Source organism: Larus michahellis, chromosome 4, assembly GCF_964199755.1.
Source record: "Larus michahellis chromosome 4, bLarMic1.1, whole genome shotgun sequence".
Taxonomy (NCBI): domain Eukaryota; kingdom Metazoa; phylum Chordata; class Aves; order Charadriiformes; family Laridae; genus Larus; species Larus michahellis.
The window spans coordinates 90826412-90949787 of record NC_133899.1 but is presented as its reverse complement, the minus strand read 5'-3'; the positions used below and the strand labels follow the sequence as shown (position 1 = coordinate 90949787).

General features: G+C 42.9%; 1 protein-coding gene and 1 long non-coding RNA gene across 8 annotated transcripts; both read right to left on the bottom strand.

Annotated features, from left to right (window-relative positions):
* Nucleotides 1-1692: 1692 nt before the first annotated feature.
* On the bottom strand, nucleotides 1693-85278 carry ANO1 (anoctamin 1). 7 transcript variants are annotated; one of them, XM_074586342.1, is made up of 27 exons: nucleotides 84863-85278; nucleotides 50355-50533; nucleotides 46297-46623; nucleotides 43956-44054; nucleotides 42264-42415; nucleotides 40906-40960; nucleotides 37858-37909; nucleotides 35091-35156; nucleotides 34536-34591; nucleotides 32997-33038; nucleotides 29456-29520; nucleotides 28381-28515; nucleotides 27052-27212; nucleotides 23247-23329; nucleotides 20515-20586; nucleotides 18458-18505; nucleotides 16505-16579; nucleotides 14956-15157; nucleotides 14139-14250; nucleotides 13442-13499; nucleotides 13233-13333; nucleotides 12208-12353; nucleotides 10592-10744; nucleotides 8360-8412; nucleotides 6530-6714; nucleotides 4793-4898; nucleotides 1693-3799 (listed from the first exon to the last, which is right to left on the bottom strand). In XM_074586342.1, exons 1-27 carry the CDS (start codon nucleotides 85128-85130, stop codon nucleotides 3539-3541), a joined length of 3312 nt encoding a protein of 1103 aa, XP_074442443.1. In that variant the 5' UTR covers nucleotides 85131-85278; the 3' UTR covers nucleotides 1693-3538. The 7 variants fall into 7 exon arrangements, with proteins under 7 accessions (XP_074442443.1, XP_074442447.1, XP_074442444.1 ...); XM_074586346.1 differs by lacking the exon at nucleotides 84863-85278 and adding an exon at nucleotides 84449-84555; XM_074586343.1 differs by lacking the exon at nucleotides 18458-18505.
* Nucleotides 85279-87365: 2087 nt separating this feature from the next.
* On the bottom strand, nucleotides 87366-89222 carry LOC141743128 (uncharacterized). The gene is made up of 3 exons (XR_012586954.1): nucleotides 89126-89222; nucleotides 87801-87885; nucleotides 87366-87704 (listed from the first exon to the last, which is right to left on the bottom strand). It is a non-coding gene; the product is annotated as an uncharacterized LOC141743128 (long non-coding RNA).
* Nucleotides 89223-123376: the final 34154 nt, after the last annotated feature.

Below are 123376 nucleotides of genomic sequence, written 5' to 3'. Positions count from 1 at the left end.
TGCATCACAAATATGAAAAACTTTCATGGAAAGTACCAGAGCCACAGTGCAAATCTCTTTCTGGCATTATCTTGTATCTAACAGGCTCATATCTACTATTTTGTCTTTAAGAACTGACAAAACCAAACCAGTTACCAACTAGGCAGTGATTTACCTGCTTCTGGTTTTCCTATCTGTTATCTTGGAACTGAATTCCCACCTTCTAACTCAATTTCTAGTTAGAGCATTAGTATTTTCTGGCTGGAAAGGGAGAATTGATATGGACCCTCATGCTTTGCCTTCTCACAGAACAGCTAAATGGGAGCAGGAGAAAAAATGGGAAATGGCGAGTCACGTTCTGAGCCCAGCTTGGCTTGTAAAGGTCCCACAAGGCAATAAAAATGTCATCTACACAGTGCAGCCTTTCTGCTGCCTGAGCTACTTCCCTTCAGGCTTACGTTCATCAAGGCAAAATCGAAGGAATCCCTGAGTTTCACTCCTTTAGTTTTACCATTTCATTTTTCTCTTAATAACGAATACATTTTTCAATTTAAATGAAGAAACCAAAGAGCGTTCTTCCTCATTACGAGCCCATTTCAAATGTCTCAGTGAAAGCTCTTACACCTTACCTTCTGCTAAATGCCTAAGACTGAAGTCAGAAGAAAATTAAAGCTCCCAGGATACGATCCATCCCTTAATATTCAGTGTCTATGATCTACGCCTGTGCTGGAAGCCAAACCTCCCGTTGTGCTCATGGAGACAGGTGCATCTTAGGGGGGATTCACTGGATCTCAAAGTCCGCATCTAGAGCCGCTGGAACACAAGATTTCCCTTCTACGTTGTTAGGAAGATGCGTCGAAATGAAGTAGTCAATACCCGCAAACAAATCTCAGCTCTGGCCTCTGCCGCCTGAGTACACAAGGAGCACTGGGAAGGTCATCGCGGATCCAGTCTGAGGGAAACCATGGGACTGGCTTTCTCAACTCTAACGGTACTCAGTTGGACGCTCAGGGCACAAGGAGGGATGGGAACAGAACCTGTCCCACAGGAGAAACTCTTGCATATTTAAGTTTATTTCAAATAAGTGTTCAAAGAAAAAAAAAAAAAAAAGAACTAAAACAGATTTAGTATATATTTGCTTTTCTTAAAAAATGATTCCATGAAAGAGTTTTATAGTTATCTAAGTAGTAATACAGTTTTTATATACAAAATCCCATTTCAAACCATTTACTGTACAAAAGAAAGTATAAGCAACTGTTACTATTTCATGATTTCAGCAAATAATGAAAAAAATCTGATAAGTATGCGTTCAGGATACAGTTCTACCATTTACAGGAATGTCAGTATTAAGTTGGGAATATTTCCGGATCAGTATTTACAGATAAAATTCCCTTCGAGGAAGCTCCCCTAAGATTTCTCTTCAGAATAGGTAGTTCACGTTTGGCTTTCTTCTGGATCTTTTGGGCTACCAAGGAATGAGAGGAAGAACACTTTTTCCAACAGGATGTACGGACAGAATCCTGCTTGATTTATTCCCACTCCCAGTCCTATTGCAGTCAGTGGGCCTGATCCGGTAAACGCTTCCTCCCAGGCATAACGCTTATTGCGGGAATCAATCAGGCAGGATTTGGCCCTACCACAGTAAGCGACCATAAGATACAAATTTTAAAAATAGTGACATTCCTGCAAGTCAAAATACAACAGAAACAAGAGTTAACAAAATATAAGCCCTTTATTAATAAAAATCTTTGGTTGGATCAATATTTTAAATAAGCTTCAAGAATATTTGGTTAATACCATTTTCTTTCTTCCACATAATTTCTTTTCTGGTACCTTCTTTGGACAGACTACAGAAAAATATCAAGTTCATCACATACTTTAAAACAAATAAATATATCAAAAGCTAAATATGGCATTTTTTTTTTAAATTTCTAGCATTAATCTTTAAATTAGTTTGGCAAAGAAAAAAGAAAAGGAGAAAAGAAATAACTAACTTCTCTTGAAAACAGTCTTTTGACGTTTGGTTTTGTAACAAACCATACAGTAGTTAGACTTTAAAGAAATCTTTCATTTTTATTTTCTTTTTCAGTTTTATATTTGCAATGCAAGTGCCATGGACAAAACAAAGCAATAAAAGAAATGAGGTTAATTGCACCAATATTATTTGGAAGTGCAGTTTATCGTTTGACAAAGCAAAACTAAAATGTACTATGCTTAAAAAGAGTTGTACTGATGGGATTTAGCTAGGCATCGTCAGTAAGGATTTTAGACTTCTATTTTAAGGAAGCTCCTTGTACAAAAGATAGAGTATTTTAAGACAAAAGAAAAGTCCTGTAACTAACTGAAGGTCTGGTCCTGTAGCCCCAGTGCAGGCAAAACTTCCATTGAAGACAGCGAGTGGGGCATGGTTTGGATTTACTCCTCTGGCACAGCCTCTGGGAAATGCCGTTCAACCGCAGAAAGTCTGCGGGAGCGACCGGCTGTGAAAAAGGGGTGCAGACTCCTTTCTCCTGCAGAGGATGGAGGGCTACAGAGAAAAACCTGGCTACGAACGGGATGTGCTAAAACAACGGGGAAAAGGGAATTTCCTCAGCAACAACAGTGTCCGAGTACTGGGCAGGGCAGTGTGAGTCACTGTAGCTCTACGTGTGCTCGTTATATTCAGGGCATTCGACAAAATGCTCTGTGATCATCTCTCTACCTGCTGGGAGGATCTCCGGAATTGTGCTGCTGCTGTCTGGCCGCTAGCGAGGAGCTGCTGGGGGACTGCTCAAACACAGCCCGGGGCACTGAGGTAGCTTCATCCACATCAGTCATTCATCGGTTAAAAAATAATAATAAAAGAACTTTTCCAGACTGACTTTTCTGATGTTTCTGAAGAGAGCAGTGCCCCAGGGAAGGTGTCGGGTACACCGCAGGTTGCCACCAGTGCCCCACGCACCCGTGGGACTCTCAAGCTCAGCGGGAGCTCTGCTTCTTCCAGACCCGCAGGTTCAAACAGACGTCTGCCAGCAGAGCTAAAGCCTATCTCGGAAAGCAGGTCAGGCTGGTAGGCTTTACGGGGTTTCTCTCCTGCCAAAAGGAATACCAGGGCACACTCTAAAGCTGAGTTTGCGTATACGTTATCTAGTTACCCCACAGACGTTCAAGCCCGGGGTTCCAAAAATATTTTAAATTAGTAGTATTATTATTACTTAAAATTTACCTTTATTTATTTAGTTAATTAATAGGCTAGGGTCAAATTCTCAGAGAATATCTCTATCAAGATGTACTAAGTACCGGCATTTATTAATGCACACCAACGGCAATAGTGTTACCTAACAATGAAATATAAAAATTCCCTGCATTAACTGCTTGTGCAAAAGAAAAAAACAACAACATTATCAGAAATAGAATGTGGTCCTCCATATTTGCAAGAAGAGCATTTCTCACAAAGATAGGAGCAAAATGGCAGCACATCCTTCAACATGCACCAGGTTGTCCATTAATCGAGTCCTGCCCTTTACGCGATGGCTTGTGGATCAGTGGAATGCCCCGACGTACTCAACTCCCTCCTCTTCTATACGTCAAGAGGATACGAATGGCAGGAGGACAAGCTCCCGCTGCGGCTCCTGGGGAGTCTGGGGCTGTGATTGTTACAGTTTTCACCTTTTTTCTTGTCGTTGTCTTTCCAGGTTTCTAGCATTTGCAGCTTCCCTTGCTCTTCTCTCATGAAGACCTCCACCATGAGAACTTTCTCTTTATGAATCTGCTGACTAATGTCCTTGGGAATGTCTGGGATAATCCAGTCAACAAAGTCACTCATAAACATGACCAAGTTCTGAAAATGAAATTGTGAGAAAATCTCAGCAAGGTCAAATGAAGGGATGGCTGTAGGGGAAGGGGCTATTTTTGGTGTACTTAGGAAGAAAGGACAGTATTTGAGTTGGGCTCAATGGCATGTCGCAAGCCTGATACTGAGCCAAATTCACCTCAACTTCTTGTTCATGCTAGACACGGAGAAAAACGGCAGGCACAGACCTCTACGATTTATGTACAAATACTGTCACAGCCACTTAGAAATCCAGAGGAAACACTCATTGATAAATGGTTTACGAGTTTGATATCAGGAAGGCAGAAACAAATAAAAGGTAAAATGATGAAAGTTGGTAAGGTGCATTCCAACGAAATGTTTCTGATTTAAAAACCTCGATTCAATGAAAGGGAGGTCTTTCACAAAAAGATACATATTTTGTGAAGAAAAAAAAAAATGGAATTAAAGTTTTGCAACAAGTTGTTTAAATAAGTTAGACTTACAACACTTGTGTCACAATAACCAGCGTCACTGTTGTGATCGAGTAACGTCATTTAGTGAAAAATTACAAGATTCTGCCTTCTTGTTCAGACGCAAGTTAAACTCTAGCTGGGAAAATTTTGGAAATTTCATTTGGCTAGGTCTAGAAATGAGCTTGGATGAAATTTATGCTGCTTCAGTGAATTTGTTGATGTCCTACTGGAGAAATTGGTGGGACCTAATTAGCATCAGCTTTGTGCTGGCTTCTCACAAAGGCCATTGAGTTGCTTCTGCATCAAACCAGTTCAGGGAATTCCTGGGGATGAATTTTTCCACTGGGGATATTGCCTGGGCCTGGGTGGGTGGGAGGAAGAGGGTGAATGAGGATGGGCAAATTGCTTTTCCATGAAACTGCTGAGAAAAACGGTATTGTCTTTGGCCTAATAAATTATTTCCAAAGGAGGCCTGCCTTACGTAGCTAAAGAAATACGACAACTCTCTTTCTTTCTCATATAAAAAGTGCCTGCGGCATAAACCTACCTGGAAAACTATCACAAACGCTAATCTTGCTGCTAGGACAGCCCAGAAATCCTTTGAAATGTCGTACTTGTTTTCGGACCAAGGGGGTTCTCGATAATCTTTGTATCTGCAAAACAAGCCTCAATAAATCAGTGCTGTCATGCAGAAACTTTAGCACCATGATAATACCCTCTGATTAGTGCAAATATATCAATTACGCATAAAGACAGAGTAAACTACACAGCTCAGATAATGTATTTGCTTTTAAGATTGGTTAAAAAAAAAACCATATATTTTTCAGACTAATTTTTAAGATAAAAATACTGATCTTACATCCACAGAGTGTGTTATTCTATGTGGTGTTCTCCTTGTTCATGATTAGGAAAAGCTCGCAGCTAATTTTGACATACAGAGAGAAGGTGAGAATTTTGCCTTAGCTGTGGCTGAGGGAAAAATCTACGAGCTAATCAACAATAACTTGTTAGAAACGGGATCAAGAAAAATACATTAAATTTAAAACCACAGCGTCCTGTCAGTATTGTGAAAGAATTAGAGCTCCATATTTTCAAATGATTTAAAAACCCCTGGAATACGGAAGAATGATGGGATGGGAAGAAGAAAGAGGCTAGAAAGCAAATAAACCTGGCATTTTTGTATTGGACCGCGGCACTAACACTTCTGTTCTCTAAGTTCTGTACTAAAAACGCGTTTGCCAACCTTGTTTATCCCGTGCCCAACGATCACCAGTAGGAAACCAGGAGAAAGTAAGAGCTAGCAAAGCTCATACATACGCAATTTTGGTTGTTTTTTTTTTTTCTGTTTAGCAGTGATTTTTCTGTTTAGCAGTCATTTCAGCAGATTAAGTTGCACTATTCAAATTTACGAAGAATATTAATTAAAAAAATAATACGATTATAAAGGTCTTTTTTTCTCCTGGTCACTTTGTGTAATTTTTTAGTATATGCATACCTAAGTAATTTTTCTTTATTTTCTCCCCTGGAATGTCACTTTCTTCCTTGTTCTCCTCTTCCCCTTCTTACCCCCATTGTCCCCCTTTCAGTTTTGCTGGTGTAAGTGCTTTTGCTGTTATATTTGGCTTTGGTCCCCAATTCTAAGCATTAAAACATTTGTTTTGAAGATGATGCGTATCTACGGAAGCCTAGGCACTGACCTAGATTGCTTCATAAGGTGAAATATGCAACAATAATTTTCCTTTAAAAATGAAAATAATATTTAGAAATCGTTACAGGCGTGTGGATTTCCTGTACAATGACGCCTTAAGTAGGTCTTAAGTTCCAGTGCAGATAAGGATGCTATTAATCTCATCAGGAATTGCTACAGAAACTGGACAAATAAGAGCAACATATTGTGGTCATGGTCATTATATCAAGGAGCACGTGATACAGCAACATGGCATCACAGTAACGTCCTTTTGTTCCCTTAAAGCATCATCGTGCTGTTCATCGTTATTTATCTCCTTTCTTGAAAAAGGGAGTATATAATAATAAAGATCTTTGCATGGGCAAACACTGAATTTAACAATGCTAATCCCTGTTTCCCAGAATAAGCAGTACTTCATAGTCAGCTGTTGTGGTTGCTGAATATTTAAGCCAAGACGTTGAAGGCAATGGCTCCATCTGACATAAAAGGCTACCAAGGTGCTAAAAGAGAACTGAAAATACAAGGGAATGTAAAAATTTGTCCCATTCTTAGTCAGCTGTGAAAATTGTCCAAGTTAGTTATCTCTCAAGAGAGTACCTGCATATTTGAACCTCGTAGCCCAGATCCATGGGGTCGTTGGGAGCTGTTCCTGCTTGAAAATCGCTGACATTAAAAGAGGATAGTGTATGGTTGACGAAGCCATGCATGGTGCCATTCTCACTGTACATATACAGGTACACGAGGCGTGGAATGAAGTCGGATGTGAATGAGATCACAAATGCCTAAGCCATAAGAGTAAAGAGTGAGCGCAATATTCAGGCAGTGGTTAAGTTAATAATACACTCGAGTATGTCTTGCCCAAAGAACTCGCGCAACTTCAGAAAACAAGGGGGCAGACTGCAGCCCACGGGGCCCTAAAAATGGAGTATTTACTTCTGCAACAAGGGAGTAGTTACTGCTTACTCTTCCAAGTTGCAGGATATTAGACGGACCAGTTCCATGCCAACAGAGATTTCTGCCTGGATAACAAGCTGAATTCCCCAGGGAATGGAGTGGCCGTACCTCCCCAGCGCCAGAGGAAAGCAAAACACGGCACTGCTTCCCCCCGCCCCAGTCACGGCTTGGCCCTGATGCATTCTATATGGTCCAACGGATGGATTTCCAAGTACTTTTCTGCTCTGACAGTGAACTGACTCTTAAATTGTCATCGCATTGCAAAAGGCCATTCACTGTATGTGGTTTTTAACTCCATCAAGCTAAAAGGATGAGCGGACCGAGCCCACTTTTATTTTTGTGGTCACAAAAATTGCATTTTATTTGATTACTTAAAAAGGTTTTCTAAAAACGCCACACACAAAATGCAAGACAGCCAATTTGACCGAGGAGTTCATCACTTTAGCCTTTCTCATTTATCATTATTATGAAACATTCTCACTGGCATAAATCTCATGTACATGTGGAACAAACGCAGTACAAAATGTTTTACTTATTTTATGATAAAGAGGGGTAGTACATAGATGAGAGAGAGAAAAACAACACTGGATAATGACAAAGAGAGACTGCATCGAAGAAAAGAGAAAAAAAAAATGGAGAAATTATTTCCAAAGGAAAAGAAGAGAAACGGTGAAGACAAATTAAGGCAGCATATCAAATAACCCAACGAATGGTTTGGCCGTTGCACAACAGACACCTGTGGGCAAAGCGAAGGGGTTTCCAGTTTGGATAATGGTGAAAAAGACGAGAGGGCCCATGGACGCGTGGCCCTAAGCCCTACACGGCCCCTGTTCCGCTGCATTGCAAACATGTTTTCAGCGTCAGTCAGTTTTTTACTTTTTCATCTTTCACCAGGTGGGGTGCAATGAAGATGACCAACGTGGGTGTCTATTCATATAGAATATCAGGTAAGTACATAAATGAATATATTAAGGTGTGCTGAAGTCTAACTTCACTGTTGAAGTGTTAAGTAAATAAAAAATATCTTCATAGATTTTCAGAGCTATCTGAGGGAGAACAACGCAGTTTGAGGCCAGATTTTCGATGGAGGGACACTGCGTGCTGATGAGCTGAACTAATTCCCAGCCAGATGACTACCTGACCCTAAAAAGGGCACTGAAATTTAGAAATACATCACCTTAGGGATAGCATTTCAAAAAAGCACAAGTAAGCAGCTGTGGTCTTATTTGTTTGAAGGGCAAAACTGTTTTCTGAGAACATTCTGGAAAAATCCGCAACGACTACTTACAGTTTTATATTATTGCTAATAGTATCCCAACTTGAAAATAAACACTGCATCCGATTCTCTAATATTTCAGAAAATTTCTAAATCATATACTTTCACTTGGTTTGAAAGGCTGAAATAAAACTAATGGAGCAGAATGGAAAAGCCAGCCTATTGAATTAAAATTTTATTCATGCTGAATTACTTACATTTATTATGACAGCAAGCTTTCCAATACCTCTGAGGATATTATACCAGATTCCTAAGGAAGGAGACAAACATGTTAATGTTTTTCCAGTCATTAAAATGGATAAATTATATTTTTAGTTAACAGCGTTAGGAGTACTTATGACTGTGATGAACTGGAGTTATATTTTAAATAAATAAAAAAAAAGAACAAATTATAAGAGATTAATTTAATGACCTTTAAGCAAAGGGAGCCCAACTCTGTCCTCCAAAGACCTATTTTTTTTCAGGTTTTAAGCTAAAAGCTTCTTTGAGGAAGAGGAGGGCAAATGTGAGACAGAAGAATGCCAGAATAGGTAGAAAAGAACAACATCATGACATTTCATTCACACTTTTCAAATGTTTGAGGAGAAAAAAGAAAGCTACAGATAGGGAGCTGGGACTTCCACACACGTGGTGCAGAACATACTGGTCTACCAGTTTTAAGGACCTGATTCTGCTTTGACACCTTCTCATCACTGTTTATCCTACCTCAGTTTCAAGAAAGCCAAGCTCCAGTGGAGCCACTCAGTGGGATTTTTCCATTTGCATCTGGAAACCCTGTAGACACGGGTTTCCTCAGCACGGGCTCTGTGCATACAAAACGTAATTCCCACCAGCCCCATGCTGACTCAGGTTCAACCCCTCTGGATTTAGTCTGAGGATGATGCATGAAACCCACAGGTCTGTGCCTTCCCCATCTCCAGATCCCATTCCCCATGGAAGGGCTTCCCTGAAGTCTACCATGAAGTGCCGTTTTAGTGTACATGGTCGCACACCCTTGGCCTGGCCTCTCTAACAGTCTCCTGGTCATTAGTGACGGCTTGGAAATTTCTCCTTAGTTGAAGTCTTGATGGAAAAATCCAAGGCTGCTACCAGATCCATGTGGTTACAGCCTTTATCAGCCACACTCCTATTCTGGGTCTGAAAAGGAAGGAAGATGTAGGAGGCTTCACGCAGGGTGACATCCCTGGAAGACTCCTCCAGCCTGGCCGAATCCATTGCTTGGTAACTAACTCATACTTCATACAGCTTTGGTCTTCTGGCACAGCGTACGCAGCCAGCCTGGACAGAGTACAGAACTGAACTTCAGGAATAGATATTACAGTATCAGTGGAAGCAGAGATAGACCTTTGCTTGCTGCCGGTGGTCACCCACTGCCGTTAGCAGGTGGGACCTTCTCCTTTCCTGTTTCTGCTGACACCTGCCCTAAAAACTTGTCTGGTTTGTCTGCGGCCATCTCACAGTCTCTGACTTTGGGATGTCTCTGAAAGAAGCGAGGTTCTTTCACCCACCAGAGTGGGACTGAACTGCAACAAATTGCAATTAACACCTTCTCAAAAACAAACCCAAAAACCCAACAAAATAGATCAGCAACACCCCCCAACATCTCCACCAGCAACCTTAGCCCGCAGCATCAAATGAGCCAGCCGCAAAACACCCCAAAAGCAGCGTCCTGGGAAAGGCAATTGCATGGCAAAACATGATGTCTTCTTCAACTTTAGGATGATCCTAGGCCACACGGATGAGCCCAAGGCAAAACTCTGTTTGCACAGTACCAGAACGAACCTGCTGGCTGGCTCTGTAATACGAACGATTACTTTAATGACCTTTGTACTCGTAAGCAACCAACGTTCAGGAGAAACAGCTTCCTCATGACACACGCTGGTAGCTGTTAGCCCCCCGCAGTAAGGGGAGGACCGCTCTGTTGTCACCGTACAACCGCGGAGCCCAGTTCCAGCGACATCCACGGCAGCTTTCAAGCTTCACCCTTCCAGCATTCACGCTGAGTAGGGACGAAGGGATACATTTAACCGCAAACTCTTGAGTCTCCTCTCACTCCCAAGTGTCTTTCTCCAACCCAGTCCTGAGTTACTAAATGCAGAAATTTTTGCTTCTGCAAGAAAACTGCATTGCCAGGAAGAACCCTGGATGTGCAGAACCATGAGAGATATTTCACTATTGTATTGATCCCTTGGATTTGAAAAGTGATACCGTTTGCTTAATAAAATATTTATCTGAATTTAAAGCGCTGGTCTTTCTATTTTAAAAGTAAAGGCTCGATAAGTTATGACCGTTCACAGTTAAGCCACAGTCGAATGTTCTGAATTTTCCTATAAATACCTTCCTGTTAACGAAACTAACTCAGCATAATGATATCCTGCCGTCAATCCAGGAATAGACAAACAGGGATAACAATAGCCATGTGCACTTACCTATATCCTTCGCTCTGACTGCTACCGGTCTCCTCAGCTCAGTAACGAATTTTTTTGCATCGAGACGGATTTCAATGATGTTGTTCAACAAAGCAAACAAAGGCGCCAGCGGGAAGGATGCCACGAACAAAGTTACAAACCCAAACTGAATAACTGAAAAAGAAAAGAAACCATTTCAATGGCTGTGGTCAGTATTTACCGAACGTGTGCGTCATCACGTCCGTGCCATCCCCCCAGATTCTAAGACGACAACATGTGCTGGGAGACTAAATCAACCCTTTTTGCCTCAGGCACGGTTTTTGCCTGACCGCCGCTCCATTCGGGCATTGAAGGGCCAGTTGCGCCTCTTGCAAAAGGCAAGGCAAAGTAACCAGAAGGACGGGGAAGCTCCTAACACAATTTTGCCATGGGGGAGGCTGGCACAGGAGCGATGGGAAGGAGCGGGATTACGGCAGCGACCGTGTTAGCTCTTACATAAACTTGCCAGGTTTTCAGCCCTCGCTCATCCCAGTGGAAGCTTTCTCTTCTGAAGTATAGAAACTCACGAGCTTCAAAAAGGACACGAGTGATTCTCCGCCTTTACTGGGAATAACTTGCTTCCTGCAACCTGGGGTCATATTTGCTTTTGTTTGGTGAGGTCATCGCAGCGATGTCATACTCCTCGTGGCACGGTTCGAGCCCCATCTTTTCCTCTGTTCCTTCCAAATGCTGATCTCAGTAACTGCATCTTTTCTTACTTTTAGGAACTGACAGCATGACCTCATAGTTTGTACCATTAAATTTCAATCTGTTTCAATTACTCTGAACATCAAGGTCATCAGATATTCTAATTTGCCTCTGCATTTACTGGACATGCCAATTTTGGGTATTAGTATACTTCATTATCCTTTACCAGTACTTTTGCCTAGTCATTCCTTAAAATACTAAGTGAAGCTGCTCTTTTAAGACAGATCCTTCAGGAACGTCGGATACTGCAGCAAACAGCATCATGTTGAACAGTCCTCAGCCTTTCCAAGATGGAAAGTAGGAAAAAAAATGTAGCTGTAACAGCCGCAGCAATGTAGAGCTGATATCCAGTGCTTGAATTCCTTATCACTCGCTCAACATAATACATTACTTGGGGGGGGGGGGGGGGGAAAGTGATCTGTCTAGTAGAACCTGGTCTCCAGGCACATACCTCTCTCGCAAGATTTAGTCCAGATTCCAGAAAATAGAAACAATCTGCTGCGAGAATATGCAGTGGAAATTATCAAATCTGAATTAAGTGACTTATTTCCAAAGTGGGGTGCAACTGATGATAAAACATGCCTCACAATCTGAAGTTTATGCCATTTAATCATTTGCATTTGAAAGCTGACAGTGATACGTCACGTGGCTTGAAAGAAAATACCTAAAATACAGCGTTAAAGTAAGGGCTCGTGAAGAGCAGAGAGCACAGTTCATCCCTGACGCAGGCAGTGCCTGAAACATGCTGCAGCCCGAGACTATACAATTGAATAATTAAATTATGCCTCATATCCACTGTCCAGCGGATCTACATTTCAAAAACCTCAGCTCTCCATCCCAATTAGTCAGAATAATTACAGTTTAAAATGCCTTCTTTCCACCTCACTCACTCATTTCCATATACTCAGGGGTGAGTCCAGCGAAAGGCTCCAGGTTATAGTCCACTTCATAACGCTGCTTTTTTTTCATGTGCTCTTCATGGTCTAAAGAACGCCGGCGCTTTAGTTTCATGTATCGTATAAATTTCTTCATTTTTCTGGGGGAGATGGAAATGATTCAGTGAGCACGCCATTCCGGTCACAGTGCCCATTTTTGAGTTATTTTACATTAACTATACCATTTCCATATTTATACTGTATTATTTCCATCCTTATTTTCATAAAACCCGTGCAAGAGCCACGATACGCTAAAAGTATCAGGGATCTCTATATACAGGCACTGAGACACGGTTATAATTGGATTGTGTGTTCAGTATTACACCTCTTGCTAACGAGTAGGAAAGCAATAGATTGCCTAACACTTCAAAGACATCTGCATTACAGAATCACAGACTGGCCGGGGTTGGCAGGGCCCTCTGGAGATCATCCAGTCCAACCCCCTGCCAGAGCAGGGTCACCCAGAGCAGGTGGCACAGGAACGTGTCCAGGCGGGTTTGAATGTCTCCAGAGACGGAGACTCCACCACCTCTCTGGGCAGCCTGTGCCAGGGCTCTGCCACCCTCAGGGTAAAGAAGTTCCTCCTCATGTTGAGGTGGAACTTCCTATGCTCAAGTTTGTGCCCATTACACCTCTTGTCCTGTCCCTGGGCACCACTGAAAAGAGCCTGGCCCCATCCTCCTGACACCCACCCTTTCAGTATTTATAAGTGTTGATAAGATCCCCCCTCAGCCGTCTTTTTTCCAGACTGAAAAGACCCAAATCCCTCAGCCTTTCTCCATCAGAGAGGTGTTCCAGTCCCCTCAGCATCTTGGTAGCCAAGATGATTATCTTGGCTATCATTGCTGGGTGCTGCAAAAACCTCGCAGGCATGAACCGCATTCACACCAAGGGGCAGTGGATGCAGAGTGAATTGCACACATCACAAAAAACACGTGTTTAAAAAAAAAAAAAAAAAAAAAAAAAAAGTCGCTACTTACGGGATGCCAATCTCAAATAAATTGTTCTGAATCAGCTGCTTGCCCAACATGATAATACTGAGCTGGATACACAACTCCATGAGGCAACCGCCCGGAGCACACTAGGGTGGACAGAGGAAACCTCAGTCAGAACATGTGGAGCGTCCCTGTGGCGGGGGCGGATGGTGCTCCCACCCGCCGTCATCACAGACAGGGTAAAACGCAATTACCTCTTCCATTCGGAAAGAATGGAAAATATAGACGTAGTCTCCTGGACGTCCAACAAATCTAGGGCACAACGGTGAGAAATATAAACTTCATATGCATTTTATACTTTCTATATCTGATTGCTAAAGTCATTTATTGCAAACTCTATGCCTTTTGAGTGGGACCACCTAATGGTTAGCACTGAAAAAGTCAATGAGAATAATTAACTTTGGTTTTGTTTTAAAGACTAAGTCCTGTTTACTGAGTAAACAACTCAGTAATAACTGCAGTCATGTGTCCTACAATATCATAGGCACATCTTGGCAGAAATTCTCTGAAGTCATCCTCGTTTCTGTTGCATTAGCCGGAATGTGCCACATGGAGTATTTATTTTAGCCTTGTGTTTTCATGCTGGTCGCAAGAAGAGAGACGATACTTGCTGTGATGGAAAGTTAGGAGTGGTAAATAGACAACGGTAAATAGCCTGATGGGGGATTGTGTCTGCACGTGCAAACTTATCTTAACAAAATGGCTTTAACAGCTTTGAAACAGCAGAGTACCAGGTCCCTGCTTTATCCCACGAGGCTGCAGAGTTGTGGGGTCAACACTGTGGATTTTTTAAACTAGATTTACTTTATCATCCAACTATGGTCTTAGCTCAGCTACAGCTGTCTCAAAAGCAACAAGCTGAAACCCTGAACAGCCTTTGGCATTACTCACCGGCCTTTGAAGAAAGCCACGTAGAAAATGGGTGTGTAGGCATTGACGAATTTCAGCAGGAAAGCCTTAAAAATCAGCCGCTCTTCGAAATTCTTGTCAGTTTTGGGCACCTCTGGAACCAATGTAACATGGATAAGAAACGGTAAGTAATCATCCTACCTGCAATATTTCCAGACCTTATAAACGTGGACTTTGGAAAACATCATCCATCTTTTAAACAGAGGGGTATATATTTATAGCAAAATATTTATATATATTAAAGCAATATGGCCTCACTGAGGTCAGTGGTCAATCCGCTGAGGATCCCACCATTCAGATGTGTCACAACAGTAATTCCATTTTCATTCCACATCTGGCTGACCTCTGTGACAATCATTTGCGGATGGACAAGAATTGATCTGAAAAGGTATCTGGACCTTTTGATTTTTTTTCTACAGTGTGTTTTTGCACTCAACAAATCTGCACGTCTCGACATGTCTTATGCCAAATAAAAAATGGCATAAAATGAAAATAGCAATTGCGTGATATAAAGGAGCGACGTTCAAGATTAGGTAGAGGAATTTCCGCTGTACCTGAAATCCCCCATCGCCCGTAACTGGATTAGTGTTTACTACTACCACTGCTGAAAGAAAAACTTCAAAAATCAAGCTGAATCCGTGTGCGCTTCGATATCTGTAAGTAGCTGGTTAGAATTGTAGCCACACATTTGAATTCCCTGGGTGTGTTCACTACTTTGAAGTTAATCACGAAAGCAAATCATTTGGGTCCTCTCATTTAACATCGCTCTAGCCAATACCAGCCGAGGATTTAAACCTACCGATCTGAGTTAGCCACCTTGCGATGCAGCCGTAGACTTCATCCAGGATGATGATGACCACCAAATTGATAATGACTGCGGTGGCAGTGACGGTGACCCGAACGCTTGAGCGGCCCGAGGGAGTGGAACTGATTGCCAGCGCCGCTGCAGTCGAGATCCTGTATATGATGACTCCAAACACGATCGCGAACGTCAGCCCAACCTGCAAGTTAAGAATAGCGCACCCTCTATATTTAACTACAAATACTTTAACTATAAATACTTTGCGGGGGACTTAGCAATGACCTTAAAATAGGATCTCCGGGCCACATCTCAGTTCCACCCAATTCTGCACGAAGGCTCCCAATCACTTTGGTGAACCGTGGGAAAAGATCCTCTTTTGCTAGTAATGTGCTCATCACATGAAAAAATGGACACAGTGATGCCGCAATCACATGCAAAAGGATTTTTTTTTTTAAAGGCACCTAAATGTAAACTACTTGATTATATGAAAAGTATTAGTGGGTTTCCTTTCAGCCCTAACAGCAACAGCATATATACAGGATATTAGCTTATTATAAAAGAACGCCAGGGTTGAAGCAGAGAGGAGTATTTCAGCTTCAGTCTGCCCACAAGCCCTCAAATCCCCTACTCAGGCTCACTGTGCTGCCATAATCCCAAACTGAAATGAAATCTGATTAAATCAACGCCCTTCCTGGCAATGTAAAGGTGCGCAAAGTCTTATTCAATTTTTCGTTGCTTAAACAGAGGAAGAATTTAAAACGTGATTCTTATAAAGTACCGAATCTTCAGCTGAGAAGACTGGATTTGCTGCACTTCCATTCTCTGAAAACACAAATATTAAAAAAAAACAAGCCCAAAACAGAGTTCCTGTTCCTCAAAAAACCGAATGAGCTGAGTTAGTCTGGCGTATCCTACAACTGGAAAGGGCTTAAGCCTTTTTATCCATCCGCCCATCTGTTCCACGTCTTGAATTATTATTATTTCCTTCAAAATTTGTTTTAAATGCTGGTGCTTTATCAGCAAAAGGAAAAAGGCTGTTCTCATCATTATTTTACCTTTTTCTTGCATTAAGTGCTCTGTTTGCAATTCTCGTATTATACGGTATAGCCCCAAATTTATCTGCTTGATTAAAAATCCTCGCAATCAGGATGGCAACCGGCCACATCATTTCTTTCAAAAAGTGTGGTATAAAAACGAGGCCGTTCTCTATTTCCTGACTATTTTCTGAGAGGACTCTCTCTACTTTGTAAGGTTTTTTTCTCAGTGGTTGTGATAATTTCCATTTCCGTGCCCTCATTTTTCCCCTACCCTATTTAGGTATTCTTTTTTCTTTCCTGGAAAGAGATGGGAAAGTAGAAATTCAAGCTCTTGATAAGGTTTTAGATCATAAAACAATAAAATGCTTGGATTTTTTCACGGGGGAAAAGCCATTGCGAACCACATCAATCTGATAAAGTCTGTGACAATTTCACTGATATTTCCATCAATTCTGTTGTATACAAGGACTCGCTAACATCAATTTCAGGTTTTCCCGGGTGATGCTTACCATGAAGATGATGCCAACAAAATTGGTTAAATAGGCTGGAAAACGATCCTTCCATGTCAGCTTTTCTTTATCGGTCTAAAATTTGGGGGGAGGGGAAAAAGGGTACATTAAATAAAGACAGAGCGTGAGATTTTGCACATGTGACAAAAACAGAGAGGGGAAAAAAAAAAAAAAAAGGCTAGCAAATACACAACCAGTTAGAAGATGCAAAGACACAGTGTTTACAGTTACAATTCCACACAGGCGAACTGTTTACTCCGTATCTAGGTTCAAATTGGTCAAGCGCCTGCACTGTGAGTTTAAATAAAGCAGATTTTTCTGTATACTTTTTGAAGGAAACATGCAAATAGGCTGTCATAACCCATGAAGTAAGATCTCTCCTGTTAAATATTTTCTTTTGCTTTCCCTAGAAAAATTCTCCTTCTTCCCCTCTCCCTCCCCAGTTAATATTTGCAGCTTTGCAGTTGCACGACTGGTTCCACTGAAATACAGATTAAATACGTTACTGAGTAACTCCAAGATGAACTCCCAGTTGACAGGGAAAATCTTGGTTTGGTGTGTGATAAGACGTGAAATTCCTTCAACGTGAGTGATTTTTAACTACCTGACTCTCCACGTGGTCTTCAATGGACCACGCCAATAGGAGTTAAGATGCACGTGCACTCTTTATTATAGAATCAGAATCATAGAATCGTCTAGGTTGGAAGGGACCTTTAAGATCATCGAGTCCAACCATTAACCTAGCACTGCCAAGTCCACCACTAAACCATGTCCCTCAGCACCACATCTACACGTCTTTTAAATATCTCCAGGGATGGCGACTCCACCACTCCCCTGGGCAGCCTGTTCTAACGCTTGACAACCCTTTGGTGAAGAAATTTTTCCTAATATCCATCCTAAACCTCCCCCGGCGCAACTCGAGGCTGCTTCCTCTCACCCTATCACCTGTTCCTTGGGAGAAGAGACCGACCCCCCCTTTGTACCCCCTCCTTTCAGGGCGCTGTAGAGAGCGAGATGGTCTCCCCTCAGCCTCCTTTTCTCCAGGCTGAACACCCCCAGCTCCCTCAGCCGCTCCTCACAAGACTCGTGCTCCAGACCCCTCACCAGCTCCGTTACCCTTCTCTGGACACGCTCCAGCACCTCAACGTCTGTCTTGTACAGAGGGGCCCAAAACTGAACACAGCCCTCGAGGTGGGGCTCACCAGTGCCAAGTACGGGGGGATGATCGCTTCCCTACTCCTGCTGGCCACGCTATTCCTGATACAAGGCAGAATGCTGTTGGCCTTCTTGGCCACCTGGACACACTGCTGGCTCATACTCAGCTGTTGGCTGTCGACCAACACCCCCAGGTCCTTTTTGGCCGGGCAGCTTTCCAGCCACTCTTCTCCAAGCCTGTCGCACTGCATGGGGTTGTTACAGGATACCCTAAATCCAGTCAAGCAGCCACTGCCTGAATTTGGGTATGAAAATTTAATTTAGAACAGTATTGCTCATCTAGAATCCTTCATAAACTTTGATGCCGGGAATTGTTTCTAAACACCAGAAAATAAACAACACGGGGAACATTATGGAAGATGACGCACACATTATAATGAACATAAAAATATTACTCAAATTCTATTTTTATTACATGCACGTTGTCTCAGGGAAGTGCAAGCAACTCTTTCAACACACGGCCCATGCTCCACTGCAAAACGTAACGACAGTCCAGGATGGTAAATCTAAGATTAGCCATGCAGTGCCATTCCCAACGCATAGAACCAGTGTCCCACAGAGTGCTGAAGAAACAAGGGGAGGAAGGGGAAGAAACCCAGAACTGAATGTGAATATTAAACAAAGGTTCAACAGCCAAAAACAAATTGATTTGTGTCTTCCATAATTACTCATAATTTGAGTTTCTCCATAAGTTTGAATAAAAAGAACCAATTTCACCCCAGCCATGACTGTCTTAACTCTTTGTCTCCATTTGTTTGCTGTCTCTTCTGGAAAATACCGATGCTTCTGATGGCAGTCAAAGGAAACAAAAAAAGGACGGGGCAATATAGCGTTACAAAGCTCTGCTCAATTAATCTATATACTCTACTGACTCAGGGTACACAGCGGTTTAGACACAAGTGAATGCTCTATTAGTTTGCTTAAGGCTTTGTGTTTCAGCTTTAGGTCACTAAAACATAACAACAACAAAAGATGAACTCTTGCCCCAAATCCTGGGGTAGATCAAGCAATCCTGCAAAGGATGTTCCCTTTTTAGTTTAGGATTGTGCCTTTCTTTTTCCTTTAGGATGAAAGGAATCTTTCATGATAAAGAATGTCCCAAAAGTTTTTCCTTTATTTTTTTTTTAATTGGCTTATTTTGAAAAAATATTACGAATTTCTGGTTTAGGTTTGGATATTTTTTCTTTAAGAAGATTTCCAAGTTGTCTTACAACTGTTGAATTTGAACTTTAACACTCTAGATCCCAATGAAAGATAATTACTGAGTCTTTCAGAAAAAACTCCTTTTCTCACGTTTCCCAAATTAGTAACATCCAAATTGAACACAGCCCAAAAAGTTATAAATAGCCTGGCTAGAAAAAAAAAATTTTAAAAAAAAATCCTCTCTTAATTGCTCAACTTTCATACTCCGATATTTGGAGGCCACCGTTCATTAATTGTCCAACTACCCAACAGTAGTAGTTGGACCCAACTACCCAACAATCCACATTTAAGATCTGAATTCCTAATATACCCAGAATTACAGCGAGTTGCCGGTTTTTAGCAGAATACAAGGAAGTCTGTATTCCAACATTGTTTATCCAGACGATAAGAGGGCAGCAACCTGAATCCTTTTTCTTCTGGAAGGGATTTTAAGGCAGTGCTGCAGTAAGGTATTGCACAGGATGCTGCGCCGCTCACACCCTGCGTCCTATAGATTAACGGGAACATACCACCATCAGCTTTGCAGCATCTTTTAAGAGGGGCCCAACGGTACTCAAGTATAAGCACATGACAAAAATCAGACAAATTTAGTTTAACGCCAGTCCAACCTACGCATACTGCCTCTTAAAGCATATTTCATGTTAACGTGGTTACTGCAGTTTTACTTCCATAGGGTTTTCCTAAGATCCCAAATTAGGGCATTGTTCCACGCTACTGTACCACTGGCAACAGAGACAAAAGAGGAATTTCTGCCGACAGATTTTGTTTATGCCGGAGCATTTACTTCTCTGCTTAAAAACCCGGTCATACAAACGGCTGAGTTCTTGCGGTTAACGGGGAACAACCTCTGGTAGGGTGGACACCAGTACGTGAGGGAGAAAAGGAGCTTTTTCCAATCGGTCTGCTGCTGACGGACAGTAACAGGGGAGGAATTACAGCCTTCAGCGAAAGGGCAGGGAAGCTGCTCAGAGGGACCGCACCGTCCGCTGGCGAGATGGACGCGCCCCGGGGATGACTGGCAGCACCTTTCTCACGGCGAGGGAAAGAGCGAGTTAAAAGCAGAAGTGAGGGCTACCTTAATTCAGTGGAATAAAATGGAAGTTACGTTTTTAAAAAGGCAGGAAGCTATGATCGAAGCTGGAATTCGGCGAGGAAATTGGTGTTAGTACTCTTCATTAATGCTCTAGGAATATTTTTGTTCGCAAAAAAAGCCTAGCAAGACAGAGAACCTCTCCTGAGAGGCTTTAGGGACTTGTATTGGCCCAGAGGAAGACGTTTTGGTACAGTTTTCTCAAACTTGATTCATTAGTCTAACGGGAGTGCCCCTTCAATCAGCCTCAATTAGCTTCCCTAAGCCACACTCCTCTATCTAATTATTAAAGACATTTCTAGTCTTAATGATGTCTTGTGCGCTGGCATACACCAAGTATCCCACGTATGCTAGGGGCAAAGACACCTGGAATTTAAACACAATGTGCAGTAACTCTGTTTTTTACCTATTTCTTAGTCTTGGGTCATTGCCTGCTATAACAACCTTCTGTTTCAAAGTAGGGTTTTTTAATAAGTGAAACAAATGGATATTTTTACCATACCTCTTTCTGTTTGTGTTCTTTTCTCAGTGATTTCTCCAAAACTTTAGCTTCATATTCTGCTCTTGGATGATCCTGTGAAATAAGTCATATTCGATAAAAAGCAAAATTATTTATTTTCTACACCAGCTACATACAAACTGTTTGCAGGTCGATTTCCTGATTGTTTCCAAGTTTTCTAACTGAATTCTAATTCACTCTGTACGTCGTTTATGTCAACTGATAGTCGACCGTATTTAAAAAAGGTGTTAAATCTTGTATCATTCACGGTTCTACAGCAGCAACTGCAGAATGATCTGCACTCGCTATCAGACAGCCGCATGCAACGCCGCGTAGATTAAATTTATGTGTGTAAGAATATACAGCACAACCTGCAGATTGCATGGTTTGTACCGAGTGACATTATGCTTGGGTTTTAACTACCTTTTTTTTTTTTCCCCCGATAAAAATTAGATTTCGCATGTCATTAACTGTCATTTCAGCGATCCTCAGCTCACGAGGGAAACAGTTATCTGCCGTCGGTACGCAAAATGCTGGCTCTGGGATCCCAGAAAATTGTCATTTGGGGTCCTCCCCTAATCCTGTCTTGGACAGCATCCACCGGGACCCGTGTGCATTGGAGGAGAAGGGGTAGGAAACCTCAGGAGTAAGAGACAGCCAAGAGATTCAGAAAGATTCATGGATTCAGAATTCAGGATAATTGCGCATTCACCAAAGATTCAGAATTTACAGTTATGCATCGGATGGGAAACAGAACGGAGTGGAAAAAAGTCTGAATAAGTGGAGAGGGGGAGGGTGTAAAGGCAAAGCAATCAGTGGAGGAGATCTAAAGAAAATCTGATGCTTGAAAAAGAAGAGGTGGAGATCAAAAGATGGCATTCATCAGTAGACACGTAATAAAAAAGGTAAAGCAATTTTAAAAAAAAAAAAAATGTTTTCCAAACCTTGACTGCCTCCTTCAGGAAACCAGAAAAAAAACACGAAAAACAAGAAAAAACAAAAAAACAAAAAAACAAAAATTTGATTACTGAACTGTTGCAGATCATATCGGATTTATATTTTAAAAATTACATGAAACAAACATAGGTACAGTGGATGGCTAGACACTACCAGAGAAAATCAGTCTACTCACGTTCTACAACATTTATTAACGTTACTGTAAGTATTGTATGAAGTAGGGGTCCCGAAAAACACCAGAAGATGAGAGACCCTGGGGTTTAGTACATCACTTGAAACCCTGACTCTCCCACAGGACACCAGCTTAAGTTTCACCCACATCAGAAACGGGAGGGGCGTAAATTCTTTGCTAAACTCAGGACTGTATTATCTAGCGTCGACTATACAAAACAAAGAATAAACTCTACTGTATTAACAGCTGCTGTTTTAGCTGTGTAGGGCTCTGAACTCGGACGTGAAGGGGAACGACATCGGAAAGATACAGTTAATCCTTTCTACTTTCATGTATGCTAACAGCAAGTTACCAAAAATAAAAGAGCAGTATAGCATCCAGGAAAGAAATCCCTGTATTCTCTCCCAGTAGAATAGGTATGATCTAGCAACCAGCATGGCACGGGGGCTGCTGGCACAGTGCACCTAAAGGTATTACGGAGGAGATAAACATATTAAGAGGAGGTAATTCAAGCAGAATTGGGGGTGAGGGGAACAATAACTGTGCCAGGCTCATCAAGCCGCGTAGTGTTATACCCAGGGCCGGTGAGGTTTTTGTTCCATGTGGGCAATATTTGTTGCCTATCTATTCAGAACATCTAGAGATGGGACAAGGGCGGTCACGCTTCTTTTAGTAATAACAACAGGAAAAAAACCCCAGCCAGCCGGCCAGCAAACAAAGCTCGCTCAGATCCCGCGGCGGGGTTTTCGCAGCACGGCTCGTCACATGCAACGGGGAAGTGGAAGGGACCCACACGCCGCCTCCGAGGGCACGGCTGGGACTGCGTTATGGGCTAGGAAGGTGTCTTCCTTTTTTGCAAAGCGACAAAGTTAAAAACAAAAAGGTAGGAAAACAGCTTCCCAGCTGGCTGAGGAACTTTCCCTCCTTCCCTTCTAAAGCTTCATTGATTTTTAAGACCATTTTTTCCATACAGATTCGGCCCTTTTCCCCTTTACGGCATTTAGCACATTCAGTATAAACCTGGCTAGGGATATTTATTTTTTTTTTAGCAAATGAAAAAAAAAAAAATAAAATACACCTCCACATTTATGTCCCTCCCAATGCCCCAAGCCCACATGTCTGGCAATACTTTCTTAAGTATTTTCCAAGTCAGGGCTTGATTCTGCATGGTTAAAAGTTAGCAGGACTTTTTCAGTGTATTTTTACAGTGCTATAACTTTATCAACTTCAATACATTCGTTTCTGATTCACAGCCGCGGGGGATGAACGAGGTCCTCGGTTGTTAGCACCCTGACATCAGCCCAGGAGGAAGGTCTGAGCTGTATATTCCATGCCTACGCTGCTAGGTGTGACCCGACTACACATTTGTAAAAAAAAATGATAGATTTTGTGGCTATACAATTACGTTTCTATGGCAACAAGACATACTACTCATACCCTTGCTATAAAAACCTCAAATAGTTCATGTACAGAGATTTTCCTTTCTTCTACATGGCAGACCCGCCCCAAGAGCAGTTCCCCGTGGGGCAAGGTCTATCGGCTTGGGGCAAGGAGCTATCGGTAACGCCACGGTGGAAGCCAAAGAGTCAGAACTGAAGGAACAAACCTCCTCCTCTTCAAACCCAGTCAGGTCCCACCTGTAGTTGAGACGCATCTGTTTTCTCTTCCAGTGTTCCATAAAGGTGGCAGCTGAAACAACAGTTTAATAATTATTTCGACATTTTATCCCCAACAAAATCACATCAGCCTCTGGGATTTGTCTTAGGTAGGGCTCCACGTCGCCGGCCGTACCTCTGCGGGTTCTCACCTCCACAAGGGCTCAGCAGGTACAACATCATGGCATATATCGGGCCAGGTTAACTTCATTTTTATTACTCTCTTATTCAACCGTAACATCTATCTGGGAAATACTGATGTGCTAAGAAGCCACGTTTTTTATCTAGGTACTTTTTTTATCTTTGTTTTTTGTAACAAAGGGCATTTGTTACATCCACAGCTTCATGTAGAGAGATGCCTACAACTTTTTACGGGGTCTGAGGAAGTCAGACACCCAAACTTCTTCAAATATTTGTATTTGCGACTAATGATATTGTTGGTCTTCACCTGCAAATAATTCCCCCCGCAAGTCCAAATAAACCCGTGTTTTATCTCTACAAAATATGAATGGCTTAACGAGCCTTGTACTGTTGGTATAATTATTCCTTCAAAGATATCCAGATAAAGCTTTTTTATGTTTTTATAATGACATCCATCTCGTGGTCACAATAGTATGGTTAGCTCTAATCATCATATCCAAACCCAAACACTCGTGCCAGTCTGAAGGCTGCAGGTGGGCAGGCTGTTAAAGGAGAAACCTTTAAGGCTATTTTCTTTTTGAGGGAGAAGAGTTACAGAAAAGAACCCTAGTTAAAGCAATTCTTGAGTCCCGATGAATGATCCCGGTCTATATCAGTCTATCTGCCTCTGAGACCGAGCAAGTTCTCAGAGGACATATTTAGATGCTGGGAATACACCAGTGCTGTATAATAAATAAGTGGTTATGAAAGAGGCGAGTCTACCAAGAAATGGTGCTCCCAGGGGAGCTTCCCGCAGTGAGTATTAACAGATGTGCTCGGAAACATTCACATCCAGAAAAACCAGAGGCAGGGAGAGGGTAAGAGAGTTGAATAGAGAGGAAAGGACACCCTCATGACTGCAACCAGACCAGGGCTGTGACATTCATTCGCCTTCCAAGAGAAACCCTCACGTGCAAAACTTACAGCAGAGCCCCTTTTACAAGCCATAGGCTTCCTGTAAATCGGGGTGGCCACAGCAGTACCCTAAGAGGGTCTGTGTCACGGTCCTGGAATTGCTTCCCCTCTCCCTGCCGCCGCCAGTTCTCGCGCCAGCGGCTGCAGCTTCCAGGTACAGCCAGAAATAGGGAAAATGAACGAGATGTCGTTTCTCAGCGCCACTGGGAATCCTTCCGTGGCACTGACTTACAACAATGCAATGAGAAAAGACTGCGTCTGAAACACAGCCAGCTCGTTTGAAAATCCCTCGGTGTATGTGCCAGGTGGCGATGCACCGCCGCTTTGCCAAGCGTACCTGCATTTTCATATTTCATCCGGGCCCATAAGCTTAAGTAGAGCTTAAAAACTCCAAAAAGGTTACCGTTCGGATGATCTTATCTGGATTCTCTGACGTTTTTAATGCCATTTGATACCAAGCAGCACTGGGCCACGGTCCAGTTTAACGCTGAACTTCTGACTCAGTTGGAGCTATAGCTGGTTTAACGCTTGTGTGAGTGGAGTTCTCCAGGGTGTTACACCACCACCACCACCACACAGAGGAAGCCTGGCCAAGGGGTTGCTCACAGTAACACCCCTGAACTTGGGCTAGTTTTCTTGCTGTGCTAAAGATGCCCTGGGTCACCTGAGCTTGGGTCTGCCTCAACTCTTCAACTGTACAAGAACCTAATAAGGTGCTCACAAATGGTACTGGAGAGACTACATGTGTGCCTACATCTGGAGACAGCCAATTTTTGTTGATGCTCTTTCCTTAAAAAGATAAAGTGCTTGTTTCAGTTTAAGAAATAGTTTTGACAAAGCCTGTAGAAATGAAATTTTCAGTAACACAAATTCAAAACAATGTGGAAAAAGCTCTGATTTTCCCCAACTCAAAAAGACCTTTTTGAAACAACATTTATATTATATGGTATCGTGCCACAATAAAATTTTACATTGACCCCGAAGAACTTGAGGAATTTCACATCCCACTCCAAAACTATCTCAGATATTAAGCCTGATTTTGTACAGGGCACAGAAACTGGCTTCTGCCGATCTGCCTTGCTTTGCCCAAGAAGGTAAAAAAAATGGATGGAGGGACCCATAGTTGTTTGCTAAGGAGAGGGAGGCAAACAGCGTTACTTTGCACCACAGAGTTTTATGTGCCGAGATCCACGTGGGGTTCACAATAATGGTACATGAGGGAGAACGAAACCGATACTTGACTCTCCACATGAGAGAATCAGGCTATTTAAAGTCTCTGACACGGCATCCTGCGCTGGGGTGTATCACGTTTCTCCCTATGTGCTACACGGCAAGATGACCTGTAAGGCACTGATCCCTCCTCTCTGCTGGTGGAGTTTAACCTCCCCACACTTCCCAGCTTTCCTTCCGAACCTGCAGCGCTCCCGACTCCCCACTGTTCCCCAAATCTGTCTGCAGGACCTTCTCCTTTTCCTTACAGTACTTGATAATGAGCTCTTAGCATTGCAACTAAAACAGAGTCATCTTAAACGGGGACTCTGGTCAAAAAGGCACTGCTCTAAATTGAATTATGTTGAATTGCACCAAAACCAGTTCAGACTAATGGTAATGTAAAAATGGTTCCCTACTGACTAGAACAAATAAAAAAATCAGGCTATGGTTTTAGGATGAAATATAATCCAAACCAGTTTATTTGCTAACTTGCAACAAGGCGTACAGGGGAGGCAAACATCATCTGCTGCTGCTCTCAGTAACGCTGGACGTATGTGGCTAACGGACTTCACAGTTGGGGGGAATAAAGCACATTTCTCTATTCTCTGCAGCCCTTTTGTATAGGGCTCCCAGTTATGAACATGGGGTTTGAACCCATTGATCTTAACAAGCCCTCCTGGCCCGCAGCGAGGACGACGCGAGGCTCCTCTCCTCCAGCGCCCATGGTGCTGGGGTGTCCGAGCAAGGAGGTTCCCATCCCTCCTCCAGAAGGGACGAGAAAAGCTCTTTATAACCATTCCTGAAGACACTCCCAACAAGATGTCATGAGCGGGTTAATATTTTTAACCAAGTTCTACAGACGTGCCAAGAAAGGTTAAGGGACGTGCTCAAAGTACAAGAGCAGCCAGCATCAGAAAAAAATATCTGTAACGTCCCCTCTCCCGCTTCATGGTCTACATGCATGATGTCTGCTGCCTGAGAAACTTAATTGCATCTCGCAGCACGCTCAGGAATCAATCTCGGTTTGTCCTGAGACGCTAAAGGCCATTACACTTCCCTGCGGAGCCCTCCCCTCAACCCCAGAGTACATTAATATATTTCTTCTGTAATGTTCTAAAGTGGAAGCTGGCTCTGCAAATAGATTTTTTTTTTTTTTTTGGCAAGCTGTGCAATCCCGTTAATGAAATTTTGACATACCATGCAGCAGTTTTATGACAGATGCTTAACAATTTCATTTGATATTCATCTTGAGCAACTTCTTGAATTTTAGCCTTCAGTCCAGAATATAAATTTGGGAGTGACAGTTTCATGGGAAATTAAAAAAAAACAAAGAGAAGTTCTTTATGTAATTAACTGCCTGAGTATAAATACGCTGCTTTATCTCTTCTGTTTCTTCCTGTTGTCTTTTAAATAATTAAAAACTTAACATGAAAGCATGTATCTTCTTACCCCAGAGAGCCATGAAGACCGAGAAGAAGACAGTCGCAGGGTTATCAAACAAATGACTTGCGCGAGCAGTCGCACAAGCGGAGCTCATCTTCCAGTAGCTGCACGTTCTGTCACATAAGGGACACATGGTGATATTGTTTCTCTGGTCGCACATTTCCATACTGCAACCAAATAACAAGATATGGAAAAAACATGGTCAGTACGGCTCCACCTTTCGTGCTCTGATGATCTTTTCTCCTCTGCACAGCATCTCTTTGTGGTCTGTAGGACCATCAGATACCACCTTCACAGTGCTTCCCAGCTCCGGGCCACTGAGCAGCTCTGTCCATGACCTCCACCATTGTGGGGGCTGTTGTCTCCCTCCATCCCCAGCCCTACTTCTATTCCAGGGAATAAGAAAGAGCATTATGAAAGCCATAACACTCTACGCTTTTTACTACAGGATCTTAAAGTTAAAGAAAAAAAAATAAGATTAAAAATCATTCTTGTTTTGAAATACCAACTACAGCAATAGATAAGGTACAAGGGAAGTGCTGAGCATCAAGAGAATGGAGTTCAACAAATTTAACTTCTCTGCACTCCATCTGTGAAATAGCAACAGCGACATTCCCTTTGACTTCCTTCAACTGTTGGAAGCAGTACAAAGCACTCCTAATGAACAAAGAAAAATATATCTATTTTTTGATACCCATTATCTGCTTTGTGACTCAGTGCTCATGCTGCTCCCACAAACGATGTAATTTTCATCTACAGCTGATGATGCATGCAGGGTAAATAATGCAAAATCATAGGGCTTTAAAATATTATAATACAAAAATTATTAAAAAAATTAAAAATAGTAGGACATCAAGATTTTGATAATCTGGCCACAATTGCTTATTTTAGGCATGAATATTCTCCATTCATCTTAATGTCACACAATGCCTCCCTCAGCATTTCATGACGGGAAGCACTAAACCCCATCATTAGCAGTTATTTTGTTGGTTTGTTTTAACGTAACGATCTGAGTTAGGAAAAAACCCCCGAAACCAAACACCTGAGCAACCGGCCAAGAATTATTTTTAGTACATGAATGCGAACTCCACAAGAAAAATTAACGATAAACGCTAACTATTTAAAAACACGCTGCGGTTTTGCTGCCCCCTCTCAGCCCTTGGTAGTGCTCCACCGCTTACTGGGAGCAGACGTCGGTGGGACAGCAAGCTCCCCGTTCCTCAGTTTCAGATGTGCTCGCCCTAGATATTAGCGACAAACCATTTCTAGAGAAAGGTAACTTTGAGTTTCCAGTGGCCTCCAATAATATAATCTACTATTTTTTATTTATTTTACCTTGGTATATTCTCATCCACAGTTGCACAGCCATATAGGAAAACGATAATCCCTACAATTGAAGCTGGAATAAGCATTTGTGTATAAACTCCCAGCCAGGCAAAATATAGTCCAATCTTCTCTCCAAAGTATTTTCTGAAATACATTAAAAAAAGAAATGAGAGAGAGAAACGTTTCCTATTTCTTAAAATATTACAGGGCTAAAATTATGAATCGCAGCTGGATTAAGCATGGAGAAAGTAAGATCTGATGACCTGTGGGAATTTTTTTCTTCTCAGAGGACTCTCTTTCTCATGATGCTTGGAGTTAATCCAGAGATACAGGCACCGTGCAAAAAAGTCAGTCCAACTAGTCTTTTTTTCCCCTGTGTCTCTCCTGTGTAAATTGGTATCTGTGAACAAATCCTCTTAAAGAAGCACCTGATTTTCTTCAGGGAGTCTCAGCTCTCACCACGAGCAAACAAAATTCACTAAAAATATGTTCCCTGCAACCTTTCACACTAAGTGGGATACATAAGCGTGTTTCTAAAAACCCCAGAAAACTCCTTTTCCCCCAGTGATCTTCCCAATCTCCAAAGTCTCACGGGGTGGCACCAAGGGCAGCATCTGCACAGGGACACCGGCATGAGCACCACAGCATCACAAGATGGTCCGGGTTGGAAGGGACCTTGAAGATCATCCAGTTCCAAGCCCCTGCCCTGGACAGGGACACCCCCCACCAGCCCAGGTTGCTCCAAGCCCCATCCAACCTGGCCTTGAACCCCTCCAGGGATGGGGCAGCCACAGCTTCTCTGGGCAACCTGGGCCAGGGGCTCACCACCCTCACAGCCAAGAATTTATTCCTGATATCTAACATAAATCTCCCCTCTTTCAGTGTAAAACCCTTTCCCCTCATCCCATGGCTCCCCTCCGTGATCCAGAGTCTCTCTTCAGCTTTCCTCGAGCCCCTTTAGGGACTGGAAGGTGCTCTAAGGTCTCCCTGGAGCCTTCTCTTCTCCAGGCTGAACCCCCCCAGCTCTCTCCTCGCTGTGCACAGCTTCAGCGTGGAAACGCAACGTTAAGGGCTGAACTCTCACCTCACCAAGTCAATTGGCTGATATTTGTAGAAGACTCCGTAGCTCGCCCACTCCTCACACAGGAGCTGTAAAACAGAAAGGCAAGGCAAAAGCTGAAGCGTCGCCTACACGAGCGTTTTCCCCTTTGGTCCCAGCAAAGTGCAGAGCTCACGCTGTGGATCTGGTCTCACCGCTTTGTGGTTCCAACCCATCATCTGCCAGCACACGCAGCCTGCATTATGTATTAAAAACAAATTTGATGATTTGGCATGCTATAATACAGTGAAGAATTCTAGTACATTAAAAGGCTCTTCAGCAACAGAACTGATGGATAACTGTAGCAGGGATGGGGAGAGTAGTCCTCATTTTATGATCCATAGGAGGTATCCAGCAGAATGGATGTGAAAGATGAATACACTTTGAATTACAAGACAGAAAAAAGTAGAATAAACGGATTTGTTTCACTATACTAATACTCGGGATCCATCAGGAGGAGCAGTTGCAAAGGTGCCTTGAAGGCTGCGTTTAAGAGTTTTTCAGCTTTAAACTAAAAGGACACGATGATTTCCACTTATCCTTTTGGTTAGGACAGGGGCCAAGGAAAACAATGATCCCCATTAGTGATTTATAAAATTGAATCCCTCACAAAAATAGGTTCCTCTGAGACCTTCAACTTATCCTTTACTTCGTAAAATATATAAATAGTGCTTCTCAGACCTGATTCTTTTTCTTAATTTGGTTCAGCTAACAGAGTGAACAAGAAATCAGGGTGCGTACAAAAAACTACTAGAGAAGACGAACTGCACTCGCTGGCCACCCAGCCATCGCCTCCTCCCTGGGACAAGGGGAAGAGAAGCTTTGCATCTGCTTGTCAAGTCAGGTCTCCCTTCGCTGCCTCCCTCCCTGCTTCAACCCAGTGTCACGAACTCGGTAGCAAGATGTTCCTGGACCAACTACTGATATTTCAAGGAGATGTTTTGATGGTTGCTCCTGCTTTCATTCATTCATCTGGCAACAACATAATCCTGTGCCTCAAATGTAAAAACATGAACTGATTATCACCAAGATACTTCTTTTCATCAAACATTGGGTAAAAAAAGAGGGGAAAAAAAAGGCAGAAAATGTCAGGGCTCGGTTACACAAACCTCCATCAGTGGGTGAAGGCTGCTCAACCAGCTCCGCCGTGGAAGAAACTGCAATGGGGAAACGAGTCCTAAAGCAGTTATCGTCGCAGGGAGGGCAACATTATTAATCTTGCTCATAGAAAAACAGACCAAACAGGATGTTATTGCTTAAATCTGTAGGCTGTTTTATCATGAGAAACTCGACACGTGTCAGCCTCCTACATCTCTCCAGCGAAAGGCAGCAAAGCAGGGAAGGGCAGCCCCGCTGCTGCCCATACCCATTCCTGCCGCGGTGTTACCACAGAGAAGTCCTGCAGCGAACAGCCTTCCTAGGGCAGGTTTGCAATTCTCCTGCCAAATCACCGACACAAACCTTCCAAGCTGAACTGCCGTACTTCTCACGTGAACAGTTCGAGTCATTCAAAAAAAAATACAACTTCTTTACTCTTACAGAAATACGACATCGAAAACCTAAGTGGACGGTAGATCTTCCCCTCTGCAACCCCAAATCATTAATCTTTGTTGGTTTCCTTACAATAGTAAGAGCAGAAACGGAAACCTAAAGGCAGTGCTTTATTAAACGTTCTTGCAAATTTTATTTTTATTCTGCTTTAGGGTTTCTTGCAACCACGTTTCTAAAAGTTTAAGGCCAGCTGCCTGTGTTTGGGAAACGATTAACAACTCAGGACACCTCCACGTCCACGTGCACTAAGACCCTTCCTTTTGTTATTTTTTACTTCATTTTTACAAGCTAAGTTTGTGCTGGAAGTTTGATTCCTTTTTAGTGATTTAAAGCGGTCAGGCATATCAGGAAAATACTAAGTAAGGAGATTCTGCATCACTGCCATGTTTCAGTTTTGTACAGCACTTCAAACCAGATTTGCAGTTAAAGCACAAATGAATTATCTCATTTATCCTGCCATTTATCAGCCTGGTATTCAAAGCACAGCTTCAAAGACATGATTAGAAGGGATCAGCGCACTAGTCCTAAATATTTACTTCATTTCTATGCCTCAAATCTCTAATTTTGTTGTTAAAAAAGGCACGAGCCTGGCCTAGCGCTGGATTAGATTAAAGACAGCTTCAAGAAACCAGAAGAGAGATGCCAAAACACACCAGAAGATTATTTGAGGGAACTGGAAATCAAAAGCCAAGGTAAACATTTCCAAACACACAGTGAACTTGTGAAATGAGGGAATTTGTGAGGTTTGAAAAGTTAGTAATAAAGATGATAATGCAGATGCTTTGAGGAAACATGGACTTTCATCCTATTTTTGGTTGAGCAATGTGTTGCTTAACAATGAAGCGACAGGTATGTGGTATTTTTAACATGAATCAATAGAGGGGGAGAAATAACAGTCGCTGTCTTTTGATGAGCCATTTGCACCTTAAGGCCCAGCAGACCTTTATCTGTGGGTACCTATTTTCATGTGATCGACCTGGGCGTGCTTTACACCTGCTTCTTCTACAACCTGAGCCCGTGCAGGTCCACGGCGTCTCTTTGGAGATGGGCCCATGAAACAAACTGGAAAGGCAAAGTTTCAAGTCTGAAAGCCCAACATATGCGCTCGCATTTAGTAGCTTCTCCTGAGAGAACTGGTCATAACCTCTCTGCTTCGGTTGTTGTCTGACATGTGGAGAAGCAGCCCATCTTCTGTCGAGAAGTGTGATGGGGAGTAGGTAGTAATTGCGCTCCCAATTTAAAAAAATCAACATTTCTCCACAGGGTGAAAAATTTGCTTTTTCTTATGAGAAGTATTTCCTTAGAATAACTCGTACCTGCTTTACTACAATGAACAAATGCCTTTCCCTATACAGGCAATACAAACGCAATTTAAACCATGGACTTTTGTGAGAAGTGATGCAAAGGCACCAGCATACATCCACAGGACAGTTTCTGGCTGAAGAGCGCACATTAAAGCTTTGCTGAGAATGTCTCATTTTTGATAAACATTCAATCTTTATCTTTCCCAATAACTTCTAGGCTTGTATTTTCAGCCACCTCTCTCCTCCCTCCCCTGTTCTGCTCCTCACACTCCAGATGAGCAGCGGTTGCAGTGCTGAGACCGGAGCTCGCCCTCGAGCGAAGCAGGGTTTATGTCAGATGCGGGTACCACAATACGACTGAGCATCTTTTCATCAGAGCTGGCCTGAAATTACACCATCTGAACTTTAGGCGGATTATACGTGAATGCTGTCAATGCTCTTACCAACATGGCCAGAAATGTATGGTTATCAAGCTTGGCAATTTAAACATATCCATACTGAATTCGGGCAAATTTAAGCACTGGAAAGTACTTCTGTACTTCTACTGCTTGGCATTTAGTGCCTTTTTGTGGTGTTTTCTGTGAAAGCTTGGCAAACACCCAGATTCCAACAGGGGACTCATCAAGCTGGGACTCTTCCGAATATGTTAAACCCCCTTTATATCAACTTACTTTTCTGTCATTAGGTTCAACGTTTTCACCTTCATAGTCACCCTTTAAAAAAAGAAGAAAATGTGCGTCATTCAGTGAGTCGCGCCCAGAGCTGCTATGCATCTTGCATACCCATGTATCCCACTCACTTAATGCATCAAAACCAGAAAAAGCAATCTGTAAAATAATGCTGTATTTTAGGAGTTCATTTGTCATAGCACACTTTGTCTTCTGTCGTCAGGCACATTAAGAAAGAGTAATAATGTCTGTCACTGGGGAAGAAGGAATGAATAAGTGATAAAGGTGGCCTAAAAATGTCAAGGGAAAGGATGCGGTATTGCCATGGTATTTGGGGTTCAGCTCAGTCCACTTGAAAGAGAAGAGACCAGCTGAGAGAGCTGATCCCTATCCAGACTCTCCAAACACTCAGGGCTGATTAGATTTGAGGTTTTAATTTGGAGCTATTTTTAAATACGATAAAGGAGTAAACTAAGACAATAAATAACTCATACACAAGACTATCAGTAGCTTTCTAAAGACGTGAGACAAGTACATGCAGAGAAGTTTATTTAACCTTTCTGAATTTCTAAGCGACATTGCTGTAATTTAAGAGTGCCTGACATTTATGATAAACATCGGGCAGATAAAGAGGCTGTTCTGGTCTCAGTTACACCGAGATAAAACATTCGTGGTCCCATGTAAAACCAGTGCGAGTGAGGGGAGCACAGAACTAGGAAGACACGCTCCATCTTCACATCCCACACCAGAAGACCGGCACCGGGCTCGACAGCCCTCGTATGCTCACAGAGCCAGAACCTCGTGACAGCACGACTGCCACGTCTCCTCAACGTTGGTCAAGCCTGTCTGTGAGGGTCTAGCTAAGAGCATGTGTTTGTCAGTTTGAGTGGTACCTTGAACCTCTAAGTGAAAATGTCATCAGTACCCCACTGCTGCACACCGCTGGCAGGACAGGGATACCCAGCTTGAGCATGAGCCCCACCAAAATTCCCCACCTCTCTCTAGTCCTCTCGATGGGCACCACAGTTGAACACAGCCTGACACCTCACCAAACTGCTCAAAAGCAGACTTCATCAGTAAGAAGGTCTGCAGCCACATCCAAGTCCCATGAAATATGTCACCCGAATGTCACTGACATCTCCGCCCTTGCCAGGGGGGTGCCAGGGATGCGGATGAGGGAACTAGCCACTCGGTGCCCCAGGAATAAATACATTTCCTAGAACTGATGCCAGGGACCTCGGGAGCAGAAGGTCAGAAGCTAACAGAAGCATTTCGTTTGCTAAGCCACCCAAACAACTCTTCTAATGTTACGTTCAAACACTCACTCACGATCACCAAAGGTAGAAGAGAGATGGGGAATTCATTAAAAGTGAGCAGAGTGATGGAAACAACCAGCAGAAGTTACTGCAGTCGTGATACAAGTGAGCTGGAAGTCAGGATCCGAAACACTTGTGTTTGGGATGATGCCATTAATACGTAACACATTAAGGATTTCTTGGTGTCAAATCGTAGACGTGTAAAATATATTGCAAGATCACTTACATCATGCAAAGGATATGCAGCACTGTAAACTCCATTGGCAAGCAGACTGGTGATCCCTTGAAAAATAAAGACATAATAGTTATTTACAATTTTGAGGTTAGACAGTCTCACTTTATCATCCTTCCTGGAGATTTCCCTCAAAATAACAGTCATTTCGTCAGATAATGATTTTTCTGCCATCTCATTCCTTTCCATGTAGTTTCATTTTTAATCATATAGGTTATTAAACATGACTCATTTCATGAAATGGAAAACTGCAGAGAGCAAGAGGAAGTCATATATATTTGAGAATCAAGAATTAGAAGCCAATGACTTGAAATTAGTCATTAAAATAAATTACATTTTCTGAAAAGTCAGTTTGATTTAAGGGCAAGCCTGCAGATTTGAAAGTGTGTAGCAGAAGGCTCGATCACAAGAAGAATATGGCTGGAATTGATGGCATACGGGAACACGCATACGCACGCATCATCCACACAAAGTTTTGAATTCAGATTTCAGATTGATTAGAGAAAATTGTAGGGAAAGCCTTTGCGAAGACCTTGGCGTAATACTTACCATATTTACCACATTTTCGTCTTTTATTTAAAAGGGTAGTTTCCTTCTTTCTTCCCTCTCCTTTCCCTGTTTACACATCCGTTTATTAGTGACATGCATGAGGCTGAAAGCAATTAATGCTTCATCTATAAAATGCAGGCGGCACAAGGGACTTTGAGGAGTCCTGCCTTCCCAGGTGTGCTGTCGCTCCTTCGCTTGGGGCCAGAGCGCGGGTGGCAAGGGTGGGTGGGGAAGAGGCGACGTCTAAGTTTGGAGGAGCACAATGGCGAGGGGCTCTTCGGCACCGCAGCTCGCTCCACCATTCCCAAAGGTCACTCGGCTGGACCCGGACCTTTGGGGGCTGTAGCACATTACTTCTCTAACGTTCTTGCTGCAGCTGCTGGCATTAATATAGCTACTTCCAATTACGGAGCACTACCCACGTCTGAAGGTGTCATGCTATCCGTGAAGACACGTTTGGGGATTCAACGAACCGGCCTTGGGTGCGGAATCAGAGCTAAGTCAAATACTTGCCTTTGTGCAAGGCTAAGCTGATTAATGCCAATAATAATAATAAAAAAAAAAAATAATAATAATAAAAAAAAATAATCTGGCCACTTGCATCGTGGAGAATTTAAAAGGACTTAGGAAAGGAAAAGAAAAATGATGTGCTACAGTGTGCTCCGTGTTGCCCATCAGCTGATTGCTAAGAACAGAGTGTGGGACTGGATTTGAAAGAACAGCGACTATGAACCAGGAAACAGCCCACTGTAGGTTCACCGAGACATTGAAATGAGAATTTTTCAAGTTTATTAACATTTTCGAGATACCAATAACCTGCTGGAGGAACTGCGCCACGAGTGCTCAGCCTCCTGCAGTATCATTAATTTTCAAAGTTCGATTTAAGATTATACAGTACTATGCATTGTCTGCAAATGTTTCCATGCTTCTGGCAGAAACAACTAGCGAGCAGATGATAAATTATTTTTCTAGGGCTGTGCGACCGACCCAAGAGCTACATCGTACCCTTCTACATCGCAGTATTTAACAATGAAGACAGATTCTCATTTTCACAGATTTGCAAAATAAATAACACAAGGCTGCGGTGTTCGCTGGGCGGCCGCCTTTTTCCTGCTGGGCACAAATGTTGCAGCGTTATCTGTGTTTGCTCAGGTCTGTTTGCAACCTTTGCCGGGTTGTAACCCGGCATTCCAGCGCTGGAACACAAAGGACCTGACTGCGTGATGCTGAGTATACCCATGGACAGCTTGGCCTAATGATATTTTTATTAGTTATTCTGTGTGACCTTGCCCGTCTCAGGTGAAAGAACGATCCAGGAATCCTAACACTTTACTTTCCTTTAGCCTCTGCCCTATTCAACTAATCTCTAATGTGTTTCCCATTTCTGGACCGGGGGGAAAAAAAAAAAAAAGAAAGAAAAAATAATAAATCAAGTGAGTAACCAACTCCAAGGCAAGAATTCAAACTGAGCTGTATGACCTTCCACTTTCAAGAGTGCAAATACGTAATTCCCAATGAAAATGATCCAGCACCAGACTCGAAAGGGGTCCTGAAAGTCACAGATTAATTTGGATTTCCCATGCTGCAGTGAAACAGCGCTTCTGTTAATACTGGCTGAACACCAAAATTCAGTGTATATAAGGACTCAACAATTGCACATTGTATGCTGATACTTCAACAGAAAAGTCAAAGCATGGAAATAATTTCTGGCATAGTTATTCTTCCATTATTTGATGTATTTCTAAGCAGCTGATGGGTCAATATTGAACAGAACTACCTGTAATTCAAGTTCCCATTGTTTTATGTAACTGCTTGTAGGCAAATAAAGGCTGATTCCAACAGTTATCAAACACTTTCTCCCATGTTCGTACAAATTTGTTTCTACTGGCTGGCTGTTATGAAGCGTGGATATGAGGGAATTTAGCCTTCTGCCTTACTTAATTTGGCTTACTATTAACTACTTGTTAACTTGGGTCCCACAGTCAAGTATGTACCTATATATCACGATACGTATAAAATAAAGTATGTAGCGGCTGAACAGGAAACGCCGCCAACAAAGCTTTAAGGTGACCTGATTTGCAATTCGTGTTTACCTGCATTATGAATGTAGTTCTTGGAGCATAAGCCCTAAGGCTGAAATCCTAAAACAACTGCATGTGGCAATACAAGCTTCACACCCACTGACTTGCGACAACTGTTTTGAGGGCCCAGAGAGGGGCCAGTTTCCAGTGCGTGCCTTAATCCTGGGCCGTTCCACCGGGTTAATCTCAGTTCCACTTCGGACAGTGTTCCGGGCAGTCATCGGTTAAACCCATTTCACCCAAGCCATCGAAAGGCCACCCCACCATAAAAACGTGAGGTTACTAATTAAAAGGAATGGGCCAAGCCACAGATTTTCACTGCAGTTATTGAAATTTATGGTAATACCTTCATCCACTTCAGTGAGCGTAAAACTGAACAAACGCAGAGCGCGTATTACCCACCAGTAATACCCATCACATCCAGTCCTGCTGCAAAGGACCTAACTAACATCTGCAGGGGCTAAACGCTCGCTTAGCATTTAATTTAGAGTCGAATCTAGAAATTCACATCTGAAAGAATTCCAAACAGCTACATTAATTAAATTAAATTTCCACATAAAACAATTATATCCACGTACATCAAATTAGAGAGCTGGGGAAAAACCTAAACTCCGCAGCCAGCAACTTGCAGTTATTTTCAATACCTGAAAACGATATTGATCTTAAAGCTAAATAAAGTTCCTTACCCATGCTGTATTTTGCTTTGGTACATGTCGTTCTTTTCAATATTTCATAAACCTACAGAAGTAAAATAGAAGAAAGGAAAGGGTTACTACGGATACTGCCAGTGAAAAGCACAATCTTTTTTTATGTACAGCTGAAATATTGGCAAAACCAAGATGTCGATGAAGTCATCGTTCTTTAATAAAAGTCACGGTGTTCAGGAGAGCCGGGCTTAAAGATTTCCACGCCGAGTTAGCCGTACGGGAGAGAAAGGCCAGCTACCAAGATAATTGATCGGGGGAAACGGGGTCACATTGAACCACTCGCACAAGAGAAATGCTATTTTTGCTCATGTTAGATATCGATCAAAGATGAGAAGCCCTTTTCCACCCAGACGAGGTGGTGTGCTGGGCCAGCTCTTCCCTCGCCTCCGACGGCGTAAACTGGCTTCAACCCGAGGACTTGAGCAGAGCTTCGGGCTCGTAACGCGTACGCAGCACGCAGCCGTTCATCAGACACTGCACTAACGCGGGCTGACCTTACAATTTCTGAGCTTGCACAACTTCAGTGGCCAAACAGAGGTATTTATTTTACAATATATCGCATTTATTGCCAAGTAACCCTTGCACGTCTCAGTGCGCCGCCCGAGCGGCTGAGGTTTCGTCCCGCGCGGCGACGCTCTCAGGCAAGGCAAGCACTCGGAGGAAAACCACGGGCGAAGGCACCTGCTGCCCGTCGCCTGGCCTGGCTGCAGAGCCACGGAGAGGTTTTCTGGGGATGCTCGCTAATTAATCCCCGTGCTAACGCGTCTGGCGCTTGCCCAATTCACAGAGGTAAGCGAGCGAAGGCACATGAGGCAAACCCCACAGCTCATCTGCCTGGTGTTGTCTTCTAACTCCAGTGAGTTCAAGGGTTGTCACACAGAGACTTCCGTTTATCTAATGTTGTTCGCTTGTTGTTTTTTTTTTTAAATAAAAAAGAGGTCTTTGGCTTAGTTTCTATTCATCAAGGACTCGCAGGGAGTGACTAGATTCCTGTTCATTTTGCAGTAGGCGGAAGGGTCAATATTTGCACTGTGGTTTAAAAGCACACATGAGAAAGGCAGGAGAGAACTTTAAGAAACAAGAATACAAAGAGAAATGCATGCAGGAGAAAATAACACTGGGAAACATTCAACGTGTCTTTCCCTACCGGGTGATGTACGGGGATTTCAAACAAAGCAGCATACTACCAGCACTGCCCAGTGCTCCTCAAGCAGTTTAAAAACCTCCCATCCCTCTTTTTCCTTCCAGCCTCTGCTATGAGCTCCTTTGGTTTTAGTCTGTTTTTCAGTTAGTCTTGCTCACCCTCTTGTCCTACGGTGCCATTTGGTCTTGCCACCTTTCTCAGACAGCCCATTATGAATTTTACCTCTCTATTTGCCCCCTTAAGTTTCTTGTACTTACAAGTTGGTTTTTTTTAACTATATACCTAGACATACAAAAGAAAGTCTACAAACAAAAGCTGCGTGTTTTTTTTCCAATCTCAAAGTAAACGTTTCATCGCAAATAAGCCAATTCAATGTTTGTCATTTTCTCTTCCATTCCTGTGCTGCTGCATCTGCCTTCCCCGGTCAAACTCACCTAGCCCCGATAACCTGCGCTCACATCAAATCACCGCACTTCAGGCTACAGGGGTCCACAGACCGGAATTTCAAAGCAGGAAAGAGAAGTTAGATATCTCACGCCCCTTATCACTGTAGCAATAAAAGGCAGCTATAATTGCGATATAAACTCTTTTTGAAGCCACTTGGCGTCCAAAAGGCTAATGTTAAATATAAGATAAAAGCACGCTCACAGTCACATTCCAATGCAGCGATTAGCAGCGGCAGAATGGGGCAAAGAGTCCACATTACACTTTGAAAAGTGTTGCAGCAAGTGCTGCTTGGCACGGTCCCTTCCAGCTGCCCTGGGTGTCATACGCGCTGTCCTCTCCATTCCCCCCTCGGTGGCTATAAAGGAGGCTAGGCCTTCTCCCCCACCCTATTTGATGTTCTGTAAGTCACAAGGAAGTACTCAAATGTAGTTTGCGATACCATATTCCTCATTAGGCTTCACTTCTGTAAGGGAATGGCAGAAGTTCTTTACACTGAGGCTGGTGAGACACTGGCCCTGGTTGCCCAGGGAGGTGGTGGAGGCCCCATCCCTGGAGACATTCAAGGCCAGGCTGGATGAGGCTCTGAGCAACCTGATCTAAATATGTCCCTGCTACTGCAGGGGGGGTGGACTAGATGGCCTTTAAAGGTCCCTTCCAACCCAACGCATTCTGTGATTCTAAGTTTAATTACACGAGGAAGAGCCCCACGCTAGCACTGAAGGAGCAGAGAGACCCTCCAACACAAAGGCAGGAAGGTCTCGGCCCAGTCCCGGTGCTGTGCACGTGTACATCACACTTGCTAGAGTGACAGGGGTGAACAGAGGCATAAACGATCAGAACAAGATGCAATTTTCTGTCCTTGGTGCATTTTCTTCACGTAAACTTTAATGTTAAATACAAATCATAAATAACGTTAAACAAAGAGCATAAATCTCAACACTTTTAAGACCATTCTAAAGAATTGCTCCCCAAAAATGTAAACAATACTCTGTAAAACACCGGGCTGCTTCACTGGAATTTGTCTTGGGAGATTTTGCAGCATTTTATAAAAAGAGCAATGTATGGAGACGAAAAGGTAAATGAGTCACGGGGGCTGCAGGCAGCTGGTGGCAGAACCAGCGGGAGAATCTAAATCTTTTCCTTTCTGCTGATATGTCACCTAAGAAACTACGTCCCAAATTAACTGTGAACTGGAAAGAAGATCCAAATTATTTTCCAAAAGGCAGCAACCTGTTAGCATCAAAGACTATTCCTCACATAAGCTAAAGCTGGAAATGCTTTATTTATTATTTCAATAACTGATGTCACAGGCAACCCCCGGTGCTTGGTTGGGAAAGGCAAACTTGCAACAGGCTTTGTACTAAAGCTGGCAAAGGGGCTATTAACACCATGACTAAGGCACTATCCGCTATAAATTATTTATACACAGTACTTACTATAGTGCTTCTCGTTTTGCTGTCAAAGAAGGAATCTCTGTCAGACAAATCAAATCTGTTGAAAGATTAGAAGGAAGCCCATTAGGTTAAAAAAAAAAAAAAAAAAAGCGCCACTAATTTCCTGCTCTTGTTGACCCCTTCAATATTTTCATTTCTCCTGGGGATCTCTCAGCTTAACATTAAAGAATAGCTTGTAGAAACCTCGTTAAAAAGAAAGTCTATTGCAACTCTCCTATGTTAAAGAGGCTGCTTATGTGTTTCACTGCTTTTATGTATTTATAGGTTTTTCTGCAGAAGAGGCTGTTGACGCTCATGTAAGTGGAATTCCTGGCCACTGCTGGCCTTGAATTTCTCCTAATGATCTTTACGTTTTGTCTGTACCTTAACCCCTGTGAGGCCGCTCTTGCCTCCCTTGTTCAGCAAAGACACAGGTGGTTTCACTGAAAAAACCCACCGCTGCCAACAGGGTAAGGCACAGCCACGCCTGAGCTAAGGAGCATCTTCGCGGCTTTCGCTGAGCCACCAGGCTCTGTCGTTGTAGGAACATCCTACAATAAATATATAAATATATTTCCTGCAAGTCCAAGAGCATGTCAAATGTCGCAGATGTTGACTGGCCCAACTAAAATACACAACTCCATCGGTGTTCTGCATCCCTTTATTAAAAACTAAAACCCCTGTATGTACAGTGAAGAAATCCTGCCCTAGGCCTGTTATTTGTTCCAGCTGGCACATAGATAAATACGGTCTTCAAAGCTTCTCCGCTGGGATGCTGGCCAAGGAAGAGCAGCAGCAAAGCAATCCAGGGCAATCGAAACTTTGGCTGGGCCCCACCTTCTGATTTTTTCCTACACCCACGTTTACAGCTATTCTTACTGATCTGAAATGGACGGCGAAGCCACCACGGACTTCGCAGCGCTCCCAAGGACAGGGGCGGGCTGGCAGTACATGTGCGAGCTGCCCCTGCCGGATGAATGAAATTATTCTGAAATTTATCAACCCGCATCTCTGGCTACAAGTTTTACTGCGCATTTTATTATTTCACGTGGAAAAGAGACTATTGTAAACCACACGAGAAATCGTATTTGGCAGTCTAACAGTTGATGTGTATATTTCTATAGATAGGCATTATATGCCACAACAGCAGCCCAGAGATTTCAGAGGGGGGCTCTACAAAGCCTCATTCCTCAACAGTGGGCAGGGGGGGAGAAATGTAAGTAAAATTACTGCAAAATGGAAATATTCTTTCACTAACATAGCGTTAGCGTTCGTTTTTCCCTTCACCTTTTTGTGTCTTAGCTGCTATCAGAAAGGCTGGACCCTGCTGACAGGAACATTTACAGAAAGCTTTCACTTACAGGTGCTGCTTCTCTCTGGAGAAGGGGTAGGAGAGGCGCTTCACTGTCTGAGGCTTGTGTTCGGCTACTTTTGGCTGGATGGGCTCTGTTATTTTTTGGATTACAGAGTTAATCTTTTTCAGAAGGCCATGGGTCTGATTGATCTGATACATCTGAGTGGGCAAAGAGAAAAACAGCGAGACTTTTATTGCTTTCTGCTAATCCATAAGGGAGAGTGAACTGTAAGGAATAAACCATCAATTAAATAAATACATCACAACAAGCTATCGAGGAGTGTAGCTTACCTTCTCGAAAACATTTAGAAAGACACAGATGGATGGGGAAGTCAAAACAAGCAAGCAGAGGAAGCCTATTGTTCTTCCTCCGAGCCAAAACATGACCTGTGATTCCAAATAATCAGGCTGGGATGTTCAATGGTGATATTGTTGGCACCGACTCCCGAGACACCCGCTCCTCTGGCATCTACTGTTTTCTTGGTGCAACGGGACAAAGAAATGAAGGAGCAACAGAGCCCCTGGGCAAAAGAACAGAAGTGGTCTCCTTTCCCAGGGGGCTTTCCTGGGAATACTGTGCAGGTTTCAGGAGATTCCCCTCTTCCGTATAAAGGAACCAAAATATCTCGAATGGTCTATTGCAGTTCCGTAGCTCTAAAAGCAGGAATGGTGTTAGCAGGTCACAAAAGAGGCTTCCCTGTCTGAGCCACAAAAACTATCTGCAGATCCAGGGCAAGGCTCCCACTGCAGGAAGATGCTGGAAATAAGGCTCCAGGGGTCGGAAGGTGTTCTCAGGCACATCGCTTCTCCTGGGCAATGCCTGCAGGCTTAAGTGGCCTTTTTCACACAAAAAACCCTCACAAAAGGCCCACCCTAACTTTTCTCTTGCGGCAAAGCAGCTTTAACCCCAGGATCACAACAGACTCTTTTTATCTCATCGTGCTTCTGATTAAAATCGGTGGTAAGTAAGGCAATAATGGGGATTAATATGAAATCCAAACCAAAAGTGTGGTTTCAGTGTTGTAATAAGTGACGCTGGGCTTTGAGACTGTCTCTTCCTCCATTATAGACTTCCCTCCGCAGTCTGGGACACGCACTTAGTATGTGTTTAAATATTAATCCATCTCTAAGCTATGCTCACTGAACAGGTAGCCATCTATCACGGATGATATAGAATTTAGCTCATGATGAAAATATACTGTCATTTCTTTAATGACATTTCAAATATTCTGAAAGGTAATTTATTTTGTGGTTGTGTAGTCCCAACCCCTGCAAACATGTCTAACGACGTATATGAATAGTCGCTAAGCCCAGCGAGACTACTGCATGCAAGTTGTTACTGGGATGTTCATTTTTAGCCGTCTAGCGTTTCGGGTGAGAAAACTCCTCCAAAACGCACGCATAAATTTCACCATCAATTGCAACCTCTTCTTTTGAAACACGCTGAGAGGATAAGGCGTCATACGCAATCCCTCGCATCGCATACAGTAGCAGCAGGAATTCCTGATTTCCATCCCTCCTTCCATTTATTCTTTTTCTGCTGTCCCAAGCAAGCAAGTTTGTGACTCATTTTCTGTACCGATTAATTAGCTATTTTAAAAATGCTCGTGGAAAGAGAAGTCTACCTCTGTAAGGTGCTCAGAGATGAGCGTATGTTTAAACCGTGCCTTCCAGAAGGAAGAAAAAGATCAGGACTCACCTTTTTTGTGGGCATCTTGAGCTTAAGAAATTCTGCCTCTCGACACAATACGTTCCACGGCGCATGTATTTTTACAAATCCAACCCCATGGATTTTAGTCTTAAAAAAAAAGCAAGAGAAAAGGTTACTGATGAGAGGCAATTATTTTTCCCCTTGTGGTTCAGACATATTTAAGGAAGAGTCTATTACCGCCAACACGCTAAATCTCATTTGAGACATCTAGTTTCTAACAACAGGACGATCGCTGAATCCCTCCCTGTGCTGAGCTGCTATAAAATGTGACTGCAAAACGCTATTGTCTTCCACAACAATTACCACAAGGTTAAACAGATAAAAATTGTTTGGGAAATAAAAGCTCATGGCTATGGACACAAATAGAGGGTAAGCCAGTTAAATCTGAAGCACAGGCATCCAGCCAAACGGTATGATTTCTTGAGCACGTTGTAATTAATGAGAGAGTCCCTGCTGCCTCTGCATCTCAAAGGACCCAGAACCACAGTAAGAAAGAAGCAACCTCAGATACAGATGTGACTTAAACATTGAAACACTACGCATTTTAATGGGGAAAACGGTTAGGAAGAACTCAACAACAAAAAAAAAAAAAAAAAAAAAAGAAAAAAAGAAGACAAACATTAACGATACTATTAGTGACTGCATGGATCCCAGCAGGTCTCCGAGCTCTGTTCTAGACGGCTGGACATGGGGGTTTGCTTCTGGCACTGCCACGTACACCCCTATTCATTCCCAGGGGAATTATCATTTCGAAGCCACTGGACAAATGATATCAAACTAGCAGGGCATTCAGCAAGCAGAAGAGAGAGAAATTTTAATGACTCTTCCTAATCTTGCTGCTCTACAAACTTGGACAGTTCATTATAATTAGCTTTCACGCAGCAATATCCCGCAGTGGCTTTCTAGAAATCGGTTACTCAGCGGACACAGGTAACTGCCAGCCTTCCCAACCACCTTGGAATTTACTTCATTGAAGAGCGTTTAAGCAACTTAGCAAACATCATCTGCTTAAGAAACCTTTGCTCTTTTTTGCAATTAGTAAGGCCTCCAACGCAACTTCGCGGCATGCTTTTCAAGCCCAAACGACTGCAGGTTTTCCCCCTCGTGCTGGAAACGGGAGCTGATGTAAATCCCTGCGGCTCGCTTTCGTCTCTCTACATTCCTCATCTGGTTTGGTTTCTCGGACTGAAAGAACAGGATTCTCCCGCTTTTACAGCGGCCTGGCTCGAACCCTGAGCCCTTCTGCATCATTTGGAATTGTATTACATGCCATAGGTGGGGACCTCCCATCTTGCAAAGGGTTTAAATATCTACGACATGGCACAGGCACGTTTCCAGCTTACTACCCCAACTTGCAAGCTGGATGGAAAGCAATTCTTATTTTCACCTGGGGGACAGAGAAGTGAAAGGTTTTCTTGCATTATATAATGCAAAATATATACTTTTCACATATATATACACACACTATTACATACACGCCTGTAATTTGTGATTAATAGATGGCGGATTTATTTTTTTAACACTCTGATCACAGGTCTAGATGTTTAATCTCAACTTTTAGATCCTGTAAATAAAACCAGCATAAATGTTTACCCTCTCCCACAGGAATTTCGGGCATATTGGTTGGATCAGTTAATGGTAATAGCTTTCTTTGAAATTAATACGGCTGTGGCTATTTCTACTAATCACACACTGGCAGTACTTCACACACATCTCTTTTTTTATATAGTCTAATGGTCTTTTAATAGAATATACTGTTTTCAGGGTACAGGTGAAAGGCGTTACAAGCTGTACTGTTCATATCTAAGAATGGAAAGAGCAAACTGTAATACAGACCCACGTGCCCGAGCTAGAGCATGCACCAGAACCTCCTGAACAGATTGAATTCTCCTGAAGTCTACGCTGAGCTACAACAATGTCACTGTCTGTATCAGGTATTTTTCAGAACTGGAATTACCAGTGGATCCAAACCACAGCATAGCGTAAAGCCACCAAGCTGGGATTAGCGTGGAAAGCAATCTAAGCCTCCCTTCTAGATACGGCAACGCATCAACAAGCTGTGTTGCAATAGTGGACGTGCCACGAGTCCCGGCCAAGAAAAGTACAAAACTTCACCTCATTGGGGCATTAACAACACCGCGGCCCATTCCTGTGAAGCGAATTAAATTGGTGGGCGAGGACAGTGCTGCCAGAACTGAAGTCAAATTCTGGAAGACTTGAGCTTGTGTAACCTTGGTCAGAGCCAGGTTCACAGGAACGGCTCAGCATCTCCCAGGATTTGACCACCACTTACACTCCTTATCTTTAACCGTTTGAAATGGTTCCTTACATCCTCATCGCGTTCCAGTTCCAGACCAGCCTCCACAAGGTTCCCTTCATACTCCTCCCTGCGAAACCTCTTGTCGTCTTCGTGATAATCCACGTGAGGTTCACTTTCCCTCATTTCCAGCTGCGCTCCCTTCCCAGGAAGCGGCTGGTCCTGCTTGGTGCTTCGGGCACTTGAATCATTGTGATGAACCCTCCTGGTGAGTGTCTTCCCTGCCGAGGACTTCTTGTAATGATAAACTAGGATGTAGTCAACTTTTCTCTTGCCGTCTCTGAAGTAGAGTCCATATTTGCAGTCAGCATCTGGATTTTTGGATAGGGAATTTAATAACTGGAAGCAGGGAACGGGGGTGTGGAGAGAAGGTGAGAGGAGAAGAATAATGAGTACACACGCCAACACCAGACAGACCATATCCTTGTGTCAAGGACTCCTCCTTGCCTGGAGCACACAATGATCTATCTTCAAACAGCAGGCATACGGGAGGAGCCCCCCCATGCTACTTACTCAAAACAATTTTGCAAGTTAACACTTGCAATTTTACTAGTAGCCAGCTGGGATTTTATTGGGCCAGAAATGAATAGCTAAAATAACTGGGATTTAATCTAATTACCAGCACACTAGTTCATAAATCAGCTACTTGGTGGATTTGGTTTTCTCCTTTGGGGGTTAATCGCCACTAAGATCATCTGTCCTTTTCCACCCAAGACATCTGCGTTTCATTTCTGACAAACAGATTAATATCATGTGCAAACATTTCTCACTTCTCTTATCTATCGGTGCAAGTTTGTATCATCTGAGAAAGAGATCATCTTAGATACAGACTGAAGGGAGCCAGCTGGTCACGAAGCGCCGCCAAAAATGCAGATGGACCGTAGCCAGGGAAGTGGGTTTGTTGCTTACTGAGTTCATCACTTTTCCCCCCCCCCCACTTGTAAAACCTGTGCCGCTTTGCCATCTGATGGTGGCAAGGGCTTTACTCCTGTCTTGAATCAACACTGTGCGAGGCGTTGCAAGATGCAAGAAATGCAAGGCTTTAAAACACAATTCCATTTCCAAGCATTTATATGAAAACCGCACAGGGCAACTGTAGAAACATAAAACAGTACTAACAATTATTCATTTCTACTTTCAATAACACTCTCACTTCTCATGCATAATTCATAATTCTACTCTTGGAAATGCAGGCACCGTTAAAAAAAAAAGTGAGAATTCACTAGTAACTTGCGTTTGTTTTTACCAAAATACTAATCACAGGAGCGGCTTTTCAGGGACCATGGACATTTTTTGGCTTTTAAGTTTACAGACGAACGTAAAGCCTCCACGTAAGGAAAAGGACTTGTGCTCCAAATGATAGCAATTGACCACCAGTTGCAAACCATTTTGGTCAAAACCCCATGTGGGATGTGTACACCTCCTGCTTGTTTCATACATGAAACCATGACTATAAGTTATTTGCAAATGGTTGTTTCTAAGACAATCCGATTTTTAAACCTCAGATGAAAAGGGCAGCCTCTGAGCTTACTGCACAGTCTATCATGACCGATATAGCCAAAACTTCACTGAAACCCACTCAATGCTACACAAATTTGCATACTTCTCTGAACATCGCTTTGGGGAGGGAAGGTCCCCACTACCACAACTATAAATCAATAAATTTCTCTTTAAGGGACAGTCTGTTCTTCCCTTTTTTTCCTCCGACAACAAATTCCAGCAGCAAACCCCATTTTCCTGCGTTTGGAAGGGAGGAGGAAGCCCACCGAAGAAGTAATTAGACAAGCGCAATCAGACGAGCGCAGAGCAGTAACGCCCAGCAAGGAGGACCGGCAGACAGCAAGAAGCCCGAGATGCCTGGCAGGACGCGGAGCAGCCGCCTGCCAAGGCGGGATCCCTGAAGAGTCATAGCTTTGGCAAAGCCTGACTCGACCACGTCTGCCCAGGGCCAGCCTGGCTGCAGGTCCCCATCTCCTCGGTCCCTCGCCGCTTTGCTCCATGCCCGCCTTTACTGTCTGGTTCTCCTTTTCTTTCAGGATCCCATCTCTCTTTTCCATTTAACCTAAACCCTTTGCTCCAAATACATAAATATATCAGAAAACATATCATAAAACAATACAGCATTCGCTGCCACCATGTCCTATTCCCTCTTTCCCCTGCTCCATGTCTGTCTTATTTAGCCACGTCATGGCACAGGCTGCTCATGTTTGTGCCCTATCTATCCAGATAGTCCTCCTTAGCTCTTGAGCATAACTACAATATAGAAGACCGTTAATAACTATTACTTTCTGATTGCTTCATGATTCATGGCATGCACCCGTGAATTCACATTTTTTTCAAAGCAAGCTGACAGCCTGCTTGTGGCAGGCAACTCAGTCCTGCAAATTTTTATAGAAACAAAATACTAAGAAATAGCAACTAACTGGATTTTCAGGATACAATACCTCTTCAAAGTAAATAGTTGGTGTAAACAAGAAACAGGAACACCGGGCTTTCTTTTAAGATAACTAATTGTATTTAATTTTCATTTTAAAGATGTGTTGATCTTATTAATTCATCAATTATTGAAACATCAATTTCTGAAAAATTTCAATTAATGTTCAATTAATTCAATTAATGTTTCAGTTAATTGAAACATCAATTTCTGAAAGACTGGGCTGAACTGACAGATGTTCAAGTAAGCGGAGGGAGATAAAACAGGCAAAAGACTCGGAGCCCAACCACTTCCCACCCTTGTTGGAGTGACTTTATGAGGGACGGCAATTAGTTGCTCTGTTCTGGAACCTAATAAACAAAGGAAACGGGCAGGCCTGAAGATGGCTCTCGAAGACGAGAGCAGTGAGTGTGCCAGATGTTTCTAACCGCCCGGGGAGCTCAGGAGAGATCGGTACCTCCCAGCCATAGCTCTTCTTCTCCTGGAGCACCCCTTGGGTGGAGGCTGAGAAAAGCGGCACTGAAAATCCCTGATTTCTCTGTTTCTTTGAGCCACTGCCACTGGGAAGGGGACAGGTCACACTGCAGAAACTGAATTGAGAGCTTCTTCCCATTTCTTTGAACTTTCCTGTTGAAAAACTGACCCTTGTAAGGACTCTCTGACAATTCAGGAGAAGGTGCTGCACCGTGGATACTAAACCCTCAAGAAGTTTATTAATACATGAGAATAGCTACATCCCACCGCGAAAGAGATGCAGGCAAAAGACTCAAAGAAGCCTCTTGGTCCTGTTTTAAAGAAGGAAATGGTGAGATTAGTAGCACATTAGAATGGTACTAATCCTTTCTCACGGTGCTGCTACACTGCCATAGAGAGGGAGTTGTGCTGACTGAGACCACGTAAGGCTCGTGTGTCCCTTTGGTTCAAGTGAGAGGCTGAAAAGACATTTCAGTTTTACCACAGCAGGAGGGATGTTTACACTCTGACAGAATTATTCCTCTGCTGTCCATCCTAATTAAGCACAAGCACAATAAACCAAGTATTTCTCTTCCTGGTACACCTTTCCCCAGCGAGATCTGTTACACAGCCCACTCCACCTCAATTCCTTCACCTGAATAAACTCCCCTTTATGTGTTCATGACGTAACCAATTCCTAATCCTGTTGGGTATTCGCATTACTAACTTTCTTTAAAATTGGCGTTGAAGAATTTAACCAAGGCACTATTAATGAGCCTGGAAATCTAACCTCTGTTGTGTTCTACAGAGTATTAGTTTAACATTGCATATGTTAACAATAGCTTTCACATGAAATTTTAGGTGTTTTTTCTGTTCTACTCTATACGGGCGAAGAGATTTGAAGGTTGCTACAGCCTTATTGCCAGATTGATTACTCTGAGAACAGCCAACCCCTTTTCACGCTAAAGGTTAAATAAGGATCCTTGGCTTCCCTTCTTCACCTCAAAGAACAAGCCCCACTAAATTAGCACGTGCTGCGCCTGGTGGCAATCCTTCTCAGCACTTCCGAAAAAGAGGGGGAGAGGATTTCAGAGCATCCTGGGAATGGAGAGAATGAGAAATAAGCAAAGGGGTAAAGCGCAGTATTGCCGGTTATGACACATCAGGCAAGTCCTGTACTCACAGTACTCTCGTGCTGGTCATAGCCTATATCCTCAATAGCTCGAATGTTGATAATGTGAATCCCCTTCTCCTCAGCAGGTAGACAGGAGTATTTCTTGTTCACCCTCATTCCTGTCTCCTCCGGAGCCTCGTTGAGATCTTCTGGCAGAAAATCCACCCCATGAAACTCACTATCTGCGTCTGGAAAAGAAAAGGAACAATTTCATCAAGACACTTTAATCCCAACACTTGCTCCTCCCAGAGCCAGCCAAGCTGAAACGTATCCTGTTCCCGCCTTCTTCTGCCAACAAGCCCTTGTGCAGGGCTCCCACCCCTTCTCCATGCCTCCCTTCTCAGCTTTCCCGCAGTCCTCTACAGCCCTACCTAGGTCTCCTCCTCCTCCTCCGGAGTGCTCAGGTAACTTCTTTTCTGCAGTGCTGTCTCAGCACGTGTTTACTGTCTTATAGAATGGTTAAGAGAAGGAAAAAAGAAAAAATAGTCTCAGAATTAGCTGGTGACAATAGGTGCCACGGTGTTTTGCCCTTTTCAGTAGGCATTTTCTCCTTCAATAAGCACTCGCCTATGCTGAAAAATTAAGCAGTGAGTTTCCCCTCAAGTACCTACGTACTGCATAGGATACACTGAACCATTCTTTTAGCAGTCAGAGGTTTCCTCCCTCTCAACCTGCCAGGGACCCATACTGTTTCCACTTATTATTTAAGTATATGGATGAGCTAAAGGATTTCATGTAAAAATTTCTTTACAGACTGAGCGAACAGACAACTTATAAAATGCAAACTAGTGTTTGCATATGTGCATTTATGCCAGCTAGAGAAGGCAAAGTTTTCCAAGATGTGATTTGTTTTGACATTGAAGTAAAATACTGCAGCATTATGCCATTTTTTTAAATCACACAGGGCCAGAATTTGCTTTTCTAAAGACTGAAGATAAAGCAAGAATTTTAGAATTTAGCCTTGAATGGATACTAAATTAAATTTCCCAAAATTAAACAAACAACAAAAACACACAGAGGAGCGTGCTTTAATAGCAGCTACATTACACCAGTCTGTTGCTGCAACTACTTCAACACTGTCTCTGGAGCAGATATCAGCAGATAGCTTCAGAAATTGCAGAGATTAAGCCCATTAGAAAAATACTTCCCTCCTACCTAGAGCTGCCACTAAGCTTATGATGAGGTGAGGACAGAGACCACATTTTAATTAGCTATGTCTTAGCCTAAGAGCACGTTCCTCCTCTTCACCAAACTACCCGTCTGGATTTGGTTGAACTTCAGGGATGACGTGGAAGGAACAGACAGGGAAAAATCTCATTCCCCAACAAGTCTGCAGATGACGTGAAACTGAGGAGCATGGCTGATAAGCTGGAGGGTAAGGTTGCCATTTTGAGGGGTCTCAACAGGCTGGAAAAATGGGCTGAGAGCAGCCTCATGAAACTCAAGAAAGTCAAGCATGAAGTCCTACACTTGGACAGACCAGCCTCAAGCACAAGCAAAAACTTGGGGTGGACCAGATAGAAAGTATCTCTGCAGAAAAGCACCCAAGGGTCCTGGTGGACAGGTTCAAAGGAGTGATTGTGTCAAGTGGTGAAGGATAGCTGCACACTGGACTCCGTTAGCAAGAAAGCAAAGCCAGTAGGTCTAGGGAAGCGTTTTTCACCTTTATTTGACGCTTGCCAGACCACAGCTAGAGCGCTGTGCCAAGTTTTGGCTCCCCAGCACAAGAAGGACATTGACAAACTTGAGCAACAAGGGTGATCACACGATGGGGAAAGGGCCCAGCGAAGCTGTAAATCTCCGTCCGTCCCTGGAAGTGGTCAGAGCTTAACTACACATGGTGCCAAGCAACCTGACCCAACCTTAATGTTGGGAGGGCACCACATGAACCTGCAATCCAGGTTCTTCATGGTAACACGCAGGAGTCTGCATGGACAACAACCTGTGGCACCAGAGGAGGAAGGTGTGGCCAAAGCCTTGGCACATTTCTTGAGTTTATCAGAGTAAGATAAACATTATTAATATGAAAGCTATGCTTCTCTGGAATTAGCAGTCATGCTTCTCTGGAACTTGCAAACACCTCCAGTTTGCAGATCTTCATTTCAATTCCTGTATCTGGGATATTTGCTGCCCCAAGAGATTCTCTACAAGCTGCCTGCTTTCCTAGGAACTGCCTATTTACTGAAGCCTAGTTACTTCAGCAGATTACATTCGAATTCTCTATTCGATGAGAAGAACCTTTTACTGCCTATGAATCTGAATATTTTGCCTATCTCATAATAGACCTGTGAGCTTTTCAGCGCTAGTTTGGAAATTACAATTAGGATGGAATATGTTTAGAGCTGAAAAATCACAAGCTTCGCTGAGTCCAAACAAGCTCCCTGTGCTCTGGAGCTGCACTTCTGAGCAGCATTTGTCAAGTCCCCGGTACAGAACAAGGGGACCTGCTGCAATGATTCAGTGCTATTGTGCAAGCTCAAACAATCACCCCTCCGCAGGCAGATATTTACAGTTCTGTTTACACATCAGTAGCCTGGCAATATCGGAAAGAACAAATACTTAAGGTAGGCAATGAATCATACAATTTTGGTTTAGTAGGACTACTGGAAAAGATGTGAAATGTGAGAACTTCATTGATATAATCTTAATTACGACGAGTTTGATTTCTGTACTTACAGATGATGTCAGGATTTAATACTAAGTAAAGCCATGCAAACCACTTTAGTAATTACAAACGCACGGGGATTATAACTAGTTCACTTACGCTGATTTGGCAGACGTCAAAACATTCTGTTGCAGAGCACAAAACATCTTTTTATATGGAATAGAGTATTTTAAAGACTTAAAAACACGAATCTCTATTTTGTGCTAATCATATTAAACAAGGACAGTAATTTAATCTCAAAATAAATTCACATTCAGAATTATTTATGGCAAGGTAGTAGGTGTAATATGAAGAGCACAAAGCACATTAATGTCCTAATTCAGCTGGAGTCACATCTTAATCTCTTTGTTGGGAGCTGAAGGAGAAGAGTATTGTGAAAATTGCTAGCTTTGCCTACTAACATTGACTAACCCATTCTCTGCTATTTACTAACCAGACAACACTACGACAAAGACTTGAAGAAGCCCTGAACGTATTTCAACACAGCCACATGACCAGTCAGCCCTTCCTCCGCCATATCCACAGCTGATGTTGTTCAGAAACCTATGGATTTCGAGACAGCAGAAGGTCCTAATATTCCTGGAACATAGGCTCAGACCCATCTGATGCTTCTTTTACACTTTATTACGTATCGCTTTGTCATTTCCCAATATTTGCTACGAAGCGCAGAACACCCTGCCAAGTATACAATATACAATGATACACTTTGAAGTAATCCTTGCCTGTCTCAAAACATCCCCATTCTGTAAGAGTGCAGAATGCTGAAAAGCGTTTGATACCAATTTCAATCCCACCCTTGAACCAGGTTAGAGAAAGTACTGGGTGAACATCTGACACGTATAGAACTTCTACCTTCCTTAGTGCCGGCAGTGCCGGGTAATTCCTGTCGGCAGTGCCGGGTAATTCCTGTATTTGCTGTTAACGACCCTGTGTACATAATAACAGGCGTTGAGGCAGCGCTTGTGTTTAGGATCGGCCATACGTGACCATACACATATCTTCATAGCTGTCCCTTTTTCGTTAGGAGTGAGGTAACATGGGAGGGCAAGAAAAAGAAGGCAACAGAAACAGATGTTTGCAGCAGCTCCCAAGCTACCTTTCTGCTCTCTGTGGGAGTCTTCCCAGAGATCCTGGGATGCCGTGGGTGACGCTGAGCCACCAGCTGCAATTCAGAGCACGGAGACGCTACAATGACCTTGTGAACTGCGCTCAAGTTAGAGATATCTTCACCATTCCGAAAGGATTCCTCCGTGAAATGCATCAGGTAAAACGAGTTCTGTGCCATTTCCAGTACGAAACAAGCAAACGCTATATTCATCTGAAGCAGATAAACTTCTGTGGATCACAGAGGTGAGAGCACAAGGAGAGAAACTGGTGAATGAAGAGATCAGAAGAGACAAGTGCAGTACACCAGTAAGGAGGGTCTGCGTCTTCGCGCCTGTTACTTCTCCCCCTGAATCTCCAATGAGTCTCTCACTCTGCACAATACGGGAAACGGGATTATATTAATTAAAAAAAACCCTCAAACTTGCAAACACCTGCTCCTTTGTTCAAATTTCAGTTGCAGCTGTGGAAGTCCTCAAACTCTTCTTGCAAAAATTAATGCTAATTAATTAACAATTAACTTTTCCACCACAGAAATTCGGCATATTATGCTATAACTGTTACTCATTTAGACAGTGCTTCTTCATTGGACTTTGGTGACCAGGTGAACGAGAACGGAAAATCTGCTCTAGAAATGGGTGTATTTTATCCAATGCTCGCCTCAGACTCGATCTAATAGCTTATTAATATTATATTCATAATCACGTATAACCACTGAATATTCTTGGGGGGAAAAAATTTTCATTAAAAAAAATGGAAAATTGCATTCACACAATGCAGTTTTTACAGAAACATCCTGTACTAGTTCTAAAACGAGCACCATCAAGGCAGCATGAGCACATATAAACAAATGAACAACCATTTCACTGCTCAACCTGAAACCCGGGACTTCACTGAAGCTCGTTTCTCTTATCTCCCCTTGCTTTCTTCTTTAGGGAGTATGTTTAAGAAAGTGGCTAGAACAAAAAAGTCACAAAGACATCTAAGTCAGCTGTTCCAGTTGTTCTCAATAAAGAAGAAGCAGGAGAAGACCGTGTCATTTAAGACTTTCAAATGTCCACGTTCTTATCTTCTTGCCTTACATAAATTGTGACAGCATCCAGAATGAAAAATTAAGAATCACATAGGGTAAGTTCCCTGAAAGAATCGTTTTAAAGGAGCCATAACACCAGTTCTTCAAAAAAGCTTCAGAAATACTACCATATGGGGTTTAGATTCCTTAAACTGAAGACACGTGTTCCATATGAAATAGCAAGTAGAAGTGCTGTGTGCAGGTCCCAGAACTGGTAACGACCCTACTGTGACAGGGAGGAAGAGGCATGTTAAGGAAGTCATGCACACACACACACACACATATATATATTTTTGTTTAAAAAAAAAAAAGCATACATACTTATAAATATAGGTTGTATATTTTGTTTATGCTATGCTCTTTCTGCAGAAGAAATGCTAGTGTATGCAATATGTTGGATATTTTTTGGATTGGGGTTCTTTTTAAAAAAAGCTGTGATAGATACTGAGAGGAAACACCTTAGTGTGGTTTTGCTTACTATATATTGCCCCCTAGCAGCAGAATCCTCCTTCAGCACATTCTTACCTATTTCTTTACTTCTTGTATCTTCCAATTCAAAGCTACAGGTTAATCCTTGGGCTAAGAAGCAGAAAAAAATAAATTCTCACAAGTGACTCACCTATCACTTCCTCTTATTTGTTGGGCTTTTTTTTTCTCTCTACTGATGTGTTAAAAGGCTGTCAGATTTGGAGCCTGAAATCCCTGCTTCGTCCTCGAGAAAAATAAGGGAAGGCAAATGTCAAGGAAGCCTCAGCATGCCACCCCACCAGCGCGTCTCATTCCTGCCCTATGGGTCATTCCTCCTGGCCCGTGAAGCTGTGCCACGGGACAGCCAGTGAGGATACCCGCTGCTGGCGAAGAGGGGAGATCTTTTTTGGGACGCTGACACCTGTTTACGAGGCACTGGCCCGAGACCAACAGCCCGGTCAGGAACCACAGTGCTCTCCAAGGAGCCCTCGTCCACGTCCTGAACTTTTGTCCCGTTCAAAGTCCAGAAGTTAAGCACTGATTAGATCCACATCTGTGATCATTTGATTTACGTTTTCCCCGGCCTCTCCCCAGTTGCGAGCAGCCAGATGTTGCCTCTAGCTGCAGCGCTTCTGGAGATGCAGGAGGTTGCACTAATACCACGGACTGGCCTGGCAGGCAAAGGGCTGCTGTAAAAGGCAACCGACCTACCCTCGGGGCAAGATTAAGGCTTTCAGGGACGTCGGCACCTCCTGTCCCCCCCCGCCTGCAGAGAGGTGACTCCCTGCCCCTTTGATCTCCTCTAGCACCACGCTAAGTAGGACGCCCTGGAACTCACCCATCTCCTTTGCTTTTGTGTTTCTTTTAAAACTTGGCCGTAGCCTAGGTCTGTACGGGGTATTACCTTAATGAAGCAAACAGGAGGTCACCATCCAATCCATTTAAAAAAAAAAGAATAAGATTGAACAGCGAAATAAAACTTGGATTCCAAGGACAGTTTCCTTTACAGAATTGAAAATACTTTTAAAGCAGGACAATCTTCATGTAGCTGACGCTGACCACTTTGTTAGCACTTCGCATCAGCCTGGACGGCAGAGCCCATTCAGAGCCTTCGTGGCCAGTATTTGGGAATCTGGAAACCAACTCCTGTCACACGGGGGGAGAAAAATTCAGCTCCTGGCAGGATTATTTGAAACATCAGCTCGCTTAGCCGTATTTCTCAGTACTGACATACCCGCGGCGGGTCTCTAGAGTGGGGCTGCAGCTTTCCTGGAAGGCTGTCTACAGCTTTAAAGTTATTGATCTATTATTATCAGCAACATGTTAAAAGAAGGTTAGAAGGACACACAACTGTGACAACATTTCTATTTCTGCCCTTCTATTTTTGTTTTTAAAGATTAATTTACTCTCTTTGCAGTATGTAGCCCTAGGCTTGGACGCACCTAATCTGACAGAAACCTTGTGAAATGTGAAATCTAAAAATGAAAAGCATATCGCCTAAAAAATGTAATGATAGTAAAACAAACATTTTGTTTGAAATGACATTTTCAACAGCACATAAAGGTCCAGCAAATATAAATTCTACCGTAACAAGACTCATGCTACCTGTTTATTTAGACGCTGGGAGAATCCCATATTTTATCAAAACACACAAAGCTCCCCAAGACAAATTGCACTTTTTCCCCCCAACTACCAACAACTATTTAATGGTCTATTAAGTAAGTCTATTCTTCTACCAGACACTGGAAAAATATTTCAGATTTGCTTCTGTTGCTATTCCACAAAATACAGCATTAAAGCCAGGCTCGAGTCCACTGCAGATTGTTCTTTGCGAACTCTAACTCCAGTGTTACCCATTATTTCTGTAACTTGATAGTACTTCATAGCAAAATAGGCAAAATGAGCAAAATTCTGCTCCTAATTACTTTGCTACACGTAGAGAATAACTCCTGCAACTGTTTTTTTTTTTTCATTTCACATTAGTTTCAATGAGAGCAGAAGCACTGGAGTGATTCACTAAACTGCATCGGGACTAAAGGCTGTAACTCTCTTTCTTGTGCACATCACTGCTGACTTCCAAAACACGTACTGATGAATTTCTTGCATGCGCTCTGCAATGTTATATCCTGAGTTATACGCATCGTGAGAACAGGAGGATGGACTGGATGTGGAAGATCCACTGAATCCGTGCTCTAGGAATCCTGTTAGTTATGTTTTGAAGGGTTGTGATGCTCATTGTTTTTGTCTGTATGTTCTGAGGGAAGGGAGGTTTTAACTAACAGGAGCAGTTAAGATGAAAGGGGAAAAAAAACTAAAAGAGAGATTATGGGGAGAGAACTGGTATGAATTGGGACAACGCATACCTAAACTCTCACAGCAGCTTTTTGACATATCTAAATAAATTTTAAATAATAAGTATAATTTCCCTTAGCAGGCTATTCCAAATAGCTCCTTATAGCAAACATGCGAAAATGAGGATCCAAAGATTATCAGTTTTACTGTTAAAATATCAGTCATAGACTGCAACCTGGGGCTGAGGCCACAGCATGTACTGTCTGGCAAAGCTGCTCTTGATCCAAGAGGTTTCCCATTTAAAGTCCTAATCTTGAAACGTTTGCCCTCGTCTTTAAATTTACGTGCATCGATATCACGAGGGCATTCAGAGGGCATAGACTTAGGCATGGATGCCCTGGAAGGTTCTGCTGACCCGACAAAGATGTTTTTGACTACAGTCACCTCATTGAGTAACTGCGGCTCTTCTCTGCTTGCGCTGAAAGGGCCAGTCACCGCGGGTGGGGTTCTGCCTGGCAGAGCTCCACCTCATGTACGTTCTTTGGGTGTGCCAGCGCAGGGGGAGCGGAGCTGATAGCGAGGCGGCGGTAGGCGATATTCATCCAAGGTGCCCAGTGCAACCTCTAGCTGTTTGAGGAAATAAAACCAAAATCCTGCACTGAGCAAAAGTTTGGTTCTAGCAAGCTGTGGTCATAGCCCTGCAATTTCCACTTGGATGAGGAGCAACGTTGTTATATGACAATAAACAGTTTCGCTGGCATTGAAAGAATCTCTCTCTCCTTGAGCAAGTGAATCCAAATGATGGAGAAAAGCTCTATTAACTCTTGTCTACCCATGAGAACGCCATTCCCTGCATTCCCCAGTCTTGATGAACTAAGCTGAGGCATACCAGAGGTAGAAGACCTCAGAAGTGACTATGCAACCAGGCGGTCTCCTCCTTGCTGTTAAGAAAGAGCTGAGATCTGACTGCCACAAAGAAGCTGATGCTCTGGGACGGTGCCACGTGCCGGCCAGCTAGCTTGCCCCGTGCCAGAGGATGCCGAAACACACGCTATAGGAAAATAAGATACTCCTGCTTAGGATTCCTGGTGGTCCCGTTTTGGGTGGCAAAATTCTTGGAGCAGAAAACTAATCCGTGAGCAAAGTCAGCTTTCCCTTCGGTGCTGGCGAGAGGAAGGATTGGTCCAGTGCCTTGGTTAAGGCATTTCAAGCCCCCCAGATGAAAGGCACACTTGAAATGTTTGAGCACAGATACACATTCTTTGCAGTTTGTCCCTCGGCAGGGAAGCTGATAATGAGCCCAGGCTCACCAAGCCTCTTCCTTAACGAGCTTTTGACAGTCTTTACTATCTGGTACATCCTTATATCAAAGGAGCAGTCAAGACCCAGTCTAAGTGTGAACGGCTGCCCTGTAGGTTTTGTAAGAGGGGACAGACTGACTAAAAAGCCCCGATTATCCCAAGGCACACCGGTCAATCCACACTTACTACCGAAGACTAAAGAAGAGGAAATTGCCGCGAAATTGCTCTCAACGGTAAAATGGAAAGGAGCAGAGCATGGAGGGCTGAGGGCTCTGTGGGTACTGCAGGTGGTCAGAGGCAACTGGGCCAAAATCTCCATCCAGATTTCCAGGTGTCATTCCTAATTGGCTCCCGTTTGCTCCGCAGCAGTACTTTTCCCAAAGGAGCTCAGAATCCATACCAAAGGGACGGCCCTTAAAGAAGCAGATTTCTGCAGGAAGGCAGTCGTGCCCACAGCCAGCACTTCACTCACTGCTCCTCATCAGAGAGCAAGGAGTCACCGACAAAATTAATGGTCAAAAGGTATTTTAACCACCACAGGCCATCTGTGAAGAGATTTTAGCGAAATACAACCATGAAAACGCATCACACCCTCGTGTTCGGCGATGGTCTGCCCGAAGATACTCTGGGTAAGAAAGGAAACGGCAACTCCAGCCAAGAGCAAGCATTTGATGTCAATGCAGATAGAGAGAAAGAGCGAAAACATTATTTGTTTTCATATTTCCTGAGAAAGACATTGAAGATGTTGTAACCTTGTTATTTATAGAAGGCCAAGGTTTCATCCTAGAATTTAGGAGAGGAATTTATTTTCCTCTAAAGTGTGATTAAGTTTATAAGCTTAAGACAAGGTTTTATTGTGTTTTTCTGTTTTGGTTAGCAGAATAATATTTCACTTGCTGTCTTTTTTTTTTTTTTTTGAAAAATGAAAATGTTCTGTTCATTTATCTGGTAAATGTTTATCAGTACAGTGAAAAAAAACCTAAACAATGGAATAAAATGGAATTAAACTTTAATATATCGCTCATCCTCAAGCCTTGAAACATTTAGAAAAACAATACTCCGCATGAAAAAAAATTCTTGTTTTACCAAAATATTTAGAAAAGTAATTTCTTTGGATACTGTCATTTAGTATATCTGTTATTCCATAAACTTTGAAAAAATATACTGTAAACTGCTATTTGCAAACTTTACTGCTTTTTAATAACACATACTCTATGTTGGTTGGTTAGTTCAACCAGTTTACAAAAGACATGATGTATTTTTGCCAACTGGATTTTTACTCTCATGAATAGTCTCTCTATTTTTTTTTTAATTTTTTTAAAGGATTCTAGATATTCAGAAATTACCTTGAAGTGATTGCTTTTAAAACTGTAATAAATTTATTGCTAATTAAGAGAAAGGAAAGTTCTTCTCCCTGACCGCATAATGATGTCGACACTGGTATTTAAAGGAATAGAGGGCAACTACGTAAATATAAATAAAGGTGATGCAATTCTGACTGATTTCAAATCTAATGGAGATAACTCGCTAGTAACGTCCTTGAACCGTTTGCTTTGCTATCCTTTTGGATGTCTGGAACCCATAGCTGTTGCTATTTTTTATTATGACTAGCTGTGTATCGGAGATACTCTGTGAAGTGATGTGATAGAGCAACAGTGGGTTACGGTGGAACAGGTGTCGTAACGCTGGATCAGCTATTGTACCATGCATTAATTTGAGAGACGTGTGGTATTTGAAATATTTGAACCGGTTGCAGTGCTTGAAAAAAAAAATAAAAATCCTAGGGGTGCACATTTTTATTTTCACGCCGTCACTCTTCAGCCAACTCAAGATCAAGGCACCCTTCCACCACCTGCTTGGTAAGGACATACCGAGGGGCAGGCGCCTCACCTGGCCCAACAGCACCAGGGCATCACCCACAGCCAGCCCCCGAGAGAACGCACACGTTTGGGGAACACACACATGAGCAGGGGACTGGACACCTCTCTTATGAAGAAAGGATGAGGGATTTGGGTGTTTTCAGTCTGGAAAAAAGACGACTGAGGAGGGATCTTACCAATGCTTAAGGGTGGGTGTCAGGAGGATGGGGCCAGGCTCTTTTCAGTGGTGCCCAGTGACAGGACGAGAGGTAACAGGCACAAACTTGAGCATAGGAAGTTCCGTCTCAACACGAGAAGGAACTTCTTTACCCTGAGGGTGGCAGAGCCCTGGCACAGGCTGCCCAGAGAGGTGGGGGAGTCTCCGTCTCTGGAGACATTCAAACCCGCCTGGACGCGTTCCTGTGCCACCTGCTCTGGGTGACCCTGCTCTGGCAGGGGGTTGGAGGGGATGATCTCCAGAGGTCCCTTCCAACCCCTGCCAGTCTGTGATTCTGTTTGTCCCTGTTCACCTCCTTTGCATGATAAAAACCTTAAGAAAAACAAGACGGCCTTCCAAGCGATGGACATTTGCTTCTTGCCAATATGGGAGCCATAGAGGAGCAGCAGCAGATATGCCTGGGATAAAATGTGCGTGCAATCGATTTCCCTGGCTTTATAGCCTGCAAGTGACCTTATACTGGAGGGAGAGGGGGTGTGTGCAGGTTGGTGGGGGACTTGGTTAGGGAAAGCCATATCAGACCTCCTCCCTGAGGAACAGTTTCCATCCAAGCAGCTCCTCTAGCAGCGGTGAAGAGAGCAGGGTGGAGTACCGGCATTTTGTGCACCACTAATACATACATAAAGGTACTAGTGCCCCCAACAGCGGATAGTGACAGCACCTCTATCAATAACTACATGTCCCTACATGAAGAAACATTTCAACATTTTCCTTGCCCAATTTTAACACGAGCTGGATTTCTGTTTATATGAAACTAAGACTTCTTTCCTGACAATTTTCATCTCCCAACTATATTCCTTCAGGAAGTATTTATAACGCAGATCAACAGTTTATATTCCTTATTCCTTTCCTACCTGTGGGCTGCTTCTTGCCTGTGAAGCCCTCATGACCGAAGGCAGGAAGGACAGTGACTGCCACCACAGCACAGCTCCAAAGCAGTCCAACAAGATGCTTCAAGGAAACTTCAGAGAACACAGAAAGTCGTCTTGATTCATGTCCCTCAATAGTACATCACAAAATCGTATTTTGTGGAAGGCTGGATGCTCTAATGGTACTGAAAATTGGAGTAAGTATAAACACAGGTATGACTTGACCCAGCCCAAAGCTTTTGGAGTGCCAGTTCTCACAGGAGGAAATATCTACAGACCAATGTTGTCACCCCTGAACATGATGTTCCAGTGGAAAAAAACCGCCTCATTGCACCTACTCCAGCCTATGTAACAATTCCCGCAGCGCCCTATCGGGATCCCCCTGGACAAGAAAATACCAAGTGCTTTCTCTGATAATCTTTCCGCTTGCTAATCAGCCACCAGGCTCTTAGAAGGGACTCAGCCGGTGACCTTTTAAACAAGATTTAAGGAGCCAAGCACCAAAATTAGCCAATTGTAGAAAAATCTGTATCTGAAATGCTATTTTTCATAGTAAAATTATCGCTTGCTGGTTTGACAGAAAGGGACACATCTTGCTCATCTTGAGGCTTTTTAGCACTTGTATCCTGTTTGGCTTCTCTCCTTATGCCTATTTATTTGGGAAATTTATGGTGCGATTCCCAGAGGTTTGGATGGCGTATCGCTTAACCACTTCAGTAAACAATCTGGAGTACTGTTTAAATATGGAAACGCTTAGTAGCGGCACAACCAAAGCGAATGGTCGAGCTGCTGCTATGCCTTAGAAAAAAAAGAGGGGGGGGAATCTTCTTGTGCAGACAGGCATTTATCTTTCATTATTTCACCACCACCACTGGGGCGCACCACGCAGCTGTAACGTTTACAAATTGCAAAATATTGATTCGGTTCAGCAGATAAAAATTTCCAGCCAGCAATGACCTTATGAAACTCTGCCCTTCTGAACGGAGCCTTGTTGCTTCACCATGGGGAACCAAACGAGGTGTACCAGTGGCACCCTCAGGGGTCGTAGTCCTCATGGGTGCGATGGCTGGCAGTTTAAGCCAGGATGCCAAGCTTCTGCAATCCTAAAATGCATCAGTATCCCCACCGCCGGCACAAGGTCCATTCTGCCCTTGAGCTGGAATCTCTTTCTTTGGGTTTGTGGAAGGATACTTCTTGTTTTTACCATTTACTGACAGTTCTGCCTTCTCCTCACTGTGTAGGTACCAAAGACAAGGTTGTTTCTGCTAAGGTCCCAATCACAACAAATTTCCTCAAACTTTTCAGAGTATGTGATACATAGCCACACGGAATGTGGTAAGCCACACCTGACCACACATTTCTTCAGTTTTCTAAATCCAGTCTCTTGCCCAAACTCCTGCACGGAACACCTCCTCTCAGAAACTAGATTTGCTGTCCACAATGAAGATATGTGACTCCTTCTACTGAATTAATGGGGTGACCAGTTGGGAATCTTCTGAGTCTTTGTACTACCACCTCATGACCCTCAGCTCCAAAAAATAGCTGAGATTTTTCTTGCTCAATCACTAGAAAACCTCACCTGGTACATCAGCTCCTCTCTCATGTGTCAGTTAAGGGACAACCTTGTAAACCTCATCTTCCTTGTAAATTAAGCAGAAATTGGTAATAAATTAAAGTTGCTGGATTGCTCGAGCCCCCTCATGATGGTGTAAGAAACCACTAATGCAACACTCTGCTGCTCTCGTGGCCACCTTTGTCTTGCTCTTGGGAGATGCCTTCTGTTGAAGAACTTCTCGTCACTACTGGTAGGAGAGGTGCTCTCAGAGCAGAAAACAGCGTCAAACCAACTCGCAGCTAACACCTCATGATCAAACTGCACGCCCACTGCTTGTCCACCCTGTGCCCAAAAGCAACACCCACAAAAATATCTTTCCTATGACTGTAATTCCTTTACAAGCCCATCAGGGCTCTCACTACAGTGGGACGTGGTTTCTGCTCAAACACAGGCTGTTCCTAATCTTCTCCAAGGGTATCACATGGATATCACTGCTCTGTCTAGCATCGCAGGATACTTCAGGACTCCTTCCTTATATATCAGTCGATCACAACTGTGATCGGTACAACTGATCCCTTTGTGAGACATAGCTCAGAAAAAGGCACATGACAATTTACTTCCAGTAAAGATGAAAGAGCAAGGTACTTCCAGTAAGGATGAAAGAGCAACAGCAGCGTTTCTCTGGGATATTGCCTGCAGCACTCATCACTCCCTATTTCAGAAACATGGACTCCAATTTCAACAAATGCAAAATGACTGAGATGATGGTGGCAGTGATGGAGGGAGAAGCTTGTCCTTTGAGAAGACAATAAAAGAATTTGAGTGTTTTAAGCTAAAAAACTACCCCTTCGTTACCCCTACTTGGGTGGTCAAGAAGCCAAAGGGCAATGAAGCACAAATAAAGTGCACATGTGATTATGTCAATTTTAAAACACTCAAAGATGATCATTAGCGGTGAGGCTTTGGATCAGAGGCACAAGGTTTGTATCAGAGCAACGGAGGCAAAAAATAAAATAATTATAAATAAATAAAAAAATCAAACTATTTTTATAATGGTACTTGAGAAATTTATGAATGGGATTCTCTGATGTGGTTGCCCGAAATAGCGAAGATTTGGACATGATGACCCAGGAGTTCCTGAAAGCAGCTGGCACGGAGGCCGTGCACGCACAGAGGGTTTCCCACTGTTTCCTTTCCGCTCCTGTAACGTGGACTTTTCCCTCTGAGTTACAAACAAATTTCAGCATTAACACAGGGAACCTCAGAATAGGACAAGGATAACGAATATTCCACCACAAACAACAATTCTACCCAGAAGCCCAAACCCCGTTTGCAAACCCCACTGGACAAATGCCTCTCTTCCACCACTGTCTTCTAAGACATGTTTTCTTGGATTTCTTCTCGTTTTTGCTGCTCTCCTCTCGCCTTTAGGCTGTATGATACAGACTCGTCGTACAGAAAAATGCCTGAAACTGGATAAAGTACTCCAGGTCAGGCTTTTCCAGCCTCAAGCAAAATTACTAGATGATCTATTGCATACACCAACATGTTCCCTACAACATAAGACATTGTGGATTTATGTTTAGTTTATGAGTCCTAGACCCTTTTCTGAGGAACTGCTATTTAACCCGCTAATTATTCTTACCCAGATGGAGTATTTTGCACTTGTCTGGTTCTCATCCCCAGCCACGTGAGCACAACCTTTTCCAGGAAGATAAGCAACGACAAGTCTGATTTAACAATGTAAGATTTAAGGCTGCTAGTCCCAGATCCAAAACTCCACAGTCGCATAACACAAAATGCTGAAGGGTAAAGAAAGACGCTCACTTGATGGGTTCAAGTTTCGAGAAATTTTTGGTGGGGCAATTTAGCATCAGCGGGCTTTATTTTAGATCGATGATCCACTGTCCTGCCACGGCCAGGAAGGAATAGAGGAATAGAGCTTATTTAGGTGCTTTGAGGAATTGGATAGAAATGCAAACTATATGCGCCCGTAACTCAAAGAAAACCAAACTAGTCCTTCTGAGTGACGCGACAGTACGCAAATCCGATATGTAAAATTGTGGAATCAGGGCAAAAGTTTCCTTTTGACTTAGTAAAACTTAGCTTCGTAGACACCGCATGAGATTCTTCTCTGTAAACACCAGAGCATGTCTGATACAAGATCAGAAAGAGAACTTACGGTAACACATACACTAATTACACTGAAAAACAATCAGCGCTCCAGAACAGATAATAATGAGAAATGAACACTGAAGGAAACTTTGATGTACTTCTTAGATAACTGCGGTACTTTAAAACTGGATTCAGTTCAAACATTTAAAACATCTCAGACTGAGATCTACATTTCAGATTGAGAATGTGTTGATGCACAAGTAGATTTTAAAATAAATACGCGGTGGAGCAGAACACAAACATGGATTTTAAAAATAAAACCAAACCAACCCTCTCCAGTTAAAACGCCCCTGTTCAAACAGCTTTAAAAACGCTTCTCCTTCACGTAAGCTAAATCCAAATGCAAAATTTTACTGAAGTAATTCTTAATAATCAGTTTGCAGCCTGGATCGGCCGAGATGCACGTTGACTCAGTGCAATTTGAGTCATGGGTCCAACCCGGGACACACGGCGAGGTCCTGCTCTGACCACTCGACTGCAAAGGCCTTCTTTATAAAGAAACTGAAAATAACACTAAGGGCAAAGCACGTCAATCCTGATGGAGGAAAACACAAACTTGTGCATATTTAAACGGGCCATTTCTCTTGCTAATGCCAAGTGAAGATCTCTCAGGCTAGATAAGTCCAGTTCGTTACTGACTAACTTGTAGGACCAAGTTGAAAAGGTGCTTCCAAAAGCATCAGTGTTCCAGTAGTGACAAGGATGAGGAATAACAACACAAAGAAAAAGGACAGAAAAGTGGAGCCATTCAAGCTTCTCTAAACATACCATTTTTTCCTGTACTTCCATATAGCAGTAAAATATTTTTCTATAACATCCTTCACCAGAAAGTCACCTGAGGCAAAATTAGAAAGACATCTTATGTTTTTCTAAGACTGCAACAGCATGAAATAAGTGACCACAAAGGCCACCACAGGGAGGGGGGTTGGGAATAAAAATCCAACAGCAACAGCCATCAGTTCCCCCATTTACACAACAAATAACGTCCGTGTGATACACTTCACTTTCATTCTCTGCGGCCAAGCCACAGAAAGTGGATTTTCTCACTGTCATGATGTGACTTTGATGGCCTCCAGCATCACAAAAAAACCATACGATAATCTTCTATACATCATGAAAATTCTGAAAATGGTATTAACAACACAAAATAATTTCCCCTCACACTTCCCATCGACATTTCCTGTATTCTGAAGTTCAAAATTCCTATGAAAACCCCAGCTCGGGGGGGGACGGACATGGAGAGCACAACTGGAGCTCCACAAAAACTTAACGTAAAGATAAATTTTTAAAATACCCTACATATAAACTACAAACTGGTGTGCACTGTCAGGATTACCCTTCACGAACAATACATGCCAGCGCCTACTGGACTGCTTATGAAATTTGCCATTAAATTTAAACACTTCAGAGCACGGAGAAGAGCCCGTCTTGCTCGCCCATGGCCAAGCGTGGTTTTAATTACATTGCTGAAGAGAGACTAACAGCTCCGGGGATGAGCATAACACATGAGCAGACCCAGTCTTTTGAACGGGACTACTCATGTGCCTAAGTTACACCCGTGCTGCCTGAACCACAGCTTTTCAAAGTTAAGCAAATTAACCGGCCAACCTTAAGGACATTTGAAACGAGAGCATGGAGTGGGGCATCAAAGGGGAGACAGGGCACTCTCAGTTGCAAGTATGCACGGGCTTACTGCCACCAAAATGTCCCGACACGCTTCCATCATGTTATTTTCAAAGCAGCTGCTGCCCACTGGCACTGCCGAAGTGTTTAATTACATGGAGTAAGCGTTGCAAGCCCGCCGCTGCTCCTGCCCGCACGCTGAGCCATCAGCACGGCCGCCAAGACGGGCACCCTCTCGCCCCAGGTGACAGGACGCAGACCACAGCCGTCACCTGCAAGGTGGGTCCTTCCCAGCACCTACACAATTTATTTATGTTGGAGTCCATCCCTTGATCCCACGAAGCCTTGGTGCCTGTCTTCCAATGCAACGTTCCTGAGGCCACCCAAACAAGCAGAGTAAGAAACTTGAACGCGTACCACCATGAACACTGGTTTAACAGGCCCTTTCCTTAAGAGGCAAAGGAATCGGTTCTCATTTTATTTTCAGGGTGCAACGGCAGCTAGTACCAAAGAAAACAGAGGTGGAAATACTTTTCTAAAGCCCTTTCCAAAACATTTCACATCTACACACCGGATGATGGACCATGTCCACACACTACGCGATGCTGGGAGCAGACGAGGGATTTCACATTTCAGAACCAGTCAGGAGTCAAAACATTTTCCAGCGAAGGGTTAGCCCGTTTTCTTTCAATTACCTGTACAGCGAGTGGGAAAACACTAATACAAGGGCTTAGAAATTCTACAGTTCGTAACCCTTATGGTCCAAATTCATGGTTTGAACGCCTAAATCTGCCAAGACAACATGCATCTTCCCCTCTTCCCTAACTAAAAGGTTCCTGGGTCCCATGCTGCAAACTCCCAGGCAGTGAGCAAGTCCCGCTCCCACGGCAGTTTTAAAGGATAGAAATAATAGCCTCCTATGTTTATAATTATAGCTTTAATAACACTCTACCCCCTTTCTAATTTTTCCTTCAGGCTCCCTTTTTGGCCTCTCCTCAGTGACAGCCTCTCACAGACGTTTCCAAACTGTAACACATACTTTGGTGGCTATCAGTTCCACTTACTCCAGACAGATTTTTAACTTGATGGTTGCACCCCCTCCCCCCTCCAGAAAAAGAAAATCTAACGGTCTACAAGTTATTCTCTCATGAAGCATTATAAAGAAAATTTAAAGGATGAGCTTCTCTTCAGTGCTCTCAGACAGGTTTAGTATAGCAGCAGGTTTTACACATCCACGTACAAACCCACCTGTTTACTTTTATCTGGACTTTTTGATTGGGTTTAAGTTTTACACGCATCAAGTAAGGAATGACAGGATCATCGTTTCAAGCTGTAACGCTATTACGTAAATTAGGGTGGGAAGAAATAGCGCTACCAAGTCCAAGGAAAGGTGAAGGCTGCATGAGCAGACTCATAAATGATTGACTGAGTGTTTAAGCAAGAGAATGGTGAGAACGGAGCAAAATCTCCTCAAAACAGTGAGAAGGCTGATCCGTAGGGGCTGTCCACGTCACTCTGATGAGCTAAAGCTGGTATTGCTGCAAGATCCCTGCTTCTAAAGCCACAGACAGTGGAAAGCCAAACACTTTATTGATGCAAGTTCATAATTGTACTGTATAAATTCAGTGACACAAGATGGATCTTTTCCTCTTTCTTTTAACAAAGAGTTCCTTGACCCTATGCTGCACACCCCTGCTGCTGTAAAACATCACTAAAATACAGAAAACACAAAGTGAAACACTTGCTCACGCAAACTTTGGCAAACTCTTGCTACAAGACACCAACTGATGCAAGGAGCCTACTGGATTCGAGAAGGGCTTTGACACATTTTACAAAAACAGCCTTTCAAACAACACTCTACCAGCCAACCAACCTGGAACTCAGATGTTTTGAGCCTGAAAGAAAATTCTTCAGGGGCAAATTATCCTCTTTCTGTGTGGGCTAAGACTTCTTGCCCCGTTCTTGAAGGAGGCTGTGGGACACGCCTGGAGGCTTGGGGGAGCTCCAGCCTACAGGAACACACTGGTTTGCCACCGCCAATTTCTGTGCCCTTCCAATTTGGCGAGTAAATATTCCAATGCCTCATCTGTGGACTGTGCCACAGATGTGTAACAAATCAGCCTGTGCACGAGAACATCACCCAGATTTATCCATTTTTAAGAGCTTTAAAAAAAAAAAAAAATAGTCTCCTTCCTCCCAGGTGCAGCCTCTCTGGACAGCTCTAATGCTCCCACGTCGGTCCCAAGAGGACTCTTGTGTTTCTTCTGGTCCCGAATGCTCGATCCCAGCGCGCCAGCCCCAGGAGCACAGCTGCCTGGCTCTGCCTGTGACTCACCGCTCCTCCCCGGTGCCCTCCGACCGTGGGAAGCGACGGGAGACGAGGGCACTCAGCGCCTCTCGGGGTGCTCAGCCTCGGGACGTGCTCGGTGCTGTGGGAGCGTCACTGGAAGCAGAGAGACGGCAAAGCCCCGGCTGCCTGCATCGCGCACGCTCAGGCACTGGCGAACTAACAAATCGTTTCATTTTTGGAGACCCCGGTGTTTAAATCTCCTTTCGGTCACAAGTACTGTTCTGATAATCTACTTTTGTTTTGGAAATACGGTCTGCCATTGAACAACCGTACGGTTTGGGAGCCTGCTCAGTCACGGCAAGGAAGGTTTGGGGCTTGCAGGGACCTGAGGGCTGGGACTGACCTCCACCAGCACCGCTCTGCGCAGGAGTACTCACCAATACTCCCAAGTGCTCGCCTGACCACACAACAGCATGCTTCCAGAAAGAAAAAGGAAAACAAAAAAAAAAAAAAAAAAAAAAAAAAGGGAAAAAAGTAGTATTCGTCCACATGAACCCTGGGGACAGCTTGGGAGCATCATCTCTTCCTGCAGATGGAGATCCTGTAGCCCCCGAGCTCCCGCCCGGCTCCGGGGGTGCAGCACGTGGGATGGGAGTGGGGGGCACGGCTCCCACAGCCAAGGAACTGACACTCCAACAGCATCCAGCTGCTCTCTGCAGCCATTGCTTCCTTCCCCAAAATAACCAGCTGCTTACCCCAAATCCCCAAACTTAACAAATAGCTGGGGCAGTATTTTTTTTGGTATGAAAAAGGGAAGGTATCCAGACAAAAAAAGAAAAAAAGAAAGAAGAAAGAAAGAGAACAGACACAAAATTAAACAATTCTACCTTAAAATAAACTCTGCAGTATTATCTGTCTCTTGTCAAAAGTTATTAGGGAATAAAAGTGACAGACTGTCTACTAAGATACATCCCATGTCCAAGTGACATACCTAAAACTTGTCAGAGATTTCCCTCTGTTGTGTCTGCTTATCCTTAGTGCCCACACGTGTTACGTTGCTGTATATTCTTGCACGGTGGAAGCACTTGATTTATTTGTTGAAGGGAAAGGACACTTTTTTCCCACCTAATTTTACTCTTCTGATGCAACAGGTCTTTGTCTGTTCCTCACATAAAACAGAAAAGTCCTCGACTAAAACCAGACTCCACATAATTATTTTTCCTTAAAAATAAAGCCAATAAAACTGGCAAGTGCGAACAAAAATGGAACTGATCTATCAAAGAACTGTAAACGGATTTTCCTTCCCTGCACATTCTTCACATTAAGAAATTACTACTGGTCAATATTAAAACCAGACAAATTACGCGGTGCTTTGGTAAAAGACAGGATAAAACAACTCATGTGGACAAGTTACAGGAACGGAGAAACGAGATGTTGCCTCAGTCCAGACAGCAATTAGCTTTTGGGAACTCAGTGCATGCTCTCCGACCCTCGCCGAGTGTGGCAAGTAGGGTCTCTCTATAACCTCTCAAATCAAAACTGAAAAACCCAGACTTGGCCAACCCTGGGGGTTGTTTGAAAACTGGAGTTCAGCCTCAGCTTTGATGTGGCTGTGGACTGGGTGCGTTCCCATGAAGTTTTAATTCTTACTAAAGCTGCAGAAAGGTAGTGCAAGGACACTAGGAGAGTTCAGGAGAAGCGTCCTGTCGTGGGGGGAATATGGAAAGGGTCTTCTATGTGGTGGCCACATACAGTGTAACCAAAAACTTTCCAAGAGATTAAAAAATATTGGCAGTTAAATATCTGTATTTTTTTCTTAGAAGAAACTTTAAATGAAAATTAAACCAAGGAAATAAAGCGAGTTACAGCTATTCAAATAGCAAGCGTCCGGATAATGGGAAGGACAAAAGAGCAAGAGAAACATTTCACACCGAAAGGTGCACCCCCCGGGTGCAATTACACAAGAGTTTACGTGAGTCTAAGCGAGTGCAGGTTGTGTGTCAGAAACCTGCCTCCACCATATCAGCTGGACAGACGGAGAGAGAGAGATCTTATCCGTTTAACCCTGGTAGAAGCAGCTTAAGCGCAAAATTTCCTTTTATTTCTTCATCTATTTGTTGTTGGGGAACATCTGAAACTCTCTTTTCCATACTGCGAATACCTGCTTTTATTTTCATTTAACTTAAATGCAACTTGAGCGTAGTGAAGGAAACCCAACAACAGCGAAGCGTTTCTTTCTTACCCAGCGCTGTGACGAATCCATAGCCTGGGGTACCGGGACACCCTGCCTTCCCACACTGTTCCTCAGACTATCCCAACACCAGCACAACATTGCTCCACAGGACGGCATCATCCAGTTTTAGAGTTGCCATTGAGTCAACGAGAAGAGAAAATCTCTGGCCAAAGGTGGCGCAGGAGGTAGTTCATGGCTAAACCCTAAGAAACCCCATGGTCACAGAGGGTTTCAACTCTTAATATGGTTTAGATTAAAATTCTATCTGCCTCTACAACTTTGATGAGATTTTTGTTTTCTGCGTCAAGGCCGAAAGCAACGAACTAAGACAAAGAACTTGACACATACAGTCTCCAACATACAAACAACTGACTGTTTCCATAGAAAATTAGGGAACAGAGAAACTGAAGTAACTCTAAAAAAATGAATTCCTAATTTTGTAATAAAGGCCACATGGTCCGCTCAAGTAAGCGCAGAACTGGAGAGGCAGAACTGATTAGTTTTAACCCAAGACCACTACTGATTTCAGCTGTGACTACGTGCATTTTTTCTTCAACTCAGGACACGTCCCGGTGTCTCGGTCAATGGGAACCGCAGGGCTCACCTTCTTACTTAGCAGAGCATCAGGGGAATTCAGTATTCAGCACATAATCAAATCAAACAGTGAATGAACTTACTCCAAAGTAGGAGTTCATGAAAAACACAGAGCAAAAACAACACCGCTGTCCGAATTTTTGTGGTTCAGTTTGAGCCTCTTATCTGTACTCACTGGAACAATTTTGGTCTGGGTTGCACACAAACTTATTTTGTACACCAAATGTGAACACAGTTCAACAAAGCAGAAAATTAGCAGAAATGCCATTGGGCAGTTAGATATTACAAACACCTTTTGTGAGATTTTATCACCATTACATCAGACTCCGGATTCTGCCCTAATTTGGTAATAAACCGAAATTCTGAACCCCATCTTACAAATACCACAAACCCAAACTCGACCTTGCCTCCACTGGCCATCATTATTAACAAAAAGTCACTGAACAATAACGCTGGCATTGTAAATTCACGCAAGGAATAGTACTTGCAAAGGTTTCGGATGTGAGCTGAAAACCCATTTAGTTAAGAATATTTTATTGTGGAAAAGGATGTGGAAACAGAAAATAAGTTAAAATGATAAAGAGACCTGAATAGAAACCCCACGGTTATAAATGGAACAGTTGCTGTAAGCAGATAGTTCTGTACATCCACATCTGCTCCAGTTCAAAGCAGTTCATGTGAACCAGGGGAAGAAACTATTTTTTTCCTTTAGCTTCACTGCTGCAAACCTATCTTCTTCCAGGCCAGGGCAGGGAGTAGGGAGAGGGAGAAACCACCATCGGTCTCCTGGCGCAACCCAAATTTCAACGAGATGGGGCTGCCGCTGCCTGACAGCTCTTCTTGCCATTCCCCATCTCTCTCCCCGCAACGTTAAAACACATTTAGAAGAGAGCGGCAACATTTGCAAATACTTACGGCAATTAAAGTTGTTTGTTTCTGCTAAACCCGAGGCGTCTGTAGCTTAACAAAAACTGTGGGTTTGTTGCTTTACTCGCAGATAGTTTCTGTTTCACAACTGTCCCTGCTGGGGCCACTTTGATGATAACGTGGGAAACGCAGGCAGAACAGCCAAACAGGGAAATAAATATATAAAAATAACGAGGCTGCTCCAGGACTCATTCAGGTTCCAGAGGAGCTCAAATTTCCTGCCCGTGGGCAGCTGAAACGCTTTCCCTACCCAGTTCAGCCTCTGTTTCTGTAATATCTTCTTTTCTCCTCCTTTTGAATCTTAAAATTAACAAAGAAAGCAGCTGCAAAGAGGACGTGGTGCAAAGAAACAGAAAAAGCAACAGCATCAAACTTGGGAAAGGGTAAAAGTTGAAGTTAGCTCCAGTTACGAGAAGCCTTTATTTTCCTATTTATATTATTAAATGACAGCACATATACGCCCTTTACCCAGTGCATGAGATTTAAACGCCTTTTTTTTTTTTTTCCGCATCAGGTTGTTTATCCTGAAGTTGAAATACGTTTGCCGGGGTCCCTGATTTTATTTGCCACCTGCAAAACATGAAAGCTTCCCGCAACCGAGCCTCTGTAGGCAACTGCTGGGGCTGACGGACAACGTGCTCGAGTCGGTCGATACAGAGTAATTGCTGGACTGAAATCAATCGCAGGCTCCCAGGAACTGCTTTGACTGGATTTTACTTTAAAGATTTAGTGCCATGACTGGTGAGATGCTGAACTCCTCAATTATCATTAGACATGTGCTTCGCTTCCAAAATTAAGATGGATGGCAAAATCTCCGCTGAATTCCAGAGCGGAGCTTCGCGAGAAGCTACCTGAACCACAAAAATCCTCCGCTTCAGCTAAATAGTTCTTAAACCCCCTCAAACAGACGCATGAATAAAGGGTCGGGGCTGTATGGTGAAGTGCTGCTCATGTGTGGAGGAGAAAATGCTGCGCGGGGTGGGGAGTGTGCTGCGGGTTTCCCTTGAAAACAGAGAGGCACGGAATCCGCCGGGACACGCGGGAGGGTCTCGGGCTCAGTTGCCCACTTCCCACCAAAACCGGGGCTATTTCTAATACTTAAGTGCTTTACTGGACGAGGGCCAGAGGGCACAGCAAATTGCAGGATACAGCCCCAATGAGCTATTTTGAGAAAATATACTGAAGAGAAAGAGAAAAGGGGAAGCTTTCATTAATTTATATTATCAAGACAACAAGAATCTTGTTTTGGAAACAAGAATCTGGCTCCTTTAACCAAAAGCTTGTTAGCAAAACGCTGCAAGGAGAAGGTTTAAAAATTGCATTCATTCATCTGCCATTTAGAAAGTATTAGTTTTTAAAAGCTTAGGTTTGATTTACACGCCTCTGGTTTGTAACAGAATGTTTAAAATCTAACCATCTAACCCAAAACCTGTTTCTGCTCTTCCACTGGTAATTAGTTTGCAGTCTTTATTATCCCACTACTCAGTTATATTGTCAGATGAACTTAAACGGTTAAGATAATTAAAAATACTTTATCGCAACACACACCAGTCCTTACAGCCGCGTAAGAAGGGTACCGGCGAGCACGATTTCTCTTGCAGTCAATGACCTGTCATTACTCAGAGCCTGTTTGAGAGACCAGATTCATTCTCAAATGAAAATGATCAGCTGTAATTTTAAAAAAATAAGCTATTTCATTTAGGCCAGATTTTCCAGGGTGATGACACTCAGCAGTCCCCTGCAAAGTAAAGAGCAGAGTGAATAAGCACAGCCTGACCGTCTCAACTCCATTTCTTAACTAAGGAGCACCTAGAACAATTTTACTCTTAACAATTTTTAATTTGGGAGAGATAACACACCGCTCTGCTTCGTCCACTCTCGCCTACACAATGCATGTGGTCGCATCCTGGACAAACATTAACTTCTCTCAGCTGAATCCATTTCACGTGAACTGAAATGACAATCCTTGTTTCCTGCGACCTGTCAAACTCCTAGATTCAACACATCCGTTCTTGCCGTATAACAGAAGTTCTGCGACAGCAAACGAATGCGATGCAAAAGGAGTTGATGGGCTCTCCCAACAGCTCGCTAAAGCTTATGAAGTCCTTTAAGACCAGTGGGTAAAGAAATAGTTTGGACTTCTAAAGCACGTACAAAAGGGCTAGAACGGGATTTCTGTGTTCCGCCTTTGCCTCTCAGCCTGGCTTCCTACCACCTGAGCTAAAGGAGGATCTCCTGCACGTCCTCGTGCATCATTATTCAGAAACAGGATCTGTTCCTATTCCAAGAGCCCAAACGTCATCTTACATCTTGGGGCACGCGGAGTGAAATATTTCTACAAAGTGATTGAATTTGAAATACAAATCTGTAGCACAGCAATAATTGTCTCTGTTAGCTGAAGTACATCCTCGCAACGTACCTTAGGCTGTTCTCTCGTGCCTTTTAGCTGGTCTCAGCTATCTGCCAAATGGATTATTGACAGCAATTGTAAAGATGAAGTAGCATTTCAAATCTACGTCCCTGTCGATGTCAACACGGAACCCTGGGAGACTGTTCCCAGACAAATTGATGGAGCCTGCAAACACAACCCTGCTAGTACAGTGCTGACACCCATATACCCAGAAACGTGTGACAGCAGTGGATCCTGGAATATGAAACACTGTCCCTGTCTACTTATAGAAGACTTTCATTTAACTCACTGGAACTGCAAACATGGATCTGGGGGAAGGTTATTGTTTTTTGAAGCTTTGATTCCTTTTAATTTACTCGACATTTAGAAGTGAAGCACAGAAAACTTCTGCAATACCCTACAGAGCAGTTCTCAGAGAAGCATTTGCTTTCACCAGGCAATCCAACAGCAAGGATAGCTGAGGATGAAGAAAAATGAGAAGAGAAAGAAGGGAAGGAAGCAAGGCTACCCATAAAAGCAAAACCAGACATGGTGCACATAAAAATGTGAAAAACGTATGTTTTGGCAAGATCAGAAAAGATATATGGATAGCGTGTGGACAGGGAAATCTCTCATTATCTTCCACTATGTACAAGGTCAAATAACAGATCCCAATATACCGCACAGACTTTTAGTAGAGCTGAACTGAATGCATTTAATCTTTTGAATACATTTAATCATTATTTGAAATGAAAGTTACGGATTACTCGATTCATGCCCTCTATACAATCAGACATGCTGATGGAAATACTGGAATATGTTGACACTCCCTCTGCATTCTTCTGTTTGTCAGCAAGTCCGCTTCTCCCACGGGACACAAAGTCAGTCCTATGAGCCATACCTGAACACACGGGTATGTGGATAAGGGTATACTCCAGACAGCACAGATTCCTATTGTCCGGTATACATTACGGTGTCTTTCCTATTCAACATACAGATGTGCTGCTTAGCAACAAAAGGAGGTACCCCCCAGATACGTTCTGGGAAAGGAAACGATGCTCAGCATGTTTTAAGTCAAATACTTCCCATTTCTAAAGAGCAAACCAATGTTATGTTGTAAAGAGCATCCTTACGTTTTAGTAGGCAACCACCACAGAAAGGGGACCACTTCCTGAAACCCCCAATTACACTAATTTATTTCCAGATCTGTTTGATTCAAGTTTATGATTGGTTTGGGCACACGATCAGCAGCATGGTTGGCTGGCTATACACCCTAGGAGGCTTAAATTTGTTAAAGTATGTTGCTTGAGCTGTTAAATGAAAGTAACTGTTGCTTTGGGTGTTGGCCCGACCAACCTTAGGAGTAGCGTTAGAGGAATAATTAACTGGAATCTCACTTGGCTTTTACTACTTTAGTGATAAACTAACCTTAAAAACCCACTCACTCATTTATTTTTTAACTTTGCACAGAGCTGGAAGGTCTCACCACCTTGGAAGAAGATGCAGAAAGCAGCAGCAGGTAGCTTTTCACCTCCGTGCTGCCTCTTTCACCTGTGGCACCCCGGAGGCACAACCCCAGAGCCAGCCCTTTCCCTCCACGAGCCCCAGGCTGCAACTCCGTCACCTGGCTAAAAAACTGGAAACAGCCTGGCTCCACATCCTTACTTTGTGACTCAGGCTCATTTCTGTTTATACTCGTGTGAGCCGAAGAATGACAATGACTAGTAGCTATATAGATAAATAAAGTATATTAAGTCACAGGAAGTAAAAAGGGAAAACCATTAATTTATTTTTAGAAACCTGTTCTTGCCATTCATCAGAAAAACAACATTCAAAAGTATGCAGCAAGATACAAGCATCTGGATGAGGCTTGCTGACCACATACCAACATTCAGACTACACACAGAGAGCCATTTTCCTTCTTTAGACCGGTCTCAGACTCCGTGCCAGGAACACAGGATACAGAGAATAGTGTAGTAGTTTCCACTAGCGAACCTCGGGAAAAGGGTGCTTTCACCACACATGCTACCGCTGCTTCGACATGGTCTGCTTAGATTTATCCTGTCAGCGGTCCTACAGCTGATACCTCTCTTCGGATACACCATGGCACCAGCCGGTCCATCCCAAACTGTTCTACACAAACCTCCCATCAACAGTGTCCACACCAGGCTAAACGCAAGGGAAAAGGTCTCAAGGTCTAGATCGGCTTCTCCATATAAATAGGCCATGCCAACGCTAACCAAAAACAATATGGTGATTTATTATGGAGCTGGATGCCCAACTCCCCAAAACACAGCAAATGCAGTACACCCACGCATCCCTTTTTCCTCCTCTTGCTGGGTTGCCAAATACCATGCATCCATCAGTAGAAAACCTCTTCAGGACAACAGCGCCGCAACATACTGAGATGAATTTAGCGGTATTTGCATAAAAGCTTCCATCTTTTGCAGTCTGCAGTAGATTTCTTCTGGGCAATCACACCACGAGCATAAAGTCATACCGTATTTTGAATCTTTGCCTGCCAAAATCCGGGGAGAATCGCAAAGCACGTTCATTGACATGTCTTGCAGTACATCGTCAGCCAAGACGCTACGGTACAAATGATCAGACATAAATATAGAATAGGTTTTTCTTTGACTGTTAATGCTGCACCGGACACATTTCTGCCACTTTCCTTAATTCAACTCAGTAAAAAACTAAAACTTTGACTGATGCTTATCCCTGAAACTTCCACCTTAGCTCTTGTTCCTCTTCTTAAGGACAATGATAAAACTCCCACGATATCGTGTTGAAAAGAAGAGTTTTAAAATGCATCCAGAGGACTCTGCATTCCTTACTTTTATCTCTAGGATGTCACTGCAGTCAGTCAGTACCTGCTCACTTTTCATATTTACTTTTTGAAAATGTGTCCCGAATCTGCACTGGAAATGGAATTTAGTTGCCAACCTTTCCCCTTTTTTACTAACTGAGTGCTGTGAAATGTATTTCTCTCTCTCTGGACAAAATTCTTCTCAGTGAACCTTACTTATCAACACACAGATCCCTATTGCATATTCCAAGTTTGTTCTGCAAGCAGGACATCAGCTGACGTCAATGAAGATGTACAAGAGGCAACAAATATTTGCTATGTGTTTAGAAAACAAAGTTTTTTTCCCATTCTAATACATACTCACCAAGCTTCTCCCTAGACAGGATACAAATAGAGAGAGAGGTAAGACAGTAGGACCGGGAGCCAGGAATACGTAACTTGTAATCACTGATGTCATGATAAAAGTTCAATAATTTATAAGATATTAAAAAAGCAGTTAATGCCTGCAAACCACTCAGCCTTTTCGTAACGGACTTCAGATTTTAAAACTCCCCCAGAGCACTTACACTCGTGTGCAAAAAGTCATAGGTGTTTGTGTCAGTTTGGAAAAAAGAAAAGAGGTTCTATTTTTCAGAGCTGCGGTCTGAAAGGACATCTCAGTGACTACATATATTATTAATACACCACTCATAGGAATAAGAATGTACATCCAGGTCCTAGTACAGATACAGAGCTTCCAAGAATAAATCAGATATGCAGATAAGGTAAGCAGGCAAAGATACTAAAGAGGAATGGCACCAGATCTATCATTACTACTATTCTTTTTATCGGTTCAAATCTGGAAATAGTTTCCGTAATGGCTGGAAGGACAGACTGCCAGTAGAAAGTTCAAAGATGTGAACTGTGGGAGTCTGGAGAAGAGAGAAAACACTGGCATGTGGGGCAGCCGCAGAGGAGAGGCAGCGCTGCTCTGGGGACAAGGCACTGGAAGCAACAAAGGCAGCTGAAACGGCGGAGCCGGCGGCGCAGCACAAAGAAACAGAACAAACGAGAAGCGAGGATGTACGCAGGGACGCGGGTCAGCTGCCAGCAGATAAAGGCTGAAGGATAGAGGGAGGTTAGGGGGCAGGGAGAAGGGCTGGCCCTCCCACCGGGATGGAGTACTACTTTCAGAAATAGAGGGATGAGGGATACAAATCAAAGGCTAAACCAAATAAATAAAAATCTATTTCCCTCGAGGGCATGTGGGCTAGCCTGCGAAGCAGCGGTGGTGACTAATGCAGCCCAGCATGAGGAGCTTTGCTTCCTGCGCATCCAGGGCCTCCCAAGGAAGGCAGCCATTGCGGTCGTTTCTAAAAGGCCTGTATTCCCCATAAATTACCTTGCAGCGACAATGGAGACACCACTATCTTTTTGCTCTTCAAAGTACCGGAAAAAAAGTTGCGCGCTGTTTCTCACATCACTCCGTTACATTACTCAGGTCTAACAGCTGGCACAAGATGACTTAGCACCCCTGAAAATAACGCGGTGACAGGGTCCCAGCAAGGCGCGGAGGCTGCCAACCCTGGAAAGTTTGTCATTTGTAAAACCCCTCTTGGGGTTTGCACCTACGGCAGAACCGAGAGTCCTGCCACAATCTCAAGTTTGGCAGCAAACACGGGGGAGGTCGGGAAGGTAAACATTCCCATACCGGCACACGCTGTCCCCAGCTAAACTGCTTTTGTAGTCTCTGAAAGTAAGCAGAACTATTTCACGCCACTATTGCTAACTTGGCTTGTATAATATAATAAAATATGAGGATGTGTGCAGAAGTACTTTTTCAGAATCCCTGAAAATACTCCCAAGAAAAGAAAGGAGAAGGGGTGGCTTCTGTTCGTGGTGTCTAACGGTTTACCTGCAGACTGGCCCAACAACCCTACGTGAAACGGATGTTTGAGAGATTCAGTACCGCAAACTCCCCATCATCTTGCCGAAGGACAATGGCAAGGACTTGGGACAGGCCCTCCTCTGTAGCCTGCTCAGTGCTTTTGGCTTGCAGAGATCTCCTCCCTGTGCTGACCGCCCTCTGCAGCAAGCGAAGGCACAGCAGGGGGTTCAGCCTTTCCACGGGTCAGTGCAAAGATTTACAAGCACCTCGGTAATACAGAGCAGGACACTGCGCTCCGTGCAGAGGCTAACGTGAGCTCTTTCCCGAGAAGTCACAAACCTTGCCGTACACTGCGATACAGCCGTATACTCAGCGTGATGCTCTCAGCGAGAACAGGTTCTCCCTCCTTTGGCTCCCGGAGAAGCCCCTGCTAAGGAGCACATCAGAGGTGGCTTGCTGAGGACCTGGCTGCATAAGATGCCAAGCACGGCCCAGTAAGCGCTAAGTATCCCCACTAAAACTGGAGGGAAAATGAGCAAACTTAGCATTCGTGAGCCTTTCACACAGTAAAGTCCCAAAGTTTGTTACAGCCCCTTCCTTTCTTCCTTTTCCCCAAAGTGATCCTAATTTAAAGCGAGCCTTATTTTCCAACCACAGCACGTCCCCAAGCATTTCCTTTTCTCAAAATTGCCAGAATCCAAAGGGTGTAATTACAGTCAAAAGGGACATTTTTCCCTTCCTGATGCCAATAAATACTGCTACTTCCCAGGGTTACTCTCCTGCCTTCTGTTTTGGCATGCTGCTTTTACCCCATATTTCATGTCACACCCGTACAACCGCAGCGGGTAGCCGTAGAGCTACACGTTACCTTGCCAGTGCATCCACATCTACTCCGCAACGCCCCATTTCCCACCACCCCAACGCCCTGCGAGAGCTCCCAGTGACCGACAAACTGCCCTGCTTGCTGTCAGTCTCGTACAGGACAAGGCACGCTTCCCGCAGCGATTCCTGCAGTCCAGCGCACCGTCAGAGCTGCCGCTTCCCCTCTGTATCTGCTCGTCCCCAGAAATTAATAAGTTATTACTACAAATTAAAATATTAAGTTAATGATGTGCCTGACTGCAAGTTACACAGCTGGAAAAGAAGTCCTAATTAAATCAATACAGTTATTAGTCCCTTGTCACCTCTGATTAATTATTAGCTTAATATGCTTCATCATTTTCACCGTTAATGGAAATAGCTGCAGTGCTACCGTGGGAAGCAGGGTAATACATACGAGAAACCTACGGAGCCGTGCTGGAAGTCCCAGCTCCGGCTTGAACAACATCTTCCAGAGAAAAAGGGGAGAGCACTTCATTTTCCGGGGTGATAGTCTGGCAACACTTAAGTGGGTGACAAAAAACTCTCACGGTTTCCAAAGGGGTCAGATGTTCGCTCAGGGAATTTTTGATTGCCGAAACGTAGGGGGTATAGACTTGATTCCTAATCCTGTGCTTAGTCCTGAGCACTTGTCCCAGTGCCTTTAAGGCTTTCTGTGAGGTGACAGGATATCACCGCGGTCCTTTCAGAAGCCAACACTCCAGTGCCTTTCCCTACAGCCCCACCCCGAGTCTGACCCTCGCCCCTTCTTCATTACATGCACTCGTTACCCCAGAACATAAGGAAGGAATCGGCATAAAATAAGCTGGGAGCCATCAGCTGCGATGTCGGGGTCCTCAGGCACAGATGTAACTGAGGACACCTGTCCTTTCACACCACCGAAAGAGCCAAAAATGCTGTACTGAGGTCACTTTTTTCAATGCTCGCAAAAAATAAAACAGTGCTTTGGTTGTAGGTAACTGATGGTATTTACCCGGAGCTCAGGGGAGTGTACACTCCCCTTCGTTTTCCTGTCTTCTTCATCCTCTCACTGACCCCAGCTCTTCCCTAATTCCTTGTAACAAGCAACTTTTCTTAGCTGTCTGCAGGAGGTTTTTCTGAGCACAAAGACCATGTGAAAACATCAAGGATGGGACTCCACGTGTCTCTCCAGCAATAGTGCAAAAGTTACCACAGAACCGGACAGGATTTTTACTGCCGCACATGGATCCGCTATGTAATTAGACAGGAGTTTCATCTTATAAACAGCTTTTACAAGCAAGCTCTTTTGGATAGGTTATCAATAGAAACACAAACGTGCGCTTCCGAGAACAAAACTGCTCCTTGAACTCATTAATGAGGCTGGTACACAGTGTTCACGCTGCTAATGGGTGATTCAGTAAATTAAATAGAGAAAGTCACTGTAAAATACTACGTAAAGTTTCTCAAAGAGCCACTCAAACAATTTCTCAGGACTCTCGCCCTATCACTGCGATTACCTCATGATAAAGTGCCACCTGCCCCATGAGTAATGGTAGAGCTTTCTAGTGCCATTTTATCATTTAGTCCTCTTACCGATATCTCTCTTAATGTACTGCGATAACGCTTCAGCTTCCCATGCTTTGCTCGCCTTCCATTTCAGCTGTGACAAGTTTGAGCTCCTTCTTATTTTAATAAATAAGTTAATGTGAGACAATCAGTGGCATGCAGAAACCCCATCCCCTGGTATTTAGATATAAAGCCCAGATGGTTTGTTTGGTGTCAAACATTAAAGAAATAGTTTTCTTTTCATTCTGAGCACTCTGGCTAGCCTACGGTTTGATGGGTGTACAGCATTTCTTTGAGAAATGGGCTGAACTCCAGTGAAATATTTGGCTGTTTAAAGAGTAGACTCTAGGATAACGGTTTTCATGGGAATCCAAAAAGAGGGAGTAAAGAAAAGGGCTCCCCGTGCTATTCTTAGCTGCAAACAGTTAGATTTGGAATTTTGATTGTAAAGCATGGAATTTATAAATGGTGCCATGCTAAATTTACTTCATTTGTATACAATTCAGCTGGATAATCAAGTGTGTTCCAGCATGTTCCTGGTTAGCATCTCGGTTCTAGTTTTATTGTCTCTAAACTGGTACAAAAATGCGTTCAGTAAATAGTGCTTGTAAAATTTGTGTTCCAGTGCGTGTGCGTGAAGGTTTTATACACAGTGTGCGTGAAGATTTTATAGAAATGCACATGTGGGTGCACACGCATGCACACAGACACGGAGCTGTGATTTATTTCTAGAGGGAAGCCAAGGAAATTCCCACCCCCTACCATTTAAACGATCGGCTCTTTGGCTCTAAACATTCTGTAACTTCTCAGCCAAGGAATGTATTTTCCCCCTCCAATATATATAATTTATTTTGCTGCACACATTAGTTAATGATACAAAGATACATGATTTAGCCAGTTCTGTAAAAACATTACTGACAATCTGAGGCAAACCCATTTCATTTTATAAGGCTTTTTTTTTTTTCTGCTCATCTTCCGTGGCAGAGTGTGAATTAACAGCAATCATCAACTCAAGGATTTATCCCATATACTTTGTACTCCAGCAATTTTTCATCATTACATTGGCTTCCTAGGGTTAGAAGAGCTTTTAATTACTATATTAACTCAGGTAAAGAGGACTTTACACCGTTTTACATTTTCGGGGGCGGGAGGGGGAAGACGGGCGAGGGCTACTTTATTTCCCTGCTACTTCGCGGAGATTATTCCCGGATTTTTAAAAATAGGCGATGAAACGCTAATAATAAATCGCTTATCGGGGCGCTCGGGGCGGGGGGCCGAGGCGAGCGGCCGCCCGCGGAGCCGGTTTCCCCATCGGGAAGGAGCGCCCCCCCCCCTTCCCCGCACCTTCCCCGCCGACCAAGACTTACGCGGTCCCCAGGGCGCTGCGGCGGGCAGCCTGCGCAGGTGGATCTCATCCTTATCCATCGCCTATCCGAGCCCCGCAGCCCAGCTCCCGCTTGGTACCAAAGTGAACTTGCCAGGATCCCTCCTCCTCCTCCTCCTCCTCCTCCTCCTCTTCCTCCTCCCTTTCCCTCCCCCCCCCCCCCGCCCTCGTGGTTTTTGGGGGAGGGCGCGTTCATCCAGCCAGCGGCACCGCGCAGCTCCCCGCCGCCCCCCGGCCAGACTTTAAATAGGGGCGGCGGGCGGCGGCCCGGCCCGCCGGGAGCGCGGCCCTCCGCGGGGAGCCGGCCCTCCGCGTCACGCCGCCGGCTCCGCCGCTCTCTTCCCCCTCCCGCCCGCCCCGCCGCCCCCGCGGACCTTGCGCGGAGCTCCGCGCCTACCTGCGGCGGCGGGGCCGACCTGACCTTGGGCGGCGGAACGACGGCGGCAGCTGCCGGCGAAGGGAAGGCGGTGGCGGGGGGTTGGGGGGGGGGAAGCGCGTCCGCGAAAGGTCAGCGCGACCTGCGCGCCCGCGGGACGGTGGCGGCCGCGGAGCGCCCCCGGGGAGAGGGGCGCCGCCACCGAGCTTCCCTGGAGCTGAGCCTCCCCGCAGTGCCTGAAATGAAGCCCATTTAACCGCTTCCCCGCTTCGTTTCCTATTTTTTTCATGGCTGTTAAAAGCTCCCACACCTTTCAGTTTAATAGAAATAAAAGAAGGCAGGAAAAAAAAAAAAAAAAGAAGAAAAAGAAAAAGCACGTCTTGGTCTTCACCAAAGTGAAGCCGTCATTTGTGGCTGCCGGTGATAACTCTCCCCTTGCCCAAGGTACAGACTAAAGCCCCCCCAGCCCAGCTCCCTCCTCTTTCACAGACTGGCAGGGGTTGGAAGGGCCCTCTGGAGATCATCCTGTGCAGCCCCCTGCCAGAGCAGGGTCACCCAGAGCAGGTGGCACAGGAACGCGTCCAGGCGGGTTTGAATGTCTCCAGAGTTGGAGACTCCCCCACCTCTCTGGGCAGCCTGTGCCAGGGCTCTGCCACCCTCAGGGTAAAGAAGTTCCTCCTCCTGTTGAGATGGAACTTCCTATGGTCAAGTTTGTGCCCATTACACCTCTCGTCCTGTTGCTGGGCACCACTGAAAAGAGCCTGGCCCCATCCTCCTGACACCCACCCTTTAAGTATTTATAAGGGTTGATATGATGCGCCCCCCCCCCAATCTTCTTTTTTCCAGACTGAAAAGACCCAAATCCCTCAGCCTTTCTTCATAAGAGAGATGTTCCAGTCCGCTCATCATCTTCGTAGCCCTACTGCCCCACCTGTGACACATTTACCTCCATCCACACCTGAACAGCCAGGGCCCCATTTCTATTGCTGCCGGCCTTCCCCATCCCGGCTCTGGTCCGGGAGGGATGCTCTGAGTGTCGCAGTACACACCAACAAACTTGGGCCCACACAGCATACCACCGGTTTACCTCTTTGCTACCTTTTTTTCTTTTTTTCTTTTAAAGCGTGAGGTGTAAAATAGCTGCCACTCGCTTTTTACAGCTCCAGCTGGATGGCTGCAGTATTTGCACAGCATTCCAGGGTTATTAATCTCCACGGATTTAAACCCCTCTTCAGTGCCCCACAGGTCTCCAAACCTGCTGCCTGATCCCGGGCTGCTGCAGACACCCACTTTGGCAAAACTGACATAGATTTATCTGCGCCATTCTCTGACTGCTTTCTCTTTTTTTTTTTTTTCATCTGAGACAAGCACTTAACCCTCAAAAAATGCGTTCAAATGAGCGCAAGGGCTCTGCCAGAAGGAAACAGGCTCAGCAGGCTTCCCACCTCCTGGCAGGCAGCCCCCAAGTACCCCACGATCGCTCTTCGAGGGCTGCTCGCGCTGCTGCTGCATCCAGGTCCCTCCCAGCCTCAAAAGGGACACTGCCGAGCCACACTTCGCTGGTCGTACTCACCCCTGGGGCTACAATGAAGCTTTGTGTAGCCACAGCCACTTGGCCTGTGGGGACAGGCGACCTCCTCCCCCCTTGCTCAGAAAACAGGGTGCCCAGCACCACTGCGGGGGGGTAGCACAGGGCTCCCCACCGCACGAACAGTGAGGGGACGCTGCTCCCGCTTAGATCACGGTCCTAATTCCACTCTCAGCTCTCCTTTGTTACCAAAAAAATAGCGGGTTACGGCTCAGATATCTCTCCGCGACTGTTATTTTTAAAATTGTAAAAGCATGTTGCTTGGGTTAGTTGAAAGTTCGACACAAGGCACCGAAAGCACATTGAGATAAATATATAAACAAGGGAATTTATGCATATGGATTTTTCCTTTATGGAATATAATCTCTAGAGGATTTGAAACTGAGTCAGGATGCTTTTAGGCTACATTTTTTATCTTTTTACTCCTTTTTAACTTTTGTGCTTCTTTGAAAGAGTGTGGATTTCAACTATTTTTAAAATACCCATTACTTAGTTTATTATTAGCAGAAGAGCGGGCAAGTAGATTGTGTTGAAATGGCTTGCTTAACCGGAGATCAAAGGCACTTGGGAGCATGCTCTTTTTCCTTTGCCTAAAATTAATTTATTTTGGATGGCGATTTGCGACAGAACCAAATGTGGGCACAGGACCAACATATATATTTGTTTTACGAATGTGAAACACAAAGAAATCTGGAAGTAATGCCAGATTCCAGTATCCTATCTCATAATGACCACAAGCTCCGTGAGCAACTGCTGACTACAGCTGGGGCGGGAACCCAGCCCGGATTTAAGCGCGTACAGGGCAGGCACAGCATCAAAGGGCTGCCTTTTCTGCAGGTGATTCTCTACTGAAAGGCCAGACAGAGGCAGGCCAGCTGATCGATGACATCATTTCATGACGAGCTTTTTGGAAGTTTTAGTCTGACAAGCAGGATTTAAAAAAATTGAGCTTGTATTCCAGCCCCGTGCATGGAAAAAAATAAAAGTAAAGCTAACATTGCTGCCTCTTTCCAGGTGTGTAAGTGTTAACGGGCAATCATTTCTTTTTAAAGTGTCCTGAAAATTAAAATACATTGATTGCCTAGTATTATTTCAGAAGGTCCTGGGCTGACCTGGCCCAGATTTGAGTGGAAATGAGGAAACCTCGGTGTGCTGTGGAAGCTGTGCTCCACCTGGTTGCACTGAGAGGCAGCAGGAGAAGTTTCCTTCCCACTGCCCTGGATGAGCCCTAGCAGATCCCTCAGCCGCTTTGGAGAAGCCCGTTGTTGGAAAGAGCTATAAAGATAACGGGAAATCATGAAATCACGCATCTGGATAGAGGCTGCCAGACCGCCATCACCCCGTACCGCTTCCACAGACTATTTCGTTTACCTGTCAGTACTCCCTGGACTCCTCCCTGTGCGCGCGTACAGACTTTGTAATTAGACTCACGTCGAAGGCTGGACCACTCTTGCACCTGAAGTGACAGAACAGAGCAGTGGGGCTGCTCAGACTCTGACCGCGCACGAGAGCAGAGGAAATATGATTTGTCTTTTCAAGAGCCCCATGAGCTAAAATAGGCTGTTGAGCTGATAGGAAGCAGAGACTCCAGCTACAGTTTTCTTCCTTAGCGTGTGATAAACCCAGTGTGCCATCTCAACACATACTTGTGAGAAGAATGGTAAAGGGACAGAGAATCTACTGTCTCTGCAATAAAACAAAAATGCTTTCTTAACAATTTAGGAAGGAGACAGTGCTGCTTGGCATCCACACCTATAGTAAGTGCGCTTGCTGGAAATATTTCTAGTCTGCTCCTGCAAAATGTATTGTGTACCTTTATAACAATAATAATGCAGTTCTCAGCTCCTGTGATTTGGAGCCAAGCAAAAGCTCCGGGTGTTAGGGGTGCTCATGCTCTGGGAAAATGCCTGGGCATAACGCCGGCCCCACCATCTCGACTGGCAAAAGAGACCAACGAGGCCACCAACCCCCTCTCTGAACTATTTTTATGAAGTCTTTTACACTTTTGAGGGGCACGCAGCAAAGGCAGGGATACACTCCAGCTCTCTTTTCGGCTGGGGCATCCGGAGATAAGAGCCCATATCCCTGGCAGCCACCCGAAACAGCATGAACACAATCACATGATGGTGAAACAAACGCTGGCCGTGGCTGTGACAGTGGCGTACCCCCTGCCTCCTCGCCTTCCGCACTACACACAGTGCTCTCCCCGGCTGTTGTTGATGCACACGCGGAAGAAAAAAAGTTATGTTGTATATGAGGTAGAGAATCAGGTTCCAGAGGGCCCTAAAGCCACAGGCAGTGCAGGAAAGATAAACGGAATGATAAATCACAATATAAAAACTAAGGCATACCCAGAGAAATTAGCAGGTGGCAAGATGAAGATAAACAGGGAGAGATTTTTTCCCACACAATAGACTGAAACCATAAGATTATTATGTAAATTATATAATAGTAAATATAACAAAACTATGGATACAGAGCATCGTTACATTTTCTGCAATACAAGCGAAGTCAGAAGCAGAGCTTTTTTTAAAAAGGGATGAGAAACGTTTATGAAAAATAGGTCCAATGGTGTCTACTGTACAAAGTAGCCTGGCTATAATTTTCAGCTCAGTAAGCTCTTAAGCCTCTGGTTGTTGGAAAGGCATTTGTGGGGAAGGATGTTCTGTTTCTTATCTCTTTTCCTTGCTACTTACCACTGACAGACACTGGGTCCTGGGCTAGACGCACCTCAGAGCGTGGCAAGTCTTTTGGCTGTATAACACTTGGTGTTTGTATAGAGCTCATGTACCTAAAACACCAAATAGTTTCGTTGTTATGAACTCATTTAGGTCAAGCGTAGCTCTGTGTTGGAATTATTAAGCAGATACTGCTAAAAAACATTATTTCATCAATGCCCCAATCTTGCAAGTGCTTCTGTGCGTGCTTATATTAAATATTATTTCTGTGAACAGTCTCTGCTTTTTTTTTGGTGTGTGATTTAACATTTTGCCAAAGTTGAGTGAGAAAAATGTTACTGTTTGTAAATAGTAATGTCTAGTACGCCCAAATATATGCTCAAAGCTGAAGGCAGTTTAAGGACTGAATCAAACAATGTCTATAGTGAAAAACATCCACTACTTTGCAGGTCTTTGCCTGTGCCAATGGCAGAAGCAGGTTGGGGGGGTCATCACGCACCCCCTAAATTAAGAATAAATATTTAGGATGACTGATTTTCACAAGTTTAGACAATGTAAGAGAAGTGAAAAAAAAAAGAAGTTCTGCATAAGAGCAGAAAAAAAATTAGAAGACAATTCCCCTGTTTCTGCGTAAGTGAGAACTACTCCCTTTCTCATGTCCCCATGAAATGCTTTCACTAGTTACTTTTAGCCACTATGGATATACGCAGGGTTTTCCCATTAATGCTGCTGAAGTTTCCAAGTGTCATTTTACAAAAGTCAGAGGAACCTCCCACTTCTTCCCTCTGCAATTTACAGTTGGAAATTAACACCACCCAAGAGCCCAGCCAGGACTTTGAAATTAAATTAGAAGATGCTGTAAACTGTGTCCACAGGAACGGCAAGAGAGGAGATTTGACTCAGACCATGTGAGTCACAGTTGGTCTCCGAGTCTCCCCTTGCGACTGATGGAAGGAAATTATGACAGCCGTGGCTAGCCCAGCTGCGCCGGCCGGAGGGGTGGGGGAGTGAAACTGAGCCCGCTCCGGTTTTTTTTTTTAACCCTCTGTCTTTGGATCCAATCCCCCTCTCTACCCCAAAGCAGATTTAACCGGACCCAAGCTACTGCTGATCTGAGTTTTCCCAACTCACGAGATTGCCATCATCAGTTTCAAGCTTCTGTAAGAATCTGGCTCTATGCTTAAAGGTATACTTGAGTTTACGAAAGTTTTTCCTAATCTCAATCCCTTCTTGCTGTAGGGCGAGTCTGTCAGTCCATAGACACCTCCATTAGTGTGTTCCCTTCTCTTTGACCTGTGCGGCTAACAGTTAGCAGCAGCGATTGATTATCTTCTTGAACTGCAGCTTCAGTTAACTAGGACAGGAGAAATAAGAAGAGTTTTCATGTATCTGTGTTTTTCTTTTTTGCAGTGTACAGGCCAAAGCAAAAATCAGCCCACAGTGCTTCCGTGTGCAAACTGCAGCTGCACGCTGTGACCTGCCTCTGGATCTATGCTCTTAAGCAATGAAGTTTTAAAAAAAGCAAATTGCTTACCAGGAGTGACTCCTATAGTTTTACTGCCACTTGAATCACACAGAGGAAAAGAGGGTGAAGTATTTACCTGTGACTTCACTTGCCACTCCACATTTATAGGAGCCAGTTTCTCCCTTGACACACATTTAGTCCAGGTGTTCGCTGTAAGTTCTTTTTTGAACCTGCAATTATTGCACCATTTATAAAGGAAGCAGCAAAATCTTTTTTTTAAGAGACAAAGAGGCACTAGCAATGATTCAACTTAATGCCCTTTAAGTGGCTTAGATACTAGAAGAACATAGCCCATGTGCTACAGTCATCTATAGGGCAGAGAGACAGCAGAATTAGCATCATGCACGGACTGGCAGCCCACTAAGAGACAACTTTTTAGCACTTCATTAACAGTAATGGGAGTTTTTCCCATAAGCAGCAATGATTTTCATGTGCCAGCACCTAAATACTTTCATATCCTCTTTAGTTATCAGCAGATATAGAATCATAGAATCATTTAGGTTGAAAAAGACCCTTGGGATCATCGAGTCCAACCATCAACTCCACTCTACAACATTCTCCCTTACACCATATCCCTTAACAGCACATCTAAACGAGTCTTAAACACATTCAGGGATGGTGACTCCACCACCTCCCTGGGCAGCCTATTCCACCAGCTCAAGATTTGGTATGCACTGGAGATTAGAGCTAAAAAGCTCAGAGATCCAGTAGCAGTTCCAGAAGGACCTGCTGGTGCTTCTAACCCCGCTGTGTTCACGGGAACGGCAAGAGAGGAGACTTGACTCAGACCTGTCCCCTCTCAGGATAACAGAGATCACACCTACAGCCCAAAACTATGGTATCCAACTCCCTAGACAGCCCACCCCCTAAGAGCCCAGACCAACCTGCCTTTCCTGCACCCAGCCCAGGTGCCACAAGTGAAGAAGCCAAAAGCCTTTTTATTCCCTCGTGACTGCCCTGGGGGTCCCTCCCTCCCCACAGCTCCCGTCTCCCTGCAGGGCAGGTGGTGGTGCTGCCCCTCTCCGCTCAGGTGTTTCCAGTTGGTAGCGTGGCCACAGCTGGGAAGATGCTGAGGCCTCCACTAACTCTGTCCGGGCTGCTGCCACCTCTGGTGTATGTGATCCTGTCCCAAGTGCATTTTGTGCAGTGGGAGCTGATAATTTAAGACCATTATTTTACCACAACACTTCACAAAAACTAGCAAGTCAGGACTTGTGTAAATAAGCAAAGACCTGAAGTCGTAACAGTGCCAGATTGCAGTATAACATCAGAGAACTTGTTGCGCTAATTTTGGGTAATACTACACATGATCATATGTCCGCTTTTTTGGAATTTAATTACTGTGGTGCAAATCTCAATGGTCTACATACAGCAATTATCTCCCAGGTAACGTACAAATATTATAAGGTCTTTCCATGGACATGAGACATTCGCAGTGAAATTATACATGACTATCGCTGAATTGTAGGTTTAAATTCTACTTTCGTATATTCAGTTAGAACTGCGCATAACAGGTGTTTGCTACTTTTTGGTGTTGTGTTTTGTTGTGTGTTTTTTTTAAACTGGTTACATTATCTATTTTAATATCCACGATTTATCTCCAAGGTGTTTGTGGTTTAAACATGTGAATGACGAATTCAGTCGCGACCTTTGTGAAGACTCCCTGGGAAGAGGGAACAATGAACCGAGAATCCAGCCCAGGGCTGTGAGTCAGTACCAAGTTCAGAGAGATTCACCAATATTTTCCAAAGCACGAATATCCAAGGACCTGCTTGAGAAACTTTGAGGATGACAAGCTGGTTGAAGAAACAGTCGTGTTCACTTTTCCAGCCTCAGACTTCTGTGTTTCTGCAGGACAGGTATTGAAAATCTGAAATATTGAAAATGCAGACAATTTTGAAGAAGAATGTTTTAATATGCAATCATCCATCTGGGAGCGGGTATGCAGATCTTCGCAAGACAGAGCATCACCTGCAATAGAGGAGTGCTGGTCTTGGTTATTAGGTATATTTGTATCCTCATGTACGTGTTTTTGAGTAGCAAATGGATCCAAGAAAGAATATAGACTTTTTTACATCGTGCTTTGAATCTATACAAATAAAATAATGTAGCAGTGATTGTTTCCTGGTCGGATTGAACACCACATACTTTCCATGAGTGTATCTCTCAATATAACTAGCTCGTCTATACCCAGCTGGGTAATTAAAAGTAACGAAGCCGTGTCAGTTGTAATTGTACACAAACGCACCAGCAAATTGCATTGCTTACAGCACATAGTGCGCATTGATGTTTTAAAAGCAAGTGTCTGACACTGGGTCCGGTGTGTTGCCACAGCCCAGGCCTCTGCTTTCCTCAAAACATCGCTGGTGTAAATCAGGGTGGGAAGTCAGGCAAAGCAGGAAGCGATGACAAAAACAAGGTGACGCAAAAGCCTATAACTGTGGGCTAGGCCGAGTGACAAGAGGAGAGGGCCGGACAAGAAGGGATAAAAATGTTTGGTAAAAAAAGGTTGTAAACTCATGGCATCTTATTCACTATGACTAAGCCAAGGTAGAACTTATTCAATTAGCTGTTGCTGCGTGTCAGGGTAGATGTGACATCCAGGCCATTTCTTCAGCTTTAATGTCACCTTCTCCACCTAATCTTAATAAATCTCTTTAATTGCAACACTTGGGAGTTAATCTGTCATTTGAGAATTTTTTGTAGCTCACCCTCGAGACTGTCAAAGAGATCTCTAGCTGCAAGAAAAGAAGAAAGGGTGTTTCACCACTACTTTTGTCAGGACTGCGATCCAAGAGGTACCAGATTAAGGAGTTTTCTTTCAGAGGTGAGCTGCCTCTCAGGAGAACTCAAATCGCAGCAGCCTCTTGCTGACCACAGGATGAAAACTGAATTTGAGGGGTTTTAGGACGTTTTGTGTGTATTGTTTATGTAGATCAAAGTGGGAAATAGATACGTTCACACAAATATCTAGTGATTCGTATTCTTCTCAAAATCAGGTCTTGAATATTCCCATTCAAAACGTAGGACCTTCAACAGCTCTTCACATTTGCTGGATTCTTGTATTATGGTGGGATGGTTGCCACCCACCAAACCCGTGTCTTGTCCCTGCCCTTCTCATAACTCGATGCCATAGTCTAGCAGTTCTTTTTCAGCTGCTGGGTTGCTGACATCCTTCGTCCTATTCTCCTAAGTCACAACAGACAAGATGGATGCAATTTTCTGCCATTAATCAGGATCACTGCAAAATATGTACTTGGCAACATGCCTGCTGACCCAAATCCATTTGTGTTCATTCTGGGACTGAAAACCATGTTTTTTTTCCCGTTCTCTGTTGCTGCACAAGAATAAGGGGGAGATCTGGTCATTACTTACCACATACGTAACTTTTTTTTCTTTGACCTATTTTATCAGCTATTCCAATGGTAAATTAAAACCAGGAGACTTATAGTCAGCTCTTTCATCTTAACAGCAGGTTGAATTCCTGTGTGAAGATGCCAACACATAAACTGAAGATGAGGATATGGACAGCTATGAAGTGAAGTACTTGGCACAATGTCTGAAGGGGGATCAGTGACACAATAAGAGACTTTCCAGTAGCTGGTTCTGCTCCAACTCCTTTTTCACATGTATAACCTGCACGCCCAAAAAGCCACATACTTTAAAATAATGGTGCCTGAAAACAAGTGCTCAGATACCTTTCACCGTCAGATAATAAAGAGAATTATTTAATTCTTGATTATATGCATGGGAACAATAAGCCTGAACAGAATAAAGAGAAGACGTCTCAATGTTCTTTTTGAATATTTGTTTAAATACTTGTCGTGGTTTTACCCCAGCCGGTGAATAGGACCATGCAGCCACCCGCTCACTTCCCTTAGTTGTGATGGGGGAGATAATCGGAAGAGTAAAAGTAAGAAAAAACTGATGGGTTGAGATAAAGACAGTTTAATAAGTAGATCAAAAGCCATGCATGCAAGCAAAGCAAAACAAGGAATTCATTCCCTGCTTCCCATTGGCAGGCATGTGTTCAGCCATCCCCAGGAAAGAAGGGCTCAAGCACGTGTAACAGTTACTTGGGAAGACAAACAGCATCAGTCCGAACGTCCCCTCCTTCCTTCTTCTTCCCCCAGTTTAATATACCGAGTATGTTGTCATATGGCATGGAACATCCCTTCAGTTAGTTGGGGTCGTCTGTCCCAGCTGTGTGCCCTCCGAACTTCTCGTGCCCCCACAGCCTGCTTGCTGGTGGGGTGGTGTGAGGAGCAGAAAAGGCCTTGAGAGCCTAGCAACAACCGAAAACACCAGGGCACTATCAACAGTATTTCTCCTCCCAAATCCAAAACAGCACTATACCAGTTGCTAGGAAAAAAGTTAACTCTATCCCAACTGAAACTATGACAATACTTTAAAAAATACACTTACTATGAACTTATAAATAACTTTAATTTATCAGTTGTTTTGGTAACATCTGGAAATATGTAAAAACAATGCAGAAAAATTACAAGCTAGAAATCTGTTTTCAATTCTTAAAAAATCTTTTACAAATATTTTTTTCCTCTGCCCTAATTTTCATGCCTTTATCAGGTATAGTTGTTTAAGTTCCTCTCCATGAATCTCTTAAAAGACTGACACAATTGATCTTTATCGTGTTCTTTTAAACACAAGGGGGCACCAACAAGCTAGTGGAGCAAGATAGAAACTGTTCACGCACAGTAAATCAGAAAAAAACTGTTATAATTCTTGATTGTCTTCTCAAGTGAGACGGATTTTGAAAATAAAGGAAAGCAATGCAACGCTTTATCATTCTTTCATCTGACATGACTGTAAATGTAATCCCCGGCATGTGCGTATTTTGCTGCCTCGTTTCTTTTACTGGAAATTGGATTATATATTTGAATTTGGATTATTTCCAACTGCAGATGGTTGTCCATGAAGGTGGAACCCTGTTTCCTTGGTTTTATAAAGAGAGAATCCAACTTCTAAGTAAAAAAATACCAAATAGCCCCAAAATGCAAAGTTGAGCCAAAGGACCGTTAGCTTTTTTTTTTTAACATAGAAATATCAGTGATGTTTGTGTTACCCAAACTGCCAGTCCCTTTTCAAGTTCTTTGTATTTCCACAGTAAAGCTGACTAAAAAGGAAGTTTTGAAATATAAATTAAGATATGAAAGTTCTTAATGTAGTGGGATCCTGTCTTGAAGTATGGGCATCTGCACACACAACCAAGTGGAATTTGCCCCAGTGCAGCGGGTGAGCATGAGACCCAACACCATGTAAATCCTGAGAGCAGAGCTGTGGGGTGATGGAAGGGCAACCTGAGCTCTGCTTGCTCACCTTTCCCGCTGCCGAATTTCTGCTTTGCTTTTCTAGTCCCATCGCAAGATCCCGTGTCAGTTTGTAAGGTTACGTATGTGAAAGATCTGTTGCTATTCATTTTCCCACTGTTGCTCATAAAAGATAGCTAAACTCAAAGGAACATGCATCTTTTCGTGCAATGAATGAAAGCAAGTCACTTTTGTGACTTCAGTGAATGGTTTCGACAGAGTACTCTTCTTTCTAACTTTCCCATTTGTCTTTTCTTTGACTTCAGACACTGAAGGTTTCCTCCCTAGGTGTTTCCTGCTTTCTTAGGTGCACTCTCATTCTCCCTGGATTTTTTATGTTCTTCTGATTCTCAAGGTAATTATCTGTCTAGCCCTTCCCTCTTCCCAGCCTAAACAAGTGTTAGTAGAACTGGTTTTCAAAGGAATTAACACTTTCCAGGTGAACTTGAGGTCCCAAAGCAGACTCCCTAACTGAGAGCTCATTGAGGTGGGACCCTTAAGTCAGCAGGTAACAATCACACGGAGGAAATGAGTTTTTTGCAAGTGCTGAACTATTTTCACTCATTTAAAATCACAGCTGAGCCCTGCACAACCCTGTATAGAGTTAAAATGGCTTAGCAATGCGGTCATACCATACACAGGACGATTATACCATTCATATGATGATGATCCAAGTACGAAAGTTTCAAGCTTCTATTATTCTGCTTGGGAAAATGATTCTACAATGACACAGATCTCACTGTTAAGATTTTCCTGATAATTTACCATGTTTGGACCTGCACAGAATTGCTTTTCCCATTCTCTGTGTTCATATAGGTTATGAACTGCCTCTTCGCTGTTGTGTTTAGCTGGCTACCATGTTTAGGAAGGATTTATTAGTGGACTCCAAATCGTGAAAGCTGCAGATGGGGTAACCTCTGCTACCAATCTATCTGTCCCAGAACAGAGGTAGAGGTGGCTGTGCAGAACAAAAGGCAGAAGGTCTCTGGGGAGACCAGGAGCAGGGCACTGCTGGTTTAGAAGTCCCTCTGCATTAATTGCATGCAAGTATAACCTTGACTGCCCCGTAATCACAGCTGTTGAGGTTCTTTGCTAAGATCCTCTCCCATTTGTAGACATGAAAATACAATTTCTTGTAGCTATGAAAATATTGTTGCTTATTTCTTGCCTATTTCATGTAGGTAGAACTGCTAATTAATGGTTTCCACATTGAGAAAACCCTTTTGGCTTTGTAAATATATATGTGTTGAAGATGTAATGTATTCTTCAAATTCATCATAAACTCAGAAGTATCATGTGACTTAAAAATGGTTTTGTGGATAAAACACAGAAGAGGGAGTCAAGAGACGTGGGTCCTTTTCACACCATTAACAATCTTGCTTGTGAATATGAGTCAGCGAACTCGTCTGTGCTTTGGTTCTCATGTGTAAATGTTTACCTTGTACATTACCGACAACAGGCCCAGTTACTAGGAAAAAAAAAAAGGCCATCGCTCCTGCAAACTTGAGACCGAAGCCTGGCTTTTCCAACCTTAGCAACAGTGGCTTCCAAGTGCACTTACCAGCCCTGGAAATCAGGGCAGTCTGGCTTAATAAAGTTTGTAGGTGCGTGAGAGGGGCTTTTTCTTCAGTCACTTAATCTGAAATAGTTGATGGGATAGAGATGAGGAGAGGAGCAGGTCAGTTTGGGAATGTCTAACTGTTCCCTAAGCCAAATTTTTCTCCCTTTCTTTTTACTTAATTCCCAAAATACTAGTGGTTTTGCTTGCATTATGCCACGTCTCCAACTGTGTTTATGATAGAGGCATTTTTTTGGCGTGTGTGCTAGTAGCAGCGTTCATTCCTGTACTTGCAAAAGCTCGAGTTTTAGAGAACTGTTAAGTTCTCTAAGAAGTTTTAAAGAAGAACTGTCTCTTAAAGGACTGTTCCTGTTTTATGCTGCTGGGACATTTGTCAGTCAGCTCGTTCACTACAATTGCCAACTGAACATCATCACCTGATGCTTTTGTTCAGGTCTTCAGTAATCAACATTCACTGACATCCTCCTGTTTTGCTTCCTTTTCATGAGTCATTACTCCTGCAGTATTTTTCATGTTTACCTCCCCTTTTTCCCTAAGATAAACACATTTTATTCTTTTTGCCTTCTGTTCATTTATGTTCTTTCCCTCTTTCATCTACAGATAAAAGATATTATAGATAGATAGTAGATATACAGATATTTTACACGTGTGCCCTAGGCTTCTGGGATGCCTTTGATAGGTGCCTTACATTAACCATGACTGCAGCATCCATCTCTGCAGTGTATCCAAACAATATACAAAACAAGTGACACCACCAGGGAAGCTAGCCAAGGACACCAGAGCAATCTCTATCATTGCAAAAACTGTCCTGGAATTTTTAACATTCACATAAAACATCTGTTTCTCATCCATGCACGGTACTTAATACATCTTCCTCAGACATATGAATCAACTCTTTGGGGATTTGGATACACTGTTTTGGGGAAGCAAGGTAGCCTATACATGATAATGAAATTACACAGTGATTACGGTTCCACATGAATAAGTTTCGGTGGCAACACTGGCTTAATCCATCCCCCTGCCTGTACGTGCTGGGCCTTTCATTGCTGCACTCGCTCCTCGCCCTGCGCTGTGGCTCTGCAAGTATATGAGAAACTACTCGGGTAACCTAGGTGAATGGCGGGGAAGAAAAAATGCAGTTGAATCAGTTCCTCAAACTATTTCACAACATGATAGCACACATGCTGGTGATGGTCCAGAGCAGGAGGTGGCTCTGAAAAGGGGAAAGAGCTAAGGGCTACTTGTAACATCCTAAATAACCTTGCTGCTGAATGTGGCGCTAGAGCCTGAATTGGAATCAGTCATAGAAGAGTTAGAAAACGCCCCATTGTGCACACTGAAACTTCTAACATCATGGATGTCAAGTCTGATAAAACTTCATTTCAGGCAGCAATACAAACTTCCTGAACTGTATTTCATTCACCGTGTCAACTGTGGCATATAATGTTTCCATCAACCTGAAATAAAGTGTTCTTTCCAAAGCATGGAACCTTCCTGCGGACAGGAAATTCTCTTACTAACCAACCAAGTAGAAATGAAGTGAAATGATGAATACAACCTGGTTTTCTTGCTGTTATATTTAAATCTCCAACCCAAGACAACTGAAAAAATAGAAAGAGGCTCTTGACATGATAAAGATAATGCTGCGAAAGCAAAGTACAATAACCTTTCCAAATCCAAAAAACTCAAACTCAAAACTAAAGCTTTCCAGCCACAGGGCTCTTTCTTATTCATGCTGTGCAGGTTTGCTGCTGATTTTCCCTTTGTTTTGCATGCTGAATTTGTATTGATGACAAAAGGAACTTTGATCTGCAAAGCTGAGTTTTATTCATGGGCTCTAGAGCTGTAATTTAAAAGGAATCAGTGTTTCCTGAATGCATTTGATATGTGCAAAACTCAAAAGCCGTTAGAAATCTCAGATACACCAGATAATAAAATACACCGGGGAATCAGAAAAAGACAACTAACCTGAATACAGAAATGCATAGAGCTCACGTAACCCATACACATCCACACATTCATCCCTCCTCCCCACTTTCTACCCTCTGTATTTGGCCCCAGTGTGCAGAAATCCCTTTCCAGTGGCAGAGGCAATAGTTGCCTCCTCTTCAAGTGTCTCTGTTTCAGTGGCACACCATGCTAGAAACAAAACAAAGTAGTAATAAACATGTACTCCTTGCCTTAAAAGAACCTGGCTGTGAAAAAAAGGAGGTGCCGGTGGCAGTTTCAGCATTCTGAGGGCGAGTAGCTTTGCTGTTCTTGAACATCAAACACTCAGCTGATGAGAAAAACCTGATCTGGCAGAACTACAGCAGCATCACCTTCAGCATTGCAAAGCGTTAAAAAATATAATACCTCTTGTGATTTTCGTCAGGATTGAGGAAGACACTCTTTCATCGTAAATGTGCTTCATTGCCCTTGTTTCTGAAACCCCATTGACTTAAATTTTCTGTTTGGAACGTAATGCAAACTAGCAGCAGGGAATAAAATCCTGCGGCTGTGTTCCATCTGCTTTGGCCTGGCTCTGATGCCAAGAAAACCTCCAGCAAGACGACGGGGTAATGGGCACCAGATAGGACTGGCATCACAGCCGGAGAGCCCAAGGTAGCTCTGTTACAAAGCCACTGCACTTGCTGGGTAAGAAAAACGGAGGAAAGAAAAAATGTCTAATGGGGACTACATGGTCCGAATCTGTCTCCCTTCGCTGCTGTAATTAAAAGCAACTCTGGTTAAGTCAATAAAGTTACAATGGCAAGTGGGAATAGTTACAAATGTTTGGTCATTAAAGAACTTTAGGATGCTATCAGACAATATAATGTTTAAGTTTTGATAAGAGGCTAAAGCAGTAGTTTAAGAGTCGTCTAGTGTAGGGCTTAAGTATTTATACATATTTTATTAGCGTTCATTTTTTAATTACCAAGATGTTATTGTGCCAGATGTATATTTATAAATACCACCAGATTCACTGCAGCACCAGCTTTATTTATGTGATAAATATTGGCATGTTTGTCTTAGAAAATTATATCTTTTGCTTGGGCGTCTTTAATTAGTTCCGCTTTCTGTCATACTCTGGAATTGATTTTTGCATGTTTACTCTTTCTGAACTGTGCGTACAGTCCTCGCGTAAATGCCAGAACTTGGGTGATATGTTGTTCATCTCTGAAGCTTTGTTAAAGTGTTTTGAAAAGTGAAAAACGGAGGTTTCTATAAATCTGCCAGAGAATCAGAGCCAGTTGGTTGGGTTTTTTTTTTTTGGAAGTTGAAGAAACTTGGAAATGGGCAGGAAAAGTTTAAATGTGTTTTCTTTAACAGTTTGAAACATCGTATTTCATGTTGCTATTATAAACAGTGAAATGCCCTATTACCTTATTTGGTTAAAAAAGCAGACAAGCTATATGCAATGGGTATTCTGCCTTAAAGACCTTTTTTTTACAACAATTATTAATTACAGTGCCTGATAGTTGGCATACCATATTGGTGCTACTGAGCTGAGAAGCCAAATATTGAAAGTTTCTGTTTGAAGGTTCAGTTCATAACCCCTCTGTTTGGATTAAGAGCAGAATGTTTGTGTGAATTTTTTTGCAAAAAGTTGAGCTTCCAATGTTTAATGGAAGTGGTATTATAACACAGGCCATGTCTCCAAAGTCATCTGAAAATGAACAGCAAAACAGTTGTAAATGCAAACATACGTTTCATAAACTTTGGTTTATTTGACTTTTTTTTTTTTAATGAGGAGATAAATTTTACAGCTGACAAAGTAGAAATTAGACAGTATTATGTTCAACAAGCATTCCATCCTGAGGTTTTTTAAGCTTCGTTAAACAAGATTTCTGTTTACCTTCGATTACGCAATATTCAGTGACTGGAAGTCTATTCTGTGTAAGAATTCTCACATTGCTCTGCATCCCATTTTCCAGGTTAGTTATCTGTTGCAATCTATGCCTAAACATAGACGTAGCGTTTAAAAGCTCTGTTCTGGTCTACAGCGTTCAGACATGAATCACCACATAACTTCCCAACAGGTTAATGGCATTTATTCAAGAGGAAGAAGTTGATCTCACAAGACACATGTCAATGCTTGCCCATGTGTTGGGTGGCAGGTCTGGTTTCCACAGGTATTAAATTAAAAAAAAAGTATAACTATCTTATATGAACATATGAATGTTTTAAATGTAAAAGTGGAATAAAAGAAGCAATGGTGGAAGACAGGGGAAAGAGAATTTACCCAGTAAGACTTTGCTCATCCAAGATTTCTATAAAGCACAGTGTTTAAGGTGCTGTAAAAATCCCCCAGCATGTTTTACGTGAGGAGTTTTACAGCACAAAATGGGGGTGGGGGGAAGTTGCATGTACAAAGGAGAATCACAGAATCACAGAATGGTAGGGTTGGAAGGGACCTCTGGAGATCATCCCCTCCAACCCCCTGCCAGAGCAGGGTCACCCAGAGCAGGTGGCACAGGAACGCGTCCAGGCGGGTTTGAATGTCTCCAGAGTTGGAGACTCCCCCACCTCTCTGGGCAGCCTGTGCCAGTGCTCTGCCACCCTCAGGGTAAAGAAGTTCCTCCTCGTGTTGAGATGGAACTTCCTATGCTCAAGTTTGTGCCCGTTACCTCTTGTCCTGTTGCTGGGCACCACTGACAAGAGCCTGGACCCATCCTCCTGACACCCACCCTTTCAGTATTTATAAGTGTTGATAAGGTCCCCCCTCAGCCGTCTTTTTTTCCAGACTGAAAAGACCCAAATCCCTCAGCCTTTCTTCATAAGAGAGATGTTCCAGTCCCTTAATCATCTTGGTAGCCCTTTGCTGTACCCTCTCCAGCAGTTCCCTGTCCTTCTTGAGCCGGGGAGCCCAGAAATGGATCCAGTACTGCAGATGCAGCCTCACCGAGAAAGTTCACAACCTTCAGACCTAAGGCACTACCATCACCTAATCTTCAGACACTAAGGCACTGCCATCTGAGATTTATGCCCTTTTGTCTCCCTCACAGATGATCTGGGATCACGCCAAAGACCATATGGAGAATAGCCATTCTGGCACGCTCTGACCGAGCGAAAGACTCTCTCTTCCCTGCAGACTTGTAGGTATTTTGCTCTTTTGGGTATAGGATCAAGTTTGCCAAGAGATTGTTAATACTTGACATTACCTGTAACTTGACAGGCTCTGTAAGTGATTGTGTTACTACTGGGCAAGTAATTCAAGATTGTTATGAAGAACAGCAACAGTCTTAAAAGTGAAATAGAAATGCTCTTTACCTTTTTGAAAATTTTAGATTCAGCATTGTTTTTTTCCAAGTTCAATTACAATAACAAAGAGAGTTCAATGATTTTAACTTGCCTTAATTGTTCTTGCCTACTTATAGGCATGAGAAAACATGTCTGTAACATGAACCTCCAGACTACCTATTAGTATAAATTTGAACTCTAACCTCTGAACTTAATGAAAGCACTAAAACGTGGTTTCATGTCATTTCAGAAAGATTTTTCAGTTTTGTTTCTGAAAATAACGGTCACCAGAATTAATTATTTGATGTGATGTTGTATAATACAGGAGCTAATCCCAGCCTTGCTAAATTCTAACACAAAGGACAGTAGGAAGATTTGAATTCGGGTGCAAAACCTGAAGCGTGGGAATATTTTCCTCTAGGATTTGTGCCCATTTCGTGATAAGATTCAATCCAAATTGCTTATCCGAGGCCCTTGCAATCTCTGGCTTGCTCACTGGGGCAGGCATCAGAGCACATCATTTATGGAGCATCTCACTGGCGTGTTTCCCCTCGCTCGGCACAGGGCTGGCAAAGTAGCTCTCTCTTGGTCCTACTTGGTCCTCAAAGAAGGCATAAAGCAGTGTCTAACCTGGTTTGCCCCTCACAGGGGAGAGGATTTTCACTTAAAAGACCCCTGAATTGCTGTCTGTTTGCCAACTTTTCCAATAGCTGATAGTGTACGCAGTGAAAGAGTCCAGTGGGAAACGTAACACGAGGAGTCACCAAATTCTCACTCTTGTGTGAAAACCGGAAGACTTATAGGACAAGTACAAAACAAAATATTGGAGTGTGTTTCTGCTTTGAATGTCTGGAAAAGTGTCAGCTTCTTGCTGTGAGTGTGTGGAATCGCTCTTCGTCTATTAACAGCAGATTTTACCATTCATTGTCACTGCCAAATCTGAACAACCAGTAAAACTGAAATATTGATGTAGAATCTGTCCCTACATTGCACATAATCAGCAGAATGGTCTATTATAGGAGTACACTTCACATTAATAGAGTTCCAGGTGTTAATGAGATTAGGAAATACCACTGAAGGCATTGGGCAAACTGGCAAATCTGTTGTTTCTCATGAGAGTGCGCAATTAGAAATTAATCCAGTCTTATTCTTAGATCTCAGACTGCGATTGCAAGGAAAAAACCCTATTAACCATCAGCCCAATGCAATGTGAGCTGTTACAGTCATGTAAAAAAAATGAGGAAAATTACAATTGAAATTTAGTGGAGTGAATAAAACCTTCTAGACACAAAACTAAGGTAACCCAAAACTCACAATGTACACTCAGAATTAAATCCACAAATTTAGGCTATTTTACAAGATAGTATTTACTCAGCACCTGTCTTTAAGTCTCATTATGCACAATTCAAAGCTTGTGAAATAGAAGTAAAATCAGGTTAAGCAGATAGCTCTTTTTCTTCGCTTCTCTTGATTTGGATTATATACCTCCAGCAAGATGTTCTTAAATTTTTAATATACACAACAGCCGTTCCAGAATTAGGAGAGAAGGGAATGGCTGAATGGAAAGAGAATTTTATCAAGTGTTAACCAAGTTAACAAAGACAATTCTGAATAAGTTGTGTCAGTAGTGTTTCTGGCTTCTGAGAATTTGAAGGGTCTTGTTTCTGGGATGTCAAGTCACAGCGGGGGAGTTGCCGAAAATAAAACATAATTTAAGAATAAATATAAATCCTATCTAGTTTAGAAGAACTCGTCATAGGGTAACAGTTTCCCACAGGCTTGAATACAGTTAGGGAAATGGTCCTTCTAAGGACATTTCCGTTCTGGAGGAATCCCCCTTCAAAACTTCAACATGTTATTACAGAGTCACTATCTCCAGCTGCCAAAAAGAGTCTTATGAGAAAATGACTACCCTGACATTTCCTTCGGAGGTCTCTTCTTTCTCATTTTCCTTCTGGAGAGCTTCTGCCTGGGAGTGTGAGTCAGTGGCAATAGTGGGATTCAGCACATCACAGACTCTGATCCAGTGTGTAGAAATACATCTTCCCAGCGGGACAGGAGTGTACAGTGGAGTATGTTTTATACTCCAGGGGAGACCTTCTCGTTCTCTACAACTGCCTGAAAGGAGGGTGTAGTGAGGTGGGGGTCGGTCTCTTCTCCCAAGGAACAGGCAATAGGACAAGAGGAAACAGCCTCAAGTTGCACCAGGGGAGGTTTAGATTGGGTATTAGGAAAAATTTCTTCACTGAAAGGGTTATCAAACATTGGAACAGGCTGCCCAGGGGAGTGGTTGAGTCGCCATCCCTGGAGGTATTTAAAAGACGGGTAGATGTAGTGCTGAGGGACATGTTTTAGTGGTAACTTGGCAGTGCTAGGTTAATGGTTGGACTTGATGATCTTAAAGGTCTCTTCCAACCAAAATGATTCTATGATTCTATAATATACACATGCTCACTGACATGCATATAAAGGCACACAGAGCTATGTATGCAAATTAGAGAAAGTTCAACATCCAAGATATGTTCCCTGCACTTTGTTTGGAGGATTGTGACATTTAGGGTGGCCACCAGCTCCTTTAGAAATCATCAGGAGCTGGGGTGACATGCAGAGAAGCTTTACTGTCTGTGTAGGTGAATTTTACCCTCCTTGTAAAGAGCTCCACCACGCCAGGGGTAGACCTCCTGCACCACTCTACACAAAGATGGTTTTGTATGTTATCCACAGCGATTGATATGTAGGAGTTGCTCTTGAGAGTCCAGAGGCACTTCTAAAGTCAACACAAGCTGTAGGCTTGACTGACCAATTGCAAGGCCATTAATATATTGCTTATTTGTTTTCATGAGTTCAATCAACCTAAGATGTGCTGTGCTTTCAAAACACCCAGGTTGCAGGAAACAGTGCATATAAAGGACGTGCATTAGAGTATAATTAGGTTTGAATTAAAGTTATTGGATTTAGATGAAGTAGTTCTAAAATATAATCACTATTTAGAATGAAACTGTAAGAAACCTGGCCTTTTTTGCACACAGACTACTCAAGATCCTTATGCTTTTCTCAAAGTGCTAGTCCATGGGAGTTTCCATGTCTTGAGTCTCAAAGGAATCCTAAAAGTACAGCAAAAGTTGCAGAAAAAAGGAGACCAGGGTAGTACTCAGAGGACTCAGTTTCTGTTATTCACGTAATGTATGACCTTTGGTATCTCTCTGTGCCTGTATCTTTCTATTCTCAGTCTGCTCAGATTGTACCTACCTAGAAACGATAATCGTATTTGAGCATTATCATTACCATATTTCAATAAGACTATTATTAATTAAAAAAAAACAAATAAGGAGTTGGGGGACTAATAGGCGCTTTGGACCAGGACTCAGTAAAAAGCAGTTTACTTCGCAGGTCCAGCACGGAGTTCCTGCGTGAATTTAAAAAGGCCTTTCCCTGTGCTTCCATTCCCTATCTGTAAAATAAGTAGTTTTGCTTCCTTTCTAGGACTTGCCTACTTGTATTTCAAACTCTGTAGTGCATGGACATCTAACAGAACATGTGTATCTACATACAGCATCTAGCCCAATGCGACCTCAGGCAATGGCTCTCGCCTAAGACAGTCTTACTGATTCAGACCAAGTTTTGCCCAGTGTTGAAGAGCTGCCATATATGCTGTAATGACTGACACTTTTTTCCAAGCCTGGAAGACAAATTAGCTTTATAATTCAAAACCAAATTCAGATTATGTCTGAGGTTCACCAAGTCTTTTAAACTTTTTGGTAGGCGTCCTTTAGATAGTGAGAAAATACAGATCTAGATAAGCTTGATCTATGTTTGTTTTTTGCTATCAGAACTTTACACAGCTCAGATTTTCACTTTACATCAACTACAGATAACATTACAAATCTGAATTCCTTACTGAAGTTAAAATATATTAACATTTTCAGAGCCGTTGCCCAAGTATGGATTCCTGTATTTAGTCCTTGTTGTTTGGTCTTGAAGTTGGCACCACCATTGTTATAGACGTACCAACGTAGGCAGTAGGAGATGCTGGCATTGTGTCTTTTTTTAAATCATTCCATAAATACAGACGTGTTTACCCCACAGTCAATCCTATTGCTCATAAGCAGAACTTGGGATTCAACAAATCTAATAGCAAACTGCTATACAGAAAAATTAAGTTTGAAGCTTAGGCAGTAGTTATTGTTCCCTCTTGTCCATATTTACTGTGCCTTAGAAATTACCCTTCTCTTCCCACTGCAGAGACCTCCTTTTAAGTGTGTTTCCCTGAGGAAATGAGAATGTGTATCTACTTAATTTAAAAAGACTGAATATAACTGTGTTTTGGAAATTTTTTAATCTGATGATGAGCTGCAGTCCTTCTCACTATGCTGCAGACACCATACCAAAACAAACAAAGTATTTGGTAACACTCTTTGCTCTCCAAGTGGATTTGCACTCCTCAGAGGACTAATGCACTAAAGTAGAAGGCATAAACAGAGGCTACAGACATCTTCGGTGAGAGTTTACGGATTTCAGCTGAGTCACATCAGGGATAAATACACCGGGGCAAATTGAACTCTTTTCCTTTCTTTGGGCATTTCAGTTACTAACTAGAGGTGCCAAGTAACTTCTCTGAGAGTCTGCAAGACATGACACTTGGAGCTGGCAGAAGGGGACATTTGTTTTACTTATTTCACATACAAACAGCTCTACATTATCATTTTCACTCTTTACAGTAAATAACTGTTCCAAAATGCAGACAGTTAAAAAAGAAATCTGTATTTTCAGACAGCTGTCCTTAAACCCAGCCTATCATCCATTCTGCTCACTAGATCCTTACCTTATCTTCTGCCTTGCTACTGTGCACAGCAGACAACTTCACAGTCAATAGAAAACTAAGGAATTCTTGTTTTTTTCTTAAAAAAATAAGGTCTACTCTTACAATGGAAGAAAGGATCAACACAACTTCCACTACAAAAAGGTTCAGTCAGGTCCTTCTACCCCTCAGCATGTGTCTGAGCTACATTTGAAGCTCATGAGATGATTGAGGGACTGGAGCATCTCCCTTATGAGGAAAGGCTGAAAGAGCTGGGACTCTTTAGCCTGGAGAAGAGAAGGCTGAGGGGAGACCTTATTATGGCATACAAGTATCTAAAGGGTGGGTTGAAGGAGGATGGTGCCAGACTCTTTTCAATGGTTCCCAGTGACAGGACGAGGGGCAATGGGCACAGGTTGGAACACAGGAAGTTCCGTTCAAATACACAGAAAAACTTCTTTACGGTGAGGGTGACAGAGCACTGGAACAGGCTGCCCAGGGAGGGTGTGGAATCCCCTTCTCTGGAGATTTTCAAGACCTGCCTGGATGCAGCCCTGAGGGATGTGGTTTAGGCAATCCTGCTTTAGCAGGGGAGTTGGACTAGATGATCTCTAGAGGTCCCTTCCAACTCTGAAGATTCTGTGATTCTGTGATTCTGTGATTTTTTATTTGAATGGGAATTGGTATCACCAGAAACTGGGACATATATGGTTACCCCATTAGAGAAATGAGGGATTTTACTCTCTGCTTCAGCAGGATCAACATTTCATACATTTTAAACCAAAATAAAAGTGCTGAGCCATATTGGTAGAAGGAGAATATTGGGTAAACAGGGCTAGAGGCTGGCATATGGTAATTGTTGAGAGCAGATAAATGGCAAACGGCTTTGCTAATCTTTGTTAATCTTAGTTCATTGAAGGTGGTGGGGAGTTTTTCCTTAAAATAAAAGACAGGTCATGACCAGCTGGGAGTAGGACCAGCTTAGTAGCTGTGTTGTAACTGATCTAGAAAAGGAGTGGATACCTTTCATATCACAAAGTGAAATACACAGACCTTAGTTCAATCATTGCCAAGTATGAAATCTGAAAAATTACTTCATATTACCTTCCTCTAAACTTCGTGTGATGATTTGATGAGAAGCTGAAGAGAAACCAAGGAGGAGTATATTTAAAAAATTGAACTGGGGAAGAAACATACCTATGGCTAAGTTTATTGGAAAAGATTCAATTAGCTTATTAAATACTCCAAAGGTTTCCTTTTGCTGAGTTGCATCAGGAGTTTTGCTGGGGACTGTTTTAAGCCGATAGTCCTTGGAAAGACTTTCTGAAAACTGAGTGTTAAAGCTGGTATGGCACTAATAACCAGGGAGCTGGTTGAGAAGAATAAACCAGCAGAAACAGCAGCCAGAAGGATCTGGATTCACTTCATGACATGGTTACTTGTAAAGCAAGGTATATACCATGGCTCAGCTCTCTCTATCTATAGAACTCCATCTATGTATCTATCTCTATCTATCTATCTATCTATCTATCTATCTATCTATCTATCTATCTATCTATCGATCTATCTATCGATCTATCTATCTACCTACCTACCTACCTATCTCTATCTATCTATCGATCTATTGATCTATCTATCGATCTATCTATCGATCTATATATCTTTCTATCTATGTATCAGTAATAATATGCATCAATATCACCCCACTCTCTGCTGGGCAAGTAAATTGCATTAGGCAACATTGAGTAGGAGCTATTGTTCATTGTATATATTTATACGGAGAGAAGGGGAAAGAAAAAAAAAGCTTTATCTGAAGTACAGATCAGGTGAGCTGAAAATCCCCCCAGGTTATTTCTCAATTTTCTATTTCTTATGTAATGAAAAATAAACCATTTATTTAAAAGAAATGGGAGATATTGTGTAGGATTTAACAGTGATGGAATATTTAGACATGCTGAAAATAATATGCAGTGTGATGTTATTGCTTCACTTTAATCCTTCAAAATACATTTTATTCTCAACACCTCAAATTAAAGGATATCAATAAAAACATTTAGGCTTAAAAAATCATATTTCTTCATATATTCTCAGCTAAAATAAGTTATATGCTGTGTGAACTATACTACAATAAGAGTATACACTGTTGTCACCTGTTTTATTCAAACTCCTTTACAAATGTGAACTGCTTCTGCATCTGAATTATAATAGAACATCTCTTTTTATACTTGATTTCCTTATCTGTGATCCAATCCTTTCGCTTAAGGACAGCCGTAAGCATATTTTATCCCACCCTGCTACCACCCCACTACTATTTTAGACACTGTGAATAGAAAAAAATATGTTTGTAGACCTTTGGGTACATCACAGGTCCACCTTTATTTCTGTGAATGTTTTAAAATAAATACTGCATTTCATACTTTTTTTATAAATAGATCGAATGATATATGTGCTAAACGCATGTAATATGTTACTTATTCTTGAAATAAGTAAAACAAATTCAGTTCTGATAAAGAATACTTCCAGCTTATCTTTCTGTTAGAGGTAGTGTTCTTTTAAGCATAAAATATTTGCCCTAAGTTGCCAGCCTTTCTGTAAAACTCATTTTTTAATTGGGGCTGCCTCTAAGCACTATCACAGTTCAAATTGTATTTAATCATGATTATTTGTAAGTATTCTTAAATATCTTTCAGAATGCCTCCTGTAGCATGGGCAATAATAGAATAATGCAAATCTAAGGGAAATGCTTATCTTTTTAAAAGTGAAAAGCCAGTAAACTGTGTCTTTTCAAAGCTCTCCGTAGGCTGAACTAGTTTATTGAATCAGATTATCTTATTGAACGTGTGCTGCACTCAGCTACCCACACACGCATGTCTGAGTGCTCCTGCCTTTGTCAGACCAAATCCTGGGGGTTCCAGGTGCTCACAAGTTCCCAGCCTAAATATTCTTTTAAAGTGGTTTTCCTTTGATGAAATAATAATTAACCTCCTTTTCATCCTTAACTTTATTTTAACAACACCTCTGAGGTCACTTCGACAAGTGGAGCTACTGGAAGGTCTCTTATGGCACAGAAGGCTGGTGGCTGCGTTATGGAGCGGCAGCCCATGATCGGGATACCCCGGGGGCAGCCAGCCTTGGCCTCAGCCCCTCGGGAACACACACAGGCTGGTGGCATCAATCCTGACAGCAGGAACTGATACTGAGATGAAACAAGCGAGCAGCAGATGAACAGATAAAAGTTTCAAAAGATGAGGAGCATGTGTTATGGGGAGAACGTGCTCTTGTACCTACTTGATGCACCGTCCACAGCCCAGCTTGGCACAAACTTCATCCCTATTTGATCAAGTTTCGAAACCCCTTCAGGCCTGGCGCTGTTTTCTTCGAGACCTGCCATGGATTTTACTGAAGCTGAGGAGAAGTTGGTTTTTCAAGAACGGGCAGAACATCCCAACGCTTTTGCAACGTTCTCCTTTCCTTTTCGAAGCATGTCCTGTGCAGTGGCTTTAAAACCCAAGTAATTCTGATTCACTAATCAGTGTTAGTCACATAATACCAACACATGGGAATAATTTTCTACACTTGACACTAAACTGAAAAGCATTTACGACATATATTTGGATATAGGGTCATGAATTTTTTTCTAGCTTTGTGCTGCATAATTAAAAAAAAAGTCACTAAAAATGGTCACTAAAAAAAAAAATGTCACTAAAGCCCTATGAAGATGTCTAATTCCTCTTCATAATTCTCTTTGTATAAAGAACAAATATAATGAGTCCAGTGTGCTATTGCTCAAATTCAACTCCAATGCTGGATAAAATGGGATTTACCACAGGCTCCATTTTGATTCTCTCAGAAAAATACTTTCTTTCATCCTTTCCATTTTTCTGACTTTACACAAAAATTGTCATCAGAAACACATTAGTAATGAGTCAAACTCAAATAGATTTAGAATCGTTCACTTCATACTTGTTTGAATAACTTTTCCCTGGAATTTGCAATGCGGATCTCAAGAGACCTTCCCCCCATATTGACGTTTCCTCACCCAGCTGGGTCAGAAACACTGCGCTAAATGTTCTTGTGCTACTTAGAGCCTTCGCCAACCCCAAGCGATGCACAGGCATGCAAACAATTAACACAAACAAACTTAAAGGCTTGCTGAGCTCCACAAAAATTAAGTACATTCGGTTAAAGTTTGGGCCACAGTTTTATATCATATACATTTAATCAAAGACTAACAGCTGTCTTCAGTAACGAGGGACAATAGCTATAATTTGGAGGCCTTTACTAAACTTTCATTCAGTCCTTATTCAAACACAGAATAAATTAATGAACAGAAATGAGTGTGGAATTAAAGGGTTTGCTTAGAATAACACCTAAATAAGTAGCAAAGTCCCAAATTAATTTTTATCTTATATATATGAGAACACGCCAACAGATATTATAAGCCTTTCAATATTGCTAGTATTTCCAGGTGAACATTTCACCATTAATGTTGGGGGTTTTTAAACTTTCTATAATGACCTACTTGGATTCTAAGGCAAAAGTTCAGGGAACTTCATTTTCTGTTTATAGAAAATTCACTTTCTTCTTGTCCCTCTTCAGAGCTCAAACGCAGCACAGCAAAGTTGTGGCTTGCCTAGAGTGAAGCTAGACTGAAGTGATTTGCTGCAGATCCAGTAAAAAAAATACCTTGGGAACTTCAAAGACAAGTCAAGAGGAAATCGTGTGTCTTAAAGGGAATACAAGTTCCTCTTTTTATTATAAGTACTCTAATTATGTTAAATTCTATCACAGGTTCTTTTAAGGTGTCATTATACATAGGGATCAGCAAAAGTTTTGCAACCATGTTTCTCTTTTGCAATTATTAACTTCAGCGCTTCACCGCGTGTGCCCGTCTCTCTCAAATATGTCATACTTGATAACCATCAGTTAAACAGATGGCAGTTTAACAGTGTTTTTTTCTAAATATTATTTTGGTGACAAATATGATTTATTTGTAACATTTGAAATGTTTTTGCGGTTTCTGAACTGACAATGCTTTCTGTAGGTATGTTCGCAATATGATCTCTAGCACTAAAGTCAATTAGGATAGGTTTATTTACTACCGTAACCATTGCAGAAAAAATGAAAGTGTTACTTGCACGGATACCAGCAGCAGAATCCAGCGATCTAGATGAACACTGCTCAGAGGCTGGGAGTTTTTCTTGATTGCTCCAAAGGAATCTGTTGAGAAAACAGGATATTATTTGCATAATGTATCAAAATGACTGTTGGTTTTCCTTTATGAAGGCACAACAAACTTCCTGACACAGATAATCTCCTAGCAACTCTTTGCGGTAACTGAGACACCATTACAGCAACAGAAATATTTACAGTATGTTTTTATGGCACATTAAGTCTCAGCTATTTGAAAAGCTGGAGGAATTGTTCTGTATTTCTAAAAATGGATGCTAAGAGTAAGCCCTCAAAACTATGCATAGTTTAGAATCCAATTGTTTCTTTTTATGTTAGATGCAGGGTGAATTTGGAGGAAAATTTATAAAAGGCAGGATATTTCCTGTCATTATATATTCATCAGTGTTTTCAATACATTGTCAGCAGTGTTGTAATTTTTTGTTAGAAAAAGATTGGAGAGGTTAGAGGAAGACTAGCAATGTGGCAAAGTTCAACTTTTACTAAGTAAATTATGTCGTGAATATATAAAAAAATAAAATATCAACAGAAAGCTGTCATAATCATTGAGCTGGCAGGGAAAAAAAATCCTTATTTTAATATCCAAATATTCACATTTCAATTTATCCAAAACCTGATTTATTTAAGGATAACATAGCATATTATTCATAGCGCAGATACACAACTTATTGCATAGTCTTTATTTATATACAGATTTAATTTTGAAATTTGCTATTCCGTAGAAAATTTGTACGAATGTGAAACTTTTAAATGAACAACTAAAGAAGTATGACAGCAAAAGGCTGGTTTCTGAACTGCCTTTACGCTCTGGGGTTGGGTACTCATATGACCCATTCCATTACAGGCCATGGGACTTCATGGGTGAGGAACTTCCTGAGGCCCCCTTCCTGAAGAAACTGTTTGCTGTAAAAGGACGATTAGGTAAATGCATAAATATCTCCTGAATAACACTTGTTCACATGTATGCTGAAATCTTTTCCATGGTGCCTTGTCGCTGAGAGCGAATATGCAACCAGTTTAAAGCTGCGTTAAATGGGTATGCAAAAACCAGTTTGAAATTCCAGGTTCCACTTGTATGTGGTGAAAACACTTTCCTTTAGGTGCAGATGTGGGTACTTCGTTGTTTTTCTTGTGTTTCAAAACTGAGCAGAAAAATAAAACACAAAAGAAGAAGTGCAGCCCCATTTACTGTGAATGAACCCTGCTGTACACATTTCACTGACCATAAACAGGGTATTTCTAAGACCTGATGCTATCTCTTTGGAGAACATCACACTAAGAATCCAGCATGGCAAGCACTTGTATATTTGTGCATTTTACAGCATTCTCATTGAATGAATTTAATTATTCATTTGTTTAATGACCCCAGTCAGGAAAACTTGTGTTCCAAGTACCCTGCCATCGATCATTTTCTTAACCTTAAACATACGTCAGGTCCCCGTGAAGCTGACCAGTCCGTTAGGTCACTTTGAAAACCATAACTTTTGAACAATTCAAAGAAGTGGGATGTAGCTGTAAAGAGTGTTATAGCCTAATCCTCTATTCCTTGAGATGTAAAAGTCGAGAGTAGGCAAGTCAGCTTATGATTTTTAGCAAATGGAAAATAAAGTTCAGCATGCTTAGCTGCCACTGTGACCAGGATTCGTAAGAATTGCACAGTTCTCTGTGAATACAGGAATCTGTGTGGAGTTTTAATTTGTTTCATTAACTTAGTCAGGAAATATGATATAGTACTTAGGAACGTAAACACCCTGACTTCAGAGTTTGTTGCTATACAAGTAAAGGGCTCTTTTCTCAAAGTCACGGCAGACATGAGCATACACAAAGATATTCCGCATAGCAGAGAAGGCCACCCACAAAGTTATGTGAATTTAATTTTTGATTCACATTCCTGTTCTGCCATAAAAGCCAAGGTGGGCCACGGCTGTTTTCCCATAAAGTGCTGAGAACGCTCAATCTGAGTCATTAGGGCCTTGAACACAGATCACACACCCCCCGCCCCCCGATAAGATGCTCTTTTTGTACATACAAGAGAGTAGCAAATTCCCCAGAGGAAACACTCAGGCTGAGGGGAACGTTGCAAGGATGTTATCCTTCTGCGTTTTAAAAGAGATTTCCTGGCTGCCACCAGACCTGGTTCCTAATGCCAACCAAAGGACCAGCCACAAGAGATGCCACCGCTGGAGAAAAAGCATTCTGGTCCTTGGCACCTCTGTTTTCCAGCTGCTAAGCTTGCACTGTGGGTGGTCGGAGCCATTGGTTTCCCTTCTCCAGCTGACGAGAGACAGCAAGGGAGATAACGGCAAGGGAAAAAGGAGAGAGACAGTCACAGAGTGGAAGCTCTAATCTGAGACATGTGGAGCCAGATTCTCTGGAGATATAAATTAGCTTGTCTCTGGTTATGTCAATTTATGATTTTGATGTCTTGTAAAAGTGCATTTCATGTCGCAAGGAATGCAGGAGCAAAATTAACCCCTAAAAGCAAATTTCTGTTGAGTGCATTCTTCATCTTCCACTTCGGCTTTAGGACAAGCAAAAAACAATTCAAGAATAGCATTGATATATTTTCATTACATAGGCTAAAAATCTGTCCCTGCTGCTTTATTGTTATTTTTTGTTGTATTTATCTGAAATTCAAACAGACGCTTCTGCTCTGTATGATCAGTGAGTCGCAGTTCTGGGGTATACAAAGTCAGTAACCTTTTTGTCTGAGTTTTTTTAAATATATGCAAAGCAGTTTCTGGCATTCCAAATATGTGTATACATATTCATTGTCGGGTCATTTCTTTTTCAGGTTACTACTGGCTTCTAACAAAAATCCCAGAAAAGGACTTGCTATAATTCTCTGCAAATATTACTGTTTTAGGAAGATGAAATTGAAAACTAGGATATTCCTCTGTTGGAAGCAGTTTGAAACAATTTAAGCTCATCAGATCTGCCTTAATTCTGTCTACATTTTTTCCCAAAAGTGAAGATTTGCTTTCCCTTATCTCGAAAATGTTAGTGCTTGATTTGCAGCAGAAAGCAAATATATAGATAAGTTTTCCAATTTATTGGAGGCAAAAAGGAATTTTCTGCTCCCCAGTTTCTTTATTGGAGAGAGCTTTCAGGACAAGCCTGTGCTTCCAAAGGAAGGTGTGAGTTCAGCATAGACAGAGGTATCCACACTGGCTTTAATCTGTCTAACTTGGGTGACAACAGGTGGAAGTGAAGATGAACATGTTGCCCAGTGAGGTTTTCAAGACCCAACTGGATAAAGCCCTGAGCAACCAGGTCCAGCCTCATAGCTCAACCCTGTTTCAGCAGGAGCTTGGAAGGGAGACCTCCTGGAGTCCCCTCCAGCCTGAATTGTCCTGTGGCCCCATGATCCCATGTGGGAGCACTGATGGCAGCTCACCTGCCTACCCAGACCACAGTAGACCACAGACCGCAGCTCACCTGCCTACCCAGAGCTGCTGATACAGTCATTGCTCCATTTTTGTCTTCTACAAAGTGACTGACACCACCAGCAGTGCTTGCTCACTGACCAATGACATTAAGGGTTACCTCTCCATTGTCCTCTTATGCTTTTCCCAGTGGCAGCTACGGAGATGAAAGCCTTTGACTCTGTTCTGTCCTGCCCGTGGGACATCCTGAGAGTCCCCAGGGGAGTGAGCTGGGGTCTGTCCTGACTGTGTGGGGCTCTGCAGCCTATCTGAGGGCACCCCCACACTCAGTCTGGGCAACTCACACCCTGTAGTGCTCTAAAGGTTTCCAAAATGCTCTATAAAGCAATGTCACCTGAGAAGTACTGCTATTCCTACCATGTCTCTTCAGAAACTCCAGCCCTGACCAGCCCTGTAGTCCTCCTGTTCTTCATGTGATGTTCAGGAGTGCAAGCCAGCAGTGTGAAACCTGCACTTGGAGGTGGCAGTGCGTCAACAATGTGGAGCAAGCAGGAATCCTTTACACTATATTTGCGGGAAAACATTTTTGGAAAGGCCATGCTTAACAGCCACATCTCCGCGGAGTTCACTGACCAGAGGGGCCAAGTAACAGATGGAAACCAAACGCAGCAGCTGTCCCCTCCCCTGAGGGACATAGATGACCCCAACTTTGGAGGTCTTCTGCCTCGAAGGGAGCAGAGCTGCCCGGGACAATGCAGATGGTGGGCCTGGGAGTCAAGCGCATGGTGTGTAAGTTCAAAGAACCTCATCCAGCAGCAGCCTCATGGGTCTGCAAGTGCTTGCCTGCTGTGTGCCGCGGTGCAGAGCCCGGGAACTGGCCTCAGGCAGCTTCGAAGGGCAAAACCTCATCACTCCTGGGTCAGGAGGGAATGGGCAGGGAGCCCAGAAATAGATATCCTACTGTTTACAGGCCATGAAGTCCTTTCCTATCCGAAAGTTTGCTGCTCAAGTGCTGGCTATCTCATTCTGGGAGACAGCTTGGTTACTCCAGTGATCACAAGTGATGGATATCCAGAGGAGAGTCTGGCAGCAATGTGAAACCAGTGAATCTGATACTGTCCCTAGCAGCAAACCCTATCCATATCTTGGAAGAAAAAGAGGATACTACAAATCACTCATCTCTGTCAGTTCATCCCTCACAGGAGGAATACAGAAACAAATCACTAAAACAAAAATCAGCAGCTATTTGCTACCTTGATTTTGACAGAAACTGCGACCAAAACTCCAGACCTTGGCCAGACATTTATCATTCTGAGTTCTTGAGTATAAGGGCTTGATTCAGTTACTCACAGACCTGTGTCTCATCCCATTTGACCCACTCCAGCCTAGCTAAGATATTCACATGCTAGAAAACTTGTAGGATTCTCCTGGAGCTCCAAGTGGAGACCAGGCAGGATACTTTAGAGCACCTCAGATGGCACCAGATGACTGTAAGCACTGAGATCTATGTCTTTGCATTGACCTTCACTCTCAGAACTGAAAAAACCCACTCTGTCAGACAGCACACAGTGATGGGCACCATATGGGAGCACAGACAGAGAGGTGGATCCCTCTCTGGGTGTATATAATTTTTGTCAGGCATGCTTATGATCAAGTCCAAACTTCTCCTTATCATCACCTTCTTAGAGCAACTGTTCGTTTACTATAGCGAGATCTGAAGTTTCCCTGTGTAACATGAAGTTGGCTTCCTATGGGAACTTGTGTGATCTCCAGGAGTTAACATCCTGAGGCCGAATTAGTTTTAGCACCTCCTTATTGGGTGCGTAAATATTTACATCAAATTGTCCAGAGTTTAGCATAACAACTTCAATTCTTCCTGGCAAGAAAGCCAGCACAGGTCACTTTGTCAACGACAAGGCTTCTAGATAATTAAACAACACTCACTGGTCACTAATTTATATGCATTATAACTCAGACTTAAGAACCTAAATAGACCAATAGAATAAACTTCATAGACACTAAACACTTATTTGCTGTGACACTATTTACATTCGGGACTAGAGAAAGCAGTAAATCAAAGGAGGACTTTAGAAGAGGAAGAAGAGAGAACAGTCTGCCTTTTCCCAATATTAATATTTAATAACCTTTCAGACATATGCAATATTTGATGCAATTGCTAGAAATACATTTAGCATGGAAATTTTAGGTAAGGGAATGAGTCAAACAGTGAATGTTTCTGAACTTCACACCTTCAAATTTCTTTTAAAGTATCCAGAAGTGTACACAGAAGTACACTAATGTTTTTTCCACATATGACACACAAATAGCCCTTTAAAGCTCCCTCCCATGGCCATGCACTGAGCTTCTGGGTATAGACCCTGGGCTTTTAAAATCTTCTTGGTCTGGAGATGCCACAGTCTAGGCTCGGTTCCCTGGCAAGTGTCTGTCACACTTAGAGCACACTACGACCCGATAGCCCAGCTGCTTTCGATCAGCTCTAAACCTAGTCCTGGGCCCTCTTATTAGACACAAGAAATACACCTGATACGCTTTTGTCAACTTCTTGCAGCCCTTACTCTGGGCTTAGCTCAGAGGCTGCAAAAAACCATTTTGAACCCATTTTGCAGCAAAGGATAATTTGATTTACCAATACCCATGCTTCTATATTCTGTTCTTATGGAAAGAAGACCTGGAAAATATCTTCGGGAGTGTTGTCAAGCAAGCCTGATGACAGCTGGTCTACCATCCTGATAGCTTGACATTATATTTTATTCCAGTAACAGACATAGACATCAGGCAACTGTAGCAGTCAAGCCAAGGTGACCAACAAGTGGAAGTCCAGATTTCTGCTCGTGTTTGTGAAAAGGGCAGCTGTGCATGTACATACGTACAATAACAGTTACACACAAAATCATATTCCCACAGTGCATAAACCAGAGTGAAAATAAAGGAAAAAATCACACTGGCAACAGACTAGAAAATGGGCTAAAAATGTTATAACTGCTTTTCCTGGCATAGTGACAGGGTCTAATGAGAGATTCTAGGGCCTGGTGTAAGAAGAAGCGAAACAAGATGCATAAAACCATATTATACATGATTGTTCATGCGTCAGAAAATGTCACAAAATTATTTTCAGGAGTGCTATGATTTCTTCTCTGTTTGTGGGAAATAAGTTAAAGAGCATACAGAATACAAAGAATATTCTATCAAAAGGGCACTCCCCACAAAACTAGGAAGAAAAAGAGGATACTACAAATCCATCTGGATCAATCCCATCTGGATGAGCAAAAAGTTTGGGGTTTGTCTTTTTTTTTAATAAACCTAGTTGTGAACATTGAAAACAGTGAAGCTGAACAGGCAAGAAGTATGGCTAGAATTCCAGGGGTCATTCATCTCTGCCATGGGGTAATGAATAAATCAATTTCTGTTAATGTTCTTGGGGTTTTGTCCCTGGTGCTCAAATTTTGTAACCATTTTTACTTTTCCTTGTATGATTTTAGTCAAACTATTTTAAATTATGTAATTTATAACCATAACACGTATGGAAAAATCATTTCCCATTATTTCTCCATGCAGTAATATTCAAGTCAATGTGCAAGTTTCTTTTTGCTTTGAACCTGGTACTTCTGTATTTCACAAGATGTTTTATTTCAGGAAAATGATCATGAAGAAGATAAATTACATTCTTCATTGCTTTTGTATTTCCTTAGTTGTTGTATCTTTTACTCCTTTTGGCAACAAATCAAAACCATGAGAGGTGTCTTCCAGTTGCAAGCAGAGAGTTTTATATATGCCTTATCACATCATTAAATCAATTGTGGTAGTGATTTCTCAGCTTTTCTTGGCTGCTCTTTCAGTCATTTTTGAGTTTTCCCAAACATAACAAGGTACAATTAGCGCTAGTATTCACCCATTATCTACATCATTTTTCAAATGGGAAGTCTTTGATACATTTTACAGTACAGGAGATCTGTCAATTAATAAAGTCGGCTAAAAATGTATAAATTATTCTTATTTCTAAGTGTTAGTTTTTTACATCCTGTTTGGTACTGCATAAATGTATTGCTTAAGGCTGAGGTAGATTTTCTTTTGGGGCACATAAGAGCTGAAGGCACAAGCCCGGTTGGATTTCTCATGGCAGCAGACATGTCAGCAGATGTTTATATTTAATTCCTCTCAAGACATTGAGAGACACCCCGATGCCTTTCAGGGCAGACGCGGTGGTGCTTCTTCTTAATGCCAGAGGAGTTTTCACTATGATAAATAAGAGACAACATCTCCCACACCGAAAATTAAATATATTTGCAAACAAGCTCTATCAGATCGGATGCGTTAAGAGGCAGTGTCTTAGTTAGCCCCATGGGTGTCAGCGTATGTGGTGCTCTATCACACAAACCAAGGCTCCAGCAAGTCGTGTTGCCTCCTACCGAGTGCCGCTGTTGCTCATTGCTTCCCATATTAGGCAGGGCAGCCATGATAAACTGTCCTGCTCTTGAACTATTCTCGCAAAGACAATGTCCTGACGGTTTTTAAGATCTGTATTGCTACTGGATTTGTGTACTTCTGTTTATATACATTTTAGATTCAAAGGTCTCCCCTGTGCTGGAATACATCCAGTCTCACGAGCGAGGTCACATCAGGGAGAGTTTTCTTTCACAGCTTCTCGGGGAAAGGCGCTTTCTGCATTTTCTGTACTCAACGCCCCGGGCTACAATTCATCATTAGAGGAATCTTTGATGAACGTGCAAATAAAAGTAAATAATTTGGAACCCTTGGCATATTATGGTGTAAGACCATGTACTCGTCTAACACTTTCCCATGTTGGGAGATGCGGTGGTAAGAAGTCACTCTTCTAACCCAGTCCCTTGTGCCATACAGTCCAGAAAGCTTGTGTCTGACAGGCTGCTTGTAATCTAAATATAAAACAAAAGACAGTGGTAAAATATTGTCCATTCAGCGTGATAACAGAGAAATAGAGGGCCAGTATCAGTCATCAGGTTCTGATCCCAGCTCTCAGGCACCTTGACATTTTTGGGCTTTGTAAGTGACGTGAAAAATAAGGACAACAAACTGATGTTGGGGATGTCTACGGTATCCAGAACAAAGCCAGTGGCAGCCCCACTAAGCTGGAGGGTGGGAAGTCAAATCTTCTCAGGGACACACTTAAAGATTGAGTGGAGGTACAGTAGGAAGAACAGAATAAAAAAGAATTTTTCACTGGTAAAAGCTAAAGGACAACAAGATTTCAAGAACAGTACTAATCATATCAGTGAAGGCTGAAAGATTAAGGAAAATAAATAAATGCTGGAAATAGTGATTAGCTACGGTAAAATCATTCCAAACATTGCATGTTACTGGAACTGTCTTCTGATCTTTGATAATCGGGGTGATGATTCCCCAAGAAAGTGGGTTTTATAGCTACCAGTCTATTCAAATGATTGAAGCATTGGATTACGCTTTCCCTGTGCTCTGACAGATACCATTCCGCTCAGGTCAGATATCTGTATTCTGTCTGAAATTGGGTTAAAAAAAAAAAAAAAAGACAACGCAGTGCCACAGTTATCTGATTTCAGAATTTAGACTTCAAGCCTGCATGTCCTGCAGCCCTGAAGCCAGCTGAGGAAGGAGAGCACTGGGAATGTCCTGGCATTGTGCTGGAGACTAAGTTAGAGACGTTGCGGGGACAAAGAAATTGTAAACTCACTAGAAAATGCTGTCCTCTGTAGTTATATCATCTGATGTTTAGCCTTGGGTATTTTATTCTCTCTAATAAAATTATGGATTTGAAGGGACAGCTTTGCTAAGTTACTGTCGTAAACAGTCCACACAAACTGAGCCTATGAATTTTTCCAGGGAATTGAATTCGCACTAAAGAAATCTTTCTTGAAGCTGCTCATTTTCGACATGAACTGGGCATAAGTGTGGTAATCATTTTCTTTCTTCTGCTGAGGAAACTGAAGTCACTGAAGCAACTAAAGAGCCTATGCTGCTAATAGACAGGTTAGCATTTATATAGGGTCTCCTTGCAGTTTACTTCTCAAAACAAGTTCACTAGTAGATGAACAGGTTGATAACACTCTTCAGATACGAATCATATATTTGTCTTTTCCTCAGTAGTGTTGCCTTTAGTGAAATAATATATGCAGAAAATAAATGCATCTTCTTCTCAAGCTGGAAGGTATATGAAGGCGCAGGGGCTGGTTTCAAATGTATGGGGCTGGAGATAGTGTAGGGGCTGTTGCCTCCCCACTGACATTGCGGGGAAGGGCACTCCTGCATGTATCTTACAAGCAGTAGCCGTGGCCGCACAACCCCTGCTCAGATCAAACGTTCAGCTATCCCAACGCCCAGCACCGTGCCCGACATCAGAACTGCATCATTGGCAAAAAGGTTGCATTCCTTTTTCTTTGAATAAGGTCATATATTGGTTAGCTTTTGAAATTTTGGAGTGCAGTCTCAAGTGGAAGGAAGTAAAAGAAAAGAAAGGTGTGACTCCCGGTGCTGCCAGGTACAGCAATACAAGAGGCTTAAATATGGCTTTCCTTATTACTTCTCCTCTATTCATTGCCTTTGGAAATGAGGCCAATCCCTCTAGAATTTGAGGAGCAGCTTCTGAGTGCACTTTAAAACGCTGCAGGATCTAAACATAGCTACATTGTATACCTGTATATATCCAGACTAGATATCTTGCATTAAAATAATATGATCTCTACAGTGCAAAAAAAAAAAAAAAAAAAGTGCTTGGATTGTACTATTTTAATTCAGAGTGCTGGTTTTCAGCCCTCTTGTTTAATGACTTTGTAATAGCCCGGGGTAGGTCACATTAGTGCTAGATTTTTTCTGGTGCTAACTCGTATTTTACTTTGCTCAGTTTTTCCTGGCCAAACCAGATTGGGCTTTAACATATTTAGCGTTTGAAAGGTTGCTTAATAAACACCTACCCGGAATAACTTAAACTATTATTTTCTAAGACCTTCAGATTTGTCACTGAAAGGCAAAGCAGTGGAGTGACCATGTCCCAAACAGCTTTAAAGCTAAAACAAAAGTAATAATACAAATATGTATGTCAAGGACTTGTGTTTTTTTCTCCATCCCACGCACATTTCTTTCTAGCCATGCTCCTCTGCAACATTCTCCCAACATTTACGCAAATCAAGTAATTACAGTTTCTGCCTTTGATGGGATTGCTCCTGTGCCTCGGGTCACTACATGCTTATCTCTCAGTGGTTTGAATTAATTAT

Coding starts and splice junctions, on each gene's coding strand:
- ANO1 (XM_074586342.1), bottom strand. CDS start 85,130: ATGAAAAAAATAGGAAACGAAGCGGGGAAGCGGTTAAATGGGCTTCAT. Junction 33,039..34,535: donor CTGCATATCCTTTGCATGAT/GTAAGTGATCTT, acceptor CTTTTTTTAAAG/GGTGACTATGAAGGTGAAAA. Junction 28,516..29,455: donor CAGCCAATTGACTTGGTGAG/GTGAGAGTTCAG, acceptor AATGTATTTCAG/AAAATACTTTGGAGAGAAGA.